Here is a 144179-nt window from a genome sequence, read left to right as displayed (position 1 = left end):
GCCCCTTCGGACGATTTGCAGCACCCACGCGTCCGATGTGACAGTGTGCCAGTGGAGGTGGTGATGGTGAACCCTGCACCCCACTGGCGTCCCATGGGCCTGAAAGCTCGGACTAGGAGGGTTTTGAGGCGGATGCTGCAGGGTCAGGTGTGGACTGGCCCCGCCGTTGTCCCCGACCGCCGCCACCTCGGTTACCACGTCCGCCACCGCGCTGGGTGGTAGTCTGCAGCCCGTGGCTGGCAGAACGTGTGGGGGCGCCCCTTCCTTGGCCACGAAAGGAGCGAAAGGCAGCCGTTTGCTGGCGCGGGGCCGAGAGGCCCAAGGACTTGGCCGTAGCCCTGGAGTCCTTAAAGCGCTCAAGCGCATGGTCTGCCTTGTCACCAAAGAGGCGACGGCCATCAAACGGCATGTCCATAAGGGTGTTTTGGACATCAGCCGAAAAGGTGGCGGACCTCAACCAGGCGTGGCGACGAATCACCACCGTCGTTGCCATCGCTCTGCCCAGTGAGTCCGTGGTATCCAGCCCACACCGGATGGAATACCGTGCCGCATCTTGAACCCCTGCAAGGGCTTGGGCGAGTTTAGTCCGGACCCCCTCCGGACATTGTGGCAGCACGTCCGCGAACGTGTCCCACAGAGAGTGGGTGTAACGGCCCTAGAGGCATGCGGTGTTGACTGACCACAACCCCAAACTCAGGGAGGAGAATACCGTTTTCCCATATTGCTCATACCTCTTGGATTCCTGATCGGGGGGAGCCGTCGGGAATGTGGTCTGGGAGTTAGAGTCCTGGATGACCAGGCTCTCGGGGGTAGGGTGGGTGGACAGGAAGCAAGGGTCGCCCAGAAGCGGGCCGTGGTGTCTGGCCATGTTCCTATTACAGGCTGACCTGTAGCGGGCTTGGACCAAGTGCCCAGAAGAATGTCAGACAAGGCCTCATTAAACGGCAGCAGAGGCTCGGCCGAGCTTGCCTGCGGTTTAAGGACCTCAGTGAGGAGGTTAGTCCTCACGGCGGCGACGGGGAGCTCCAGGACCAAGGCCTTGGCCGCCCGCGTCAGCACCACACTATAGGCAGCCCCCTCCTCCGTAGCCACGGTAGGAGGGGAGACAAAGCCAGTGTGTGGCGAGGTGTCCAGACCACTGACCTCCCCTAGCTCACATGTCCAGCCCTGGTAAGACTGGCACTCCTGTGCCAGAGGGTCCTCAGACCCCTCCCAATCCCCCTTGCCACCCATCTCCTGAAACTCAGGGCCAAAGGATGGGGTCGGGTCATAGACGTAGAAATCTCCCATCGGCGTCGAGAGCGGCGCCGGTCTGGCGCCAGACCCGAATCGAGGGAGGGATCAGGGACGGTGCCGCCCGGAGGCGGCGCTGGAGTCGACACCCTGGGGGCCGGCGTCGGCGAGGTCGTAAGGTCGACCTCCGACGACCCGGCACCGGGACCGAAGTCGCCGGCGGCGTCGGGACCGAAGCACCCGACGGCGTCGGGGCCGAAGCACCCGACCCGCTGGGGCCCCCAGTCGGGGCCGCTGGGCCCGAAGGCACCACGGAGCCCGACGGAGGAGTGAGCGACCTCATGGCCGTGAGGAAGGCCTCGATCTCATCCGGCGTCGCGTTCTGCCCAGGGACTGACGGGTATGGAGCAGGCCGCGACTCCTGCGGATCCGGCGGAGCCGCAAGGGGGGCGGTGTTGCCCGAACCCCCGGCCGCGTCGCGCGAGCGTTGGGGGGTTACGGAAGCGCGATGACGTCTCTTCGACTTCTTGTGTCCTTTACCTGAAGACTTCGAGCACGAAGACCGATGGCGACTCCCGGAGCTATGGCGGCTCCGACCCCGCGACCGGTCCCTCGACCTCCTTTCGGACCGGGGCCGACTGCCGGAGCTCGAGTCGCTTGCGGGACCGCTCCGGTCTAGCTTTGGATGTCAGGGCCCGGCAGTGGGAGCAGGCCTTGTCATTGTGGTCGAGGCCCAGACAGTGAAGACACCGGCGATGGGGGTCGGTAACTGACAACAGTCGGTCGCAGTCGGTGCAGGGTTTGAACCCGGGCATCCCTACCGGCACCGTCGGAGTCGATAGACTTCGAAAAAGGATCAAAAATGATCGAAAAAGTTTAGTCAAAAATTGACTAAGGGTACCACTTTTTCCGGGTCGGCGCTTGCTGGCGCGGCAAAAAGAAGAACTAACGTCAGTGCGCGAGGGCGGCGTCTAAGTACTTCGGCGACGTCATCCCAGCGCCAACGACGCCGACAACGGACGCGGAGCCGCAGACGACGCCTACCGACGGGCAAGGGTACTGCAACGCAAAAGTTTCTGGATCCAGTCTGACGCCTGGGGATATTCTAAGGTAAGGAATCTAATACTAACCTGTTTCTTTCAGATTAAGTAGATACTGGGACGTCATTCCAGCGACCACAATGTCAACGCCGAACGCTGAGTCGACCAATGCCACCTATTAAAGGACTGGGGTACTGCTGAGGAAAATAATTTTCGGATCCATTCGGACACCTGGGGGTAATTCTAAGGTGAGGAATCCATAACTAAGTGTCTTTTTCAGATAGAGCGGATTCCTCGCACAGAGAGTCCTCACAAAAGGGCTTCTCACTGGACCTTGCTCCTTCCAAGTCTCTCCTGTTTCTCATAGGGAAAAGTGGGCAGGCAGGCACTGGTGCTTCAGTCTCCAGGACAGGTGGTCTTGGTTTCCCTGGGTGATGGCCCCTCACCCAGCACGGAGACTAGTGTGCTGATTTTCCTCCTGGACCCACTTTAGTTCCCCTCTTAGTTTTACATTTAAGACATTTTAGGCTAACGTCGTTTTAGCAAGGTTATATTTTACATGTTTTGCTTGTACAATATTATTATATGCAGTCCTTCATTTTCCAGTGGGAACCATATAGCACAATCTGGCCTGGGTACCCAGTCCTGGTCACAGGCAGAAGTCTTGTAGAGCTTCCCCTCCTCACGCAGCCTGTCTTGCTGCTCGGTAGATGACAAAGTTTGGTGTCTGAAGCTACCCTACTTATAGTCCTTTTCCAGACACAAAATGTAATCTAGTATATGTCTTTAAAGTTTTTTGTTGTGGTTTTGCTTCTTTGAAAAGGACATCTTTCTACGTTCTTCATCCTCCTCAAGGATGTCTGTCACAGTAGGCAGGACTCCAAAACTGATAAACCTACAACAAGATTCTTGGGAGTGACTATAGGTCACTCCTGGATGTCAGCCACAGTGATATGTCCATCAAAAGTCTAATCCTGGGCTCCCAGCCCTACTCTTTATGATTCCCTTATCACCCCCATCTCTCTCTTCCTGAGATGTGTCCAGGCCCCTTCCTTGTGATCTATCCTTGAATCAAAGAGACATTTGAAATGCATAGAGAGAGCCTGGCTCTCCTATGCCCCAGTGCATGTCCCTCCCGGCTCACAGGAATACACAAATCTGTCTGGGGGATTCCTCCACTCCTCATGTTTTCAGACAAGAGGGCCTGGCTTCCCAAAATGGAACCCAAGGTCCTCCATTTAATGTACCAGTGCAGGCACACATGCACTCAGTGTACATACACAGCACACTTACTGCACAGCACTGTTATACTCATGTATTATGCCTCCACAAGCATGACTACATGCAGCAAACGTATTCAAGCTGCACGCACTGTTCAGTACTGCAGCCTTTCTGTATTGTACCAGTGTGTAATTTTGAAAACACACACTGCCAACATACAAACATTTACCATGTGCACACTGTACCACACTTCACCCCTTCTGTAGTGTACTTCTTGTAAGAACGCATGCACTCAGCACGTTTCTACATCTACCTGATGTAGGCCAGGGATGTGTTAAGCAAACAGCAGCGGAACTTTAAAAAAGGGAGTGAACCTGTAGGCCTCCCTCCAGTGACCCAGGGCAACAAGGGCCTGTTTTCTACTACTTAGACTACTTAGCACTACACGATATGCTGTCACTACCACCACCCATATGCTGCTTAGCTCCTGGTGAAGGCAATAGCCTTCCACCACTATGAGGACAGCGCTTTGGTACCCCTCCCGGCCCAACAAGACTGCAGTGTGTGAGACAGGCCTGTGTCGTGGTGCACACGCATGATCCGTGTTCGCCTATGACGAAAGAATCTGCATTAGGGATCCAGTCAACAATGCAGTTGGGCACTCAGGGCAGGGGTACACATCATGCAGAGGACTTTTCCGTCACAACAATATCTATATAAATATTGAGCACTGGCCCTTTGTGAGAAGCTGCATCATTACTAGCAGTGCACTCCTTAAACACAGATGGCACACTCTGGAACATTAGACAGGAGGATTAGGAATACCAGAACTTGTTTTCTTAGATGGTTGCAGTTGTAGAATTCTTTCTCCCTGCAGGAGTTGAAGAAAGTACAAGAGAAAAGTAAAGCATTTCAAAAAGCGATTTTATATTAAAATATAGCTTCAATACTCCTGAACAATCAATGATAAAACTAGAGCGCATGTATGATGAACGGACAGACAAGGTAGAACTATTGATATTTTGGTGGGAAAAGGAAAGAGCATTAGTAGGAATAGAGCAAATGTAAAGCTTGAGACCATGTGTGCCCCAGACGTCATGAACAGGCAGAAAACCAGTACGCCAGATGGAATCAGTAGTCTTTAACTGCTGCTTTTTTGTATTGCATAGGTCCTTAATATACAAGTGATTAGAAAATATATTTTCTTCGTTTACCTTGGATGCATTTAAACAGCAGACATGAGGCTGGCAGTTACTTAATAGAGAAATAGTACACATTTGCATTTTGCTGCTTTCAAAACAACTAAATGGTTTTGAGGTCTGCAACAAAGTAATATAAAAAAACAAATCCTTCTTTTGGTATGCTTGCCAACCCCTTATTTAATTTGGTTGTGTTCGGGTTTTGCTCTTGCAGAAAAGTATTCTTATGCCATAGTCTTTGTAAGGAACGTGATGGATGGAAGCATACTATAACATACAGGGCAATTTTGTGGGGCTTTTGTACTGAAAGTATTGTGACAGAGCTTGGCTTATACTAGTGCCACATATACGAAACCAGCAAAATCTATTTGACTGGATTCTGAGGCTTAACTCCATTCCTAAAGCATGGCATTTGTCAACCTATAGCAGAGCCAGTTATTGCACACAGCACACAGAGTCCCCTTCTCCTCTATGATTGTATGTGGATGTATGACATCACAACGCATGCTTTTACATCGCATGCTTTTACATCGCAAGTTTTACAACGCATGCCTTTCCAACGCATAGTGTTGAGGGGTGCTGGATAGTGAATAGTTTAATTTACTATTCCAACTCCATTCCCCGTGGATAGTAGGGAAGGTGTTGGATAGTAAATTAAATCTATTCCCTATCCTAGAGCGCCCCCCAGCGCAATGCGTTGTAATGGTTTGCGTTGTAAAAGTTGCGATGTAAAAGCACTGCGTGGTAAAAGTTGTGTTGTAAAGGATGTTTCCCTTGTATGTATATATTGACTCCTTTGGCAATATCCATAAAGCCAGCCTTTCAAAAAGCAACATCTAGCAGTCTGGAAAGCCATCGGACACACGTGTAAGTTATGTATCATCTTATACACCACATATCCATAACGTGACAATGCTTGTCCAACTTGTCATGCCCAAAAATGATTTTTGTATTACACTATTCTGTGTTGGTAGATCATGTGCAAACATGCTAGGACTCCAAAGGATCTCAGGGAAAATTATGGACCAAAGTTTCAGAAATATATTAAAAAAAAGACAATAACACAGTTATAGTCTAATAAAATGGGAAAATGGCGCTGGCCTACCTGCCATGAAGCACCATGTCAGTTGTGAACGTTCTGTAACCATTCCCGCCAACCTTCTTCGCACACTCTTGGCTCCATTTACAACAGAAAAAATAACATGCCCAGAAAGAAAAACACTCACGACTGAAAAGCCTGGCTGGCTGATTGTGTGTAGCGTCAGGTATACTCAATTTCTAGTATGATAAAGCTAATAAGGAAACATTTGCAACTGCAAACAAAAGTGCATACATGTGTACATACTTAATCATCTGAGTTCTGAGACAGAGTGGTAGAGTTGGCATGACACAGCACCCCTCCCTCATAGCCTTTGTTCCATACCTCTTTAACCGCCATTTTGTTTAGTGACATGTCTAGTTATTGTTGCATCATCTGGGGTAATTTTTTTTGTGCAAATATAATTGAATAGTAATAGTAGGAAGTGACCTCTTGGATCGAGGGGATCACTTTAAAGGACCTACCACTGAAGTCTGTTATCTACTAAAACTGAGCTATCTACTGCCCAGGTGTGTAAGTCCTTGTATCACTCATTGGTTATTTACAGGTTGTGGAAAGAAGGATTGTACTTCTTTCATTAAAAATATAAAGACGCCTCAAGAGATACTATGACCAAGTGGTCTCTGTGTGCAACAGAAAAGCTAATTTCTTTTCAAAGGGAAAAGTCTTCAATGCATGATAATCCGGTACCCCAATCTAAGAAAACAGTGGCTCCAAGTCAGTTCAAGACTCTCTGATCTCTTAATTGATGTAAATAAAATATGTAATTGTATTTATATAGCGCTTACTACAACTGATGAGGCATTGAAGCACTTTATGGCAAGTAGCACACTACTCCGGAATCCAAGGTTAGCGGTTAATCTAGTGGTTATTGCAATTAGTCATTTGCGCTGAAGAAAAAGATGGCATGCATTTACTCTAGTTATTTAGCGATAGGTTATATTAAAACAAGTTAGGTGTGATCATTAGTGGGGGCTAAGTGGTTTCAGGTGAATGGCTGGTGAGATGGATAGACTGGTGCAGATTAGGTAATGTTAGATTACAGGGACCGCGTTTTAAAGAGGAGAGGTGTGATATATGAAATGAGGTATCAGCCAATTGCAGAACTACAATAAGAAGGATTAAGGCAGTCAGGCATGAACTGAGATGAGGCTATACTCATAAATAGAAGGCATGCATAAAATAGGAGGTAAGAAAAGGGTCATTCTGGAAAAAGAAAGGAGGGAAATCTAGCAGTTGTAGGTCAACCTCAATTTTTCACGCAGTGTTTTAGGAGTATAGTAGAAGAAGGATTCCTGAGATAGCAAGCAATTGGAAGACATAAACTGTAGAAAGAAACACCATAATACATAATGCTCCATACCTAGGGCAGACAACTTAAACATGCAGTCATGCACATCATTCAATCATTAAGAGCCCGAACCTGGTGTGTGCCAAACCTAGTGCAGCACTTTTAAACATGGTCTGGGGTACCCCAATCTTGGTACAGGGTCTGTGCGCTGCACAATTGGAGTTGGCGCTGAAAAAAGAGAAGGGTTGATTTAAAGATTTACCCTCTCAATTTGGTAATTTGTGTTTTTTTTACTCACTCACAAAAATTAGTTACTGGCACTGGCTGAGAGCCTCTCGCCAATGCACAGTCAGATTTATACTCTGTCACCTAATCTCATCGAGCTGTGTGTTGTGCATGTTTGTGTGTGTTGCCGTTGTAGTATACACATTGTACGTATAAGCGGAGCAGAGTGATGCAGGCACATGGGTTTGAAAGCCCCTGGCCCATTCCTGTGCACAAGATGGCAGTGATGTTATTTTCCCTGACAGTGGAAGTGTATCACAAGTGACGGAAGAGGGAGGAGACCTAGACAGAGGAGTGAGGGCAAAAGAGACAAGGCTCTTATAGAAATTTGCTTAGGTCCGTTTTTGCCTTATTTTTTTCTTATCCGTTTTATTGTAGCACTGCCACTTGGTGGATCGTGGGGGTGAAGGGGACTGCAGTCCGCTGTTCGGAGTGAGAAGGGCCTTTTAGCTATAACTATCCTTTTGTCTCGTTTCCCGATCACTGTCTTTGCAGCTGTTGATAGCCAAGTGCAGACAGTTCCTCTGTTAAGAGTGCTCTAGGCTGGAGACTACCAGGCTATGAGAAGCATCACCCCAAACAAAGGCTGTGTCTGCAGAACAGGGTGGAGAGGCAACTATACTCAGTCTAAGAAATAGCGTGGGTAACAATTTTAAGTCATGTACTTTAAAGTACCAGATATTTTTCATTTGACTTTTATCACTGCCTTATATTGTTGCCACTTAAAGAGGCGAAATAACCAGCCGCACATTTCTACTCATAATCTGAGATGAAAGCAGAAAAACATGAAAGAGATTCTCAAAAGCACACAAACCTAAGCTCATAACGTATCATAAAGATACTGTCAGTGCCAAATAGAAATATTAGCAAGATTAATATTGTCATTACCAACGTAGATCCCTGTATTATGTGTGAAGAGGAGTTTAATGTGTAAGGAAGTTACTTTTCAGCATATTTAAACAATGACGCTTTGTTTCATGCTCTCTTTAAGACTTTTCTCAGACCATGCTCTTTGTCAATCTGTTAAAATGTAAAATCTGATTCTCTTGTTTTTTGATTAAGCTATGCCTCATCCATTTTTCACCCCTGCCCTACTTCCAGCCTGGCACTATCCTTGACACAGTATCTGTATAAACATGAGTAAAGAATCTAGATTGGGGCATTCTAGGCTGTGTATACATGCAGAGTCAGCGCAAAAGAACAGCTGGCGTCTGCTCGGGGTTTTTCAGACAATGGTAAAGCCTCAAGTAAAGTTTACTGAGATAGCATATCTTGTTGTGCAGCCTTAGGATGCAACAATTGCACAAGACACCAAGGCTGTCAATTCTTACCGTTACCTCATTTGTGTGTTCTTCCCAAAACTCTATTTACCTCTGGGCGTCTTTTGTTTGTGATCTTTTGTTATAAAAACCCATGTAACCATCGTTCGGTGTGCTTCCTCCTAGAGTATCTCTATGGTGCTTGTCGGATGAGCCCCCATTCATGAATGCTAATAAATGACCCCTGGTTTGTACTTCACTCCAGTGTCGATTCCTCCTTACTTGTTAAGAACCCGTGGACTAGGGGTGCCCTGCACCAGTGGGTTTTCAATAATCCGCTTCCACAAACTGGCGCCCAACGTGAGGCCTCATCAAAGGCTTGCGGTCGGACCAGGGAAGAAGATCCTGTCGGTAAGACTAACTTCACCGAGGAGCGCACCACTTGAAGAGACTAGTTCCCGTGTCTAAGGTGATTTTTCAGCTCTCCGACTCTGATCTTCTTGGCGGCTGCTAACCTTGACTGGGGCCCTCGGACGGTCATTCTTTTGGATCAGGGAGGATCGACAGGTGGGAGTTGAAGACTACACATGAGGTAGATTTTATTGAACCTGTTCTTTTTGTTACTTGGAATTTGTCTGGAATTTGTTTGGAATTTTGTTTGGAATCTGGAATTTGTTTGGAATTTGTTTTGAACCTTCTTTGGAACTTGCTATTTGATATTGATTAACATTTTTTCAGAGGTAATGTGAGAATATTGTTTTTATTTCTCTCTGTTTATAAGTTTGTATATCCTATATAACATGCCTGTATTTAGCACACTTTGGAAGTTTTGTTGCCGCTGCTGCAATAAGCAGAGCATTTTGGAAGCAAGTCAGCCAGCACCACCAGAAGGTACGCCAAATTTTGAGATGTACATTAAATATGGTATTCGTCCCATCATGTATAATGCATTGTGGAACAAATATACAAAAGGGGATCCTCAGTTGCAATGCCCCTTAGAGGGCACAATGAACACTCACAAACTCGAGTATTTGGAGAAACGATTGTTTTTAAAGAAAGTTAGGCCAGCTATGTTTGTTTGACAGTTTGCGTATGTGGAGGAAAGAAGTAAAGGAATGGCACCTCAAGGCGGAAACAGTACAAAGGAAACAAGAAAGGAAGACTGAGTATCAAAAGTATAAGGAATTGAAGGATAAGGAAGTTCAGGAGAAGGAATGTTTAGATTGAGAGCATAGATTGCTAATATCTAAGGAATCTATAGTTAGACTGACAATAACAGCACAAATCCACCAAGAAGATGTGGATTCAGATATTGATGGATTATTGATTGAACGACCCCCACCCCCATATGTACCTTTAACACCTCTTCCGCCTGGACCACCAAATCCTGTCCCCCCTGTACCTCCGGTTCCACCCCCTTTGCCCGCGGTTGTCCAACCCCCTATTTTCCAACTAGTACCGGTACACCCCTTACCCCCTCCATCCCAGGCCACTGCACCTGACATGACTGATGATTCCGTATTTTCTGTATCTTCCTCGACCCCTCGAATTCTTCGTTCTACTGTACCTCAGTTGCGTCAGGACGCAATAAGGTTGATAGTATTAAAATGGTTAAGTAATTTTGAAATGGAGGTAGGAGAAATGATAGATCAGATACAGGATTTTTCAGAGGGTGAGTTTCTTTGTCTGGTAAATAAGCTTTGTCATCAACTTATAGTTCAATGGGAGATGACTACAGGACAAAATGGTCCTAATGAAGTTAGAGCTTTTAATCGAGTGTCAGATAGGAGCCTTGCCTGTAAGTAGAGTTAACACTGCCATAGCAACAATAATTGGATATAGTAATGAACTTTCTTCCTCTTCTCGAATAAGACCCATGAGGGAAGCTGCGCCACAGTTCATTCCTGGAAGAGGGAATGCAGATAACGATGACCCTAATAGTCCCAAAGCTAGAGCTCATTTTTTGTACAATTAGATATATAAGCCCAGGAAAAGGACGGATGTACTCACTTTAAAAGCCTCCTTACAAGACATACGGAAAAACCCTAGAGGATTTTGATGATGTTGTACAGGCAGCCATTGATTCCTGTGTCATGACCTTAGCTAATATTGATATGTTTTTTGGTATGATCCTGCCACTGGATATGTGGCGACTTACTCAGAAACAGGATCATGCTGCTGATTTAGGAGGAGACTGGAGAGCCATCGTAGCAGCCGACAGGGATAGAAACCTGGTCAAAAAGCTAGTCCGCTCATACTGGACCTTCTTGGTAACATACTTACTTATATAAAAACGATGGTTCAGGCAACGAAAATAGATTGGGCAATTCTCACTGCTTGTAAACAAAAACAGGGAGAGGCCGTCCCCGATTTCTTTACTCGCTTTGAGGAAGTGTTCCACGATTTTAGTGCGCAAGATACTTATACACCTACGGGTGCACATTTATTTGTCGATCAATTTGTGTGAAACTTACTTCCCGAGGTATCAGTTCGCTTAAAAAATTCTGACAGTACCTGGGCTTCGGTAACCCCGAAAGCTATATTAGATATGGCTCAGTATTATCAGACTCAGGTGACCGCTGAACAAGAACAGAAAGAAGGAAAACTGAAAGAATTGAAAACTAAGGTAATGATGGTCCTGGCCTATGGACCCCAAGGTCGAGGTCGTGGTCAAACCTATGGTCAGAATTTCAGACAAACACCTCCAGTTGGGCCACCACTTTAGATAAACTCCACTAGGGCCGGATCAATGTGCTTATTGTAAGGAGAAAGGACATTGGTGTTCCGAATGTCCTGGTTTAGCTGCTGGTGGGAGAGGAAGGGGACAAGTGAATGATAGCCGGGGTACTCCAGTTCCTTGACTGCAGCTACAACAAGCTCCAGAGAAAAATAGGTCAGCGCCGAGACGCCCTTGGGCAGTTGCGCACTTTAGAAGTTTCATAAATAAATAATAAATAAGAAAATTATTTTGATCAACAAAATAATCAATATTCTATGGAGGATTGGGAATCAAAGGAAACTGTGGAAACACACTTTACCTAGGACAGCTTAGGACAAGGAGGACTAGTTGAGATACCTGTAGGCCAGTCAGGAACCTATATAACAGCTACCATACTTGGGCAGGATCAGATATTTTTAGTGGATACAGGGGCGACACGCTGTGCGATATCTCAAAAACTGGTCCCTGGGACACCCTTGCCTGGCCAAGTAATTACATCAATAGGGTTTGATGGAACACCAACTCCTAGCCCTGTGTCACAAAAATTGCCTTCGCAGGTTGAGAATTTTATTGCTTCAGCCCCCTTTTTACTTCCCCCACACGCTCCTGATAATTTGATGGGACTTGATCTTTTGAAATATTTCCATGCTACTATACATTGTTCCCCGTCTCGAGTAGTGTCATTTTTGGGAAAAAGACATTACCTAAACAATATAATTTCTCTTTATGTTCTGATCTTGATTCTGTTTCTCCATGTGTTTGGGCTACTGCTGACACAGATGTGGGAAGAATGGACATTTCCCCAGTTCACATACAGGTTCAGTAGGGTGCTTCCTTACCAAGGGTCCCGCAATATAAAATATAGAAAGAAGGTGAGGATGCGCTAATATCTATCATTGACGATATGATACGTACAGGAGTTGTTGAGGAAGTTTCCTCTAATGTATGCAATAGCCCCATTCTCCCAATCCTAAAACGGGGCGATGGAACAGGGGACAAGATTTACCGATTTGTGATTGATTTAAGAGAAGTAAACAAAATAGTGATTCCTCAATATCCTGTCGTCTCTGATATTTCGACCTTGTTGACGTTAATCCCACCTACAGCCACTGTATTTTCTGTCATTAACCTCAAGAACGCTTTTTCTCTATTTCTATCCATGAGGATAGTAGATATTTGTTTGGATTCTCATTAAGGGGCCGCTCCATTAGATTTTGTAGAGCTCCACAAGGTTATACAGAAAGTCTTAGCATTTACTGTCAGGCACTTAAACTACAGTTGGATCACCTTCTTTTGCCATCAGGAGTTACACTTGTGCAATATGTCAATGACATTTTGCTGGCAGCAGACATAGTTGCGCATTGTAAAGAGGCCAATCTTTCCCTATTGCATCATCTTGCTGTTAAGGGACATAAAGTCTCTAAGAATAAATTGCAATATTGTCAGTCTGAGGTCACTTATTTGGGTCACCTCTTATCTAAGGAAGGCGGCACTCTGACTAAAGACAGGATTCAAACCATCCTAAAAATTCCCATTCCAAGTACTCAAAAAGAAGTCAGGTCACTTATTGGTATTACTTCCTATTGCAGACAGTGGATCCCCAACTTTTCACTTATCATCATCTTTTTTGTCCCTTGTTACTAAAGACACTCCCTTTCCTCTACCATGGACATCTGAATGTCAATAAGCATATCAGCAGCTTTGTGCATCCCTTTGTCCTGCTCCAGTGTTAGGCACTCAAGACTATGCTAAGCCTTTCATATTATATGTACACGGGAGAGAAGGATGTGAATTGTCAGTTTTGACACAACCATATGGTAGTAAGCATCGTCCATGTGCTTATTTTTTGGCTGTATTAGACCCAGTGGCCAAAGGACTTCCAGGCTGTCTTAGAGCGGTTGCTGCCACAGCCATCTCTATACGACAATCTGAGGGGATAGTGATGAATAGCAAGCTTATGGTTATGGTACCACATTCTGTAGATGCACTCCTTAATCAGACCAAGACACAACACCTGACTAGCGCTAGACTCACAGGATTCGAACTTACGCTCTTGGCACCTCATATCACACTCAAGAGATGTTTGACATTAAACCCAGCTACATTGTTACCTTTGCCAGCTTAAGAAACTCATGATTTGCACGACTATTTTTCTGACAGAAGAAAAAACTAAGGGAAGAATAGATCTTAAAGATACACCTTTGTTAGATTCTGAGGGGGAATTATAGTTCAAGTTCAAGTTCAGAAATTTGTATAGCACACTACTCACCCAGAGGGTCTCAAGGCGCTTGAGGGAGGGGGTGCTTTACTTATCGAATATCCAAGTTTTTAGTTGCTTTCTGAAGGAGAGGTGGTTCTGTGTAAGGAGGAGGTGGGTGAGGAGGGAATTCCAGGTTTTGGCTGCTAAGTAGGAGAAGGATCTTCCCCCCATGGTGGATCTATGGATGCGCGGAATTGCGGCGAGGGCTTGATTGGATCGTAGTTGGCGGGAGGGGGTGTAGAAGGACAGTCGCGTGTTGAGGCATTCGGGTCCTAGGTCGTAGAGGGCTTTGTGTGCGTGGGTGAGGAGACGGAACGTTATTCTCTTGTTGACGGGGAGCCAATGGAGGTCTTTCAGGTGGCCGGAAATGTGAGCTTGCCGAGGGATGTCCAATATGAGACTTTTTGGATGCGTTGGAGTTTTTTCTGTAGTTTGGCTGTGGTTCCGGCGTAGAGGGTGTTTCCGTAATCCAGTCGGCTGGTGACCAGTGCGTGGGTGACCGTCTTTCTTGTTTCGGTGGGGATCCAACTGAAGATTTTTTTGAGCATGCGAAGGATGTTGAAGCATGATGATGAGACGGCGTTGGCTTGTCTGGTCATCGAGAGGGAGGAGTCCAAGATGAAGCCCAGGTTACGTGCGTGATCCGTAGGTATGGGTGTGGTTCCCAGGGCCGGTGGCCACCATGAGTCGTCCCAGGCAGAGGGGGATGACCCTAAGATGAGGACTTCCGTTTTGTCCGAGTTTAGTTTTAAACGGCTGTTCTTCATCCACTCGGCTACTTCTTTCATTCCTTCGTGTAAGTTGGTTTTAGCGGTGTTTGGGTCTTTGGTGAGGGATAGGATCAGCTGGGTGTCGTCTGCGTAGGAGATGATGTTGAGGTTGTGTTGGCGCGCAATGGATGCGAGGGGACTCATGTATACGTTGAAGAGGGTGGGACTGAGTGATGATCCTTGTGGTACGCCGCAGATGACTTCGGTGGCCTCTGATCTAAAAGGGGGGAGGCGGACTCTTTGGGTTCTTCCAGCGAGGAACGAGATGATCCAGTCCAATGCTTTCCCTTGTATTCCGACGTTCCTGAGGCGTTGTATGAGGGGGCTATGACAGACTGTGTCGAAGGCTGCGGAGAGGTCAAGTAGGATGAGGGCGGCTGTTTCTCCGTTGTCCAGTAGAGTTCGAATGTCGTCTGTTGCTGCGATGAGGGCGGTTTCGGTGCTGTGTTTGGCGCGGAAGCCGGACTGTGAGGGGTCGAGGGATTTGTTGGATTCAAGGAAGGCGGCGAGCTGACTATTGACGGCTTTCTCAATGACTTTGGCAGGGAATGGGAGGAGCGAGATGGGGCGGTAGTTCCTAAGTTCAGTGGGGTCTGCTGTGAGTTTCTTCAGAAGGGCGCTGAGTTCGGCATGTTTCCAGCTTTCCGGGAAGGTAGCGGAGTTGAAGGAACAGTTGATGAAATCGCGGAGATGGGGTGCGATGATGGAGTCTGCTTTGTTGAAAATGTGGTGGGGACATGGGTCGGTTGGCGATCCTGAGTGGATGGAGTTCATCAGGCGGATGGTGTCTTCGGTGGTGATTGGGTTCCAGGCGCAAATGTTGTTAGAGTGCGGTTTTGGTTCGGAGGTGGGTGGAGTGGACTGGTCTTCGGACTGGTTTTCAAAGCTGTTATGTATGTCGGCGATTTTGTTGTGGAAGAATGAGGATAGAGAGTCGCAGAGGTCTTGGGAAGGAGTGATGTTGTTGGTGCCGGCGGTGGGGTTGGTCAATTCTTTGATGATGTTGAATAGTTCCTTGCTGTTTTGGGCGTTGTTGTCAAGTCGACCCTTGAATGCTGATTTCTTGGTGGATCGGATCAGTTGGTGGTGTTTGCGGGTGGCGTTCTTGAAGGTGGCCAGGTTGTCAGTGGTTGGGTTTTTTCTCCAGAGAGTACGACAGAACTTCTTGGATTTCTTAAGGTCATCGTTGAACCAGGGGGCTTTTTTGCTACCTTGCTTGATTAGATGGTTTTTCAAGGGTGCTAGTTCGTCGGCGCTGTGGGTGATCCATTGTGTGAGGTTGGTGGCTGCTTGGTTAGGGTCCGATGATTTGGCAGGAGGGTTTTGGTGAAGCGATGTGAAGAGCTGGTCGGTGGTAATTTTGTTCCAATTTCTTCGAGGAATAGGTTGTGGGGGGTTGTGGGTCGTGGTCTTTTTGTAGTTGAAGTGAACGCAGCTGTGGTCCGTCCAATGGAGAGCTGTGGTGTGATCGAAGGAGATGTGCTTGCTGGATGTGAAGATAGGGTCGAGCGTGTGTCCGGCAAAGTGGGTGGGGGTGTCAACAAGTTGTTTGAGTCCGAGATTGGCCAGGTTGTCCAGAAGGGTGGTGGTGTTGCTGTCGTTTTTCTTTTCCAGGTGGAAGTTGAGGTCTCCCAGTAGAATGTAGTTCTCGGAGGGGAGGGCATGTGGGCTGATGAAGTCAGTGATGTCTTCGCTGAATTGTGTGCGGTGTGCTGAATTGTGTCCTGGTGGTCTGTAGATGAGGGTGCCTCTGAGTGTGGTTTTATGGTCGGTGTGGATCTGGAAGTGAAGGTGTTCGGCGGTAGCGAGGTTATCGTCGGAACAGGTTGTGATGCGGATGGTGTTCTTATGGACGCTGGCGATGCCTCCTCCTGTTTGGTTGGTGCGATCTTTTCGGATGATCTTGTAGGCGTCCGGGATGGCTATGGCGATGTCGGGCGCTGATGAGGCGTTCATCCAGGTTTCTGTAAGGAAGGCGACGTAGTGTCGAGTATGTTCCAGAGTTCAATGGAGTGTCTGTGGACCGAGCGGGTGTTGAGCAGGATGCACTTCAGGTGGTTGTTGTCGGAGCTCTGTTTGGAGTTTGTGGATTTGGTGTGGGTCCTGATGCAGTCGAACTTGCAGGAGTGGCAGGTGAAGGGTCCATGGGTGTGTCCTGGGGCAGCTTGGTAGCATTGTGGTGTGCGGCCAGGGTTAAGGGCTGAGAGGGTTGCGGCGTCGTATGTTATGCTGGTGGAATGGGTTTTGCGGGGGCCAGGGGGTCTGGCCCTGGGCGCGGTCCAGGCGCGGACGGGCGTAGACGGGCTTACCTTCGGCGCGCATGGGGCGCGACCGCTGCGCGTGAACGCTGCACGCAAAGTCATCCGTCATATGTGGATAGTGGAGGGGGAGGGGCGTGGGAGGAGCAGCTGGGAGGCGGGAGCGGGGTGGAGAGCCGGGCAGGGATGCACAACAACAAACAACAAAATGGCAGCAAGCCAAAAGCCAAACAGGATTGGGGCACAATCTAAATAAACGCGAAGAAAATGGCAGTGGCACAGTCAGGCACAAATGAATTATTCAGGCAGCACAGCACAATTCAAATATCGTGAAAGCGCACTTTCGCAATATAGCGCTACGATACAAATATACTAAGCAATCAGGCACTAATAATTGTGGGAGCAATGCGAGCTAGCAGAGAGCAATCTGGCAGTATAGCGCTACGATACCACAAGCACCAAGTAGAGCAGGGAGCAGCGTGAGGAGCGACCGCTTCTGAAGGGATCAGGACGGTCACAGCGCTACAGTGGGAGAGCAGAGCCTAGACTATCAGAGGGAGGGAGGAGCAGCTGGGAGGCGGGAGCGGGGTGGAGAGCCGGGCAGGGAGGCACAACAACAAACAACAAAATGGCAGCAAGCCAAAAGCGAATCAGGATTGTGGCACAATCTAAATAAACGCGAAGAAAATGGCAGTGGCACAGTCAGGCACAAATGAATTATTCAGGCAGCACAGCACAATTCAAATATCGTGAAAGCGCACTTTCGCAATATAGCGCTACGATACAAATATACTAAGCAATCAGGTACTTATAATTGTGGGAGCAATGCGAGCTAGCAGAGAGCAATCTGGCAGTATAGCGCTACGATACCACAAGCGCCAAGTAGAGCAGGGAGCAGTGTACCCCTGCACTCCTGAGGCGGAAGCCGGGAGGGTTTTTTAAAATTGTCATTTCACTTTGTTTGTTTATCTTTTAAACCTCACTGCACTTCGCCGCTCAGACAGGACACAGCTCAGTCCTAGCCTTCACGCGCTGCTGATAACAAGCTGACGCGAGGGAAAGACTATCATTTCCCGACGCCATTATCGGCGACCCGCGAAGACACGCCCCCTCTGAGGCCACGCCCCCCCCGTTGGGATATAAATAGACGCTGACAGCTAGCGCCTAAACAGAACTCACCTGCACTCCTGAGGCGGAAGCCGGGAGGGTTTTTTTAAATTGTCATTTCACTTTGTTTGTTTATCTTTTAAACCTCACTGCACTTCGCCGCTCAGACAGGACACAGCTCAGTCCTAGCCTTCACGCGCTGCTGATAACAAGCTGACGCGAGGGAAAGACTATCATTTCCCGACGCCATTACCGGCGACCCGCGAAGACACGCCCCCTCTGAGGCCACGCCCCCCCCCGTTGGGATATAAATAGACGCTGACAGCTAGCGCCTAAACAGAACTCACCTGCACTCCTGAGGCGGAAGCCGGGAGGGTTTTTTAAAATTGTCCTTTCACTTTGTTTGTTTATCTTTTAAACCTCACTGCACTTCGCCGCTCAGACAGGACACAGCTCAGTCCTAGCCTTCACGCGCTGCTGATAACAAGCTGACGCGAGGGAAAGACTATCATTTCCCGACGCCATTACCGGCGACCCGCGAAGACACGCCCCCTCTGAGGCCACGCCTATCCCCCTCCACCCTCTGAATAAAAATATGTGTGCTCCACGGACGCACAGCGGACGGGCGCAGCGGGCGCGCCGTCAGCGCGCCGAAGGCGCGCCTAAGGCAAGCCCGTCTTCGCCCGTCCTCGCCAAGTCATCGCCTCTCGCCAGTCCCCCTGGCCTTACTCCGCCACCACCCCTCCACTACGATAAAGAGCAACTACATGCCTTGAACCCCGGACGATTCTGCGCTAACATTACAGGTAGGCCCGGTCTCACTTGCCTACAATGTCAAACCTGCAATTTTACTACTGCTAAACCCCATTCCATTCGACAGCTACAAGAACCGGATAAAACCACCTCCATTACGATCCTTCACCTCAACGTGAGATCGCTAGTCAAACACCACCTTCAGGTCAATACCCTCATTTTGGATGAAAATCCAGACATCCTCTTCCTCTGTGAAACATGGTTACGGGATGGCACCTCCACCATTCCCAACCTTACGCTACCAGACGACTATCTTATGTCGACCATTAACAGAGACGGAAGAGGAGGCGGTATCGCTATAATCTATAAAAAAATGTTTTCTTGCTCATTCGTTAAGGAAGAATTGCCAGACTGTGAAAGCGCCCACTTTAAAATCACCATAAACCCTAATTTCACTGTGTCGGGTCTCTACATCTATCGCCCACCTGGCCCCGCTTCAAAATTCATTGAGGCTCTCCTTGAGACAACAACTTCCTTAATAATTAAAAGCTCAAACTTTACGATTCTAGGAGATCTCAATCTTCACTTTGATCTTCTAAACGACGCTACGATCAAAAATCTCCTTGCAGATCTCTCCGCACTGCAACTTAACTCCTTCATTTCCACTCCAACGCACCTAGCTGGTCACATCCTAGACCCAGTTTTCTCAAACCTAGAGAAACTTACCTCAAAGTCACCCTTACCGATGGGATGGACGGATCACTCCCTTATTAAATTGGCCATTCTGGTCAATAAAAGCAGGCACAATACGGCACCGACCCGCCGTCTAAAAAGACCATGGCATAAATTATCTCGCAACGACCTCCACATCACCTTAGGGGAATTCCACCATGACACCAACTCTGACATCAACGCCAACTACAGTGCGTTTCAGGATTGGATCACGGGCGGACTAGATAGTCTCATTCCAGCAAAATGGGCAAAAGGACGTAACTCCCCATCCAACCCCTGGTACAGCGATACCCTCAAAACCTTACGCAAAGAGTGCAAAAAGGCGGAGCGCCTCTGGCGAAGGGAATACAACAAGGAAGATAAAACAAACTACCTACTGCTACAAAAAACGTACCACAAAGCCATCCGTGCTGCGCGGACCGCTTTCTACGCCGACAAGATCGAATCTAGCCCTACCCCTGCTAAAGAAGTCTTTAAGCTCGTGCAAGAACTTCAGACCAGCAAAGCTCCCCTCCCTAGTATCTCCTCCGAGCAACAATGTGAAGATCTCGCTAGGTTCTTTGTCGACAAGATACAGAAAATCTACACTTCCTTTCCTCAGCACTCCCCTAGCACCACCAGCAGTCCCTCCTCTCCCCCCATCCACTCGACCTTGACTTGCATCCCGGAAATCTCTGATGATAACCTCATCAGACTATGTAAAAAAGTCAAATCTGGTTCCCCTGCGGACCCTATGCGCCCGGCTCAATTCTTAGAGTCACTCAACTTCTTCCTACCGGCACTTACCGCTATCCTGAACCTCTCCTTCACTTCAGCATGTGTACCATCTGCCTGGAAGCAAGCGTGGGTTTCGCCTATCATCAAGAAACCCACCCTAGACCCATCAAAACCGGAGAATTTTCGTCCAATCTCCCTGCTCCCATGGTTGTCCAAACTCGCTGAAGCGCATGTCAACAGTACTCTATCCCAGCACATGGTCGAAAACAACATTCTGGACCCATCGCAAAATGGGTTTAGACCAGGCCATAGTACTGAGTCTGCTCTCTTAGCCGCCACAGAGCACCTCCGAACGATTTTAGACGCCGGTCAAAGTGCTGCGCTGATTCTTCTGGATCTCAGCGCGGCCTTTGACACGGTATCCCATGACATCCTTCTCAATCGTTTTGAGACTTTTGGAGTATCTGGTCATGCTTTGGATTGGTTCTGATCATTCCTCGAAAACAGATCCTTTCGAGTCTCTGCTCCTCCCTTCCTATCCAAACCCCACCCCATTGCACAGGGAGTTCCGCAGGGCTCTGCTTTGAGTCCATCCCTTTTTAATCTCTACGTCCAGCCTTTGGCGGCAGTGGCCAAAGAGTGGGGATTGACATTAGTATCATACGCCGACGATACACAGTTGGCCATCGCTCTCTCAGAAGGTCCTTCCAACTCGTCCTCTAACTTCAAAAACGGACTCTCTGCGGTCGCCCAATGGATGACAATGAATTGTTTACAACTCAATGCCGGTAAGACAGAGGTGCTACTCCTTGGCAAAAACACAAGCCTCTGGAATGAGCACTGGTGGCCGTCTTCCCTGGGCATCATCCCCCCCCCAAAACCCTAGTGAAAAATCTGGGCGTCTGGATGGATGCCTCGCTCAACTTTCGGGCCCACACCAAAAAAGTTGCCGGCACCTGTTTTGGCCTGCTGAGGAGCCTCAGCCACATATTAGGCTTTTTTGACGCTAAAACTCGTCAACTCATTATCCAAGCCAGCATCCTTTCGCGTCTAGACTACGCCAATGTGCTCCTCGGCGCCAACAAAAGTGAGATAGCACGACTCCAACGCGTGCAAAACTCTGCGGCGAGAACTCTGGTCGGCCTCCCCCGCAGATGCTCAGCCAGAGCGACCATCAAAAAACTTCACTGGCTACCCGTTGATTCTAGAATCAAATTCAAGACCCTCATTATGTGCTTCAAAATCCTCAAACTCAACACCCCCCCTCTGCTTCGACCACTTCTTACTCCCTACGCGCCATCACGGAACCTAAGATCCTCCAACCAAAACCTTCTATGCGTCCCACGCATAAAACTCTGCCGCATGGGCGGCCGTTCCTTCAGGTTCCTTGCAGCCAAGCTGTGGAATGACCTGCCGCAACACATTCGCTCTATAGATAGCCTACCGGCATTCCGGAAAGCAGTGAAAACGTTTCTATTCCCTTCTCTGTAAATTTCCCTTCTCCTTTGCGTTTCTCCACTCAGGCTAGGTTCTGGGTTCTTAGCGCCGGGACGCCTCATTGCTGGGGCAGCTGTTTGCGCTTTACCAAAACCATAGAATAGAATAGAATAGTGTGAGGAGCGACCGCTTCTGAAGGGATCAGGACGGTCACAGCGCTACAGCGGGAGAGCGGAGCCTAGACTATCAGAGGGAGGGAGGAGCAGCTGGGAGGCGGGAGCGGGGTGGAGAGCCGGGCAGGGAGGCACAACAACAAACAACAAAATGGCAGCAAGCCAAAAGCGAAACAGGATTGGGGCACAATCTAAATAAACGCGAAGAAAATGGCAGTGGCACAGTCAGGCACAAATGAATTATTCAGGCAGCACAGCACAATTCAAATATCGTGAAAGCGCACTTTCGCAATATAGCGCTACGATACAAATATACTAAGCAATCAGGCACTAATAATTGTGGGAGCAATGCGAGCTAGCAGAGAGCAATCTGGCAGTATAGCGCTACGATACCACAAGCGCCAAGTAGAGCAGGGAGCAGCGTGAGGAGCGACTTCTGAAGGGATCAGGACGGTCACAGCGCTACAGCGGGAGAGCGGAGCCTAGACTATCAGAGGGAGGGAGGAGCAGCTGGGAGGCGGGAGCGGGGTGGAGAGCCGGGCAGGGAGGCACAACAACAAACAACAAAATGGCAGCAAGCCAAAAGCGAAACAGGATTGGGGCACAATCTAAATAAACGCGAAGAAAATGGCAGTGGCACAGTCAGGCACAAATGAATTATTCAGGCAGCACAGCACAATTCAAATATCGTGAAAGCGCACTTTCGCAATATAGCGGTACGATACAAATATACTAAGCAATCAGGCACTAATAATTGTGGGAGCAATGCGAGCTAGCAGAGTGCAATCTGGCAGTATAGCGCTACGATACCACAAGCGCCAAGTAGAGCAGGGAGCAGCGTGAGGAGCGACCGCTTCTGAAGGGATCAGGACGGTCACAGCGCTACAGCGGGAGAGCGGAGCCTAGACTATCCGAGGGAGGGAGGAGCAGCTGGGAGGCGGGAGCGGGGTGGAGAGCCGGGCAGGGAGGCACAACAACAAACAACAAAATGGCAGCAAGCCAAAAGCGAAACAGGATTGGGGCACAATCTAAATAAACGCGAAGAAAATGGCAGTGGCACAGTCAGGCACAAATGAATTATTCAGGCAGCACAGCACAATTCAAATATCGTGAAAGCGCACTTTCGCAATATAGCGCTACGATACAAATATACTAAGCAATCAGGCACTAATAATTGTGGGAGCAATGCGAGCTAGCAGAGAGCAATCTGGCAGTATAGCGCTACGATACCACAAGCGCCAAGTAGAGCAGGGAGCAGCGTGAGGAGCGACTTCTGAAGGGATCAGGACGGTCACAGCGCTACAGCGGGAGAGCGGAGCCTAGACTATCAGAGGGAGGGAGGAGCAGCTGGGAGGCGGGAGCGGGGTGGAGAGCCGGGCAGGGAGGCACAACAACAAACAACAAAATGGCAGCAAGCCAAAAGCGAAACAGGATTGGGGCACAATCTAAATAAACGCGAAGAAAATGGCAGTGGCACAGTCAGGCACAAATGAATTATTCAGGCAGCACAGCACAATTCAAATATCGTGAAAGCGCACTTTCGCAATATAGAGCCACGATACAAATATACTAAGCAATCAGGCACTAATAATTGTGGGAGCAATGCGAGCTAGCAGAGAGCAATCTGGCAGTATAGCGCTACGATACCACAAGCGCCAAGTAGAGCAGGGAGCAGCGTGAGGAGCGACCGCTTCTGAAGGGATCAGGACGGTCACAGCGCTACAGTGGGAGAGCGGAGCCTAGACTATCAGAGGGAGGGAGGAGCAGCTGGGAGGCGGGAGCGGGGTGGAGAGCCGGGCAGGGAGGCACAACAACAAACAACAAAATGGCAGCAAGCCAAAAGCGAAACAGGATTGGGGCACAATCTAAATAAACGCGAAGAAAATGGCAGTGGCACAGTCAGGCACAAATGAATTATTCAGGCAGCACAGCACAATTCAAATATCGTGAAAGCGCACTTTCGCAATATAGCGCTACGATACAAATATACTAAGCAATCAGGCACTAATAATTGTGGGAGCAATGCGAGCTAGCAGAGAGCAATCTGGCAGTATAGCGCTATGATACCACAAGCGCCAAGTAGAGCAGGGAGCAGTGTGAGGAGCGACCGCTTCTGAAGGGATCAGGACGGTCACAGCGCTACAGCGGGAGAGCGGAGCCTAGACTATCAGAGGGAGGGAGGAGCAGCTGGGAGGCGGGAGCGGGGTGGAGAGCCGGGCAGGGAGGCACAACAACAAACAACAAAATGGCAGCAAGCCAAAAGCGAAACAGGATTGGGGCACAATCTAAATAAACGTGAAGAAAATGGCAGTGGCACAGTCAGGCACAAATGAATTATTCAGGCAGCACAGCACAATTCAAATATTGTGAAAGCGCACTTTCGCAATATAGCGCTACGATACAAATATACTAAGCAATCAGGCACTAATAATTGTGGGAGCAATGCGAGCTAGCAGAGAGGAATCCGGCAGTATAGCGATACGATACCACAAGCGCCAAGTAGAGCAGGGAGCAGCGTGAGGAGCGACCGCTTCTGAAGGGATCAGGACGGTCACAGCGCTACAGCGGGAGAGCGGAGCCTAGACTATCAGAGGGAGGGAGGAGCAGCAGCTGGGAGGCAGGAGCGGGGTGGAGAGCCGGGCAGGGAGGCAAACAACAAAATGGCAGCAAGCCAAAAGCGAAACAGGATTGGGGCACAATCTAAATAAACGTGAAGAAAATGGCAGTGGCACAGTCAGGCACAAATGAATTATTCAGGCAGCACAGCACAATTCAAATATTGTGAAAGCGCACTTTCGCAATATAGCGCTACGATACAAATATACTAAGCAATCAGGCACTAATAATTGTGGGAGCAATGCGAGCTAGCAGAGAGGAATCCGGCAGTATAGCGATACGATACCACAAGCGCCAAGTAGAGCAGGGAGCAGCGTGAGGAGCGACAGCTTCGGAAGGGATCAGGACGGTCACAGCGCTACAGCGGGAGAGCGGAGCCTAGACTATCAGAGGGAGGGAGGAGCAGCAGCTGGGAGGCAAGAGCGGGGTGGAGAGCCGGGCAGGGAGGCAAACAACAAAATGGCAGCAAGCCAAAAGCGAAACAGGATTGGGGCACAATCTAAATAAACGCGAAGAAAATGGCAGTGGCACAGTCAGGCACAAATAAATTATTCGGGCAGCACAGCACAATTCAAATATCGTGAAAGCGCACTTTCGCAATATAGCGCTACGATACAAATATACTAAGCAATCAGGCACTAATAATTGTGGGAGCAATGCGAGCTAGCAGAGAGCAATCTGGCAGTATAGCGCTACGATACCATAAGCGCCAAGTAGAGCAGGGAGCAGGGAGCAGCGTGAGGAGCGACCGCTTCTGAAGGGATCAGGCCGGTGGATGGTTCCTGCTTGAAATTACCTGACGGGACCACCTCTGCATCCTATGCCATAACCACATTACAAACCGTGGTAAAAACAGCCGGTATTCCACAAAAATCTGGCCAATCAGCTGAACTCATTGCGCTTTTAAGGGCCTGTGAACTTAGTGAAGGATTATCAGTGAACATTTACACAGACAGTCAGTATGCATTTGGTGTGGCACACAATTGTAGCAAGCTTTGGAAGGAAAGGGGATTCCTAACCTCCCATGATTCAAAAATACAGCAGTGAATTAGTAAATAGTCTTCCTACCGCCTTAACATTGCCAAAGAGTGTAGCCATTATCAAATATAGTGCCCACAAGAGAATCACAGACAAAGTGGGACAAGGAAATGCCTTCGCAGAAGAAGTCACAAGAAATACTGCAAGTATACACACGAGTAGGATGTATGCATTACGATAACATAACATAACGTGTATTTGTAAAGCGCACGTTCACCACTACGGGTATTTTGGCACTGAATAACAGATGTTTGTTGTTACCCAACTCAATGGTACTCATTTTATCAACCTCAGATGGATGAAAGGCTGAGTGGACCCACCGGGGTTTGAACCTGTGACCATGAGGTCGAACACAGGCCCCTGCAGTAGACGCATTAGTCCACTGAACCACCAGACCCACTCCCAAGCTGAAAGATGGGAAAATATGTATACAGAGATCCAAGAAATACAGCAGTTAGCTACGGAACAAGAAAAAGCAGAATGGAAAAAGGAAAGAGAATTGGATGATGAGGGATGTTGGAGGTCCAAAGATATGCTGAAATGGAAGTTGTCTTATGCTTATTTACTGCCCTTTGTAACCATGGCTCATGGACCTGCTCATGTTAGTGCCAAAAATACGATCTCCCAATTAGAACATGTTTGGGATAATCAGCACATTCGGAAAACAGCTCAGCATTTGGTTAAACATTGCATGATGTCTACAGCACAATCCCTGGAAGAGAGTATCAACCCCTACTGGTGGATTTATCTCCACCCCTGGCTCCCTTCGAAGCACTTCAAATGGATTATATTCAGTTAGAGCACTGTAATAATTTGAAGTATGTATTAGTAGTGGTTTGTTCCTTTAGTAAGTGGGTAGAAGCTTATCCAACCAAAGACAACACAGCCTTGACAACGGCTAAAATTCTTTTAAAGGAGTTCTTCCCCTGTTTTGGGGTTTGTAGAGTCCTATGGAAGGACAATGGCCCCCACTTTACTGGCCAGATATTAGAGTACCTAATGAAGGGTTTAGGGGTAAAACAAAAGTTTCATGCTGCTAATTACCCCCAGGCAGCAGGTCTAATAGAGAGGCACAATGCCACATTGAAGTTGAAACTAGCGAAGATACAGGCAACAACGGGCCTTAATTGGCCAGACGATTTGCCCCTAACGTCGTTCCATCACACATAGTAAGGATGGACTTTCTCCCTACGAAATAGTTTTTGGCAGGCCTATGAATGTATGGGGACCCCCAAGGCCAAATGTGATAAAGGAAATACAGTATCCTATTTTGAGTGATTACCTGAAAATTTTGACTGAAAAGTTGTCTCTGATTTACCAGCAGGTGCATGAAGCTATACCAGACAAATCAGAGGGTACGGCTCATGGTCTCCAACCTGGTGAATTTCTCTTGATAAAGAATTTTCAACACTCTAAGAATCTGGAACCTCGTTGGAAAACGCCTAAAAAGTCTTGCTGTCAACCCAAACTGCTGTCCGTGTCACCAACAGACGCAATTGGATCAACGATGCACACTGTAAACTAATCCCAGCAACTATTCTCCAACCTGAGTTCTTAGCAGCTGCATCTTATCACAGAGACCAAAAACTATTTAATGACATTTCCTTGAATAAATTTAAAAGAACTATAAATAATGATGAAGTAGATCAAACTGATACAGCATTACAGAAATACGTTGATTTTAACTTGGGGATTCTTTTTGTTTGTTGGTGCAGCCCTAAATAGTAGAAAGATTAGACGCCTGACCCGAGTGATAGAAGCAGGAAATAATCAAACAGTAATGGCTCTTGGATATATTATGAAAGAGCTCCAAATGACAAGAATTGTAACATTACAAAATAGGATGGTATTAGATGTGATACTAGCTGATCATGGTGGAGCATGTCGCATTATAGGTAGTAGCTGTTGCATATTTATCCCTGACCACGCCCCATCTGTTTATGACGCCATTTTCAAATTGCATAAAATAGCTGCGGAAATACACCAAGACCAAGGAACATGGACTTGTTCTGAGTGCTTATGGGGAATCATTTCTACTTGGGGCTGGAAATAGTTAATGGGAATAGCAACCATAGCAATCATCTTTCTCACCTGCTGTTGCTGCATTCAATATGCCCCTACAATATGTACAGCTTGTATAGCCACCTGCAATAATATTAAACCTCCCCCGATTAATGTTCATGAATCGAATCGAGAAATGTTGATGCAAACTGAAATTTACGAACTTATGAACATCGATATACGAGATTAATATATGTACTTTTAAAATGGATTCAGGATAGGCTGAAAAACAAGTACTGTTAAAATGTAAAATCTGATTCTCTTGTTTTTAGGTCTCACCTGGCGTTAGCAGCATGCGAGGGCTTTTTGTAATCGAGTCTACATGTGCACGCGTACGGAGGGACAAAGATGGCGTCAGACTGTCCACATGGGCATGCATTTTTATGTCTCGCCTGGCGTTAGCAGCGTGCAGGGAGAAAAAATGCACGCGCATGTGGGCAGCCCAACGCCATCTTTGTTTTACTTTAAATGGACTTAAGCACTCTAGTCCATTTTTCCGACTGCTTTTTTTTGTAGACTGGTTATTTTTTTTTGTAGGAAGCGCGTCAGCTTACTCCCTATTGCCATTGCGCGCCATTTTTTCGTTCAACGCTACACCTTCCACAGACCTTAATAACATAATTAACAATCTAGAATGCTCAGAATTGAAACATTTTTTATTCTAATTTTTTAGTACAATCTTGTCGATATTAATTTACCTGATACAGCTACCAAGCATCGGCAAAGCCAATAAACAGGTCTGGTTTCTATACATGCTTAGTGCTCGAACTTTTCTGGATGAGGTGACAAAAAAAACAAAAAACAGGCACACTAAAACTAGTCAGGGGGCATATGTAATGTGAAGGACAGGTTTTTAGTTTACATATTTTAATCGCATGCCCTTCATTACATTGGCCAGGATACCTAATTGTGCCTCCTTGACCATGCCACTGCCAGCCACCTTTTCATCCCACTTAAAGTAATTACTATAGCTCACGCACATTGGTGTGCGAGACCTTAAAAAAAATTAGCCAGTGACATATGCACGCATTTATGCGAGTTTCAGCTATTGACCTTGCTAATAACAATGCCTTTTCTTTTTGTTTTTAAAACACAAATAAAAAGGCATTGTAATTTACAATGCCAGTAGCTTAAACTCACCTAAATGCGAGACCTATTGCATTGCAAATGCTTGTTTGATTAAGCTATGCATCATCCATTTTTCACCCCTGCCCTACTTCCAGCCCGGCTCTATCCTCGACACCGCATCTGTATAAACATGAGTAAAGAATCTAGATTGGGGCATTGTAGGCTGTGTATACATGCAGAGTCAGAGCAAAAGAACAGCTGGAGTCTGCTCAGGGTTTTCCAGACAATGGTAAAGGCTCAAGTAAAGTTTACTCAGATAGCATATCTTGTTGTGCAGCCTTAGGACGCGACAATTACACAAGACACCAAGGCAGTCAATTCTTACAGTTACCTCGTTTGTATGTTCTTCCCAAAGCTCCATTTACCTCTGGCCGTCCCTTGTTTGTGATATTTTGCTATAAAAACCCATATAACCATTGTTCGGTGTGCTTCCTCCTAGAGTATCTCTATGGTGCTTGTCGAATAAGCCCCCATTCATGAATGCTAATAAATGACACTTGGTTTGTACTTCACTCCAGTGTTGATTCCTCCTTACATGTTAAGAACCCGAGGACTAAGGGGTGACCCTGTACCAGTGGGTTTTCAATAATCCACTTCCACAAATCTGGCTTGGTAGCTCATTGTGGTCAACCCTTTTTTCCCTAATGTATACACATACAGTGGCCTAAGAGGAGCAAACATTTCTCACCTCATACTTTTTTTTTTTACTTGTTTTTATTAATCACTGCTTCCAGTGTATGCAGGACAAGGACATACATGTACATTTTCATGATCTATAGCCAATATACATCCAGTGCTATTAACATGACATCCCATGGTTGTGCACGGACTCCCTACTCGTGAGCCAAGTTACTCTCATTCATAGCAGCATTACAATTTTGTTAACGATAGGACCAGCATCCTAAACGACATAGGAACAACAATAATCACAACAGGGAATTTAGATCCCCCCCTGAATCCACCCCCTACCCCCCTCCCTCCGTCCTCATGGCAGCGACAGACAGGTGGCATAGTGCCTCTGACCTAGGGAGAAAACTAGCGGTGCACTCCTAACTTGTTTTTGAGTCATGCGTTCATGGTGTGAGAGGGTGCATGTGACAGCGTTGCTTCTCACCTCATACTTATGGCTGGTTAGTGTCTCACTCCCCTCCTTCAAATAGCTTCCACTGTAAAGTGTGAGGGTCTATTTTACATCTAAAAACTAAAGAATCGTCATACTTTTATTACAATCACAAATTTGCGCACATGGTTTCTAAATACAAAACGTGTTTTACACTAGACACCAAACAAATGCACTTTTAACGATTTTGTCAGGATCAAGTTCAAATTGTTTTTTTTCTTTCCACATTGAGATGGACAAGATGGCTGTTAGACCTGGCCCTCTCTGCAGGGTCACCCCCAAATGGTTTGCCTTTAAGCCTCCTGTTTTGTAGAGTTCACTTTTGTTGGTTGTAGGACTCTGTGCAATTTACCACTGCTGACCAGTCCTAAAGTGTGTGCACTCTCTCCTTTAAACATCGTAAAATTAGCTTACACCCGATTGGCACATTTAATTTACTTGTAAGACTCTAGTAAAGTGGTACTACATCTACCCAGGGCCTGTAAATGTAATGTTACTGGTGAGCTTGTAGCACTCATTATGCCACCCACTAAAGTAGCCATTTTAAACATGTCCCAGGCCTATCATTGCAGGATGCGTGCAGTTGTAAACTGTCATTTGGACCTCACAAAATAAATCTTTTGCCAGGCCTGGACCTTCTCTTTTCAGTATACATGTCACCCCTAGGGTAGGCCCTAAACATCCCATGGGGCAGGGTGCATTGCATTTTTAAAAGTTGGGCATGTACTTTTAAGTTTTACATTACTGGTACTGAAAAACACACACATTTGTTTTTCACTACTGTGAGGCCTACTACTCCCATAGGATATGTTGCTTTACCTTATTACTTTTAACAAGTGATAACTTCTGTTTGGGAACAGGTGGAAATATGTTTGGTCTCCCATGAATTGTAATCTACAACCCTCTTTAATGGTAAAATCAGAATTAAGCCACAATTATGAAAATGTCACTTTTAGAAAGTTCATCACAGTGGGGGATGCACACCTTTTTTTTAAGCAACATTTTTTAATTCATTCAGTTCATCCATCCTTCGTAAGAATTGCGTGCAGATGCGATTTGTAGGCATGCCCTGCTGCCATCAGTTAAGAAACAAAAAAGAAGAGGGACTATACAGCCCTGTATCCAAATGCAAATGGCAGGTTTTAGGACCTCGGGGAATTGTGAGAGGGAACACGTGGGGTGAGCATTTCAAATAGCGTGGGAGGGAAAGGAGCAGTCATACCGGTTTGAATAACCAGAATGAGGCCGGGAGACGCTAGCGGTCCGTTGTTACAAGTAAGTGTCAGTCAGCAAGAATATTGGTTTTTGTGGCAATCTAGGCAAACATGCATCTATTAATAATCGAATTTACAACCTAGAGTATAAAGTTGAGAGGGAAGCACAGCTCCTGTGGAACAGTGAAAACCTTGGTAAAAGTAGCGCGTAAAGCCTGATTAGCGGAGGTATCGTTTTTGTAAACGGAGAGGCACAGGAGGGTTTCTGTTTGTGCGCAAGCTATTTGAGAAGAGTATTGGCATAATCAGCAAGAGGACTGTCAAGATACACATTTGGTTTCCATAACCCGTAGGTTGATGATTAAGTACATGAGGATTCAGATAACTGGAGGGTGAACACAGAAATGCAGCGCATTAGGGTAAAATGTCACAATCATTACAAGTTGCTTATAGTGTTGAAAGTGCGTTGTAATCAGGAGTATTTTTACAGAATGTGATTAATTTTGCTTGTATTATCATTGATTTGTAGTGACCCCCGAAGAAGGGCACCTGGAGGCCCGAAATGCATTGGGTATATTAACTACATAAATAAACGACCACTTGTGAAGGACTTCTTGCACTCAGCGCATTCTTTCTTGAAGGCCTGGCTGGGCACGGTTTGAATGTTAAAGATTGGAAATTGGCACCCTACCCGATTCGTGGATGGAAAGAATTAATTAAAATGTCATAAAGAGTCAAGTTATGGATAAAAAGGTTGACAAAATTTAATAATAAACTAAGGAGTGTGAATATTAAGTGCACGCAAATCTAGCGGCACGAAGCTGTGCATTTGGATACAGGGCTGTATAGTCCCTCTTCTTTTTACTTTTAGAAAGTTGGCATTTTCTTACTCTTACCTTATGGGGCCTGCAGCCTGTGTCCCGGGTCACATGACTAGGTGTAGTTGACAGTTAGGCTTTGTGTATTCCTCCCAGACAGTACCACACAGGGGGACTGGGTGTTGGCACGATGGGCCATCATAACCTCATAGGAAGGGTAGAGCGGTCACCTACCACACTAGCACTTCAAGAGAGCTGCCTCAGCAAACACACAACAAACTTCACTCTAGCCTTTTGTGACTCCAGACATCCTTGGACCAGGGCTGGGGAAGGAAGGAACTTCCAAAACCCGATGTGGGGTTGGAGTCTAGATGGTTCTCCCACTTCAATCCTGGCACCAAGTATAAATACTGAACCTTCAGATCAACTATTCAAATCCATTCTGGGCCTGTTGAAGACTCAGATGAAGGACTGCTCTGCTGCACTGCTGGTGGAAAGACTGCCTTGCTGCCTACGGAAGGAAGAATGGGCCTGCTCCTTAAACATAGAACCATCAGAGTGACTTCAGGTGCTGGCTGACTGGCCTTCATTTCTGAGCTACAGGGACATAGGATCCAGAGACCTGCCCTGCATCTGTCCACACTCAACTGGACCTGCCTGCGCTCCGCAGATGGCCTCTGCTGGAATGAGTCCTGATCCCAAAGTGGTGAACCCTGTTCCTATACCCTTTGGTGGCATCATAGTGTACCCCTCCTTGCCCAACTGTGGGTCTTCTCAGAACTAGCACAGCGTGATGCGACTCGATGCAGCATAGCGCAGGACCTCGCATCACAGCACCTGATCGGCGGCCGCATCGAAACCGACGTAGCACGACACATTTCAACACAGGACCTCACATTGTAGCACCTCACAACTCCTGATCGGCAGCCTTATCAGAACCTATGCAGCTTGATTAAACTCGACACAGCACCTCGCAGATCCTGATCAGCTTTCCTATATGAACAAACACAACTTAAAGTAGCAGGCGCAGGACCTCGCATCACTGTCCAAGTCCAACCACTTACATTGCCCAGCGGGACAAACTCAGTCCTGTACCCAGCCAGTGCTCCATCGCAATCAGCTTGAACTTGTGACTTTGTCCCAGTTGGGCATGACCAGATAAACCCAGTTGTCGCTTTGTGCTTCTTGGCGCTACTTATACCTAAGACTTTGAAATTGCTTATCCTCACCTATACTGATTGGATTTTTGTTGTTCTGGTATCATTGTATTTACTAACATGGTCTATTTTTCTAGATTGTTGTTGAATTTTTCTTGTGTTGTGTTTTTTACTTTATTACTGTTTGAGTGCTGCGTAAATACTTTACACATTGCCTCTAAGGTAAGCCTGACTGCTTTTCTACCAATCTACCAGAGACTAAAGCACAGATTCATTTAGTGACGTTTTGTACTTCACCCTGATGAAGATTGTGGTTGTTGCCTGAGATGGGGTTCACCCCCTTCCCGAAACTAATAACCCCATTTTGTCAGACTGGCTGTCTTGTAGTCATGTGAAATTGAAGTTTTTTTTCAGATCCTGGCAGCTTCTCTTCACTGCCACCGAAGTCTAATTCTTTTTTTAGATTATGCTCCTTGTGGCTTCGCTACACCATGTGAGTATTTTTTAAGCTCCTATCTTAAAAAATGTGGCAGACTGGTTCAGGAGAAAAAGAGCAGTGATGCCATTCCTTTCCACTGTGGTCTTCTGATGTCCTAGTTAGAGATCAGGGTGGATTCAGTCATCTACCAGGGCATAACCCAGTTTATGAGTGGTTGCTTGCATACCATGAGTTCCTAGGGGAAGGTATCTAATCAAATAGGGAGTTGTTGACGGTTCTCATTGTTGAAATTGCGGCAGCCATTGACAGGGGGATATTCCTTTAGGTTTGTTGTGGACAGGAGTCTCAAGATGAACATGCATGTCTACCATCCTTGTCCAGATTGTGGAATTATGAGGTTGAGAGTTGCTGGAAGGGGGCAATTGTCAGATGTCTTTTGTCTTGGCCTCAGATTGCTGCGAGCCTGCTGCCTTGTTAGCATGATAGTTCTAGTGTCTTAGCTTTGGCTATGAAGGCAACTGTGACGGAGTTACAGAGGACTTGAGGCTGAGGAATCTTGGAGGTGGTGCTCACTGTGTTATGGAAATCTGTGAGGACCCTGTGAATTCCCTTGTGTGGCACTTGGCTTTGGAGATCTGGTTTGAATAGTGAGCATTTGTTTCTTTCTGGATAGAAAGCTTGTAGGTCCTGTTGAGTCTCTGTATACAGATTTTGTTGAGTTGAGGATGGAAGAGATGAGGTAGTAGACAGAAAGTAGGTTTATTCCCCGTGATGATTTCAGGCAGGATGAAGACCGAGTCTGGTGTGTTGATGACTGTGTTCCTAGGCCCAGAGACTAGAGGAGAGAAATTGGAAACTTCTAGGTTTATTGTAATAGTTCTTGGCTGTGGCATGGAAAGATTATCAAGCAAAATGTTCAGGATGCATGGATCGGTATTGTTATTCAGCTATGTTTTGTAGGTAACCACATGAACAAGCATTTACAATGCAATGGTCTCGGCATTATTAAAGGCATTGCTCTGGACTTTTTTTAAAATCATAAATAAATGGCATTGTCATTTACAATGCCAATAGCTTAATCGTTAAATAAATGGCATTGTCATTTACAATGCCAATAGCTTAATCGCTCGCAAATGCATGACCTATTGCATTTACACCCACACAGAGCCACACACACAAGGCCACCCACACACACATACAGAGCCATCCACACAGTCATTCACATAGAGCCACCTACACAGAGCCACCCTCACACAGAGCCACCCTCACACAGAGCCACCCACACACAGAGCCACCTACAAAAAAAGGTATCCACACAGAGCCACACACACACACACACAGAGCCACACACAGAGAGCCACACACACACAGAGCCACAAACAGAGACACACAGAGCCACCATTCCCCAGTACTTGGTGGCTCCCCATCCCCCACGGTAATCCCTCTGACTTCTTGCCAATAGGCCCACATGATAGTATGTTCATTCTGGCAGCTTTTGGACTTATAGATCAGTAGTTTGATAACTATGCAATGACCAATCCCTTCCTTAGGCTACTTCAGGAACCAACATCCAGAGTAATATGTCTACTTCTGGAGAGTGGCTCCGGTGGTATGATGACCAGATTTAGATATCACCTGTGACGTTGTGTGTTCAGTTCTGGGGGCCACCTCTGGCATTTTGCATCCAGTTTTGAGGGCTACCCTGAAGTACTGCCTTCAGTTCTATGGGCTACTTCTAGAATATTATCTCAAGATTCTGGGGGCCTTTTTGGCGTATCACCACAACTTCTGGAGTCCATATTTTAAGTGCTTTGTTTAATTGTTAGTTTGGTTATTGATTGGTGAAATGTGGGTGAGGTTGTGAGGATGTGTTAATTTGTGGATGCACAGGGAAATAGGTGGATGGAGGAGTATGGATGGATGAGTGGGTAGCTGAATATGTAAGAGTCAAATATAATTAAGGACATGGTCAACAAGTGCATTGATGAGAGTGCATTGCTGTGCTAGTGGATAGACAGATGTGTATGTGAATAAACGGATGAATTTGTGAGTGAGTGAATGAGTGAGTGAAAGAATGAATGAGTGATATATTGTAGGGCAAGATGGTGAGCATATGGATAGCAGATCTAGTAGCGTGTGAAGTGATGTGCCTGGCCCAAGTGTTGTGTTAACGTGCTTGTTTATTGATGGTGAAATTATATATGTGTCTGTTTGTGAAGATTGGTAAATGAGTGACTGAGTGGGTGGGTAAATGGATGGCAAAATAGATGAGTCAGTTATTTGAAGGGTTAATTTGTGTATGTGTGAATAGGGGATTTATCGGATGGATGAAGTACTGCTGACTGAAGAGTTGTGTGTTTGTTGATTGAACCTTGAGTTTACTAGCATGTCTGAATGTGTAGATTGGTAAATGATTGGGTGCATAAGTTAGTGGGTGGGTGAATTCATGGATGACTGAATGAATTTATGAGTGAGAGCTGGCCAGTAAATGGAATGATTGATGGGTGAATGAATAAGTGTGTGGATGGATGGATAAATTACTGAACAGAGGGGCGAGTGAAGAAGTATTGATGGGTGAATGAATGGGTGAGTTATTGGGTGGGTGTGGATGTGGTGGACAGATGTTTAGGTGTATGAGTGAGTGAGTTGGTAGATGAGTGAAAAGATGGATAAGGCAGTGAGTGGATTAATGGGTGAGTAATTGAATGAATGGATGAATGATAGGGTGAGCAGGTGGGTAAATCGGTTAGTGGGTAGATGCATTTGTGCATCAGACTGTTTCCAGTTTGTGTATTAAGCTCACAACACCAAATGTCGCCACATTAGCTGACTGATGTGCGCTTTCATGAAAAGCAGGTTATCAGGAACAGTGAACACCCCAAAACACAGCAACCTGAGTATACATCAATTTTGTGAGGTCCCACATGCTTAGTGGCTTTAATGTGAAAAGTATAAAAGTATGTCCATAAGTTCATTTATATCTGTCTGGAATATTATTCGATTGAATAATTACACTTGAACAGTTCATTGTTTGATTTTGAATATTTAAGCACAGAATCTCAGAAGACTCAATAAGCACAGTGCGCAGCGTACCGCGCCATCCTTGGTGGTCCGTTTAGAGCTTATGTTTGTCTATCACCTGAGAGGCAGCAAGTGCGACGCTGCAGCACCTATGTAAGATAGACTTTCAATTTGTTTCAAACTTCTCAGCAAATTTAGCATGGGGAGTGCGTTTCCAACCCCCTTCAATTCTTTTCATGTGAAAAGACATAATTCATGCTAGATCAGAACTCTATGTCCGGCCCTTGCCAATGCAGTGCATCGCATTCTAGCTATTGTGAAAGAGGGAGGCGGTTCCACGTCTGTGTACAACTGCATTTGCAAGAGAAAGTCTCACATCAAAGGCCATTACTGCATCTGCACCAGCCGCTTTCAAGGCACACATAGAACTGTAGGCTTTGAGCCATCACAACATGTATCCATGTGTAGTGGGCCTGTGATAGGCCAGGGCCTCCACCTCTCCTAAATCTTGTCCACAGAACCACAGCAGAGGCCCATGTCTTCCACAACCTTCATCATGTGTGAGCATCAAAGACAGCCCTCCTTAACGCGTACGGGTGGAGCTCCAGGAAAGAGTCAGAATGGCCCTCTCATCTCCAGGACCATCCTTCTGACCTTCCCTTCTCAGAAACATCTAAGATCCCTGGATCCCCCTGAGTCCTTCAAAAAAATCACTAAAAACGCATCTCTTCTAAGTGAACTAAGACTCGTTCTAAGAACCATTGAGAATGGATGACATAGGAAATGTAATCAATAATTGTTCTGGATCCATCAGACTGAATATCTTGTATTCTCTCACTACAAGAATTGTTGCAAATTAAAAAAAAAAAAAGAAATCTATAAAAAGTCACAGCGTCGGGTCGGATGGAAGGACCGTGTTTGGGGGGAGGGGGCCGACCAGGAGAAGGAATGCATAGGATGTCGCTGAGCAGTCATTGCATCCTGTATTTTCACTCAGGCTTTCAAGCAGTGTTTTAAGTGGCATGAAAAAACTGGCGCGTCTCTCAAAGTGGCCAGTGTAATTAAGGGCGTGGCTTAAAATCACGTAAGCTAAAAACCTGTGCTTCGCCATAGTGTGCTGCCCCACTGGTATTTTGCTGTTTCTGTCATTGCTCCAGATAAATAACACAACAAGTAACAACATTACACCTACAAGTCAGGACTATTGGCTTTGAAAATGGTTGTTAATTGCATAGAATAAATAATCAGCAACTATGACTTTGTATTTGTACCAAAGCGTCAGTTCTGAAATAATGAGACTATAAAACAACTATAACCAGCCTCTTCGAAGTTACATCACAGGCAGTGAAGGTGGCACTGCTGCAAAATTAAGATTTTATTTCACCCTGATGGTGAGCGCCAAAATGAGAGCCCGATAGGGACCCGCTGTGGCATCCTGGTTCTGTGTGTCTGTGCCTCATGACATAGCTGCGCTGATGTCATGAGGCACTGGATTCCCATATGGAATGTTATCCTTTGATCACCAAGCAGTTGCTATCCTACTTTAATGCTGGCTGGATGCTCACCTGTGGATGGGATCTTTTCTTCAAATAAACCTCTACTTTTCACCTTCAATTTGTGGATCCTTATTTTACATTTGGCGACGCAGGATGGGAAGAAGAAGATAAGATCTCAACACCTATCTCAAATTTTTTTTTTATTTAAAAAAAAAAACAAATGTTCCTTTGAAAATTCGTGGATTACTTGGAACAACCTGAGATACTCTGGTGGCATTCAACTTTCAAGAATGAAGATATTTAAGTGACTTTGGACTGGACTTTTAAAGAAAAGACTTCTATTTCCTATTTTCATGGTAAGAGGAATCTAATTTTAATTTTTGACAAGAAAACAAACTCGTTTGTTTTCTTTTTGAACGTTTCTAGCGGTGTATCTATTCCTGGCCTTTTTGGACTTTCAAGTTGCTATATCAGACACTTTTGCGCTTGTTTTTTGCGGCGCACTCGATCTCTGCAATCGGCATTTTTCGAATAGTGTCCTACCTGACAACGTCTTCGCGAGCGTCTTCACGAGCGAGCTGCTTCTTTCAAAGAACGCCATCGCCTAAGCAGCCTTTCAGAATGTGGAAGCTTCGGAAGGTAAACATCTAGCTTCGCTCCTCTTCTCGACTCTCCACAAAGCCTGCCGGGAGCGGCGCAAACGTGCCGCAAGGCACCCTGGGAGTCAGGCACTGGATTCCCATATGGAATGTTATCCTTTGATCACCAAGCAGTTGCTATCCTACTTTAATGCTGGCTGGATGCTCACCTGTGGATGGGATCTTTTCTTCAAATAAACCTCTACTTTTCACCTTCAATTTGTGGATCCTTATTTTACATTTGGCGACGAGGATGGGATGGTTTGTGTTGTGGAAGAGGCTATCATTGATAAAGAGAGGTGGTTGAAGATGGTTCAGGAGGATTTGACTCTTGTAGAAGTTCTTAAACTCCTAATGACAGGATGGAAGATTAAACCCAAATCTAATGAAGGCCTTGAGAAATTTTGGCATGTCAAAGATCAGCTTTCTGAACAGGATGGCTTACTTTTTAGAGGAACTAGATTAGTTCCACCCCTAGCTCTTCGGGATGAGCTTATGTCCTTAGCACATATTGGCCATTTAGGAGTCTCTAAAACCAAGGAGATTTTGAGGAGGTCATATTGGTGGCCAAATATGGATTTGGAAGTGGAACGCAAAGTTAGGGATTGCATTGACTGTGCTCTTAGTGAGAAGGTGGCAAAACCTAAAGTCCAACCCATGGTGATTAGAGACAGACCAGATGCGCCCTGGAAAGAAGTGGGTTTGGATATTTTGGGGCCTATTACATCAGCTGGTTGTGAGTGGTATGTTCTTGTTCTTGTTGATTTCTTTTCCAGATGGCCAGAAATTGCCATAACTCGTGGTATCGAGACTAGGCATGTGGTGGATTTTTTGACCAAACTTTTTGCTAGAGAGGGGATCCCTAACGCCATCCTCACAGATAATGGTCCCCAATTAGTCTCTAAGGAGATGGAAAATTTTCTGTTAGAACAAGGAGTTAAACATAAAAAGTCTTCCCTTTACCACCCAGAAACCAACGGTATGGTTGAGAGATTTAACCGTGTTCTTAAAGAGACTATCAGAATGGCTAAGTCTGCTGGCACAGATTGGAGGACAGATGTCTTTAAGAAGGTTAAGGTTTACAGGATATCTCCCCATGCCGTTACTGGGAAGACCCCCTTCGAACTTTTTAGATCACGTACTCCTAATACCCTTGTGGTTCCTGCATGGGTCAATGATTTGCAACCACCTCCTCATGATGACTGTGATGAGTGGATGTTGCGTGAACTTTCTAGAATTGAGTCTAGAAAAAGGATGTTTGATGCGAGACATTCTGTTAAGGTCACACCAGTTAAAGTGGGAGATTGGGTGCTTATTAAGAATCCCTGCAAAAACAATAAGGCTCTTTCTGCTACCTTTAAGAAGCCTATTCGTGTCATCAAGGTTTTTAAGAACGCCATTAAAACTGCTGATCATCGTGTTTGGAATTTGAACAGGGTGGTGGTGGTTAGCAATGATCTTGTGGAGGCTTCTTGCAGTCGTCATTCTCAAACTCCTAGAGTTGAGTCTCCCTCACTTCTTCGCAAGTCTGCAAGGGTTTCTCATTCTCCAAAGTATTTAAAAGACTACGTCACTGTCTTATTTATGTTTTAGTGTTATTTAATTTTCCCTTATAATTTTGTTGTTATTGTTAGAAGGGAGATGTGTGGCATCCTCGTTCTGGGTGTCTGTGCCTCATGACATAGCTGCGCTGATGTCATGAGGCACTGGATTCCCATATGGAATGTTATCCTTTGATCACCAAGCAGTTGCTATCCTACTTTAATGCTGGCTGGATGCTCACCTGTGGATGGGATCTTTTCTTTAAATAAACCTCTACTTTTCACCTTCAATTTGTGGATCCTTATTTTACACCCGCCTCAGCAGCTGCTTTTTAGAACTGCCGGTGCTGAGCACCAGCAGGACCCGGCCCACTTAAAGCCCTGATTCCAAGTAGGGAAGACTGAAATCCCGGCGCCTCAGGCTGTGAATACATGTGTGATCTGCGGCAGCAGAGAGAGCCGGACTCTGAGCCTTAACGCTGATCGCCGATATCCCCATTGATAATACGTCTTTCGTTGTGACGTTTTTAATATTTCATGGTCTGGCTCTAACTTCAGTATTATATATATCTTCCTAATAAATGCGGATGTGCACAGCCTAATTTGGTACTGATTATCAATGTTAAGTTCGGGGAGGGGCATGGAGTCAAGATGTCTCCACCTCAGTGGTAATAAGTAGAATATTAGGCTCTGTGCGTCTGATACCTTGGTATTTCTCAAATCCCTTCAGCGATGCTGGGCGGCCGGGGTGCCAGGGGTTCAGAGGCCTCTCACCTGGGAGCGGGGGCACTTTATTTATTTCTCACCCAGGATTGTCGTACAGGGACAATAAACCGAATATAACCCTTGCGCCACAGTATTAATCGTGTGGATGAATATGTGTTATTTGTGTCGTTTCTGTGTTATTGGGGACGTTGTTTCCACCCCTCGCCTGACCCCTCCCCTGCTCACCTCTGAGAAGGTATTCCGTATAAATTAACACTTTTTAAAAAATAATAATTTTATTGACATCACATGAGGATAATACAATTCAATTCCTAACATGAAGAATAGATATACATAGTTATCTTTGAAATACATTAAGCATATCCGAGTATTTAAAAAAAAAAATAATGATCCTAATCCTAAACTGGTATAACTGATCAGATAGATTCCAAATATTTTGCTTTTAGTCTAAAGTCAGCTTTTTGCTATAACATTTCAGTCCTTTATACATAATAACCAAAAATAAGTTTCTTTATCTTATTTAAACTATATCGCAAGATCCATAGGACCCCAGGTTTTCTCATTCTTGACCATAGAACCTATACCCCTAGCCTTAGCCAGGGCAAATTCCATGTCATAAGTTCCTTTGACAATAGACCATCAATCACTGATAGTTGGCGGCAGCGGGAGACCCCTATAAATTAACACTTTCACGTATCAAAAGAACTGATTCAATGTCATCGCCCAGATGAAGACCGCATGTGCATCAGGGGCGGTGATAATTATATCCAAGGGCTTCGCTTATTTGGTCATTGGCCCCCAGCGCGCAGGGCCCCCGACGGGATCCACCCGGCCGAGTTGTCTCAGCCCTTCATCCTTCATCGATCAGTCACTTGGATGAAAGCAGCGCCTGCTCTTTACAGCGGTTGGAAACGTGAGGAGTGCAGGAAGTGCTGTACAAGCAGCTCGCTGTGTTTCCTAATTGTCTTTCCATTCTTCTTGTAAGGCTTCTTTCAGAACAGATGCATCGAATAAATATCGACTTTCGATACCAGTTAAACTGGAATTAAGCAGCAGACGGCGACGGCCGGAACACGATAATATTTATCTTTCTTTTGATTTCCGTGACCTGTGACGTGTTCTCAACCCCAGCCCCCCACGGGGCAGCTTTTAAAAACTAGGGTTATCCCTATAAAGAAAAGAACTAAATAAGAAAGGATTTTGTGGAATATGTGTGTGGAAAGAGAGAGGGGCTGGGCGGCCATATCGCTTCCATCAGGCACACGTTCGTCACGCTCTGGAATGTGGATATCCCGGGTGGGATTTCCAGAGGGAAAGAGAAGAGGTGGGAAGAGACGGGGCAGGAGGAGGACACCAGGGGAGGGATCGTGAAAGAGCTGCGTCCTTTTCAGACTGGCGGGCGTATTTTTTGCTGAGTGACGGATGACGTCACGGTGAGAAAGAATGCAAAAAACACGCCCCCAGTCTGAAAAGGACGCAGCTCTTTCACGATCCCTCCCCTGGTGTCCTCCTCCTGCCCAGTCTCTTCCCACCTCTTCTCTTTCCCTCTGGTGCCTCCCCCTTCCTTCCTCCTTCCTCTCCTCCAATGGCTGGCCAGCATTTACGAGGCCAGCCAATGGAGAAGAGGGGCGGGTTCAAGCCCCCTCTAAGAAACATAAAATCTCTGAGCTCCGCCCACACTGCTACGCAGGGCGACGCAGTCCTCGACCTAAAAAGTAGGGTATGGGTGGGTAAAATTGCAGATTCACAATATGTGGAGATTATGCTTTCAATATTGGTGCTTTGTTCTACGAGGTTCATCGTAAAACCTCTTTCAGCCTTTCCACAGTGATTATGGATAAGAATTTGGTATCATACTTTATAAGTAATGAAGACTAGGTCTGGTTTCAAGACTGATACCAGGTCGAAAATGTATTGTTGGTTCTTGTTTATTGTACGACCATTGTTCACCAGGCAGCACAGGTGAGTGGGTAGGCAGAAGGTGGAGAGAAAAAAGGTATTATTCGAGGAAATGTCTGTAAAAGGGAAGAGGAAAAATATAGGCCAAGATTCACAAAGGAGACTTACACTTTTGAGTAAGTTTACTACTTTTTGACTATTGACAAAATTAGAGTACATATACTCCATAAGTGTTACTTTCATGTCTTCACCAAAATGAAGGGTCTGAGGGCTATTCAAAAACTGATGGGCTTATTCACAAGGGTAAATTCCACTTTTAAGTTAATCTACATGTGTAGATTCGATGCGTGAAGCCTTAATTATAACCCTGTTAAAACCAGACAAAGACTGCCAGATCCTTGACTCATATCGTCCCCTTTCCCTTATCAATGTGGACGTCAAAATTTATGCTAAGATTATTGCAGACAAATTACAGCCTTTGTTGCCGATTATCGCACTCCCTGACCAATCAGGATTTATTCCTGGCCGAGCCACCTCGCACAACCTCCGAACGATCTTTTCTATTCTGCATTATCTACATCCCTCCATTCAAGCAGCAGTGGTGTTTCTAGACGCCACTAAAGCGTTCGATTCCTTAGAATGGCCGTACTTGTTCAGAATTCTTGGCAGGATGGGGTTTAGCCGCAACTTCATAACTCTTATTAGACTACTGTACGATGCGCCCAGGGCTCGAGTGAGTGTGAACGGGCTCATATCTAAACCCTTTGCCGTCTCTAGGGGGACCAGACAGGGCTGCCCCTTGTCCCCACTACTTTTTGCCATCGCTATGGAGCCTCTAGCGGCCAGGGTTCGCCAACATCACACGGCAAGAAGGATAGGCTTCAGTTCTCGTAGCCTGCTAATTTCCCTGTATGCAGATGACGTCACACTGTACGTCATTAATCCCGCTGAAAACCTAAACCCATTACTTCGCGAATTTGTGCGTTTTGAGGGCTTGGCTGGTGTGTCCATTAACTGGTCCAAATCTGTTGCATTTCCCTTAACTGACGCCACCACAGAGTCACCCTCGGACTATCCACTGCGTTGGGAAACTGACGCTGTCAAATACCTGGGAATATGGATCAGCCGTGACATACAAGAGCTGTGGACCCTAAATTTTGGCAGGGCGGTTGACTGGCTGGAGGGGAAGGTGGAACTCTGGAACAAGCTTCCTCTGTCTCTGGTTGCAAGGATAGCACTGGCAAAGATGGTGGTTCTCCCCAAATTTTTATATTTGTTTGTAAATGTTCCATTGCCCATGACAGCGCACTTCCATGCGCGTGTCAGGTCACTGCTGCTGAGTCTTGTGTGGGCAGGTGGCCAGGCGAGAACATCTTGGGCACTACTCACGCTTCCACTGCGCCAAGTAGGCCTGGGAGCACCCGACCTGAAATTGTACTCGTTGTGTGCGCAGGCGCAATTTTTGCATTTCTGGGTTTTTCCCACCCCCTACCAGCCGCATGCGGCGGTGAAGCTGGCAGCTGTGGCCCCGTCGCCACTACGAGTAGCACTGTATGGTAAAGTTTCACGCCCTTCGAAAGATGTGGACACAGTTGAAATGATCCGCTGGTCTTGGCGCGAATTGCGCAATAGGGCGAAGCTCCCCCTGCTCTACGCGCCGGCAATCCCACTGTGCGGTAACCCAATGTTGCCCTGCTTGTGTGCTAGGGGCGAAGTCCTCACACTCCGAGGGCAAAACATGACCACTTTTGCGGACTTATACCCCAACGGGACCTTCAGAGAGTTGGGCGCTTGCGCAGAAGGCCAATCTGAATTATTTTCCGACTTGCTTCTGTATCACTCCCTCAGGGAATCTTGTCGGTCGCTCTGGCCCCAGTTCCCCGAGGAACCGCCGCAACTCACTGCCCTTCAGAACTTGCTTTCGAGGCCCTCTCCTAAAAAGCTAGTGTCTCGGTTGTACAACTGCATGCAAGAGCAATCCCCGATAACTGTGCCCTCTGCTATGCAGGCTTGGAGTGCTGACCTGGAGACGCCCCTAACAGAGGACATATGGGAATACTGCTGTAAACAACTCACAGCACTATCACCAAATTATAGATTACGATTAGTGCATTTCAAGTTCTTGCACCGGTACTACCGCACACCGGTATTGTTGCACCGCATGGGCATTCGAGACGATGCCACGTACTGGAAGTGTGGTGGAGCTGATGCATCCTTCCTACATGTGGCATGGAGCTGTCCTAAGCTCGAGGAGTACTGGTCAGACATTTTCACTACAATTAACCAAATCCTGCACAGAACTGACGCACCATCCCCACTTCTAGGCCGACTGGGCTATGTTCAGGACACGGAGCCCGGGGACAGGAAGCTACATGCGTTGCTGCTCCTTTACGCCAAGAGACAAGTGGTGATAAATTGGGGTCGCAAAACTTTGCCTATATGCACCGCGTGGGTGCGAGATGTAACATATGGAAACACGCAACTTACACACTACTGGGAATCGATGCCCACCGCTTCCAGGCCTAAAGACATATGGGAGCCATTTATGCAGTGGACAAGGGAGCGGGAGGATTCCACCGTCTCTGGGAACTCGCCCGCTGTGGAAGTTTCTGATGACATGGGGTGACGTTCTTGAGATTACTCACGGGACCTCATGTCCAGGTGGTGCCTGAGTGGGTTGGCACTCCAAGGCTGTGGGGCGGAACTACAGATGCCCTGTTCGAGAACATGTGTGGCTATCCTTCTTCGTACTGCGACCCCCCTCCCTGGCCGGGCGATCCATTGTGTGAGTCTGCTCCCCCCCCCTCCCCCATGTAGCAGTCGGCTGTCTTCCCGCTGTGATCCCTGATGACGCTGAACACAATTGCAATGACGCCTTGCCCGAATGCGTACGACCTTGCATACAAATAACAATATGTGTGTTTGATACTTCATTTTTGCACCCGAGTTAGTTTTCCTTTTTAAGGTTGTTGTTGGGTGGGGGAGAAAAAGGAGCCTGTAGACATGTCTTATCCGCACTATTGTTTAATTGTACTACGTGCTGTTATACGTGCATTGATGACGAATCAACACCGATCATTTGAGGATGCTCTACACGTCTACTGACCCCTACAAAATGTGAGACAAATTACTTGGCTACTGTTACACACACTTACTAAATGCTTCACACTGTAATATATGCTAACTTTCAATGGCACATCACATGGTGCGCCGAATTGTTTTTTTCTTTGTGACATTTACCTATATAGTGGCCTGCCTCCGGGTTGTTGGCGCGACGCTGCGTAACTTGCATACTATACAATAAACGTCTTACACCAAAAAAAAAAGTTAATCTACATGTGTAATTTACTCTGACACTTTTGCATGACTTTAGTTCTTTTGATATTTTCAAAATCGGAGTGCAAATTACTCAAAAGAGTAGAATCAGTCCCAATATTTGTGATTAGCCACCAGGTCCTTTAATTTGGTGGAGATATTTAAGTTACACTTCTGGAGTGTAAATTACTCCAAAATGTACGTTATCGTTGCGAGTCAGGCACATGAAGAGGATGGCGAGATGGGAGTTGTTAGAGGTAGGAGAATTGTTATATCACATATCCCTGAAAAGTAGGCCAGACATCGGGGAAGAGGCACGCTCAGCATGGGAACGAGATTTGGAGGCACCATTGACAGACACACTATAGGCATACTGCTGCGCGCAGACACGTAATGTATCAGGTAACCATCGCCATAAACTGCTGCACTTTAAATACCTCCATCGTGCATATATTGCGCCATATTTATTTGCCAAAATGTACCCCAACACTTCTCATGTATGTGGAACGCTCTGACTTCGCACACTTAGCCTGGAGTTGCAGACCAATACTGGCATATTGGGGGGAGGTTTTCAGACATTTATCATTAATGGTAGAACACACAATACCCCCAACACCGCTAATGGCTCTACTGGGATATGTGAAACCCCTAAAGAAGAACATCCGATGCTTCACTGCAATAGCTCTGCTGATAGCAAAGCAACAGGTTTGCCTACACTGGGGTAGAACGCAGACCCCAAAGGTGACAGCCTTGATAAGTGATCTAGTATATTGTGATACCAAGAGTGAAAAATATGCCTCACTACAACCCCCCACCTCACGTCCCCGAGGCATCTGGCAGGCACTAAAAACCTACTTGCAGATGCACCCCCTAGATGAACACTAAAGTGTCCACCATTGATATTGCGTCATACAAACAGAATACTATATCTAGAGCGGACTGGCGCTGAGGACGATTGCATATGGGAAATGTATTACAGTGGGCGGAATATAACCCCTGCTCGAGTCTGCTATCATGTAACACATAATACTGTTTAGTAGAAACTGTGCATTACTATACATAAAGAACTGTTGGAACGAGAAGACTGGCCAATTTAGGCCGCAGTGCCATTTATTACAAAACGATGGACTCATGCTCTGTACCAGTTGTTGGGGTTTCGAGTTGAACTTTAAAAATATTAGTGCATATTTTTGAAAAGATTGAAAGTAGATTTATCAATGATTGTTTCATGTAGCCTTATGTACTGCAAATCTCAATAAAGAAAAGTTTAAAGATTTTGGAGAATTGGGCGTTAAAGACAAATAGGAGGAGATGGGTGGCTGCTGTTCTTCCTGCTCAGAGGTTGAGTAGAGACGTAACCATATGGTGGGACCTGCAAGGGTAAAGTTGGTTATTGGGTGAAAATGTAGTATGTGAATTAAAATGTGTAATAAGCACAGGTTGTCCAGGGTCAGGAAGAAGCATGGGGGAAGAAAATGTTGGTAAGAAACAGCTCATGGGCATTGGCGTGGTTATTAGAGCAGCAGGTGCAGTGGCACCATGACCCAGAGCCCTAACATTTATTTTTATTTATTTATAGAGAGCTTCAAATACCTATAAATGTGTCTTGGTGCTAAGAACGGACTGAAGAGCACTAGAACGAATAGCATTACTGAGGGAGATGGTTGTAAAATAGCCGGATGCAAGTTGGCAATGAATTCCAGAGACAATTAGCTTGAAATGAAAAAGATCTTCTTCCAACATAAATTTGTTTGAATTTGGGGACAGTAAAGTTGAGTTGGTAGAGCATAACAGACAAATGGGTTGGTAGTGACAACATTTCTGTCAGAGGAAAAGAGGGCCCTTCTTGTGAGTTACCCTTTGAGCCAAGCAAAGAGACTTGAAAATGATTCACTTATTTACTGGGGGGCCAATGCTAGGGCATCTAAGAAGATGAATGAAAGCTTTGCAGCTGCATTTTGAATGTGAGAAAGGGGTTGGATGGTATAGTTAGGAGCGCCCAGATAGAGCGAGTTGCAATAGTTCTGCGGACTCATAATTTTCGACTGAACAGTTAGTCTTCTTGACTCCTAGGGTTAGGCAAGGAAAGGCAAGAGGCTGAGCTAGGAAAAGCAAGTAGCCAAAAGTTTATTAACTTGGCTAGTTGAAGAGTAATTACTCTCGAATTGAAAGGCCAGATTGCGGACAGCAGTTGTTGGTGGGAGGTCCGGTTGGTGGCAGAGTACCGGACGTCTACCAGAAGGCAGCACGGTGCTGGTCCGGTAAAGCAGCATAGAATTTCTGTTTTATTAGCATTCAATTTTAATGCATTCTTACTGAGCCAGATCTTAATCTCCCTCATGCCTGGATGGAATCTTTCAAACACGGATAACAAGTTAATATCAGCCGAGATTATATGCTGTGTCATCTGCATAGTTCGTGAAGGATAGCTCATGGCTGCGGATCAGTTGAGCAAGCGGGATCAGATTAATATTGAAGAGAGTGGGACTCAGTGACCATCCTTGAAAAACTTATTGTCCCACCTCTCTGAAGTCAGACTGGAAAGGGAGCAGCCAGACTGCTTGCTGCCTACCAGAGAGATAGGAGGGGCATGTATCATCGGGCCCACCCAGTGACACCGAATGTGTCCCAGGCGTTGAAGCACACCCGGGACTCATTCGGTGTCATTGGGTGGGCCCGATGATGAAGCATGCCACCAACTAGGTTGGTTGGTGAGGGCTTCATAAGGAAACCAAATAGTTCAGTTTTTCTTTCTCATACAGTCCTGAGTCCTGTATCACATGCAATTAAGCTAGTCCTCTCTTGATTATATAACATCACAAATTACCCATCGGTTTTGAGACATAAAATAGAGACCCCACATTGGCTTCTCCTGTTCTTTACTGTTGGTGGGGTCTTCACAGTGTGTTGTAGGACTGATATGCGTTCCTCCACATGTTGAAGTATGACAGTGAGTAATATCTGGAAAAGACTGTAGAGAAGTAGTTAAATGGTATTGGAGAGTTCATCTTTTAGAACACTACTAGTGTAATGAAGGCCGCAAGGCCATCATAAGAGGGATCCGGTTAGTCTTGGATGTAGGATGAAGACCAGTCCAATGTTGTGAAAACAGCACTGGTGAGACAGCGCCGTTTTAGACGATGTCTTCGCAAAATGAATACAACAGGAAGTGCTGCGCTACATCATGCACAATCGAGTGGACCAGTACTCCTCTGCTGGTGGGTCACTAGTTTGAGCAAGAAGCACCCTGGGACTCTCAAGTCATCAAGCACATGCCGGGAACAGTGAGACCTGAGCAGACTACACTTTGGGTGTGGTGAGGACCAGAGCCGGCCTTTGCTAAGATAGCGCCCTGGGCATGGGTGTAAAAAACATTGTCTGCTGTGTGATAATGAAGGACTGACCACTTTAAACTGGCAAATCAGACAGAAACGAACAATCATGGACAAGGACACGGCTGGAACAAGATGAGAAGGGCGCTGCTGTTGGCATAACCTCACTGCACACATGCACAGCCCGATGCGCCCCTCAGAAAATGGCCGGCCTGGGCCCAGCTCGCCCATGCTAAAGGCCTGCCCTGGTAAGGACAAACAGGTACACTGCCCTCCCAATGGACACATACCATAGTTCTACTTTGCAACTGGTACGAGCACAGTAAGAGCACAGACATAAGTGTAGCAATGTTCTCTCGGAAATGGTGCGTCCACGCAAATAACTACATTCACTCAGTTTCAACAGCTTCTACATATCCAAGACTTGGCCTGAAGGCTGGACTTCTGGCCACCAAATGACAGCCAGGACTCCAGTAGTTCTTGAACCTCCATTGGCAAAATAGCTCACCCATTGCAACACTACTTCTTGTATTGTAGAAATTATACAATGTGTAGAACACCTGACAAGGTCACAAAGTGCTCGTCATCGAATAACTAACGTCCTTTCAGAAGGCATGATTGGTTGAATCGGAGTTGCAAGTTTATCAGTATGCAGGTGTTTGGGTGACATGCACAAACAGGCGCAGGTGTGCTCGTCACATGGAACAGCTAGTAGCAGAAAGGAATGATAAGCAGTTGTGAATGCGGGGTTTGAAAGGACCTCCTGGAATGAAAGTCCGCGTGCTCATGCCTCTGAAAAACCAGGAGTAGTTCTTCTGAAAGGGCAAATGCGCATCCATGCCAAGCACCACAAGTGTCTCTCAAGAGCTTGACACATCAGGTGCCAGAGCCTCTAAACGAATTACTGTGGCTGCTGTGACTTGGCAAGAATACCACGGGCCCTGGTAAAAACAAGGGAAATGCCCCGTCTTGTCTGCTGGCTGGATAGTAAAATACAGCCATCATTGAGATTCTGTGGGCCCCTAATATCTCTGTGCCCCGGTGCCACTGCACCTGCAGCGCTATTTACTGCTAGGCCCCAGAATAACCGTTGCGGAGCCCTTCACGTCAGCTGTTATGAAATTTAAAAATACATCTGTGACTGAGAGAAAATGCCTAGTGAAAAAAGATAGTACCCGCGATAAAATCTTTGTGCGGCTGAGGAGTCGTGAGTAAAGTAGGTGAAGGCTGCAGTCTTCTCCGAGTGGACAGCGGTTGATGCACACGGTGACACCCCGCCGCTGAAACCGCCGCTAGGCCCCAGCAGCGAGGGCCTCCTTCCTCCGAGCCTGCTGTCCTGTGGAGATTAGCGCGGCGTCGGCTGCCTCTGACTGGCAACCGGAAGCGCGGGCCCTACAGCCGGAAGTGAGCTGACAGCGGTGGGAAGTGAGCTGACAGCGGTGGAAAGAAAGGATGGCCACCACATAAGGGTGCAAGACATTCTTTACTGCCACAGTCCACCGCGCTCGGCAGCAGAGACGGCCCATCTCCTGGCCACCGAGGCCTTTAGTCTGCACCCCCACCGAGGCCTTCAGTCTGCACCCCCTCCGAGGCCGCCGCCAAGCTGAGCACTCCGTGCGATATGTAACAGGGTAAATGTATTATTAATGACCCCACACACAGGCCGCGATCCTGCCTCACAGAGTAGAGGGCCTTGTTTTTCTCGGAGTCCTTTTTTTTTCTCTCCAATTTCGATCACCGATTGGTGACCATGACACAGAGAGGTTGTTTAGGTTATTTTACCTGTGACATCAAGAACATGTTCACAACTGGTAACAAGAGCAGAGAGTGGAGTGTTGGTGTGCTGCGAAGAAGTTCACACAACATGAAAGTAAAATGTCTTTTATATCTCGGGTACAGCCTAATCTGGAGTATTGTTTCGCTTTCTGGAGATAGTTTCTCCAGAAGGATTAAACAGTGGAGAGATGGTCCAGAAAAGAGGATAGTGGAAGGTACCACTCCCGCACCCTCTTATAGCTCGACTCCCCAAAAACCTTTGAAATACACCCTCCAGCACCTTATTGTAAAGCGTACCATTGCTTTGCAGCTAGACTTGCTTTATCTAAAACCACATAATATAAGTCTGCACTGGAAACCTAAAAATAGAGAGGTCTTTAACCAGTATAGCCCATTCCCGAAAGGCAGAGGCATTTAGAGATGTGTTCATTTCAGTAACCTATAAACAGGGCCACTGGAATTATGTGGCAGTGAAGAACCACACTATGCTAATTATGTGACAAGAAAAGGCAAACTATTCAGCACATTTAGTATTACCTTATTAACACCATCTGAGCAAAAGTTTCACCTCAATAGTACCACTTTGACTCCCAAATCCAGAAATAACCAACAGATAAGGGATCAGTCAACGTTTGTGAAGGACCATCATCTGCGCTGCAACAAATATTGCAGTGTCTTTTAGTAATTTTTGATCTAGAAACTATTTTTTTTGCTTAATATTATAGATTATACAGCAGCCAGTAGCAGATGGTGGATTGTGTGGCAAATGCAGCAAATATATATTTAAGCAGAAAAAGCTGGTGCTTAAAAAATTGCATCATTTGAGTGGCTCTGACTACAAAGAACACACATCAAACTTCACTTGCTCTGGTTTAAATTCCAGAAGGATGAGAAGAACACAAAAGATAGGATGAAGCAAGTTCCATAGCTCAGCAGCTACTTCAGAAGTGACAGTCTACATAGACCACATAGCTGGAGTTGGGTATGAAGAAAACTGACTGTGGACATTTCGCTGGCCGTAGTGTGTAATGTGGAAGCGATGAATGGGAAGATTGTTTTGCCTTGGCGAGCATGAAAAAGTATTCTGGTCTACCGAGCTGATCTGGGAGCTCCAGCTCAAACACTTTTACGGGTACACAGAGGAAGATCTCAATGACACAATTACAGACGAGGAAGTAAGAATATTCCATCAAGACCATATAGTAGGAGCTTGGTGCTCAAGAGTAACAGTATAAATTAATTTTTGGTCTGGCAATATGCGCTGAGGCCGAATTATCAGATTTGTTAGTGCAACTGAACATTATCTGAAGCATGAACAAGAAGACAGAGCTTAAAGGTAGTTCCACTAGAATTTATTCAGCAACGGGGGCCCAAATGAAACTGAAGGGATACATTAATTATGCTGCAAGGAAGTCAAAGTGTCCAGCCTACAGCAGAACATTTTGAGACCGTATTATTTCACCATTATGACATTGTAACACGCTAACAGTGTCTGGGCAAAATTTCCACTTCATTAGTACTAGTATAATCTTTGACTAGAGCAATCAGCCACTGAAAGATGACCAGTTAACCTTTGCACAGGGCTAGCTCTTTATTTAAAATCTGCAAATGATACTGCAGATGATGGTTTACGCGGCAAGTACATTAAATTCATATTTATGCCAAAAAAACAGTCTAATCCTTATACATAATTCAAGTGGCCTTGCTTAAGTGTGTCCAATACCCTAATGTGACTACAATTTGTGACTAAAAATTTAACAAGAGGAGGGAGAGAGAGAGTCAGTGGATTCAGCCTCCCTAGTTTTATGAATAAACAAAGTAGAATCCACTCAGAGTGGTGGTGATCCCTAACGTGATGGGGAACACACAGTGTTGTTTAAATGCCCCTCACACACCAACAGGCCCCTTGGTGTCATGCTTCATCGTCGGGGCCTTCGCACCCCTCTACGGGATGCGGCGTGCTACGACTAGCGAGTGCGCAGGAGCACTTGAAAGTGAACTACGTGAGGGGGTGTGTTACTAAAGTGTGAGTGAGGTGAGGTGAGGTGAAAAAATTTGAATGGTTAAGAAATACCTGGCACGTGGGTAAAAATAATTTTATTAAATCCCCGGCTGGTATTATTAAAAAGAAGTGCAAGGCGTGGTTGTGAGAATACGTATTAGGGTATTACAACCACTGTAAAAAGTGTCAACATGTTTCGGAGCTCAGAGGCTCCTTCTTCAGGACAAGGATAAGCACTTACCCTCCCCTTACTCACATGTAAATGTAAAAGTGTAAAAAATAATTACAACAATGTGTAATATACCTAACAATGTTATATATGTAGGTGAGTATCGTTGCGCCCAATTGGCGATGAAAACCTGTAAAGAGAAAGCATACATAAACACACTGGTCTAAGATGCACAGACCATAGGAGAAGAAAAAACTTCTCTGAATACAACAGGGTCAATCCAAAAATAGTGGGACCCTGTGAGGAATGAAAAGGAAAAAAATATATACACATGGACATAACAAAACGCTCACAGATATATGTACACAGAACACAGAATTACTGCTCTGATGGAAAGAGAGCACAAAGTAGGTAATTCAAGGCTTACTTAAAGTTCTCAAATATAAGACCTCATGAGCCTATGCGTGTTATTGGGGGATCCTTCCTTTCTGTTCAGAAAATGACCTATAAAAACATTAATATATGGGATTCAGTTTGTTGTAGGTACAAATGCACCAAAGCGCCAGAAACAAGCTCCTTTCTATGACCCAAACTCACGGTTACTGCAATGACTAGTCGCCTGCCTTCCCTCAACGCGGCTCCGATGAAGTGAGCGTGCATCGCGTCAGTTACCCTTTATATACTCTGCCGTTAGGTCATTAACGATGGTAAATTGAATAATGAGGTCCGGGGGAAGCCCAAATACGGAATTCGCATGTCGAGGAAGTCCGGTGCTGCGCGATCGGCCACCGCTACACACCGCGCATGCGCATCCCCACCAGAACTAGTGTTGAATGCGCATGCGCGGAAACAGAAGTAACCGCGCATGCGCAGAACAGCGGCATTGCCGCTAAGGGTCAAAACGCATGTGGGAGAGAGATGAAAGTACAGCGAGCATGCGCGCTGAGATGGAATAGACACAAGAGCCTATGTCTCAAAGTTTAGAAAGAATGCTATAGATAGAATAAACATGCGACCCTACGTTTACAGGTTAAAGAAAGAGGCAGAAAAAGACAGGGCTAAGAGGAGATAATCCAGACAGTAGTTTACCATATATTCTGGACGGGGCAGTGGGTTTTATGATGGAAATGGAGACTAGCTCAATGGGCTATGTCTACAAGAACCCAGAATTAGTTATAACTAGCCCCATCAGCTATGTCTTTCTCATATCGATTCACAGGGGTACTGGCAGAAGAAGAAGGAGGGTGAGACTAACTCTATGGTGACAATATGACCTGATACAACCCAACATAATGATTCTAAGGAGTCATCCAAACAATGTTAAGTGGAATGACCCAATACAGTTTATCTCAAGAGGTTCCAAGGAATGGAATCATTGAGCCCAGTGGTATCAGTTCCAAGACGGAACACCCATCGCTGTTCTTTTTCCAGGAGGCCCACATCTGAGGGCAGTTGTTCTATTACTGTCCACTGTAATTCATTGACACAGTGTTGATGTTCAATGAAGTGGGCTGACATTTTTGTTGTAAGTTTCTTGCACCGGATGTTGCTTTTGTGCTCATTGAGTCTCACTTTTACTGGTCTTGTAGTCATTCCCACATATTCTTTTCCACAGGGACATGTGATCAAGTACACAACATTCTTGCTGTTGCAATTAGTAAACACACGTTGGTCCCACTTTGTCCCGTTTGAAAAAGTCAAAGACAGGCTTTTTTTGGTGAGATGGCAATTGTTACAGTTGCCACATGGATGGTGGCCGTGTATGCCCTGCAGTCTTGGCTGGTCGTTTTTTGTAGGCTTGTCCAGACATGTTTGCGCACAGAAGGGGTAAGAACTTGAGAGACATGCTTGTCCATACAAGACCATTGCCTACAAAAAATGACCAGCCAAGACTGCCTCCTAGAAAAAGAACAGCGATGGGTGTTCCGTCTTGGAACTGATACCACTGGGCTCAATGATTCCATTCCTTGGAACCTCTTGAGATAAACTGTATTGGGTCATTCCACTTAACATTGTTTAGATGACTCCTTAGAATCATTATGTTGGGTTGTATCAGGTCATATTGTCACCATAGCGTTAGTCTCACCCTCCTTCTTCTTCTGCCAGTACCCCTGTGAATCGATATGAGAAAGACATAGCTGATGGGGCTAGTTATAACTAATTCTGGGTTCTTGTAGACATAGCCCATTGAGCTAGTCTCCATTTCCATCATAAAACCCACTGCCCCGTCCAGAATATATGGTAAACTACTGTCTGGATTATCTCCTCTTAGCCCTGTCTTTTTTCTGCCTCTTTCTTTAACCTGTAAACGTAGGCTCGCATGTTTATTCTATCTATAGCATTCTTTCTAAACTTTGAGACATAGGCTCTTGTGTCTATTCCATCTCAGCGCGCATGCTCGCTGTACTTTCATCTCTCTCCCACATGCGTTTGGACCCTTAGCGGCAATGCCGCTGTTCTGCGCATGCGCGGTTACTTCTGTTTCCGCGCATGCGCATTCAACACTAGTTCTGGTGGGGATGCGCATGCGCGGTGTGTAGCGGTGGCCGATCGCGCAGCACCGGACTTCCTCGACATGCGAATTCCGTATTTGGGCTTCCCCCGGACCTCATTATTCAATTTACCATCGTTAATGACCTAACGGCAGAGTATATAAAGGGTAACTGACGCGATGCACGCTCACTTCATCGGAGCCGCGTTGAGGGAAGGCAGGCGACTAGTCATTGCAGTAACCGTGAGTTTGGGTCATAGAAAGGAGCTTGTTTCTGGCGCTTTGGTGCATTTGTACCTACAACAAACTGAATCCCATATATTAATGTTTTTATAGGTCATTTTCTGAACAGAAAGGAAGGATCCCCCAATAACACGCATAGGCTCATGAGGTCTTATATTTGAGAACTTTAAGTAAGCCTTGAATTACCTACTCTGTGCTCTCTTTCCATCAGAGCAGTAATTCTGTGTTCTGTGTACATATATCTGTGAGCGTTTTGTTATGTCCATGTGTATATATTTTTTCCTTTTCATTCCTCACAGGGTCCCACTATTTTTGGATTGACCCTGTTGTATTCAGAGAAGTTTTTTCTTCTCCTATGGTCTGTGCATCTTAGACCAGTGTGTTTATGTATGCTTTCTCTTTACAGGTTTTCATCGCCAATTGGGCGCAACGATACTCACCTACATATATAACATTGTTAGGTATATTACACATTGTTGTAATTATTTTTTACACTTTTACATTTACATGTGAGTAAGGGGAGGGTAAGTGCTTATCCTTGTCCTGAAGAAGGAGCCTCTGAGCTCCGAAACATGTTGACACTTTTTACAGTGGTTGTAATACCCTAATACGTATTCTCACAACCACGCCTTGCACTTCTTTTTAATAATACCAGCCGGGGATTTAATAAAATTATTTTTACCCACGTGCCAGGTATTTCTTAACCATTCACATTTTTTCACCTCACCTCACCTCACTCACACTTTAGTAACACACCCCTCACATAGTTCACTTTCAAGTGCTCCTGCGCACTCGCTAGTCGTAGCACGCCGCATCCCGTAGAGGGGTGCGAATGCCCCGATGATGAAGCATGACACCAAGGGGCCTGTTGGTGTGTGAGGGGCATTTAAACAACACTGTGTGTTCCCCATCACGTTAGGGATCACCACCACTCTGAGTGGATTTTACAATTTGTGACTAGACAGAGATGGATTTGAATTGTAAATAACAAACAGTTTCAACTTCGCTTTCAGAAAGCCCTATAGTAAAATTGCCATAGCGAAATAAGAGTATACTGTATCATGGCATTCCAAAGAACACATTTACTGCATTATATCTCTCAAACTAATGTATAGCGGTCTTCATCATTAAAAAAAAAAATACAAATTTTGACCTAGTAGTGCGCAGTTAATTTACTGGTACAACAGAAAACAGATTAAAAATAAAAACGAAAACAAAATTGATGCAACGTGTACTAATACAAATGTTGACCTTTCAATTTATTATGAGTACTGTGCGTGGTTTACTTATTTGTACAACAGGAAACAGAGTAAAAAATAGACCAAAAATGAAAGCAAAATGGATGCAACTTGTGCATGTTGAGATGCTCTCTTCTTGTTCGCTTCACAGGGAGGGGCCGTAGGAACATGTAGCTTTGGAATGTTTTCTGTTTTTGAAGAAACAGGTGCTGGACTGAGGTGAGCTTTCATTCTTGCGCCTCCAGAACAGGCAAGCATCACTCGAGTTGTATTTTTCTTCATGCGCGAAAGGACCATCAACACAGCTGCCAGGCCTGTAATCCGTAGAGCAGTAAGTAGCCCTTTAACATTCCTCTCCTTACCTCAACCTTTATGGCTCATCTGGTGTGTGTTCCTGCACCAGATACTCAGGTCCTCGGTTCCCGGGCAGGTGCAGAATATATGTTAGAGCGAGCAAGAGGACAGGACCCTGGTTGATAAATGTCCTCACTTCCAGGCCATTACAGAAACCCTTTGAGACAACTGACTAATAGTCTTGGGGTAGAGGCCTGATTCATTACCATTGTCGGTGATCTTCATCCCAATAATATCAGTGATCAAGATGACTTGCCTGGGAAGCCACGGGAAGAGCCCAGGGTAGATACTTCTCTGGAATATTTTCAAGCTCCCACAGAGGATTTCTTTAACAACCTAGCCCAAAGTGTCACCTCGGGCTCTCCTCAGGACCCTCTTCCACACAGAATCTGGAAAGAATTTGGGCAAGAAAACCTTCCTTGGCTGCAGCAAATTTGCTGCCAGTCATTAGAAGAAGGAGTGGTTCCGGAGGCATGGAAGCAGGCAGTAGGGACTCCTCTGCTTAAAAAATCCTCTTTGGACCCCACAATCCAGGCAAATTTCAGACCCATCTCTCTCTTGCCATATCTGATTAAAATCCTAGAAAAAGTAGTTAGCAAGACACTGTCATGCTACCTGGAGGATAACCATCTACTAGATAGGGATCAATTTGGCTTCCGTCCAGGCCACAGTACTGAGACTGCCCTGGCAACCGTAATGGCCAATCTACGAATGCGTGCCGACAATGGAGATTCTACTGTCCTAGTGTTACTGGACATGTCGGCCGCATTCAATACTGTGAGCCACACAGTACTGGTGGAAAGACTGAAAAAAATGGTGGTGAAAGGACGGACCTTGCAGTGGTTACAATCCTATTTATCAGGGAAGCAACAGGCTGTGACTATGATGCTGTTCACGTCCAGTAAGTCTCCAGTACACCACGGGGTACCGCAGGGGTCTACGATAAACCCCATTATTCTTAAAATCTATTTGCGCCCCCTGCTCCCCATAATTAAATCCTATGGAATTGACCTGGTCAACTATACGGACGACACCCAATTGGTGTCCTTCCTGGAAGGGAAACAAGCAGTGTCTATGGATACGTTTTCAGGAGTAAGTGCGCCAGACTGTGGGCTGGCTTAGGAAAAATTCCCTGCAATTTAATGGGGGGAAACAGAGGTGGTATTCTACTCGCCCACCGTCCTGTCTCAACATCCAACATTGGAGTTTAGGCTCACCCCAGAGGATGATCCCCTGGCCCCCGCTAAAACGGTGTGTAATTTGGGAGTTCTAGTGGATGATAACCTCCAAATGGAGTCCCAGGCCAACAAAACTGCCAGCGTCTGCTTTTCCCTGCTGCTTATGGTACGGCAGATCCTCCCGTTGCTGCCCAAGGATACACACTCTCTCATAGTAAGGATCGAAATTCTAAGCAGACTGGACTACTGCAACGCCCTGTATTTGGGAGCACCACAATATATTTTGCAGGGGTTGCAGAGAATCCAGTCCATGGCAGCAAAGCTGGCGCTGAATAGGCAACGCAGGTCTTCTATGGCCCTAGCCCTGCAAGATCTACACTGGTTGTCTATCAAGGAGAGAATTTGTTTTAAATATCTCTGTATCATGTACAGAGCAGCACATGAGTTGGGCCCAGTCCCGTTGCAGGAGAAGTTTATTTGGTATAACCCTAAAAGACAGCTTCGCTCTTCCAATGCAAATCTGATAATGACTACCAGATTCAAGAAAACCAGGATGGGGAGCAGAGCCTTAAGCGTGGCAGCGGCATGCCTATGGAATGCGTTGCCCCAGGCCATTAGACAGGCCACCTCTTTGACCTGTTTCAGAAAGAATCTGAAAACCTGGTTGTTCCCAAGGGCGGAAAACGAGACCCTCCACTGTTATCTCAGGTCTGCTCATGTGCCGACTACTCTTAAGTCTAAGCGCCAGGATACCCATAGGGTGACAGTCTGCGCTATATAAATCTTCAATACAATACAATTTCTCTTTTGTATTCTGCTTTTATATTCTGAGGTTTGTATTCTGTTCTTTTATTCTCGTTTCTGCCCGTTTTTTCGTGCCGTAAACCCTTCCAGCGTTCCAGCCTTCCTTCCCCGCCCCTGCGCCCCCGCTTGACCATTCGTTCACGCTCCCCACCTCCCAGCTGTTCCTCCCTCCCACCTCCCCTTCTTATGGCGGCCGCTGCATGGCGATGACGCTGGCGATGCCGCTGGTGCGCCAAAGGCAAGCCCATCTGCGCCCGTCCGCGCCCAGCGCCAGACCCCCTGGGTCCAGCGAACACCACGACACCTGGCTCTGCTACAATGCCAACTTCCTCCACGCACTTAACACCAACTGTTCATCCTCCTGCTTCCAGGCCACCCCAAAGAGCACTCACAGACCCTTCTCCTGCCGGCCTCCAAGCCACCGCTGCACCCACTGAGGCAGGACACAAACCCCTCAGATGCATAAGACTCAACACCGGCTCCGCACACAAGCACGCCATCGAACTCTGGGACCTACTCGACTCATCCTCCCCGGACGTCGCCTTCTTGACAGAGACCTGGATGAACCCCTCCTCTGCACCCGACATCGCCATCGCGGACTGCTACAAAATCACCCGCAGGGACTGCACCAACGGAGTAGGAGGAGGAATTGCCATCGTCCACAGGAACACCCTCAGAATCTCGACCAGCCCTGACGACACCCTCAACACCGCCGAACACCTGCAGTTCCAGATCCACACCAATCCCAACACCACCCTCAGAGGAACCCTCATCTACAGAACTTCTGGGCCCCAGCCACAATTCAGCGACTCCATCGCCGACCTAGTAAGCACGCACACCCTCGCATCCACGGACTACATTCTCCCCGGAGACCTGAGCTTCCACCTCGAGAACACCAACAACAGCAACTCCACCACCCTAGTCGCCAACCTCGGACTCAAACAGCTCGTCACGACTCCTACCCACTTCACCGGACACACGCTCGACCCCATCAACAACGTCACCTTCAGCCACACCACCAAACTCCACTGGGCCGACCACTGCTGCGTCCACTTCACCTTCGAGAAACCCACCATGCATCACCACCCACAACAGACCCGCCCACCACAGCTGGAACAAGGTCACGGAAGACCAGCTAATCGCCACCCTCGCCTGTAACCCATCAACCAACACCGCCGACACTGCCGCCCGCAACCTCAGGAAATGGATCAACGACTGAGCCAACACTCTCGCCCCGATCAAGAAACCCTCCAACAGACGCACTGACAGAAAAGCCACCTGGTTCACCGCCGACCACCAGGCATCCAAACAGGCCTGCCGAAGACTCCAGAAGAAGTGGCACCACAAACAGACACCAGATAACAACACAGCTCACAAAAACGCCATCAGCAGGCACCACCAACTCATCCGAACCGCCAAAAGGACCTCCTTCAATGTACGCATTGACAACAAAGCACACAACAGCAAAGACCTCTTCAACATCGTGAAGGAAGTCTCCAACCCCAGCTCCAACTCCAACGACATCCCGCTGTTGCAAGACCTCTGCAACTCCCTAGCCACCTTCTTCCACAGCAGGATCGCAGACATCCACAACAGCTTCAACAACCAGACACCCCCCCCCCCGACAGCCACCGACACCTCAGACTCACCGCCCCCTAGCGACTCCGACTTCCTGCTCTCCTGGACCTACGTCAATGACAAAAACACCATCAAAATCATGAACACCATCCACTCCGGCTCACCGTCTGACCACTGCCCAGACCACATCTTCAACAAAGCAAGCTCCATCATCGCACCCCACCTCCGGAAGATCGTCACCACCTCCTTCGAGACCGCCACCTTCCCAGAGAGCTGGAAGCAAGCAGAGATCAATGCCTTACTCAAGAAACCCAAGGCGGACCCTAACAACCTCAAGAACTTCAGGCCCATCTCCCTGCTCCCGTTCCCGGCGAAAGTCATTGAGAAGATTGTCAACAGGCAAATTACATGCTTCCTCGAAGAGAACAACGCTCTGGACTCGTCCCAATATGGATTCCGCAGAAACCACAGCACCGAAACTGCCCTCATCGCGACTACCGACATCAGGACCCTGTTGGACAATGGCGAAACCACGGCCCTCATCCTCCTTGAACTGTCGGCTGCCTGCGACACAGTCTGCCACCACACCCTACCCACACGCCTTCACAATGCAGGGATCCGCGACAAAGCCCTGGACTGGACCCCCCCTTCCTCACCGGCAGAACACAGAGGGACTGCCTCCCCCTTCCGCTCGGAAGCCACCAAGATCATCTGTGGCGTACCCCAAGGATAATCCCTCAGCCCGACACTCTTCAACGTCTACATGGCACCGCTCACCAACATCGTCCGATTGCACGACGTTAACATCATCTTTACTCCGACGACACCCAGCTGATCCTCTCCATCACCAAGGACCCCACCACCCCCAAAACCAACCTCCACAAAGTAATGAAGGCCGTCGCCGAATGGATGAAGAACAGCCGTCTGAAACTGAACTCAGACAAGACAGAGGTCCTCATCCTCTACCCCACCCCCTCCACCTGGCATGACTCCTGGTGGCAGGCCACCCTGGGAGCTGCACCGACCACGCACGCAACCTGGGATTCATCCTAGACCCTTCGCTATCAATGACCCAGCAAGTAAATGCCATGTCATCTTCCTGCTTCAACACCCTCTGCATGCTCCGCAAGATCTACAGATGGATCTCCACTGGAATCAGAAGGACGGTCACCCAGACCCTCGCCAGCAGCAGACTGGACTATGGCAATGCCCTCTTCGCAGGAACCACAGGCAAACTCCAGAAACGACTGCAACACAAACAGAACTCCTCTGCACGCCTCATCCTTGACATCCCTCGCGACATCACAGATCACCTGAGAAACCTGCACTGGCCCCTCGTCAACAAGAGGATCACCTTCAAGCTCCTCACCCACGCTCGCAAGGCACTCCACATCACCGGCCAGCATGCCTCAACAAACGACTCACCTTCTACACCCGAACCGCCAGCTCCACTGACCTTGCCCTAGCCACTGTCCCATGCATTTAGAGAACGACGGCTGGCGGCAGATCATTCTCCCACCTCACCGCCAAGACCTGGAACTCCCTCCCCATCCACCTACGGAAGACCCAGGACCTGCTGACTTTCAGGAAACTACTCAAGACCTGGCTGTTGGAGCATTAGCAACCCCCCCTTCCCCAGCGCCTTGAGACCCTCACGGGTAAGTAGTGTGCTTTACAAATGTTTTGATTGATTGATTGATTACTCTGGCTGCATAAACAGACCACACCTGGTAAATACCGGGGAATGGGCCCACCAGTGGCACGTGCCACTTTTAAGTTGTCTTGTTCAACCCTAGGTTCATGAGGGTCATATCCCATCCACTAGAAAGGCCCTTAGAGGCCTTGCAACAAATACTCTTGCACCACTGCCGACTCTACTCTTGTGGGTACATGGCCAGGGCCCAGCACCCTAGCTCTTCTTCACAAAATCATTCTCTCTGTAGTCTCACTCAGCCACTACCTGTAGGCTCATAATGCGACTGTCACCAGCGGGCGCTTTAAGACTTACTAGGCAGTGCTCTTACACATCAAAGATGCTCCATGTCATTCAGCAATGACCTCTGCCCCCCACCCCTTCACATAGTATATATATATATCCCAGTATATTATGTGAACTAACTGCCTGGTGTTTAAATAACAACTTCTTTTTGTTTGGTAGGGAGAATTGGAAACAAGAAAGGGGTGTGGCTATGGGATAATGTTTCTCCCCGAGCTATGCATGCTTGCATGTTGGCTGGTGGGAGGAACAGGTCCTAAGCAAAATAGCCAACATACATCAAGTGCACCACTGGTTAAGGTTCATGGATGATGTTTTCTGAGTATGGGAAGGGGATGAGGTCAGTGCACAAGAATTCATCAACAATTTAAATAACAACACTAGTAACTTTAACTTTACATCCAATGTCAGTAGAACCAAAATAGAATTTTTGGATGTGAAAGTCTCAATACAAAACAATAGTATAGCAACAACTTTGTTCAGGAAAGATACAGCAGGCAACAGTATATTGCATGCCACCAGTGCACATCCAAGGCACCTCATAGAGAGCATTCCATTTGGTGAACTATTGAGACTTAATTGAATATGCAGTTCACCACAGAAATTTGAAAGATGCTCGAAAGAGATGGTGGGTAAGCTTGAAGAGAGAGGCTATACCAAAGCAACCCTTACACGAGCTCTAAGTAGGGCCAATGAAAGAACTAGAGAGTCCCTGTTATCCCCTAAAGAAACATCTAGTGACAGGGAGGTAGCAAGTCCTAGGCTAGTTACCATGTTCAGTAAACAGGAAAGGAAAATCAAACCGATTATAAAAAAAAGAATTGGCCAATTGTGCTCACAGATCGGGTGCTGGGTAACAGATTGCCTGCAACAACCACCATAAGATATAGAAGAGCTAGATCTATGAGGAACCAATTGGTTAAAGTGAGTCCAGAGATTGGTACTGTGAATACATTTTTTCATTTCAAATCACAATAAGAGAGTCAGGGTATATTACAGTCGCTCTTCTACCCCAGACTAAACAATATTGAAATAACAACAAAAGAGCGATATAGTAGAGTGCCTGAAGGTACTCAATCAAGCTATCTTAACAAGGAGCTAATACTGTTAATACATGACTTAAACCCAAAGCAGGTTTTCACAAATGCTCATCATGCCGAGCTTGCAAGTTCGGCATAAATACAACCCACTACAATACTCCCTTTCTGAGGTTAGTGTGCCAATTAAGGGAAGCTATGGATGCAGGACGGAGTATGCTGTATATGTTCTGACTTGCACCTGTGGCTTGCGATATGTTGGTAGTACCAAGCTGCAGGTGCACGCCAGAATTTTGCAGCATCTCAAGGCCATAGTGAATAACGATGCTGCTTATCCAGTGGCCAGGCATTTTAGGGCTGAGCACAACAACAATCTGAAATGCCTTTCTTATTTTGTGATCACTGCAGTGGCCCCCATGAGAAGGGGTGAAGATACAGAAAAAGCATTAAGGAAATTAGAGACCCGCTTGATTTTGGTGCTGGATTGCAAAAGTCCGAATGGGTTAAACACTACTGAAGATTTGCACAATTTTTTATGAGCATTGTATAAGATAGTTATTGTGATTTGTGATTTGGGGTTTTTACTTATGAGGATATTTATCTATTTATGTATTCATGTATGTATTTATCCGAAAAGTAATTATGAGCATTGATGCTTAACTGATATCAGGGAAAAATGATTTGATGGACATGACACAATGAAGTTAAAAGAGTGATGAGATTCACAATGTGAGGACTGTTTGAGACTACAATCAAATGGTTGAAAGTATATAAAAAAGTAATAATGGTATCTGGAATTCTTCCAATAATGTAACCACTAAAACTTGCACAAATAGGGTACATTTTAAAGATTTAGGTGTGTATATATTTATTTTAAAAAGTATATAAAAAAAATCAAAAAAAATCTTTTTTAGGTGTACACAGTAGGTTTTCCAATGAGCACGGTAGCACTTTTTATGTACATATATATTTATTTATCACTTAATTAGTATTTATAGGCCTCCATATAAACAAATTCAGAATATGTTTAAATTGGTGAAGATAGAGTGGTTTAATGAACTTTGTTTAACTGCATTAATGCAGATTACAGGAGGTCTAAAGAAGTTTTTCTACGCGTGGTAAGTATAGAACGAATATGAGCTTGAGCAGGTTTATTTAATGACCCAAAATTGCAGTCTATGGTTTGCATATATATTTATTTAAATATCAATGTGTGAGGGTCTATATGCAATGGCCTAGGTTCTTGTACGTATGCAGTTTAAACCGGGTTTTCATCTGTATTTATATATTTTTTATGTATATTTATTCTGGTTTATTGCATCTGTATTCTACCAGCATTCAAGCTGCTACAATATATGTTTGTGTAAAGACATCAAGACCTTACTTTTTTGATAACACCACTCTACCTCTGTATGTTCATGAGATTACACACAAATCAAATGCATTGGTATTTGTGTAAAACAACTGAGAATTTTCTCTATGCCTATTACCACGGAAGTCATGTGACTCACAGGAAGGGTTTGCAATCTTTAAAAACAATGTCATTTGCTGCTTTTCTTTCTGTGTGTTCAAGAGCACTTTGTGCTCAAAACGCGTAGCAGAGAGGAGGTCGAATAAATAACATCTACCTGCCAGAACCGTGTGGTCCGTCTCGCTCTTTTTCGCTCGAGTGAAAGACATACTGCTCCCGTCTTAAGGAGTGTGGTGCTACATTTAGCATTTCCATTTAACATTACATTCTTATATTTTGCAAGTAGTGTGTAATTCGAATTTTGACAAACACTATAAATACAATGAAATGTCACTTTCTGCAAAAGGTACAATGTAGTTCCACAAGTATTTTTAGAGCTGGTTTCATATGGTGTTTTTCCATCTATCTTGATACACCATGCTGAAAATCATGAATTAAATAAACCCGCTTTTTTTGCAAACATAACCATGGAGTGGTAATACGTTGTTTGGAGTGGAGTGCACCAGCATTGTTGTGCTTTGGGAAACTGTAATTACAAGACAGGGCAACCTCCGACCCTGGGGTGCACCGCTGTCCTGGAGTCCCGGCAACCTCGGAGGAGGTGTGGAACTTAATTCACTACCGCATTCACTACCGCAGGCGCTGATGAGGCCACACCGGCTGAAATGCATACGCCTATTGTTTGGAATAAAGGTGCTGCCGCTTCTTATCCCCACTGAGGCTCCTGCTTCTTTCTTCGAGAGGAGGTGTTTGTTTATATAGGCGGCAAGATGATGGATTGTGGGGGCAACAGACATGCCTGGAACGAAGGTGGGACTGGTAGGAACGAAAGGACCACCCACATGGGGGAGGGTACTTACCTTGTCTCGAATCCCTGCCAGAAAACACCGGAAGTCTTCTGCCTATCAGAGCAGAGCAGGCATTTTTAAATTGGATTCCAGCAGCACTGTATCACTGGAAAGGCATCTGACGAAGGAAAACTATCCGAAATGCATCATGCCGCTACCAATAAAGTCTGCTGCCTGAAGCAATCCTGCGTGTGTGCCCGGCTCTTCTTTCTTCGAGGGGCCTTGGATGTTCATATTTCGGTGCGTGGCCACTATGCACCTGGGCGCCCCATCTTACAAGCTGTGCTGTGGTGAAAGTGGCGAAAAACGGCTTTGTTTTAATGAACTTGAAAACTGCAGCGCCGCCGCTTTCAGTAATTGAGTGCTCCATTTCGGGACTTCCAGGGAGCTAGGAGGCGGCAAGATGATGGATTGTGGGGGCAACAGACATGCCTGGAACGAAGGTGGGACTGGTAGGAACGAAAGGACCACCCACATGGGGGAGGGTACTTACCTTGTCTCGAATCCCTGCCAGAAAACACCGGAAGTCTTCTGCCTATCAGAGCAGAGCAGGCATTTTTAAATTGGATTCCAGCAGCACTGTATCACTGGAAAGGCATCTGACGAAGGAAAACTATCCGAAATGCATCATGCCACTACCAATAAAGTCTGCTGCCTGAAGCAATCCTGCGTGTGTGCCCGGCTCTTCTTTCTTCGAGGGGCCTTGGATGTTCATATTTCGGTGCGTGGCCACTATGCACCTGGGCGCCCCATCTTACAAGCTGTGCTGTGGTGAAAGTGGCGAAAAACTTGGCTTTGTTTTAATGAACTTGAAAACTGCAGCGCCGCCGCTTTCAGTAATTGAGTGCTCCATTTCGGGACTTCCAGGGAGCTAGGAGGCGGCAAGATGATGGATTGTGGGGGCAACAGACATGCCTGGAACGAAGGTGGGACTGGTAGGAACGAAAGGACCACCCACATGGGGGAGGGTACTTACCTTGTCTCGAATCCCTGCCAGAAAACACCGGAAGTCTTCTGCCTATCAGAGCAGAGCAGGCATTTTTAAATTGGATTCCAGCAGCACTGTATCACTGGAAAGGCATCTGACGAAGGAAAACTATCCGAAATGCATCATGCCACTACCAATAAAGTCTGCTGCCTGAAGCAATCCTGCGTGTGTGCCCGGCTCTTCTTTCTTCGAGGGGCCTTGGATGTATATATATATATATATATTAGTTCCTTTGTTCGATGCACAGCCACGGAATCCTTTTACACAGCGTGTTATTTCAAGTTGGTTTTAGACAAATCACTCAACGCGTTTCGGAGGAAACTCTTGAGAAAGGAGGTTTCCTCCGAAACACGTCAAGTGATTTGGCTAAAACCAACTTGAATAAACACGCTGTGTAAAAGGATTCAGTGGCTGTGGCATCGTTTTTTACCAACGACGAAGGAACGATTGTGGTATATTTGGACTTAAACTGGGTGCTTCCTTGTGTCTGGACAAAGCTATGCCTCTCTGAAAAGCTGTAATGAGAGCGAAACACGTGTCAGGAGTTGCTTTTATTCATTTCAGGTTGGCTTGGATGGTATTTTACCAATCCAAAGCTGTAATACTGTGTCTGGAGTGGTAAAAAGCTTTGGTCATTTTACAGCTCTGCATGGATGGCACTGTGCTAATCCTATGCTTAACGACTTTTGTAGGAGAGTAGGATCTGCTTCCTAGGGTTAGCCCCACTTTTTGCTGTTTCACTGGTTTATCAACTTTAGTCTGGCTGTGGCCCTGCTAATCAGGACCACAACCTAGCTGTTCTCTCTCTAAATTGGTTATCTGTACATTAGGTACACTCCAGATTGGTTACTGGATTGCTCTTGTGAGTCCCTAGTATATGGTACCTTAGGTACCAAGGGCATAGGTACCCCAGAGGCCTACCAGGGGCTGAAGCATGTATTATGCCACCCCTGGGAAGCCTTCCAAAATGGCACCACAGGTCTGCCTTGCAGCCTAGATAAGATGGTGTAAGAACCCCTTACTTAGAATATATATATATATATATATATATATATATATATATATATATATATACTAGCAGCCCGTCCTGACGTTGTCCGGGTATGAATTGCTGCTGGCCAGTAGTATATTGTTTTGTAGGATTTCGTTTTGATAGTATTTCTTATCTGTGACAAGCCTGTGAAACGCTCCGATTCACAGTGCACTGCTGATGCACTTAAGAGTGCGCGTTCAGTAGTGTGTGAACTCGAGTTTCCCCACTTTATTTTTCCTTGCAATATTATATAGCGCAAACTCAACAACATGGCATGAGCACAATTTACATTATAGAGAACACATTCATTTGTGGTAGGCACAGGGAGACAAAGCGATTTGCCTGGAATCCCAGGATGTTGAGCTGATGCAGAGATTCGAACGTAGCTCCCCAGCTCTAAAGTTCGCAATTCTAGAATTTGTGGCGGGAGGTGTGTCTAAAAGTGTATGTCGGTGCTGGCCATCAATGAGAGAGACCTGTGCATTTTTCAAATCGGTGGTGAAAAAATATGAGTATGTTGCTGAAGATGTGGGCCGCCGGCCACCAATGTACTTACTGGGGGAGGGTAAACACCCATTTTTCCGCAACTTTCTTTCCGCATACCATCACTCCGCATACTTTCATTACGAAAGTACCATGACTCCGCAATGCCATTATAACGCATGGCATTACATTTTATATGCTTTTACCACGCATACATTTACGACGAAATTCGTTGTAAATGCATGAATGGTAAAAGCATGTTTTATTTTAATGTTTGGATAAGGTAAGTATGGGTATAGGGGTATATGTTTTGGGGTACTGAGGTATATGTTTTGGGGTGTTTGGGTATTTTAAGGGTTCATATATAGTTTTGGGTTATGGGGTACAGGGGTAGTTTTAGGGTTTAGGGATAGGTATGGGGTTTGGGGTACAGGGGTATTTTTAGGGTTCAGGGCTAGGTTTGGTTTTGGGGTATAGGGGTATTTTTAAGGTTCAGGGGTAGGTTTGGGGGTACAGGGGTATTTTAAGGGTTCAGGGCTAAGTTTGGGTTTTGGGGTACATGGGTATTTTTAGGGTTCAGGGCTAGGTTTAGGTTATGGGGTACAGGGTTATTTTTATGGTTCAGGGCTAGGTTTGTGTTTTGGGGTACAGGGGTATTTTTCGGGTTCAGCTGTAGGTTTGGTTTTTAGGGTACAGGGGTATTTTAAGGGTTCAGGGCTAGGTTTGGGTTTTGGGGTACAGGGGTATTTTAGGGTTCAGGGGTAGGTTTGGGTTTTGGGGTACAGGGGTAGGTTTGGGTTTTGAGGTACAGGGGTATTTATAGGTTTCAGGGCTAGTTTTGGGGTACAGGGGTATTTTTAGGGTTTAGGGATAGGTTTGGGTTTTTGGGTACAGGGTATATTTATAGGGTTAAGATGGGTTAGTGTTAAAGGCTGTTGGGGTATTTTAAGGAGTAAGGGTGGGTTATGATTATGGGGTGCAGGGGTATTTAAAGGGAGCAGGGTGGACACCCGGAGCTGGAATGTACAGAATTTGGGAAGAAAAACCAATGAAATATTGGGCACAACGCTCGCTTTTTTTTTCTCGTAATCCCGCGCCCGCACACGCCCCCAGCACACGATATGAGACATGGCATGATGGGCGGAACGTACCACACGGCCCCAGCACAACGCAGACACGCCCACAAGGGACTACTTTGCTGGCACGGTTCTTTTACCTTTTAAATGTATATGGTGGGCATCTGCATAGCCTATGTCCTTCTGCTGCAACTGCCCTTTCCAACGCTGTATTGGGTGTTGTGATTGGTGCTGTGGTTCCTGAGATTACCTGCCTCCAAGGTTTGGAGATATATATATATATATATATATAACTGCCCTTTCCAACGCTATATTGGGTGTTGTGATTGGTGCTGTGGTTCCTGAGATTACCTGCCTCAAAGGTTTGGATATATATATATATATATCCAAACCTTTGAGGCAGGTAATCTCAGGAACCACAGCACCAATCACAACACCCAATATAGCGTTGGAAAGGGCAGTTATATATATATATATATATATGCAGGTCCACAACACGTAGCAGCGCTACGTTAAATGCACTCCCCTCGATAATCCAAGGATCAAAAGTTCTCAACAAAGTGCGCTTTTCCAAAATCCATATTTATTCAAAATGCAGCATCGTGATAAGCCATGGAACAAAACCCAACGCGTTTCGGCGAGGAAACTCACCTTGATCCTTGGATTATCGAGGGGAGTGCATTTAACGTAGCGCTGCTACGTGTTGTGGACCTGCATATTGACACAGGGGAATCTTTGCCCCTGACTGCACCGCTGTCCTGGTGTCCCGGCGTTGCAAAGGATGTGGATCTGAATATATATATATATATATATATATATATATATATATGTATATATATATATATATATATATATATATACCTATAAGTCACTCCTATGGCAGGCCTTGACAATCCTGAAGGCAGAGTGCTTGGTTTTGTGTGAGAGGGAGCCCTAGCATGAGCTGAGCCCCTGTGCAGCTTTCGGAATCCCTTCCTTATAGCTGTTCTATGATATAGCTATACCATATAGTCTTAAGTGCATTATAATCCTCGCGGTTAATGCTAACTTTGGAATGGCTTTATCAAAACATGTCGTGTTTGGTGTCAAACGCTTTGGAATCCTACCCCCTGCCAGTTCTGGCGGTGTGGGTCGAATTCCATCCTTCTAGAGGGAGAAGACATGTACACACTTACTTACCCGGTAAATGTTTAAAAGAGCAGCAGCATCACAAAATGAATGCTGCTGCCACAGACACGAGTCTGACCTCCTGCTGCTGGACGAAACTCCGGCAGGGGAGGCCTGGACAATAGGTTTCCTGTCCAGGGAGGTGCCAGCACCTCTCCAGACAGGCTTTAGTGTATTGGGGCAGAGTGGGTTGCATTCAGTGAATGCTTTTCAGACACTGCTTGGGGCACACAAGGTGTCCCATGCATTTCCCAGTTCAAACCGGTTGCTGGGGCACCCAGCCCCAGCTCTGGCACAAAACTGGTCAAAGGGGAAGGGGTCTAACCACCCCCTCCCCAGGTCCTTCCATAGGTGGGACCCTAGAGTTAGTCTAACCCATAAACTTAGTATAAGTATAGGAACCCAGTCCCTAGAACTTTAGATTACCCTGGACGAAACTCGGATACAGAAATCTTGGACCTTCGACATTCCATATCGACTAGAAGATGGAAGAAATCTCCCTTGGGGTCAAGGAGTGACTCCCCTGTTCAAACAGGCACCAAAGAAGCATCTTGCCGGTCTGCATTTTCAAGGCTCCCGATGGATCCCGAAGATTCTGCGACACAGGACACAGACTTCCAGACATCTCAGAGGCTGACACGAGTCCCCTGCAAAGCTGAGATCTTTAGCTATCACGAGAGACGTGGGACCGGAACTCCTGGACATCCTGCATATTTGCTAGTGCATCGACATCACAAGCTTTCCCGAAGTTGTGCATTGGGCTACTTGTAGTCCAAGCCCTGAGCACCTTATGCCTTGAAGATTGTGGGCCTACACTCTGCACGAGTGTTCCGTGGGCCCGCTTTCAGCCTTTCCGCTCGACTCCTTCGCGATCCCTAGTCCGTCGACTGGTGGGTCCCCACGAAGGACAATCCTTGGTTTCTAGGGCTTCCCTGGTTGCTCCAGACGTGCACTGACTCCCAGCCAAAGGGTGAGTCCCTCAGACCTTGCTGGTCTGCACCGAAGCTAATCTTGTCATCTTGCGTGGGTTGCTGTTGCCAAGGCTTGTTGGGTTCAATCTCCATACCGATGCTGCAGCACTCAACATCCGACGTGGGAAAGCTCGAATCCAGCTCCTGGTTGTCGTCGACGCCTTCTGGACCTCGTGGCTGAAGAGTCAAGCTTCACCTACTTCACTTGAAAGCACCCGACATCGGCTGGCATCTTCTTGTCGCCATCCTGGTCACTGGCTAGTGATCCAGACGCTGTCCTCTCTGCTGGAACTCCGATCCACCCTTGGATCCATCCGGATACTCTTCACCTGGACGCCTGCAGCACTTCTTTGCAGCTCTCCATAGAAAACAACGACGAAACCCGACACGAAAAGACACCTATGCACCCGGCTTCCCTGGGTGAGGTAACACGAGTACTTCGGTGCTCCAGTGGGTCTTGACTCTCGAAGTGTCCAGTACTGAAAGGGTTTTACCGTTGTCCACTTCCAAGTGTCCTTATTCTTTAAAACTGTAAATCTAACTTTCTCCATAGAAGTCAATGGTGATTCGCGGCTGTGTTTAGACACTGCATGTGTCCCCCGTGGGTCTCCTGCGTCCCTACCTTGGGTGGTTCCTGGTTGCCCCAGCGGTTCTACAGGCTCTAGGCCTGGTCTCTGTGTTGAGAGTGGTACTTATACCACTTTCTTAGTATATGGTTTGTGAGGCTCCTAGGGCAAAACGTATACTGTGGTAATTTACTGTGTGCTATTTACGTTCTTGTATTGTACTTTTGCCTCTAGCCTCATAAAGAGACTAGAGGGGGTGTGTTTAGAATAAATACATATATTTTATATATATACCTGGTGTGGTGCTCTTTCATTTGATCATTCAAGAGATTATAGACTGTTAAAACAAGCTGCTTTACATTCCTTCAAGACTTAGCCTGAAGGCTGCTCTCCACAGCTACCACTAGGATAGCTTCTATAAAGGTTGTCTTAAACCTACCATCAATAAGGGTAGTTTGGACTGGTGCAAGGTGCCCACTAGAATAGTGGACATCATATGCCAGGCCAACTTCTCACAACTTTGATAAAAAGCATACATTTGTGGTGAGCAAATTTAGAAAGTCACTGGTGTTGAGAATAGCTTCCCTTGGGGAGTCATCGACCGTATCTCCAAGGAGGACCAAAAAAGGATCACGTGGCAATGAGATACTAGTGATGGAGTGTATCACGTGGAGGACCTCATACCAAAATGCTTGAATCTGCGGGCATGTCCATCATGTGTGTAGAATGGTGCTACTTTCCCCGACACCCTTTCCCGGTACAGCTCGGAACCACAAAATATCTTGTGAAGTTGCAACAGTGTGAGGTTCCATTGTGTTAGTATTTTATAAGATTTCTCTTTATAGAGGAGGCAGATAGAGGACATTATCGGTTTGAACAAAAAAAAATATAACAGAAATTCACCAATTATAGTTAGCAGCACTAACTATAACTTGCACCCCAGCCATGCACTGCTTATGACCTCACATATGGCATCCTTCATGACATGTTCTAGGACATCATTGATACCATCACTGACTAAATCATCCAATGAGTGTGCTATTTTTTATTTTTTTATTGTTTATTGTTTACGAAGGGGCAGGTAAGTACCATATTACTTGCCTACCTAATTTTGTACAGCCGGTGTCCAGCTAATTGGTGTAAGTGTTTACAAAAGGCATGTGCTCCTAATGCACCACAGAAGTGTAGAGGTATTTACACGTTATAAATCTTTGCATTGAAGACTAACTCTGTGTACCGGTAACAGTTGACCTGTGTTCACTATATTCCACACAAGGTTTTCACACTGCAAAAAAGTTTTCAACAGGGGAAATATTCTATGTACTACATACAAAGTATTGTAAGCAGCCTTAAGTTATTGGACAGAATCGTCTCCGCATGACAACTTCTTCTTAACATAGAAGACTGTGTACACTAGGTACTAACCTATGTACTTGAGTTTGTGTTGCTTCAGAAGATGGGCTATCTGTAAAGTTTTCATCACAGTATGAAGGCTGCAGGTAGTATGATCTTTAGCACCTTCAGACCTTTGTCATTGTTAGCTGCACATACAAGGAAACAGTTCTCTCAAACTACTACCCCAAATTAAACATGAAATACAAAAGTACATAAAAGTTAGCTTGTATTGTGATCCTATATTGCCACCTTGGGGTCCTGGCGATATTTACAAACACTGAGTCTTGCATCTCGTGGTTTATGTCACCAGAAACAGTTTTGGCAATATTGGACCATATAACACAGTTATCCATCAAGTATCTCTGTCTCTCTCACACACACACACACACACATGCACAGTCTGCGGACAATCTCTCATCATATTAAACAAAATGTAATCTGCAGGTAGTAGAATTGATTAAACAACTAACTTTAATGAATAAAATAACACTGTTTCAGAACTGAGCAGCACAGACGATTAGATCGGTTGTCATGGCCCGACATCACAAATGGTGGCACTATTTCAGCTGAGGCATTCCATACTGGTCTTCACACGCTCCATCTCATGCAGAAAGTTGTAGAACTGGGGCAAAGTTAGCTCTAAGGAAGAGGAAAACTTGCAGTTAAGTTACATCGCTAAAAAGTCCAAAACCACACACAATCTTAACGTGGATCCAACCTCCTGCCCCACAATTTAGCCACACTGCGCGCTCTGGAAAATAATGCCATTTAGCGCTTTCTTTTCTTACATCAAATTTACATCAAAGCCATCAGCATGGCTTAAAAGGTTCACCCAATAAAATTCCAATGACAGGTTTCATGGATGGGTAGTCTAAAAGAAAGGAGGAGATGTTCTCCTGCTACTGGCACTCAGTCTGGGTCCTGGAACACATTAGTGGCAAAGCTGTAGTTTACACTCATTTGCACTCTCTTACACTAGCTGCTTGAGGATGAGATCCAGTCTGTGTATTTTAATCCCCTTCAGGTCCTCCTCCTCGGTGACGCAGAGGTGAATTGCTCCTCCTAGAAGAAGCCCTTAAACAGAGGCCCATGCTGGCATAGATGAAATATTAGACACCTGTCGCAGAGACAGCATTCCTATGTTATTTGTATATGGGTAGGACTGAAAAAGGATCTCCCCTTTATCCTGTTCCTATAAATACTTTCATTGACTTCGCCCAGAACCCGCCAGATCTGAGGCACTGTCACCACCCCCCACAACATTGACTCATACACAGGGACCTCTACTCACCAATGTACACGTTTTCATTTTTGTTTCCTTTTTTAACCACCAACTTCAACTGCAAAGAAATCACAAAGTTATAGAAAGGGCTTTGGGGACTTTTAGGTATTCTTGTACAGGGCACTTTTCAATGAGTGCCAGACTCGAGTCCTTTTAGTGCTTCGATTTAAAAAGGCATTCATCTGCTGCAGTATTTTTATTATAAACTTGCCATGGTTTTTAATTTACGGCATTGTTATATTTGACCTTGTACAATGTACTGCTTAACAGTTCTTTCTGGAAAGTTTACACTCTAATAACTACCCGTAAAATAAAATAAATAATAAACAACATCAATGACTTACAATGAAACTGTGCATGTGGGCCAGTGCTCTTGCAACCATGGAAAGGCAGAGTACTGGATTTCTTTATACAGTCCTCAGATCCCCCAAAGTTGAGCAGTTTGTTACCTGCTATCTTTGTCACCACTGGGAAAGACGCTACAGGTCCAACAATGGTTGAATTATTTTTAAAAAAACATGTTCCCTCCTCTCTTTTCTTCCTTTTTCCTGTACCCCTCTCCTCCAATAATTTTACCACACAGTATCCTCCGCAAAAGCACTGCAAGATATTCAAATGGCTCCATACAAACAACAGACACAAGTTCTCCCAGGCCCTCATCACCAACAGACTGGACTACGGCAATACTGGAATTTCGGACAAACTCATTCAAAGACTTCAGATTATCCAGAACGCTGGTGCCAAACTCAGCCTCGTATGTGAAAAAACTCCTAGGCAGTAACACATTGGAAAACAACCAGCATTAAATGACAGCAAAAGCAAACTAAAGTTAAAATGTAATTTAATAAACACATTTAAAAATCATACAATTTATAGTACGATATATACTCTGTGACAATGGAAAATTAAAATCATAATTCATACCATGGAAACCAAATAGTAAGTGACTCCATTCGCCACTTACTATTTGGTTTCCATGGTTAGAAACTATTAAAATGTGTAGAAGCTGATGATATTGTTTGTATTTTCATGTATGAATTATGATTTTAATTTCCCTTTGTCACAGAGCTTATATCGTACTATAAATTGTATGATTTTTAAATGTGTTTATTAAATTTACATTTTAACTTTAGTCTGCTTTTGCTGTCATTTCATGCTGGATGTTTTCCAATGTGTTACTGCCTAGGAGTTTTTTCACATACATTGTTATCCCTGTCCTAGGAGTATAGTTTACTCTAATCTCCAGGGGGTCCTTGTTTTGCACAATCCTTCCGCCAAACTCCGCCTCGACATCCTGCAGCGCGCACACCATGCCCCACCTCAGAGAGCTATATTGGTTGACTATCCAGAAGCACTGCCAATTCAAACTGCTCATTCATGCTTACAAAGCCCTGCCTACCTAAACCATGGCCTTAACTTCCATCATCCGAGACAACTGCGCTCAGTCACACTCCGCCTCGCACAGATACCACGCATCCCCAAAAGTAACACAGGACAACACTCTATTTACTACATCACCACCAAAACCTGGAACAACCTTTCCCATCACATCAAGACCTCCCCATCTCTACTGGAGTTCCGCAATGAACCTGCAGACCTGACTGTTCAACTAGGAGCTTCGATTGGCCTACACATCTGCTCTAAGGCCTGGATACCCCCTTGAGTGATCAGTGCGCTATACAAATCCTCATAAGATATAACAAGCAAAAACATGGCACCGTATCAAGACTGCCCTACTGCAATATGTCCTGCTCCAGCCTATCTTCCTAAACCATTACAAAGGCTCAAAACCCATATGCCCGACATATAATGAAAATCTGAACACGCCACCTTTACACTTCTTACCACTGCCGGTTATATGTAAAACAGTGGCTACAACCCAAGACTGTGCATCACCCACCAGGCCTTTAATAGGAGAGCCCTAATCTACATAACCAAAATCATCCAAAGTTACCAGACAGCCAATCAAGGCCGGCGTCCATCAACCTGTCTACCATTAAATGGACCTTCTACAAACAGTTTAGGGGAAGACTTTTTCATTGCCAAGGTTCTACTCCCTGGCTTGAAAACGACTTCCTTAAATTTAGGAAACGTCTGAAAACCTACCTCCCGAAAAATGTTTACAGCCTCAACAAATCTTGACGGATATAAACATGGCTCACGCTTTATAAGGAAAATGTTCCCTACCTAATAAGCATATGTTCGTAGCTAGTGCTGTAGATTCACATGTTGTCCATAATCCTGCCATCTAGTGTTGGGCTCGGTGGTGAAGGTTGTTTTTCTTTAAAGAAAGTCTTTTGAGTCACAAGGTACTGGGACTCCTCCTCTTGCTGGTAATGTGCATGGCCATCAACTCCATTGTTTGTTTTCCCGTACAGAGGGTGAGGATGGAATGTGAAGTGAAGCATTGTAAAGAGAGACATCCATGCAAAGAAAGAGGAAAGTGAAATGTAAATGTAAATGTGTTTGTATTTATATAGCGCCTTCTACCCAGAGGTAGAACCACCACTACATTTCACAAACAGATGCTTACTGGGTAAGTAACATTTTCTGTTCAAGGCATTTACGGCTGTAGATAAAGCAGTCCCCCAGAAAAAGTAATGGTGGCCTGTGGAAGTTGCAGTGGTTCGAAAAAGTGTACGTAGAATTGCCTAGCCAATAATGGCTTGTTGGTGGGCTAGCACATCTATAAAATAATGATTTGTAAAAGCCTGTGGTGTGGACCATGAAGCTGCTTTACAGAAGTCAGATATAGGAATGTTCCTCATGAAAGCCACAGAGGCTCCTCCCCCGCCCACCCGAGTGGAGTGGGCTCTAGGAGTAATGGGCAGGGTCCTTTTAGCTTTAGCATAGCATGTCTGGAGGCATTCAACAATCTATCTTGTAATTCCCGATTTAGATAGCGCCTTCCCTTTGTGGGGTTTGGAGAAAGCAACAAAAAGCTGTTGTGTTTTCCTAAACTGTTTAGTTTTGCCAAAATAGCATGAGGGCTCCTTTATCGTCTACGGTATGAAGAGCATGTTCTGCAACTGAGTCAGGTTGAGGGGAAAAACAGAGGTTCAATGGACTGATTGAGGTGGAACTGCGAGATCAACTTTTTGAGAAACTTGGGATTGGTGTAGAGGACAACCCTATCTCTGTATATCTGGAAGAAAGGTTCTTCCCAGATTAGTGCTTGAAGTTCACTGACATGCCATAGTCAAGTGATGTCAAACAGAAATACTTTCCAAGAAAGAAACTGGAGGACACAGGAGTGAAGGGCCCATTAGTTTTGTTAATACAATGTTAGGGTTCCATGTCGCAGCTGGCGGGACCCAAAGAAGGAATAAATCTCCTAAGACTTACTATAAAGGCCTTAATTACATGAAATCTGAAGAGGAAAGGTGTGGCCTGTTCTCAAGGTAGGCGACTACAGTAGCCAGGTGTAGTCGTATGGATGTGAAAGCTAAACCACAAGTTTGCAAGTGAAGCAGGTAGCAGACAATCTCTTGCACTTTGATTGCTAAGGGGTAAAAGTGTTTGGAACAGTAGTAGATGAAGCTCTTCCACTAGGCAGCATCTCAGGCACGAGTAGTAGGCCTTCACGGCTCTTTAGGAATGTTCATGCATTCGGGAGGAAGATTAAAATACCAAAATTCTAGGACTTCAGGAGCTAGTTCATAAGATTGAGAGACCCGAGTACCGGGTGTCTGATTTCTCCATGGTTTAGCTGGAGAAGATCAAGCCTTTTGGAGAGTCTCTTGTGCTGAACCACTGAGTTCAAGGAGTGTGGTGAACCATGGTTGGTGTGCCCAGGTGGGAGCCACTGAGAGGAGGGTGAGAGGTGTCTGCTGAAGTCTCTGAACAGAATTAGTGGTAGAGGAGGACAAGCATAAGCAAATATCCCTGACCAACTCATCCATAGTTCATTGCTCCTGGACTGTGGATGTGGGAACTTGGGGGTGAAGCCTGGGCATGTGGCATTTTCTGCTGTGGCGAAGAGGTCTATCTCTGGTAGCCCTCAATGCTGGAGGAGGTGGAGTTCCCACTCGTGAACATGTTGCCGCATCCTGCTGAGGATGCCTGCAAAGTCATTGTCCACTACCGGCACATAATCCACTAACAGATGGATCTTGTGTCAGAAGGCCCACCTCTAGATGCTCTGGGCAAAGTGAGAAATGTGAAAGGATCTGCTGCCCCCTTGCTTCTGAAGAAAATACATGGCTGTTATGTCGTCTGTCTTGATGAGGACCTCTTTGCCAATCAATTGGGGAAGGAAAGCTTCCAATACTTGATGTGGAGATCTTGTTGGCTGGGTTCCCACTGGCCTTGGACAGTCAGATGTTGTAAAAGCGCCCCACAACCCGTAAGGGAAGCGTCTGTTATGGTTTTCTGCAGAACTGTGTTGCGAAAAGGCCACCCCCTGCAACAGATTGTTGGTGTTCCACCACTGCAGAGAGCGATATGTAGGGCAGCTGTTCAACAACAGATCATCCCAATGACCCTCCACTTGAGACCACAGATGCGCCAAGCACTCCAGTAGTGGAAGCATGTGTTATCTGGCATGGGAACAAGAGGCCATCATTCTGAGGAGGTGCATAACTGTCCTGACTGTGACTTGGTGGCTAGGTTGAAAAAGAGGGATTAGTGCCTGAAAGGACTATATTCAGGCAGCATTTGGATAAACTATTCCAACTTCTGAGTTGAGTATTGCCCCCCAATAGAGTTGTATCTGGAGGGGTTGGAGGTGGGATTTTGTAGGGTTGATGGTAAACCCTAGTTGGTGAAGGTTTATTGAGAGCCGAGTGTGTTCACAACAAGTTTGACGGGTGGCACTTTTGACAAGACAGGGGTACTGATAGGGGAACCCATGAACTCTGTGGGCAGATGAACAGCTACAGCCGCGAGGCACTTGGTGAATATCCTGGGTGCAGTGGTGACCCTGAAAGAGAGCACCTTGAACTGGAAATGTTTTCCACTGACTACGAGTCTGAGATAGCGGCGATGTGCCTGGTGTATTGTTAAGTGGAAATAAGCATCTTTCAGGTCAAGAGCGGCCATGAAGTCACTTTGCTGTAGGAGCGGGATGAAATCCTGAAGAGTAACCATATGGAAGTGCCCTGAAAGGATGGGTTTGTTTAGGGGCCTAAGATCTGGAATGGGCTAGAGATAACCGTCCTTTTGATAAAGTACAGAGAATATACTCATGTGCCCTGATGATGGTAGGGGACGATTCTATGGTTCCGTTGAGAAGTAGCACTTGGACCTCTTCTGTGAGTTGCCTTTGATGTTAAGGGGCAAATTTGTGTTTGCGAGGTAGGATGGTGGGAGGCAAGGAAGTGAGCTCCAGACAATAAGCATGTTGGATAATATTCAACACCTACTGGTCAGAGGTGACGAGCTGCCAAATGGGACAGAACATTTGAAGACACCCCCCGGCAGGTGTTATTTGATCGGGGGCGGCGAGGCACGTCAGGGTTTCATAGTGGTAGCAGCTCCTTTGGGGTGAGCCACTTTTACCTCTACTTTTTGAGTGGTTGCTCTGTGAACCCCCAAAAATTGCCTCTAAGTGAGGACTATTGGGCATGTGGCCATCTGTACGAGGGGGAGGCAGTCTTTGAACCTCCATGTTTATGGAGAATCAGCTTGATGGTCCCCGAGCCATGTCCGGACTTACGGGTCAGTGCCGATGGTCTGTCGTCAGGGAAGAACACCTACTCATTCTCATCCACAGCTACCAGTTGTGGATGGTGTTACCTCTCAATCTCCTTGTGCCGAAAACGTCTGGTGTACCATCGCCGTTCCTACATGACGTCTCAAAATGATGAGCGAGGTGGTCTTGGAGTGGTTTTTGTTTTTAGAACAGAAGGTGCGGCAACAGTTGCATGGATATTTTCCGTGGCAGTGAAGACAATAACAACAACCGCGTCTGTTCCATCACCGCAAGGACATGATGGGGGGGGGGGGGGGGGGGGGGGGGGGGGGGATGCGGTTGGAGGCGGAAGAAAGAAAGCTCAGAAGGGCGAAGGCCCACATGGGCCCGTGGTCAACGGAGAGCCACCCGGTCGTAGCAGGAATGTTCGACCCAAAATAAAGGGAAAAGAGAACGCAATTGAAAACAATACTGAAGGAAGGAGCCTGTCTAAACTAAAATAGTGCACCACAACATACATACATACATACCTCTTTCTCTCTCTCAATTTCTCTCTCTCTCATATGCTTGCAGTCTAATCACTGGCAATCCCTCAGGGTAGTATTCCAACCCATTGTTCTTTTGCCTAGCACCCCACGTCATATCAGAAGGCCTTCGACAGAGTCTTATGGGGCTATCTCTTTGGATCCTATGATATATAGGTTTAGGAACAAACTTTGTGGCTTATACCGAATAGATTTAACATGGACTCACAGCAGACTTTGGAAGGGAGAGGAGATGTCCAGCCTTTTTCCACTTGGGTGAGAGAGGGATGTCTGCTCTCTCCGCTCATGTTTGTTATTGCGATAGATCCACTGGCTTGCACCCCTCAAATGAACAAGTGGGTGACAAGGATTACATGAACGGAGTGTTTGGAGGACAAAGTCTTGCTTTATTTGGACGATTTCCTTATCTTCCTGAGCAACCCTACAGGCTCAGGCCTAGCACAATACAGACACTAGCTAAGTTTGGCACTTTATTGGGTCTCAAAACCAAGAGGTCCAAGACTAGACTAAGAGGTCCAACACTAGACTGTTTCCTCCATGCCTGGAAAATGATTACTGTTGTTGGGCGACACAGGATTAAGCGTTGATACATGTAACATTAAAAACCTAGGAGTATACCTCATGCACTGAAGAAGCGGCACATGCTGTTAATATCCTACTCCTGAAAAATACACATAGAAACACACAGAACTAGACGTCCCTATCTTTGTGCACACTAGGAAGGGTAGCCCGACTAAAAAGGTTTGCTAAAATTTTATCCATATTAACGGACTATCCCTTCCTCTCTCACATAGCTTCCTGCATGATCTTACTACTTGCCTTCCTTCAATCCTTCCTCTGGAAAGGTCCGCAGAGTTTCACTTGCCAATTGTTATTATTCCACCTAAGATGGAGGCATAGCCATGATCTATTCCAATTCTTGTTGTGAAGCTGCCCACCTGATCATTATTAATGAGTAGATGTACTCCTCGCACTTGGGATCTGAGACAGATCACAGGTGTGTGGCTGAATTATGAGCTACATGGAAAGGCTCCCCCATACAGTTCTTCTATGAAAAGGTAATCACCTCCTCCCGTACCGCCTGCGACAAATGTGTTGACAGAGGCAACGAGATCCTCCAATCAACAAATTGGATGAGATGGGAAATTAACAAGCTAGAACCCTCTGTGAATGGATAATGTTCTCTCTCAGGTCACAGCACTAAAGGGCTTTGGGGGATGGGATCAACTGGGAACCTCTCAGCTGGGAGAGGAGGCCCTTGCTGACGTCCCGAGGTCTTTCTCGGAGATGGAGGATGAATTTGGTCTTTCACATTCATAATTCTACCGAAATCTCAAACTGGCGTGTAGTTCCTAGGACCCCCAGGACCTGCATGTTTGGAACGGAGGGCTTGGTGTGCAGATAGACTCTGGATACCCCCACAGGATGAGTCAGTCGCTAGACCCGCTAGCTCTTCAGTGCCACTATCACCCCTCTGTACTAATCAATGTGGTAGGTAGTTTCTGGCAACCACTGAACATGACAATCCCGATTCCTCAGGTATTGTGGAAACAATACAGTATCTTTCCTTCAGTCACTGGTGCTTGCTTTTCTCAGAATAGATGGAATGACGATTGGAACGGTTTCAATAAGTATTTAATGGTCAAGCGTCAGTCTAGTATGAAACATGTTAGCTGCGACAATCAAAAGACAGGAGCAGATAAATGTAATCGCTAGTACCAATATCGTAAAAAGTAGATACATTTCTAGCATAGTGCTAATCTGAGAAATAAAAGCATATTACATAAAACAATAGCATTGGCGTAATCCTACGATGCGTAGCCTACCTAGCCGTGCATAGCCTAGATGTGTAAGTGAAGCATATATGTGTAAGGGCTAGGATAGGTCCTAATGGGGCCAAGAATCCCCAGGGAAGTGCTAACCCCTCACCGGATTGTTCTGAATGAAGGATCCTGTCTCTGCGTCGAGGATGGCACCCCGTAAGGGATGTCAGATCTCTACTGCAGAGTCTCGGTCCAGCTTGGAAGGAATTTCTCCTCTCTTTGGTAAGGGGGAGTGAGAGTCTTTTATACTAAAGTGGTCACTCAGGGTTTTTCTAGAATCAATATGTTTTTGAAAACATTTATTAAGATATGGTACCAAGAGCCTGATGTTGGACAGACAGAAGTCAGCTACTGGGTAAAAGGTCACCTATATAAGACTGTTAAGTCGTGTGGATGGAACGCAATGTATGTAATCTGTATGTACATGATGGAACTAACCTAAGGGACATGACAAAACTCTGCCATGCTCTTAATCCATAACTGGCAAAACTGAAGGACATACGTGAATTTGCTCCTCTTGAAGCAAAACTGACCGTTTCTCAGCTCCCTAGCAGGGGGAAAGTATCTACCTTGTAGAGGACTCTAGTTTTGAACTCTCCAAATACCTCTCTTGGACTATTAGAGGATTAAAAGGGGTATTATTGCTCAGCTAGATGAAGATGACCAGACATTGGTGCTCATGGACCCTAGAGAGGGAGCCATCTCAAACAGAGGCAGACTGGTCCAATGCAAATATCTTCATTGAGTTACCTGACCCGGCCAAACTCTGGAGTATGCATCAAGGCCAGGGGCTGGAGTGTCTTAGATGTCGAGAGACGGTGGGTGACCTTCCTTCATTTGGTCTTGTCCAGTTAATAGACTGTTCTGGGAGGGCATGGCTCGCACGATCCAATGGGTGCTCGGCCACCCAACAGACTTGAATCCCAAATGCACACTTAGTATACTGGACAAGAGATTCAAAAGAGCTGAAAAATCTTCAATACTATGGAGTCTCATGCTGGATAAATGAGACATTGCTCACGACAGGAGGAATGAAATGTCTCATAGCGTGACTCATTGGAAAATAGGCACCGAAAAAAGCAAAATACTGGAAATCCCGATTTATGAATCTAGAGGTTGTCCCAATAAACGTAATGGTGATATACAGTTTATGCAGATAACCTAGGTATAGTAATATGCATATGAGTATCTGCATTCTGAAGAAGGGGCTTCCTATGAAGTGATTTACTTGTGGGACTGGAGGTGGATAAATTCAATGACCACTGTGATTTTGTTTTGTTAGGAATCAATGGTGGGAATCTCTGGGTACCTGGGCCAGTGAATTGTAGTGAATGACTGCGCTCATAAAGAGTGGCCTGAAGAAGCAGTCAGGATGACACACAACCTTAGTTCCTGCACCCGAAGGCAACATTTTCTTCTTGTTATAACACTGATTCCAATACAAACAAGCTCCTTTCTCTCTCAGCCCAAAGCAATTCAAAGCCAGAATCAGTGTACAGGACTTCTTAACCAAGCACTTCCATTAAGAAGTCCAAATTCATTCCAATTCCACTCATCTGGTTATTTTTGTTGGCTTAAACAATTTCTTCCTAATTATATTTTAAAACAGGGGGAAGAATCCTTTCTCTTAGTATATGGGGCCAGCTTTTCGCATAAAATATTGCAATACGCTATATATACTTTTTGGGCTGGCTTGATACCTCCACTATCCCCAGACCAATTGTTTGAAATATACACACAGTGGACTATGGGTGAGATCCATTCCACCATTGGCTAGTTTCGTCATCCCCCACCAGTTGTTACTTTGGGACCAGCTTGTTTTAATCTTGAACCAGTTCAGAGAAGTATAAATCTCTCACTGCTTATTAGCGGACTGGTGCATCATTCCACCTGCAAAAAAATGCTTCCATTACAATATATGGTGGACTCTTTTACATACAAAAAGTAATCTCAATCACACTTTTCAACATATTCACTTCAAGCACACTCTAACATCCCAAGCAACTAAATTCACCCATTGGGTCACTGAGAGATTTCAGTCCAGGAAGTATACATCTCTCACCTTTTATTGGCGGATTGGTACATCACTTTACCCCCTAGGAGTGGTTATATTAGAATGCACGAAGGACTATTTTATATATAAAAAGTACTCTCAATACACGTTTTGTCACATTCAATTATTTATCTGATACACTCATTGTCCTCTAAGGTGGACAGTAGAAGAGAGTCCTCGGACATCCCGAGCAACTACATCCAATTACTGGGCACTATTGAGTGTCAGCACACTCGGCCAATACTACTTCTGCCACTGGGCTGTAGCTTCAGTACAATTTCAGCATACCAAAAGCATATAAATCTGGCTTATAACTGAAAAACAAGCCAGATCTATTGACTTTGCCAATACTTGTATTTATTTATGTCCTACATTTTCTTGCAATAAGAAAGTAAAGAAGGCAATACCAAGTGCAAAATGACTGTATTAACGGAAGATCAAACTGTTATCTACTATGTTCAATCAAATACTGTTGGGCCTCACCCCTCCTCTATCGTTCTTCTGCAATTCAGGCGGTGGACCAGGAAAAGGAGCAGGAGCCATCATATTGCTACACTGATGTGCCTACCAGGTAAGCTTTCTATGCCAGTGATGGTAAGCCCCTCTGCTTGGAGCAACAGAATCCAACCACAAGTGTGGTGTCCCCCGCTTCTTCTGGTGGTTCTTGCAAGCCCCATTGGGATGGTGGGAGAGGGATAGGGGTACAGAGTGCTACGTCCTTCTGCACGTAAGTCAGGTATTCGTGCACGGTGCACTCCCCCAACTGGCTACACCATCTTGCAAGCATGAAATGCTGGTTTGCGGAAAGATAGCACTTCTTCTTGCCCAGCTCTCCTAGACCATAATATGAAATCGGGGTGAAGGGCCCCTTCTTCCATCTCCTGGGGAGTTTCAGTTTCAAGGGCACGGTATGACAGGCTTGCAAGAACGTTAGGCAACATGAGGATTTGGAGTTAAGAAGGTAATGAAAATTCTTCAATGTCTGGAGAAAACATTACATAAGCATTACATAAAGAGTAGAATCCAGTTACCGATGTCCTCCAGAAAACTATGTCTATGATGAACGACATATGGTTGGTTACAATCAAATCCTTAATCAAGCTCTTAGTGCCAAACATTTGGGCGGTATTTGCTAATCCCAACCAGCTGTCTGAAGCCAAGTAGGAAACCTTTGCACTTAAAGTACGGACTAACTCAACATGTTATTTCTTCCAATTTAACCTTGTAGATAGGTATAATAAAAAGCAATGAGCTAAGGCAAGCACAAGGCTTACATGGCGCCTATGTAATCTCTTTTCTGTCTTTGAAAGGATAGGATAGGATACTTGGATGCAGATATAACCTATAAGTATTGGAAAATTATGAGAAAAAGATAAGCTCATATGTTCAGAAGATAAAACATGCTGCTTGGCAAAAGACAGTTTGGAAAAATAACTTACTTGCAAAAAAATGCTTCCAACTTTCTGCAGTTCACTGCTCCCTGCAGTCACTATAAAAGAAAGACAAACGTTCATGAATAGCTTTGCAGCAGTACAGGACACAAGTAATCTTGAATTGATCTCTTTTAGCGTACTATTGATATCGGTCCTGGACCACCCTGCGTTAACATGTCATACTCTCTGTAACACAGTGAAGTGAGCATCCTTTAAGTGATGAATATTGGGGTAATGTAGCCCCTATTCCCTGCATGTGCCAAAAATCTGTAAACTAGTCATAGCACAATTGGCGAACTGCCAGATATGATAGGCTCTACCTCCAGCATTCGCTAAATTCACGTGTACAATCTGTGATGGATTGTAAGAGTATGAACGCTATTCGTCTCTTCAAAAATCAGCAAGTCTGTATGATGTAACTGGGGGATTGTGGGATACTGCCGGTCCAACAATCAGTATATCCTGATCAGTCTCTTAATGTAAAACTGTGGGACTGTGGGGCAACCAAGCCCGTCTTCCATGCACATTTAGCAGGTCTGTATGGCATAACTGATGTCTCAGGCCCACCTCCCTGCGCATGCAGCACGCCTTCTGCATTGTACGATACCAAAAGCCCAACTTGCAGCCAATCCCAATAGGTCTGTATGGTATCACTTGTGAGATAGTGCAGACAACTCACCATGCACACTGCAATAGGTTCACCCAGAATAATCACAAAAAGTTACCTCCAAACTTCCATTCCATGTCCACCAGCTGATTAATCATCAATGTTTGTCCAAGTGCCAGGCGAGTGAGGGCAGGAGTGTTTATTTTCCACTGTTAAAAGAAAAGTTTAATTGGGTAACTTGAAAAAAGCACATTTATAAAGAGCTTGGTAGAAAATGTGAATAATAAAAAAAGAAAGAATACAAGAACCTGTAAGCAATGGAAATCGCTATGTATGCAACTATGTGACATGGCTGCAAAATCATCATAACTGACCTTCTGTATAGTGCAGTTGTGCACAATACAGCTGTGGAAAAATATCTAAAAGGAGTAAATCAACAAGTCCTGTGATCAGAAAAAATGATAACGCATGTTTAGGAAGTATTTGCAGCCCAATATGTAACCCATGGAAATTATTAACATTGCAAGTTGCACTGTTGGGGATGGACTGTAGAGAGAATGCCAACGAGATGTAAAAGAGTAGCAAGACTAGGAAACTACAAATGACCACGAAGGGAGTGTTTCTCCCCAGCCAGCTGCTGTACGTTCTGAGGTTCTTTCGCCTCTCAGACCACAGGCAACTTTCAGAAGGTACCTACGCTTCCTGAACAGGAGTATATTTCCAGAATCCAAGCATGCTCTACAAGGCGACGACACGTTTCGGTACACACACCCTCAAGCTGGCTTTGGTTTCAGGTGTCCAGCCATCTTGGCAGACTGAAAGGTAGGACACGTTTAGCCCCACAAATCAGTCAGCCGAATGGTTTCAGGCGTGAGCAGTGCAGGCCTCTTCTCTCATACATGAAAGCCACCTACATGAATTGAGAGGAGTTTCATCTTTCTGGAGTCTTAGTCCATCTTCTTCCTTCTCGCCATCAGATTTTTGCACTTCTCAGTGGCTAAAGACCACTAACTAGGGCTCGGGCACATGTCTCTACAAGAATGTTATACATTCTATTTCCCAGTTGCCCTAACTGGCCCTTCTTGGAAGACATCTGTTTTTGTGCATGCTCTGGTATAGCCACTAAAAGGTAGATAGGTAAAATGCGTGGTAACCGGTAAACCCTCCCACCCGCCTTTAAAACATGTCATGTAGGTTAAAAGCTGCATGTATTATAACAGCTCTGCTGCAGGACGCATGTACCGTCGTAAATAAACGTGACGTGACATTTACTGTGTACGTTTTGATTTACTAGTGAGTGTAGAACCAAATTCACAGTGTATATGTAACCTAGGATAAAAGTCAGATTTCATTTACCCATACAGTAGTTTTCGGATATGGCATTTTGTCTGCCTAACCTCAGACACAGAGTATTTATATGGGATACACATTCTGGGTGTTGACCATTTCACACTTCCAAGTCACTCTGCCCTCCCGAAGTCCAAAAGCATGCTCACTCAATATAAAGAATGTTAGGGAAGGGCTGATTTTAGTTTATCTGTGAAACAATTGATCCCCAATAGGACCAGTAACAATGTGAACGGTGTGATGGAGGCCAAGATAAATTCCACTGTGAAGAGAAAATAAATGTTCTCTTTACCGAGTTCTGCATCAGTTACAAGCAACAAACAGCATTCTTTAAAGTTCCTTTGTTTGATGAGGTCTGCTTGGTGATAGACATATTCCCACACCGTTTGCGGGATGGCCCCTTTAAGGGGCTGAACTAGAAGGGATGGAAGTAAAAGTAGCGCTCTATATGGACCACTCCATGTTGGACCATTACAGCAGATGGTTCTGCTAAATGTTTTGTACCACAAGGCTGATTCCCAGAGGAGAGCACACCCCCACTGCACCAAACACAGAACTGGGAAGTGTGAGAGAATTACCAGGATTAGTTAATGCATGATAATGACCAATTATACACCAAACTACCATTTAAAAACACATGCTTCTACTTTATAAAATAAATTGTCCCTGTTTTGAGAAGAAGAATGGATGAGAAAGATTTCTGGAAAGAGAAAGAGATGGCATGAAAAAGAGAAAGAAAGATGAAGAAACAAGAGAAAGAAATTAAGACATGGGACTTTAGAATTAGAATTCCATTGTGAAGAATAGTTTGACTAGGATAAAGAAAAAAGAAAATAGAACGAAAAATTGATGGTAAACAAAAAAAAACATTGAAAAGAATGAGGATAAACAACTAAAAGAAAAGCTTACAGAACAAAAGAGTTCCAGAAAAAAAGGCTTCACATAGAAGAAATACTTCCAAGAGTAAAAAGAAGACAAATGAGGGAGAGGATTCCACTCTGCCTATCACAGACCCTTCAAAGAAGTATCCCGCTACTATGACTTGAGTTTCTTCCTTTAGCACGCTACTACAGAGTTGAGAGGGACGATAACCATGGGATTCACACTAAGATTTGGAGGATCCTGAACAATGACTACTGAGGGGTCTCGCTCTTGTATTCTACCACTCCCTGCATCCCGGTGGATGTATCTGTCTATATTTTTAAGAGATACTTTACCACCCTTGATTCACATGGATAGTCGGTGATGTTGATGGTGTGACTATCATGTGAGATCATGCACAGGAGGCAAGTTTATAGAGACGCAGTGTGCAAATAGAGAGTCAGTGAGTCAATTGATTATTGAAAATGTACGAGGGCGAGCTGGCTGGTGGCAAGAAGGAGGAGGGGCTCAAGAGGAGGTGCTGAGAGCAAGGAAGTCGGTCTTTGATTTTCATTCTCTGAAATTCAGCTGAGATGATTGCAAATTAATGCATCAGAAGTGCATGCAGGCTTATTTTTGTTGGTGTACGATAGTTAAAGTAGTTTGCTTTATTTCACAGGTTATTTATACTCCTAGCGCCGTATACTGGCGCCTATTGGGTTCCTCCAGCAAACATATTGCTGGGGCCATCCAAACTCCATTTCTCTACTGGAGAATTAGTGAACAGAGCTCCGGCACCCATCATAACTTGCCGGTTCTTCCATTCTGTTCAATTCTCAGTCCAGTGTCTGGAAATGGATGAAACTTCGTGGAAATGAAAAACTTTAACAGCTGTAAACCAAGAGCATCATGTCGGAATGGCAATTTATTGTTGAATGGATAGCTGATCACATACAGGGTGGTGGGTGAGTCATGCTCAGAGTACACCACCTACCGCAGACTGCTGGAGTGACCTAAAGATATAGAGGTGACATGCAACACTCACCTTCAATGTGGAGAGGTGTGGTGCAGCGGCCAGGGCAACTGACTTCGGAGCACAGGGCTTACGGTTCAATCCCCAGCTCCGGCACCAGCTCAGCTCAACCATGTGACTCTGGGCAATAGCTCACTTAATTTCCACAACGGCCCCATGCGCCTTGAGACCCGTAAGGGTGAGTAGTTCGCGCTTTACAAATACAGATTTACATTTAATGTCCATCTCAGAGTAAAAGATTATACGAAATGAAGCACTGTGGGACGTTTAGAAAGATGAAAAAAAATGTACCATTTACTCTGCCTTCAATCATACTTTACACCAAGACCCTCAGTAAGGTCAAGTCACACTCTGTTTGTGATACTAATGACAAACAGAGTTTGAGCCAAAGGTTGAGTACAGTCTAAAAGCAGAGACTTAAAGTGTTGACAAGATTTTTTACTTGAGGTTTGCAGACAAAGTTAAATGCAAGAGTGCCAATCAATATCTAAAATGGCCATCATCTTTCTTCCATCTAGCAGATGGTCTAGTGTTTGACATTATCGAACAATAAGCCTCTTCTTTGGTCAGCTTTTGTAAAAAAAATTGCTCTAGTTATAAAAAAGGTTTTACCTGCTCTGCAAAGTAACTTGCTTTCTCTTCACTGAGTCCTAAAACAGGGAGACAGTATTCAATTCACTTTTAATATACCAGATGCAATTCAACACTAAATGCAAAGGATTTAATTAAAAAAAATCTTAACTCAATTAGGCTTTATTAAACAAGGAGACCAGATACATAAGAGACAATCCACTATTTTATTGGTAAACTTCACTGCCAGAACGTGCAGCGTCATTTTACAAAATGGTAGCCAGGGTACAACCTAAGGAGGCGAAGTGATGCAGTCGTTATTTCACATTGCCGTGTGGGACTTCTTTGGTGCTACCTCGATGACTGGATACTACCGATCTTGGGGCCTTGTGCCTGGACATCACGGCTCAGCCCCGGGCTCCCCTTAGAAATCCCACTGTCCTTTTCAACCTACATCCAGACTTACCCAATGTAATAAAATCTGCCTTCACTTGTTCGCTAGTCAGATTCCTCTTCATGGCACCTGCAAACAAACAGCACATCATGTGACGGTGCAGTGAGAAACAACAATTCTACAGTGTCTTTGGAAATGGTGACTTACGCCTTCTCTACCCCCCTGCAATTCCCTGCCTCTACAATTAAGGCGAGTGCTTTTAAAGCTATGATGCTCCTGTCTCCATAGCAACAGCAGGCCTTGGCCTCTCTCGCACTCAGTAAAAACAGGTTCCACAGCAGCATAATTGCCTGTTCCACTATTCCAGGGCAGATGGTGGGTCATCTCTAAAGTTACACCTGCCCTAGAAGGACCCATGTGATGTGATGGAACAGTTCAATACAAAAGTCTTACGTTACATGTGCTGCATCTGGGTGGGAGGGGACACATTATTTATGGCACCCAGTTGCTATGCTGGTATTTTATAAATGAATCATATATATAGTTGTTCCTCAAAAAAAAAAAAAAACCACACAAGTGTCAAAGAAATTGAATTTTTCCTTCATGCTGTGTAACTTGTAGGATTAATTTTCCTACTTACCAATAGGATTTGCAATCAAATCTGAGCAGTGAGGCCCCAAAATTGCATATTTATGTGGGTCAGTTTGCAAACTGCAGATTTGTATTAAAAATGTGCTTGGTGGTATTGTTGTATGCAGGAAATACTATTTGGAAATTAATTATTTGAAGACACCTACATTTGGGCTTGCACCCATTGTGGTATACTCTATATCTAACACCAAGGATTAACCAAAAGGTAGATGGGTGAGACATTTTTTTTAAAGGATCCATACAATTGTGTATGTAAATAAGGAAGGAATCAGACTACAGGTTATTTTGAAGCACTAGGTCAAGTGGTTGGCATTTTGCAAATTTTCACGATATGAAGGTTCCTGAGATAAAACAAGACTGGACACTGGCTCAGTACAATATAAATGACTAAGGAGGCTGTTAAAGTTTATACATGATGCCATATTACAATAATTGTTAAATGGGATGAGAAAGCTGACGAAGGAGAAAGTAGTAGGCAACTGGTAGCAGGAGAGTGGGAGAGAAATCTGAGATCTACTTTGGGCAAGTTACATAAACTAGTAATTGTCTCAAATTTGAAAAATACAAAAACTTTTATTTTAAGATACATTACTGCTTGGTGTGGATAAGGTTTAAGGAATCCGGAAATAGTCAATGGTCAGGACACATTGGTACAAATGTAACAGACTAGCAATGTCCCAGGGGGCTGTTGCTAAGCCATGGAGTGAAGATAATTTTTGTATCACATGCGGGGAAATACAGTAGATGAACAGGAGAATGCAATTTATGCAATGAAAAATACTTTTGTCTCCTTCTACCTTACTTATAGTTAGATAGAGATAACCCACATTGGATCATAAAGATTAAGGAAGAGAGGGGAGACAAGGGAAATTCTGTAATTGACACTTACCATTCTGTACTGGTCGTTAATTGCCATTTAAAATAATAAATGATTGGAAAGCAATTATTTTATGTTTTCTCTTCACAAGCGACAGTTATATATGAAAGCAGAAATCGCTATTTGAGGGTCTTTCTTACCCAATGAAGTTGTCTCTTCACTAGTGCAAACAAGAAAAAACAATACAAAACAGGCTTGAGGATGTGAAACATACAAACATGGGAGAAATATACCTGAAAGCCACATATTCCAGCTTATCAAAAGTTTTGCATTTGTAATACGTATTCAGGAATGCAATCAAAATATCACTCAAGGCTACATTTTAGTGGTATCAGACGGTTGGCCCATAGGAAGAGGCACTCAAAAGGAATGCGGCCTTTGTTCTTTGCACACCAGATGAAACCACCACATGGTAGATAAAAGCAAAAGAGGTGTACAAGGGAATTACAATTAACAGCGATAGCCATAAGAAATTGCTGAATGGCGATGACATACGTCCATATTTGTCGGAACCCTATTCAAGATGGAAATAATCATTAAGCTTTCGGACCATTCAAGGCAAGAGTCTGGCCTTTAAGGAAATACATCACACCTTTTCCACCTGCATAATAAGTGGAAAAGAAAAAAGTGGAAACAAGATGGGGAGTGGAATGGAATTCGGACACCATCAAGTAGCTTGGTTTCAGAGTTCACAAATCGCACAGTGACTGACGCACAGTGACGCCATAGACAGTAACTGTACCCGAATTATTCCAGAGTTGCAAAACTGCATATGCTTTGGGTGCCGCCTCCTGTGTTGGGAAGAGTAGCCATAACAAAAACAGTGACACAGAAACTTTTTAGGGAGCTGAATTCCTTGACTACGGAACTAGTAGGGAGTAACAGCAGATGGAGGGTAGCCATGGAACATCTTAAGCTTCCAATGGAAGGAGGACTTTGCCGTCCCAGATCTAGAGCTGTATTATGTAGCAGCACATTTCTAATACACGACAAGGTGATTCACAGAGCTTAAAATACCCGGAGGCCACCCTGGATGACTAACATGAAGTCCAGCCTCAATGACATTAGTCTCGTGGGCACTAAAGAGTAGGAAAAACAATCTACCCATCGATAGATTTGTACTGACCCGCCTTAGACTGGACATATTCCATCGCTTGGTAAGCTTTCCGACAATGAATGATTGGGCAAAAATGCTACCTAATTGCCCTTGCGATGCAGTATCACCCCAAACATCAATGCATGTTTTACTGTTCTGTAAGTTTTACAAAGAGCATAGGAAAAAGTGGATTTTACCCATTTTGAAATTACTGGGGTTAAGACAATGCCGCCCAGCTTACCTCGCTTTGCAGTATATTGACTCAGATTGTGTTACGAGAAATATTGCAAAAATTTTTAAAAGCTCTATTAAGACACAGAAAGCACCTTTTAATAATGTCATATATAAGAGTGTACTTTTAGGCCTATGCGTAATAACAATTTTTCTGGCGGTAATAACTTTGTTTTTATCCTGTAAATAGTTTTATCAATGTTAGTCTATAATTTTGATGAATTATAATAATCATTTGTATTGGTGCTTACAATTAACTGTTTTATGATTATTGAATACGTTTTAAAGGAGGATTTAAACTGTGCGTTTATGGTTTTGAAAGTGTCAAATGAAAACGGAATAAAGCTGACTTGATTGATTGATTGATCTACCCATCCTTGTTGACATGGCCAGAAAATGTTGGGTTATGTACATTAAAAGAGCGAAAAATACATTGGTCTGCGCACAGGAGAGACCCTCCGGGATGTGGGAGAATTGAGTAAAATCAAAGGGAATTCCTCATGAAGGAGATGTTCTCCTTTGGGGTGTTAAGGTCATTTGAAGAACTGGAGAGCGAATTTTGACTACCCGCGGGTCTATTGATTTCGTACAACAGAATTGTACAGGCAATGAGACAACTACGGGCGTTAACAAGGAGGAACTCAAAGTGGATAAAACACTCCAACTACTCCTCACACGGCGCACAGGCCACAAAGTAATGAACTAAATGTGTCCGAAAATCAGAGAAAAATCAATGAAAGACAATGGTCGCACATGACTTTAATGGTAGGAGTGTTATATATATATATCATCCTCAGAGGCAAAATGTGATAGAATAAGACAATTCCCGAAGAGAGTATGAATGAATGTTAATTTCAGTTTTATTAAGCAAAGAAGTCTGTAATTACTGTTTTTTTTTAATTTATTTTTTTTGTGTTTTTTTTGTGCTTTTTAGTGTGTATATATGAATCGTCGTTTCTCGCTTCTTTCCTTTTTACTGTAATGATTTTAATTAATTGTACAGTTAATAAAGTAGTTCCACAGTAATTTCAGGTACATACAGTTTAATCTCCTCGACCAGGCTTACATGACACCTGTGAAACTACACCGGCTTCAGCCGGACACCTAGTCCAGCTCCGGCGAAACAGAGGCAACCTTCCATCATATGGTATGGTATGGCCATGCAATAAGTTGGGAAAATACCGGAGACAGCGACAATATTGACCGAGACGACAAGCAGACCTGGCCTGTGCCATCCCAAAATATCCTTATCAGTCGGCATGTCTATACCCAAAAAGACCAAGACAGAACGCTAATTCATACATCGAGAACTACTAATAGGCAAGAGGGAAATCTCTAGGAACTGGCATGAGACGAAATATTAGTACGGTTTCCCAAAGGGATTCATGCCCACGTAGATCATGAATAAATTAACTATAAACAGAAATAAAGGCGGAGAATCGGGAAGCACTCACTGATGAGAGGAAATAGTGTAAGTGAGAAGCAGTAGAGGGCAGAACAAGTTTATATGACGCACAGCCACTTGTCTTCCCCTCCCATCCTATGAGATGTGGGTAAAATATGCACGAGTTGGACACTAAAAATTAACAAAAAGGAAAAAATATGAACTAGAAATAAGGAAGTGTATAATGTAGAAGAGAAACGGTGGTGGCACGGCTAAATATAAAGTTGGTATAGCGCGCTAACTCTGGAGCAATGGCACAAGTTACAGTTTATTTTTGTCAGTCAAGATATGTAGCGATACTATGCAAGGATGCGTCACGTACGCTGGTTGAAATGTTAAGCAAGAAATGATTTTTAAAAGCCTGAATTTTGCTACGCATGCTCACATTTTAAGTGGCCCGAAAGGCATACAATCAGATTTGCCTAATGAAAATCCAACAGACTTGCTTCATTTTTAACCGCTTGGGAGCTATCGCCACCAAGTGGCCAAGACTGGTAACCCACTTAACAGCAACAATGTCTATCTACCAAGGGCTATAAGGTTAAACTAAGCAGATACATACTTTTCGTTTTCTAAGCCAGAATTCACCGTCCACATACTTTCACATTTTCAATTGTATTGTATTGTAATTGATTTATATCGCCATGACGAGGCGATAGGGAGCTTTACGGAAAGGAGCATACAACTCCAGGCCTTGGGTGAAATAGTGTGACTCTAAAATGGGCAATCTAAGCAGTGTAGTTGTCAAGCCTGAGGACCAGATTTGTGCTTTTATTTTGTATCATCGCTGCGCTTGTGCATGAGCTTGAAGTGAAAAGGAGTGAGAGATATTTATTTGTTTAGCTTTTAAAGCGCGACAGCTACCCAAAAAGGGTTTCCCGGCGCTGAAAGTAGATTGCTGTTGAATAGGTCATAATACTCTAATGCAAGGCAGCGACAAGTCATTGATTAAATAGCCAGGTCTTTATGGCTTTGCGAAACTGGAAATAACTTGTTTCGGTGCGTAAGTTAAGGGGGAGGGAATTCCACAACTTTGGTCCCAAGAGTGAGAAGGACCTTCCACCCATCCTGGCTAGACGGACTTTAGGCACGCAGAAAAGGATGGCACACAGGCATATATCTGGGAACAGTGGTACAACTATGCAGGCAGCAGTCGAAGTGCATAAAACAAGTATGGGCACTGTGATCCGGAGTACAATGGGGGTTGGGTTTAGGATGATTCTAAAAGGAACAAAATATTTCTGCAAATACTTTGTTGCCTTTCACCAGCAGATAACTGCATATAGACTCTAAATATAAACACCTTAAATGAAAAATAAATTCAAGTTAATCTAATCTCCGGGAAATGATTGCTCTGGTAGAAAAGCTCAGTTGGTTAATGAGATCACTTCAGATGTCTGTGGGTGTAACTAGAAAGTCAGTGATTTGAATCCTGGTTAGTGCACTGGACAATAGTGTCAAGTGCATATATGGTGCGATGAGGTCCTAGCCTATAATAAACAAGCATTGGCATAGCCAATAAGTCTCGCTTTTGGGACCTAATAAGAATTTAGTTGTGCAGCACAATAGCCTTGGTGCAACAACATCAACTGTTACATGGCTAAACACTTATAAGGTCCCAAAGGCGAGACCTTTTGGCTATGCCAATGCTTGTTCACTATGTATGCCCTGCAATAATAGTCACCCAGCTCAAGACACTCATTCATTTGATTTTACAAGCAAGTTTGCAGCAGACGCACTTGCACTGTCAGCTGTCTAACTTGCTACATGTAAAGTTATGTAGTGGGAAGAAAATCCTTTTCCTCTCTAGTGCATGCCAACTGGACTCCGTCCTAGCCTTCGGCACGTCACTAGGAAGCAGTGTTTGCAGATAGCCTAATGACCCTGTGGCTGAAAGGAGCGGGGGGGACTCGGCGATAAGCCGCTGCTTGTACACGTGTTTAAGGTGAAGGGTATCAAAGGTCAGTGGGAGGCCAGGTATGAGGGGAAAGGCTGGGCCGTTGTTGTGCCCTCGGCAGTCGTCCTTCCGGCAGTAGGTGTAGGTTCAGCTAGGGTGGTGGAGGTGAGTCTTATGTGTGCCTGAGAGGCAGAGCGCGTGGTAGGCAACTCTAAAGGAGGTGAGTTCCTGTGTGTGACTGTCGGCGTTGCCCGTGAGTCTCCATGTTTGTGTGTATGACTTTGGCCGGGTACGAGGCGGTTTTGTGCGTGCAACGATGGGAAAGCAAAGCACTGAATAATCCAGTCAGACCAGCTATGTTGTGTCCTGCCCAGTGAGCACCGCTTACTAAACCCATTAGCCTACCCATGTACGGCCCTGCAACTTTTTGTTTGCATATAGGGGCCGACAGTGACGGCTGTTGCACTGCGGAGGGTGGAGGGTGTACGGGTGTGCTTTGTAAATCCCTGCGTGTGACTTTGTTTGCCCCAGACTTTTTGGTTTCTCACTTTTCTCAGTAGGTACCTGGGCTCATAGGTGTTTATTGACGTGGCTCCTATGTACTGTCTTTAGGTACTCCATGCTAAATCTTACTTATGGAATGGAGGCCACACAGACCAAATGCATCTTTGGACCAATAACGCTCTGTTTAGCTCGCTGCTCCCGTGACCTTCTCTTTGGATGGTTGGCTTCTCGCCTGTGCCTTGCCTGTATTCAGGAAGCAGGGTTGCCACAAGTTGAAGTTCAAGTTCAGAAATTTGTATAGCGCGCTACTCACCCATAGGGTCTCAAGGCGCTTGAGGGAGGGGTGGAGCTTTACTTATCGAATATCCAAGTTTTTAGTAGCTTTCTGAATGAGAGGTGGTTCTGTGTAAGGCGGAGGTGGGTGGGGAGAGAATTCCAGGTTTTGGCCGCTAAGTAGGAGAAGGATCTTCCCCCCCATGGTGGATCTCTGGATGCGCGGAATTGCGGCGAGGGCTTGATTGGACAATCGTAGTTGGCGGGTGGGGGTGTAGAAGGACAGTCGCGTGTTGAGGCATTTGGGTCCTAGGTAGTAGAGGGCTTTGTGTGCGTGGGTGAGGAGACAGAACGTTATTCTCTTGTTGACAGGGAGCCAGTGGAGGTTTTTCAGATGACCGGAAATGTGAGCTTGACGGGGGATGTCCAGTATGAGTCTAGCTGAAGCGTTTTGGATGCGTTGGAGTTTTTTCTGTAGTTTGGCTGTGGTTCCGGCGTAAAGGGTGTTTCCGTAATCCAGGCGGCTTGTGACCAGAGAGTGGGTTACTGTTTTTCTTGTTTTGGTGGGAATCCAGTGGAAGATTTTTTTGAGCATGCGAAGGATGTTGAAGCATGAAGATGAGACGGCGTTGACTTGTCTGGTCATCGAGAGGGAGGAGTCTAGGATGAAGCCCAGGTTACGTGCGTGATCCGTAGGTAAGGGTGCGGTTCCTAGGGCTGGTGGCCACCATGAGTCGTCCCAGCAGAGGGGGATGACCCTAAGATGAGGACTTCCGTTTTGTCAGAGTTTAGTTTTAAATGACTGTTCTTCATCCACTCGGCTACTTCTTTCATTCCCTCGTGTAAGTTGGTTTTGGCGGAGTTTGGCTCTTTGGTGAAGGAGAGGATCAGCTGGGTGTCGTCTGCGTAGGAGATGATGTTGAGGTTGTGTTGGCGCGCAATGGATGCGAGGGGACTCATGTATACGTTGAAGAGGGTGGGACTGAGTGATGATCCTTGTGGTACGCCTCAGATGACTTCGGTGGCCTCTGATCTAAAAGGGGGGAGGTGGACTCTTTGGGTTCTTCCGGCGAGGAACGAGATGATCCAATCCAATGCTTTTCCTTGTATTCCGACGTTGCTGAGGCGTTGTATAAGGGTGTTATGACAGACTGTGTCGAAGGCTGCAGAGAGGTCAAGAAGGATGAGGGCAACTGTTTCTCCGTTGTCCAGTAGCGTTCGAATGTCGTTTGTTGCTGCGATGAGGGCGGTTTCGGTGCTGTGTTTGGCTCTGAAGCCGGACTGTGAGGGGTCGAGGGATTTGTTGGATTCGAGGAAGGCGGCGAGTTGACTATTGACGGCTTTCTCAATGACTTTGGCAGGGAATGGGAGGATCGAGATGGGGCGGTAGTTCTTAAGTTCAGTGGGGTCTGCTGTGGGTTTCTTCAGAAGGGCGCCGAATTCGGCATGTTTCCAGCTTTCCGGGAAGGTGGCGGAGTTGAAGGAACAGTTGATTACATCGCGGAGGTGGGGTGCGATGATGGAGTCTGCTTTGTTGAAAATGTGGTGGGGACATGGGTCGGTTGGCGATCCTGAGTGGATGGAGTTCATCAGGTGGATGGTGTCTTCAGTGGTGATTGGGTTCCAGGCACAAAGGTTGTTAGGGTGCGGTTTTGTTTCGGGGGTGGGTGGAGTGGACAGGTCTTTGGACTGGTTTTCAAAGCCGTTATGTATGTCGGCGGTTTTGTTGTGGAAGAATGAGGATAGAGAGTCGCAGAGGTCTTGGGAGGGAGTGATGTCGTTGGTGCCGGCGGTGGGGTTGGTAAATTCTTTGACGATGTTGAATAGTTCCTTGCTGTTTTGGGCGATGTTGTCAAGTCGATCTTTGAATGCTGATTTCTTGGTGGATCGGATCAGTCGGTGGTGTTTGCGGGTGGCGTTCTTGAAGGTGGTCAGGTTGTCAGTGCTTAGGTTTTTTCTCCAGGCTTTCTCGAGGGTACGACAGAACTTCTTGGATTTCTTAAGATCGTTGTTGAACCATGGGGCTTTTTTGCTACCTTGCTTGATTTGATGGTTTTTCAAGGGTGCTAGTTCGTGGGTGGTCCATTGTGGGAGGTTGGTGGCTGCTTGGTTTGGGTCCGATGATTTGGCAGGAGGGTTTTGGTGAAGCGATGTGAAGAGCTGGTCGGTGGTAATTTTGTTCCAATTTCTTCGGGGAATAGGTTGTGGGGTGTTGTGGGTCATGGTCTTTTTGTAGTTGAAGTGAACGCAGCTGTGGTCCGTCCAGTGGAGAGCTGTGGTGTGATCGAAGGAGATGTGCTTGCTGGAGGTGAAGATTGGGTCGAGTGTGTGACCGGCAGAGTGGGTGGGGGTGTCAACAAGTTGTTTGAGTCCGAGATTGGTCAGGTTGTCCAGAAGAGTGGTGGTGTTGTTGTCGTTTTTCCTTTCTAGGTGGAAGTTGAGGTCTCCTAGTAGAATGTAGTCCTCGGAGGGGAGGGTGTGTGGTCTGATGAAGTCAGCGATGTCTTCGCTGAATTGTGTGCGGGGTCCTGGTGGTCTGTAGATGAGGGTGCCTCTGAGTGTGGTCTTGGGGTCGGTGTGGATTTGGAAGTGAAGGTGTTCGGCGGCTGCGAGGTAATCGTCGGAACTGGTTGCGATGCGGATGGTGTTCTTATGGACGATGGCGATGCCTCCTCCAGTTTGGTTGATGCGGTCCTTTGGGATGATCTTGTAGCCGTCCGGGATGGCTATGGCGATGACGGGGGCTGATGAGGTGTTCATCCATGTTTCTGTAAGGAAGGCGACGTCCGGCGATGTAGTGTCGAGTAGGTTCCAGAGTTCAATGGAGTGTCTGTTGATCAAGCGGGTGTTGAGCAGGATGCATTTAAGGTGGTTAGTGTCGGAGCTCTGTTTGGAGTTTGTGGATTTCGTGAGGGTCCTGATGCAGTTGAACTTGCAGGAGTGGCAGGTGAAGGGTCCTGGGTGTGTCCAGGGGCGGCTTGGTGGCAGTTTGGTGGCCGGCCAGGGTTAAGGGCTGAGAGGCTTGCGGCATCGTACGTTATGCGGGTGGTGTGGATTTTGCGGGGACCAGGGGGTCTGGCGCTGGGCGCGGTCCAGGCGCGGACGGGCGTAGACGGGCTTACCTTTGGCGCGCCTGCTGCGCGTGATATGCTGCGCGTAGAGGTCTTCGTCATATGTGGATAGTGGAGGGAGGGAGGGGCGAGGGAGGAGCAGCTGGGAGGCGGAAGCGGGGTGGAGAGGACGGGCACAACAACAACAAAATGGCTGCAGAAGCGAAACCAGAACCAGTTGGGTCAACACAAGTAATAACGCTGTGGGCAGAGGTACTAGCGCAATTAGGCAGTATTTAATTTTAAGTCTATCAGGCAATGCGAGCGCTACGCAAGTCAAAGCAGGCAATATACTTAATGGCAGGATAGTACAATGAGGCAATGCGAGCAATGCAGGCGTCAGTACGAATCAAGGTAGCAAAGCAATGCGAGCGGCACAACGATATAATGATAGGCAGCAAAGCAATGCGAGCAGCACAACGATACCCAAAGCAGGCAGCAGGACAATTCAATTCAGCAGAGCAGTGCGAGTAGCACTACGATACCCAGGAGAGACCGGGGGCCGTGGGGAGCGGAGCCGCAGTACACATGCTCTTAACCACATGACTGCTAAGGCAATTCCCCTCCTGTGCTGGAGAGCCTTGAAATACATTATTTCATGACGAGCTCAGCTTGTCATCAGCACACGACCAGTGTACTGCATGACGAGCTGAGATCGTCATGAGCAGCGAAGGGGTTAAAGATGAATGGAGCAACGCTTTATCAAGGAGCGCAATGTGGGTGCCATATTACAAAAAAACTTAGTGCTTGTGAGAAGGCTTCCTTGCACTCTGGAGGGGACGAGGGACCTTGGAATAGGACTTGGGGCCCCTGAACTCCTTGTTCCTGATTAAAACATGTCTACAACTAAGAAATGAGGGCCCTCAAAGACTACTTTCCTCAGCAAGTGCTTCACAGCAAGTGAAGTGGTACATGTAAAAAAAGAGAATGTCAAATGCACCACCTATGCCAACCAGAGAGCCATAATACGGATAGAGAGACAGTTAAACAAGCATTGGTCGTGCAGCCGTAAAGGGAACGCTGCACTGCCGTGAAAGGGAAAGTGATCGCGATCGTGGCAAAAGCGATCGCGATGACGCACTCTGTACTAAGCACGCGAGGGATGCGTGCACAGCAGAGATTGGGGAGGTGGAGCAAGCCGCGCGCGCTTGTGCACGTAACCGCAAGCTGGTGGCCGGCAAAAGCCTGTGGGTAGCACTTTGAAAACCCTCTTACTAAAAGTCGAGCAAGCAGCGCATGCACTGCTCTAGGCTCGACCTAAAAAGCACTGTCAATATGCAAGTCATTACATGCACTCTACGATCACTAATGCACTTTAAAAAACATATATTATACACAGTCTAAGGCGGGCTTCTCCAGCTAGTAGCTCATGATCTAACGGTAGTTCTCCAGCTACTTGTAAGTAGCTCTCCTGCGTGCAGCCAGAGAACTAAATTAGAAGCTTTTGCTTGGCCGAATGTATTCCAAAATTGAAAAGCATGTATTTGAGACATAAATTAGTGTATTTTCAGAACTCATAAATTGATGTGTTGGAAAAATGGTCGAATTTCTAAAATATGTATTCAAAGCTGATATTTGAGTGATTAAAATCAAATTGTGATGGAGAGATTTATTACTTCTATCATTAACTTAGTGCTAAGGGAACTGCAGCTATGGTTGTTAAGTGTGATCCTTGCAGAGGGATTCCGCATTGACAAAATATTTTTTCATTTACTGCTGGCAACCATGCAAGATGCACGGATATAACACTGAACATAAGTAGCTCTTATTAGGAAAAAGGTTGAAGATTCCTCATCTAAGATATGCTGTCATCGTTCACAAAATATATTGCACGCAGCATTAAGATAGGCCACCACAAAATGTGCAAAAAGAGTCAGTGTTACAGTGTTTATGGTGCTGTCAAAAATTATATTTTTAGTAATACACAATCAGATTGTAGCTAATGCAAACGTTTTTTACATAACAGTTACACTACCTCTCAAAAAGAATAACTCAAGTTTCAAAGGATTCTATAAATTAAAGGCTTGACTGCCTCCCAAGTAGCCTTTAGTTCTACTGATTAATCAATTTGACATATTTACATTTCTTTCAGGTAATACGCACCCTGGGGAGAAGGCATGTTTCCTCTTTCACTATGTCCCTGTTATGGCAGAGTTTTTGGCTTTATTTAGCAGTGATATAGATCATTAGTCTTGCTCGCATCTAGTATAGGTATCCTTAGCCTGTGTTGGCCTTTTAAGCCTTTTTTCCAGATCTAGAAGAGGATAGCTGCTTAATATGCCTTTATTCTTGACTTTAACCTGTCTATTGCCTATTGGCTTTGACATATTAGACATATTGGTATGGTTTATGTAGGTATTCTGACAGAGCTAAGGAGCATTTCACCCCTTTCAGGCCTACAGGCCTAAAGCTAGAGAGACTCCATCTAGATGGAAGCAGGGAGGCTTTTCAGGGCAAAGGCGAAGTTTATAGTTAAGGCTGTTTTTCACTTGGAGAGAACCGGTCTGGGCCAGCCCTTATCGGTAGGCTGTATTATTCTCTGTGTTGAAGACACCACAAAAGGCTGGCCAGCTGGGTGTGTGTCCTTGATGCGAAGTGGTGCAGAGATCTGGTGGGCGGCAATCTGCTGGCTAGAACTTTCCATGAGGAAACAGCATTCTATATTTGTGAAGTGCAGAGGCGGAGTCAGTCAGTCAAGCAGTCAGTCAAGCAGAGGAGAGTCGAGGAGAGAGTCAAGCAGAGGGTCAGTCCAGCAGAGAGGCGAGCAGTGGAGTGGAGTTGGCAGAGAGAGAGAGAGGGTTCAATCTGGAGAAGAGCTGAGTTGAATAGTGAGCTGGAACTGAAGGAAGCAGTCAGAAGCAGTTGCTTATCAGGAGGAGGTGTGAATAGCTGGAGTCTGAAGTAATGCCTTTTAGAAGAGATAGAGGAGAGCTCGTGGATTAACCTATGGGAGCAGATGGAATTGGACATTGGCGCAGAGACAGAGTGAATAAGCTAGTGGAATGAACGGTGATCAGAGCGGCAGGAACCATTAAGATTGAAGACGGAAGGTGGAGAGACAGTTCGTGTGGGGGAGAGGAGTCCAGAGACAGAGCGATCAGCGCAGAGGTGTACCCAAGAGTGCAGGAGAGAGAGAGAGCATGAGATGAGCCAAGGCACAGACGAGAGAGGAACCCAGATGACAGCTAGAACAAGACTTCACACTAATCAGGTGATATTGTTTCCATCACATTAGCTACATTTACACTTTATGTCTAATCTTTTCCCTTTCAGCGGAGTGTTCCTGTTATGTGTAATCCTTCTCTTTCAAGCGGTGTGTTCTATTTATAGTCTTTGTTAGATCTGTATAAATGTTTATATTGCTATAATAAAACCACCCCCAGTTTATAACAAACTGGTGTGTAGCCCCTATTCTTGTTCACTGAAGGTAAATGTATCTCCTAGGTGAGTACTAGGTATGTGAATGGATGAGTAATCCCAATCAGGTAAGTGGTGATCACATAAATAGGGAGTGAGTGGACCTTTGATACCAAGAGCAGGGAGTACACGATAATCTGGAACTATATTCAAAGTTATTATTGTAGTTTCATCCCGAGTAGACAGCTGAGATAATATCCCAATATATATATATATATGTATAGGTGTTCATAGGAATGTGGTCGTCGTTGATATGCGGCGTTAGTGAGAACACTGGGGGGTCGAACCAGTGCCGATACCCACAGGATTGTGGCTTGAATAAGTGAGAACGCCAGGGAGGATACTGGCGCTTAGTTTCGCAGGATCGCGAACAGTTTGGAAAAGGGAGCATTGGGTTCTGCAGGCCCGTGTGTAGACGCACCAGATTGTGTGTCAGATCTGCCCTAGGGTAGAACGGTCTGGGTCAGGGTGGCCGCGAGACCAACTGATGTGAATAAGTGTGGTGTAGGGTATGGATATCCCTAGTAATCAGTGAGTATTCTTAGTATCCCTATAGATTTAGTGGTGTTTTTAATAATATGAGCTTGTATATTGCGAGTTCCCCATCCTCAGGTAGGTACCAGGTGCCTGGATATAGAGGAGTCCTGAGGAGGGAAGGTGAGTACGTTCTGGCTGGGTTGGAGGGGCCCCTGGGGGCTGATCCCACCTACTCAGAAAATCCAGCCATTACAGTCCCTCCCTTGGTTTCAAATTACAGGAGCTCCTAAACCCCACCACCTCTCTTCCAATCTGAGGTAACTCAAGGTCAGTATTTACTGTTTAGGAACAATTGTTTAAACAGACAGTATGAGAACTAGCCTGGTAACATTTAAAAAAAGCTTGGGAATGTTGTTCCCAATAGATCCTGCCCACATAAACCTCTGTAGAGAATTAAGGGGTGTCAGAATTCCGACCCCTGCTAGCAGTGCTAAGCACCCAGAAAACACTGTATAAGGTCTGGGAAAGAAAGAAAGAAAGAAAGAAAGAAAGAAAGAAAGAAAGAAAGAAAGAAAGAAAGAAAGAAAGAAAGAAAGAAAGAAAGAAAGAAAGAAAGAAAGAAAGAAAGAAAGAAAGAAAGAAAGAAAGAAAGAAAGAAAGAAAGAAAGAAAGAAAGAAAGAAAGAAAGAAAGAAAGAAAGAAGGTATTAATGTATTCGGGAGACACCATAGCCAAAGAGGTGTCACTTGGGAGTGCTTGTAGAAAGAGTTTAAGAAGAGAGATTAAGAGGTGAAAGGACAGGGATCACAGTACAAGGGGAGCTATTCTGGCCAAGGCCCTTTCAGGTGCTAACAGGTCCAAACAGTTCATTGTGTGGCTTATCACCTTCCCGCCAGCCGGTTTCATTTTCCAGATACGGGGCAGCTCCTATGTCCATATTGTGCCAGGGGCCTAGGAACAGGGTGCGGTGTGTACCGGCCGCCCCGGGTGTCATCACTGAGGGGGGTGACAAAATGGCAAAAATTTGTTTTTAAGACTCATATTTTTGCCATTCTGTCACCCCCGCAGTGATGACACTTGTCACCCCGGCTTGACAAAATGGCAAACATGTGTGCTTTAAACACATTTTTGCCATTTTGTCAAGCCGGGGTGACAAGAAATTTTCCGCCCCGGGTACCACCGGACCTTGCTACGCCACGGCATTGTGCCCTGTAGGGTGAGATAAAATGTTTATCAGCACCTTATCAAAACTCAAACAGCACAATGAGACCCACCCTCAAAGTGTCAGCTAAATTAGCATGAATGTGGGTTATTTTTTACAACACCACGAGCTATAAAATAATGAATTGCTTCTGGACACACTGCAGAGTTTAGAGTGGGAAGGTAGGGTTGGTGTCTGAAGAATTGGAAGGGAGGGCGAACAGCGCTCTCCCCTCCAGTCTCCACCAGCTGAGATAGCTTCGTGGCCCAGCAACCACAAAGACACCAGAGGAAAATTAAATGAAAGCAAGGGGCTCTTTCAACCTAATGAAAATGGTTTACTGTGAAAACATACCTAAAACAAGTATTGGCAAATCCAATACATCTCCCCTTTCAGACCTATAGCTTTGGGTCTGGCCATACTGTATAGCGCCCACTGATGTACAGCATGGTTTTTAAAAAAGAAAAAAAGGTCATACGCGGCCAGCTGCATCATCTTGTAGGCGCCCGCACCAAACACGTTTTTCCATTTCACGATCCAAGTCGGATTGATGAACAGAAAAACAAGCATTTGCAATGCAATAGGTCTCACAGTTGAGAGATTTTGAGCTATTTGCAGTGAATGACAAATGTGTTTAAAAAACCTGCAATAATAAAAGGCATTGTCATTTACAATACCATTAGGTCAAAGTTTCTAAAATGCGAGACCTATTGCATTGCAAATGTTTGTTGTTTACAAACGCCCCATCCTGCGCTTCCATGTTAAAACAGGCCAAGCCCATTTCTTTAGACGAGCTGTCTATAGAAAGGTCAGCGGCCGCCGTTAAAGAGAAAACCCGGTATGGGGTGCTTTTATCAAACAAAGCATTGGTTTGTTAAGTTGACAAACAAATACTTTTTTTTGTAAAAGAGCCTCGTGAAAGTGCGCATGGTGCGCCGAATGTTGCAGGAAAGCATATTCTGTCTGCAGTAGGAAAAACTCATTAAAGAAAATAGGGTTTACAGACTATATACGAAGTATGGTGTAAGAACCGAAGTAAAAGGGCTAGTCCTGATGGGAGGTTACAAATGAAGACAAGGGAGTACTAAGGAGGGACTAACAATCCTATTAACGAATCAGAAGTCCGCAAGCGAATGACAATTATGGACAGAGAGTGGGCAGTGCTTTAAGTCCATACTCCAATACAGCATGCCTTGTAGAGCAGTGCATGCGCTGCCCAGGCTTGACCTAAAAAGCAGCGCTAGGGAAAGCAACTGCGGGAGAAGCAACAGGTGTTACTGGTAAAAAAACAACGGTGAGGCACCAAGAGAGATAAGCTAAATGGAGAGGTGAGAAGCAATTGGAAGGGGTGTGTGAAGCTACGCAGGGATAGAGGGGTGGAAGCAACATATAGTTCGTGGGAAGAAATACAGAGGGGGGAGCAAATAAATAGAGGAATCTTGGAGGAGCAAACAAGTAGGCGAACGTGCAACACAAAGGGGGGGAGGGGAAGCACACAAAAGAAAAAGCAAAACATGGTTGCTTAACTACATGAGGGAAGGGGCAAGCACAAGGGCAGTGAGTGCGGAAGCGGGGATATATACTGGAGGGAAACAGCAGGAAAACACATGCACTCTTGTAGAGTACTTAAACAAAATGTAAAAACCAGTAGCGCCTGAAAACTGAGCAGTGAAAGGACACACGTAATGTGCCCATGCTCCTGAGGAGACAAAATCTAAGAGTAAGTGAAGCCCACATGTGCTGGCGAATTAGAAGCATGTGCAAAAACAACATTTGATGGACAAAATGAAGAACAATGTCATACATTCACCACAATACAGAGATCTGGGCCTAAATCCATCGTTTCTTTGCACTTCACACCACCCCAGTTCAGACATGGCCATATGCAAATCAGCCTTGACCCTGTGCCTCATGGGAACAGTCCAGCCCGAACTGCCAAGCCATGTCTTTCCTGGACCGGAATCAAGCATCCTAGGACCGGTTTCTGGCTATCAGCCGTCATCAGCCAGGAGACAAAACCTAAGAGTAAGTGAAGCCCACATGTGCTGGCGAATTAGAAGCAAGCAAATGAGAGTGACAAAGAAGCAAACCAAGGGTAAATAATGGGCGGGCTTCAAGCCCATTTCAACTTAACAATATGTCTTGCAACAGATGGTGCATGCGCTGTCCTAGTAAACAAGACCTAAAAATAGTCAGCAAAAATAGCATATCAACCATACATAAATGTTTTCTTATGCTACTAGTGAAAACAATTGAGCCTAAAAGGATACATCATGAATGTACTGCAACTGCCCTACAGCAAGGTGCCACTTCATCAAAGACTTCTTTCACATGCTTATTGCGTATCCTACAGAGGGGATGGCAGATATCCCTCACCAAGGCCCTCAAAAGCTGTGGCATTTTTTTTAAACCAAAGAAACACTACCTGTTCATACTTCCCATTCCATGCAAGTCTGATCGCTCATGTATGGCTTGTAATCAAAAGTTCTTTATCCCAAAATGCTTCTTCTTTCAAGAATTGCGCCTCCCAAACACCTGACATATGAAGACCACTTCCTTCTCTTAGTCTTCATGTTCATTTACACATCTGGTTAGGGAAACACAGGGACACAGGCCTAAACAGCAACCAAGAAGCTACTTCTAGGCCTTAAAAGCAGACATCACGTTTCTGATGCCATTCTAAAAAACAACATTGCACATTTATCTCAACGCTGCATGACCGATAGCTAAAACTGAATGTCTTGGCCCTTGTACTCCACCTCTAAGTCGCTTGAAGAGCGTGGCTCTCGGGTTCTCAAAGCCTGAAATGGTAGACCAAAGCAGAGTCTATTCATGAAACAGAGGTAGTGAGTGTTTCCTTATTAGGAACAACAATAGCCTGATATTATATCAACACCAGAATGACCTTCTAGGAGGAGACAACTTGTTAGAGCTTGTTTTATTAATCCAACTAAGCAATGTGTTTCTTCAGAAAGGTTTCAAGGCTTGTTGCTAAAGGAAAACCGTAGACTCCTAAAAACAAGCATTTGCAATGCAATAGGTCTCGCATTTACACGAATTTAAGCTATTGGCGTTGTAAATAACAATGCCTTCAATTTATGTTTTAAAAACTAAAACAAAAATAAAAGGCATTGCTATTTGCAATGTCAATAGCTCAACCTAGCGTAAATGAGAGACCTATTGCATTGCAAATGCTTGTTAGATTAGGGAGTAGAAACTCTCCCTTTCGGCCCGCGCTGCAAATTAATTAAAAAAACAAGCATGCCCGCTAAAGTGAAAGCGGACCGCGCTGCAAAAATAAAATAGAAAATAGTGCTTACCGACTCATGAAGGAGACCGTGTAACGCCATAAGTAAAAGATCCAGTCCTCATGGGAGGTAACAAATGGCGACAGGGCAGTAACAAGGAGGGATTAACAAGCCCTTTATCAATCGGAAGCCAGCATTTACCAAGGACAATGACACCAACCAATCAAAAATATGGGCAGAGAGAAGGCCAGGCTTCCAGAGCATACTAGACTACTGAATGCCTCGCAGAGCGAGCATTGCATGCGCGCTCCTGATAGGCTCGACCTAAAAAGGAGACACTAGGCAGTCAAGAGACCCTGATGTCCAAGTAAGCAATCACACCATTAAGACCTATGTAGGTGAAAAGTAGAACACTGTTCAGACGTTACTTAACGTTGAAACTCGAAATGTAGTAAGTAGCAAACAACTTGTATCCGTGTGGGGTGGTGGGATATGCATATAGGTTGGGTAGTCATCTGCATTCCGCCTGGTACAGCCTCAAGTACAACAAGATGTACTTTGCAGGACTCAAGGCATGTCCGTCTACATTGAATTTTTCTCAGCCTTATTCATTATGATTCACATGAACCACCATACTTCCCACTAAAATGTTTTTGATTGAAAACACCCCTAGCATTATTCTCATCTCCATTGGATTCTTCACCTGCGATCCACAAGCTTCCCTTCTCCTGTGCGTTCTGTTCTCTCTTCCTTGCTGAATTGTGTCACTTTGTACTCTGCAGCCAGCCATACATATCATCCTTCCCTTCACTGCTTAACCCATACTCTGTTTACCCCAACACCTCTTTTTCAAAGCCTTCGTAACTATGCAGATAGACGTCTGCTCCATTCTAAGACTGCTCCTCTCCCCTGTTCTGCAGAACCCCTTGATCCTGCTGCCTCATGGCCACAAGCGGCCAGCCGGCACTGTTGCCGTGGGCACTGCAGTGGGGGTGCAGGCGCGGGAACAGAGACCACTCAAACAACGTGTTAGCTGGTAGATAAATTTTCCCAGGAATCTGGATTCCTTTTATTAATTCTATGACATTATAGGACTCTCCCATAATTGCTCCTCACTTGGGGTAAACAACAGGTTAACCTTTCATCAGTAGATGGGCGCCTCCCTTCACTCCAGGTGTTTCGCCCAATACATTACAGATGCAAGCATCCGAGGCCGTCAAATGCAACACACAGAAAACCTTGTAACTCTCCTCTCTTCTTGAAAAAGGGTTCGCCCGACACAATAGGTCCAACCTTTTACCACCGACTATTGAGACTGACATCTAAAGTAACATTTTCGAAAGCCACGCCACCCTGGCTTCATAATTGTTTTCTGATCTTATGTTTTTCTTCAGTGAACCTCCTAACCTGTGACTCAATTAGAGGTGCCCAGATGTTTGGCAGGTTTTTCCGACCTGGCTTTGGGTTTGTGTCTTCTTGGCTGCAAGCACCATAAACCTGGAATGATTTAAACCACTTCCTTATATATTGAGATACTGCGGATATCAATGCATGAACATACAGTCTGACCCCAACTAACCCTTAACCCCATTTCCAGTTGGGACTGATCAAACATGTGGGCCCAGTGAATGCCATATGCCCTGTGGGATGTCCTCACCAACCAAAAGTCTTAATAATGAAAGACTTTGAGATAAAGTCCACTAATGATTGGTTGCCATCTGGGACGCCCTAATGGTTCCATCCAACTCCAGATTGTTTTCCCTCTTTTTAAAATTAGATCACTGAGAAACCGCTTGAAGGTTTGCCTGGTTTCCTGTGTGAACTTTGCACAGGAGGGACGACTTGGATTAGTGGACCTCCAGTAACGTGTTAACCTGGAGGATTGTTTGGATTCACAGCCTTTTGGAGTGGACAGTCAGCTGGAGCCTACAGGCAAACCAACCACAGAGCTGCTTTGGATAGCACCAAAAGCCACCAAGACACAGTGGGTTATCTAACTGGAATGCACTGCACTGTAGAACACAGGACACTAGTGGTAAACAACAGAATCACCATGGGCTTCCACCAAAAATCAATGCCTGCTCCAGGACTCCAAGGAAAAACCTCACGCCAACTTTACCCTTCCCTGAACTTCTTAGATTATTGCTTCAAACCACTCATTGGAATGTCCATTTACCTACGACATGTACACCTACTCAAACGCACACATTCACTGAACTGGTTCAGAGTCAGAAGGCTGATTCCAAAAGCAGACACAGTTAGAGACAGTTACCTCGTCACCAAGCCGTTTGCTGCAGCTTCATGGAATACCTTCCATTGCTTTTTATTTTCTTATAGCCACACAGTTTTTAATGCACACAAAATACAAAGCAAATTATTATAAGCTAGAGTTAAGCTACTTCCGCTTTACATGTTATGAATAAGGTGTATGCATCCTTCCAAGAAGAGTAGACAGGCATTCAAGGCAAAGTAGCCCTACAATGGTAATCAATATAATTTATATATCAGTCAATATCACAATGCCCTGTTACGCACCCCACACCCCATTCCTTAGTACCTCTATCTAATCCTCATCCGGCTACTAGGTAGGAAAATATGTGTTCCAGAAGGCTTGAAAATACAGCTGCAGCTTGTGTCTACTAATGCCCACATGCCTCAATATGAACGGCAATATGTACAATTATGTGGTCACTGAGCAAGGGTGTCCAGCATGGACTCGAAGGGGCCTGAATTACACCAGATATTCAAAATAACGATAAGTCATACAGCCTCAATGGTCGTTTCGCAACTCTGTGGACGAGGTTTAAACCACTGGATTATAGTGTGAATCGGAGTAACTGCTGCACAACTTATCTAAACACCTGCATGCCACCTGTTTGCTAAAACAGAGCCACTGCAATTATGCAATTTTGTGGCTGCTGCGTTTTCACTGCAAGAGTGTTTTTACCGCATTTTGCACATAATCCATTATCTTCTTCATAAATTCCATATTTTAACAAAACAAAAAAAATGTTTTCAGATATAACGAATCAAAAGTTACTACAAAAGTGGTGACCTGTTGCTGCACAGCGGAAGGTTATTCACAACGGTTGACTTGTCACCTTTCTGTTACTTATTTGTGCATTCAGGTATCAAACTGCGACGAATGTGGTAATAATGGGCCATATGTATCATTCCAAATTGCGATTGCAAACGCTGAAATTCGCAGAATTTCGGCGTTTGCAATCGCAATTGGGCTAAGTGGGATGTATGAATGGAGAACAGCCTTGCAAAATAAGGAATCGCAAAATTTGTGATTCCCTATTTTGTGATTGCATTTAAAGCATCACAAATTGCGATTCCGTGCAATTTGGCCATAAGGAATGGCAAACTTCAAGTTGGTGGTATCTTGCGATTTCTTTGAAAAATGCACCTTTTTGCATTTTTAAGAGTGCCATGTGGCGCTCATACATGCCCATTTCAGTTGTGCAACAGGGTGTCCTTTTGACACTCTGAGACTCTTGAAATTGCATTCTCAATTAGTGAATCTCTATCTGAGAATTGCAAATTGAGAATGCCTTCCGATTCATTCCAATGGGCCTATAGGCCCATAAGAATGAATGGGGACGCATTTCTTAATTGCGAATCGCAATTTGCGATTCGCAATTATGGAATATGTAGGATTCGCAAAATTATTTGCAAATCCTTCATTCATAGCGTTTTGCGATTCTCAAATAGCGATTCGCCAAAAATCGCTATTTGAAAATCGCAAAATAACTTTGATACATATGGCCCAATATCACAAAATGTGCTGCATAATTTGCCTTTTCTTGCGACATAATTTAAACCCTGCAGCATAATTTGGTCCGCCACTCCTGCATAATTCCAGTGGCCTCGAGTAAACGTTATGATGTGGCTTTTAATAAAAGTGACTTTGTCTATGTAGCTGATGTGAGACTCTCGCATTAACCGAATGGACCAGGCGCAAAATAAAGAATGCCCTTTGTGCACGAGGGATGCTTCCTTCTTAGAACACAGGCGGGCACAGCTGTGAAACAGGACGCGCGCGCTCACCCACCATCCGCGGCAGACACTCACCGTTGGGCACCAACAGGACACTTTTCACAATGTTCTTCAAAGGACCCAAGCTGATTCCATTAGCAGTGGCGAATTCTGCAAGCTGAGCCAGAAGCCGTTCCCCCTGCAGGGGAGAATACAAAGGGCGTCCTAAGAGGAGCACTAAAAGCCTCCATTTTAAACCTCCGTCTGTTACAACACGTTATTTACCTCTTTCGGCTCGGTCAGAAACTGGAAGATTACTTCTGTCAGTGCGGAGAACTGCTGCAGAGAAAAATGGACACATTTCAGCAAGCTGGCCGTCTCGATTCTAGTTAATATTTTTTGTGATTTTGATTATTTTAAGAATGATTATTTAGAACAGTGGTATTCATTCTTATTTTTCCCTATATTTTGCCATTTCATTCAGAATTTCGTTTTTTGCTTTTACCATTGATAATACCAGAATTAATTTTATTCTGGTTACATTTCACCGTAAATTAGTTTTAGCGAAATAATTTTGAAGTTTGACTCATCCCAAGCATCATTATATTACCTTGTTCTCCAAAATAACCCTTTCTAGGCTATTCACTCCTCTATGCCTCATTGATCTCCCCAAACCTCATTTTAATACTATGATCTCCCAAACAACCCTACTTAATTCTTCCCTCACGTATCCCTCCTTTGATGCACCCCAAAACTAATTTTACTACTATGATCTTCCTAATCCATTTCAAGAGATTCTTCCCTCCTCCATCTTTCCTTATACATATCCCAAACCTCATCTACTATGATCTCCCAATCAACACTTTCTAGACTCTTCTCTCTTCTATCCCCCCATTATCCTTTTCAATCTAACTGACTAACTCACATATCCACCACTCAAATTAATTCAAATTTCACTATACTAATCCACCACTAATCCTTTTTGGATTCAGAGTAGCGTGCTACTCGCTGAAAGGCGCTTCAACGCCTCGTAAGGGGTAGTAAGCGCTATATAAATACAATTACAATTATTGAATTCTTTATCATATATGTAGAATCAGGGCACTATGTATCAGATAACCGACCTATTAACATTAACCCCTCCCCTGCTGGTGACGGAACCGCTCCTTCATCAGCCGCGGTCGCGCTGTGCTGATGACGGAGCGGTTCCGTCACGGCCCGCTGGGCGCGGATTCCGTGCCTGAGCTGGGCGTTCCATTGAGCGGGCAGGGCCGTGACGGAACCGCTCCGTCATGAGCACAGCTCAACCGAGGCTGGTGACAGAGCGGTTCCGTCACGAGCATGGGCGAGCCGTGCGGCCCCCCCCCGCCCCCTTAGCGCTGCGGCGGAATAGCCGCCGCAGCGAAGGGGTTAAAGAGGTTAGTTGGGGGCATATCAAATGGGATAACAAAATGGAAACCACATCAGAAAAGGACGAATGAGGAGAAGGTTGTTTATGAACGACACGCATGTTGTTAGGGGAGCGGCATGTCTGGGGGAGGGGCGAGGATGGGGCAGGGGGGGGGAGGCGCAGGAGGGAGGACCTGAGTTGGGGTGGGGTTGTCTATGCGACGATTATGCCCTGTATGAATGAATAGTAAACAGACTGAACCCCGCGGGGCATGCCTCAGGTCATCTAAGTTACGGCACTTGACTCAGGAAGACTGGGCACTACACGCGGAAAGTGCGGAAGGGGTCACTTAGCGAGGCGAGATAATGTCCTATTATGTCCACAACTGTCGATATGCCTTTATATGCCTGACATACATTATGCGATCACATGTATGAAACTCAATAAAATCTGTTTAAAAATAAAAAATGAGGAAAAGGTTGTCTTGGCTAGTCATGAAGATATAGCTACTGGGACTGTGTTGGTTATGTATGTATCCATGTTCAATGAATGGTTGAAATGTATTGCTAGGTTTCTGGCCGAAGATGTTGTAGTCATGATGTCAGGGAGGAAATACATAGGGGAGAAAGGCAAGTGCCAAGTTGGCAGAAAAGTAATTATTTCCTTTTTGCGTGGCCAGCGTTCTTTTACTAACGAAAAGCAGATTTGGATGGCAGACCCACTTAATGGGCTAATTTCTCTGCTGACTGCGGCGCCATGGACTCTACACCATTTATATTCCCTCCATCACTCGTTACACAATTTCAGTTCCGTTACCTCCAGAAGTTAATGCATTGCACTTACCACAGTTTTGGGGAAAAACAGCTTTATTCAGGAGCATGGCCAACATTTCATCAGAGGCGATATCACTCTTCTGATGCCCTTTTCCCCAGAACCTCCAATCCTACATCCACAGACATTGTTAAAGGCAATAGGTCTCGCCTAAACGAGATCTATTGGCTTCGTCAATTTTTTCTAGCCATGTTGTACAACTTTTGTACAAAAGGATTATGATAATATATCATAACAGAATATGTATACACACACATTATATAATATGATAACTTTCCTATGGTATGTTATGTCAATGTATAGTATTGAATGGCCTGTCATTATATGGTTTGGCATGGCCTGCCATACAGTATGGTATGATATGGCCAGTTATTGTATACGGCATGGTATGGCAAGTCATTGTTTGGTATGTAATTTTTGTTACAAGGTACACATTAAGCTACAACAGGAAAAGCAATAGGAGTGGCCGAACAAGCGATTTACCATGTAACGTTATTTTCACGTTACAATGTTCTATTCAATTCGTAATTGTGCAAACATAAAACACACACAGTTTTTTGCAAAAAACATTGTAATCATTCCCAAGACATTCTATAACTCATATAATACATACCAAAAAAAAGTACTTTTTAATTTTTACAAACTAATTGAGTGATTACTTAATTGCATTTCTATAGCGCTTACTGCCCCCGACAAGGCGGCGAAGTGCTTTTTCGGTGAGTATCACGCTACTCCGCGACCCATAGAGGATTAGTCTTGAATTAGTATAGTGAAAAACGCATGTACATTTCAAGTGGTGGATAGGTTAGTCAGTTATTTGGATTCTGAAGGATAGAAGAGGAAATAAGGTTTGTATTTATATAGCGCTGGTTACCCCTAATGGGGTGTTGAAGCACGCTACTCCGGAAACCCATAAAGGATTAGTGGTGAATTAGTATTGTGAAATATGAAAGTAATTAGAGTGGTGGATATTAGTCAGTTATTTGAAGTGAGAAGGATGGCGGAGGGATAGAAGGGGAAGAAAGGTTTGCATTCATAGAGCACCTGTTACCCCTGATGGGTTTGAAGCACTTTTCTGGCGAGTAGCACGCTACTCCGGAACCCATAAAGGATTAGTGTTGAAAATTAGTATAGTGAAATGTGAAGTAATTTGAGTGGTGGATATGTTATTCGGTTATTTGGATAGAGATGGGTAGGTGGTGGGATAGAAGAGGGAAAGAGGTTGTATTTATATAGCACTTGCTACCCCCGATGGGGGTTTGAAGCGCTTTTTTGGCGAGTAGCACGCTACTCTGGAACCCATAAGGATTAGTGTTGAATTAGTATGGTGAAACATGAAATTAATTTGAGTGGTGGATATGTTAGTCAGTTATTTGGATTGAGAAGGGTTAGGGAGGGGTAGAAAAGGGGAAAAGGTTTGAATTTATATAGCGCTTGTAACCCTGATGGGGTATTGGAGAATAGCATGCTACTCTGGAACCCATAAAGGATCAGTGGTGAATTAGTATAGTGGAATGTGGAATTTGAGAATTGAACATGTTAGTCTGTTATTTTGATTGAAAAGGATAGTGGAGGGATAGAAGAGTGAAGGATTTGGGGTTTTTTTCTTCTTTTTTTAGATCATAGCAGTAGGAGGAGACTTTTGGATGAATAAAGAGGGTTTTTGGAGGGGAATAGTCAGAGGAGGAGTTTAGAAAGCTCTGTTTTGGGGGCTCGGTATAGTAAAAGAGGGGTCAGATGATGCAAGTAGGGGTAGAGTAGGAGAGAGTCTAGAAAGGGTTATTTTGGGGATCGTAGAGGTGGTATGGGGTTTGGGATAAATGAGAGAGTGGATGTAGAGGATATATTGATAGATGTATAGGGTGGGAGATAGGGTACTGCATTGGAAAGAGTAGAAGAAAGAACTTTGAGATGAGTTAGAGGTAAAGGAGGTAAGTATATGTAGATTAAAGATATTGATAGAGGTACAGGATGAGAAATAGGGTAGTGCATTGGATATGCTTTATCAGAAGAAAGGTAACAGACAACAGATCCAAGTACATGGCGGTACATAGATGCACAATGGAAGCAAGTACATGTAGACCAAAGATGTTTTTTTTAACAACATAATTATTCTACATGTTTCTACAAAGCAATACATAAAGATAGGCACATATCTAAGTAAAAATAAATGCTTATATACAGAGGGGTATGCTGTAAATTTCTGTTTGCGTATGGTGATTATGTGGGAAAGGCCAATTCTTGATTAGTGTTCTGAAGAGGTGGTTGTCGATGGATCTTATGTTGGGGGTAAAGAGTTCATTAGTATGGCTGCTTGAACAGAGAAGGATGTGCCACCCATGGTTTTTTTCATGTATCTTTGGATTTTGAGGCTAGATGCCCCTTTAGAGCTGTGGTTCCTTTGTTGAATGTGTTTGGTGATTTTATCCCGGATGAAGAGCGGTCCCATTCCATGTATTGCTTTGTGGGTGATACAAGGTAGCTTGAACATGGATCTTCTGGCAACCGGCAACCAAAGCAGGTGAGATGTGGTCTCGCAGTTTGATATGCAAGAGTGGTCTGGCAGCAGAGTTATGAATCCGTTGTAGGCTTTTCATGGTTGTTAAATGTGATTCGGCCCGAACAGCCGGTCCAGGTCCCCTATGAACAGGAACACGAGCAACCCCAGGTCAGTTTCTGCCTATTTAGGTCGCGTTCAATAGGGAACGGCTAGGTTCTAATGGTACTGTAAGCACAGGACCACGTCTGGACATACCGTCACACTTAAGACATCACAATGAGAAATATGAAAAAGAGAGGAGTAGAATGTTTCAATTAATCTCAGCCATTGGTAAGCATTCCATCATCAACGTTTGGGTTTCAATCTAGGGTTGCTTTTCATCCTGTTCAGAGGGGACCTAGTCTAGCAGTCTGGACTGGACGGTATACACCTGTTACAACGCAACTTTTACAACTACCTACCATTACAACGCAACTTTTACAACGCATACCATTACAACGCATTGCGCTGGGGGGCGCTCTAGGATAGGGAATAAGTTTAATTTACTATCGAACACCTTCCCTAGTGTCCACGGGGACTGGAGTTGGAATAGTAAATTATACTTACCACTATCCAGCACCTCTAAGCGCTATGCGTTGTAATGGTATGAGTTGTAATGGTCGCGTTGTAATGGTAGGTAGTTGTAATGGTATGCGTTATAACGTCATAAATCCGGACTGGACTGTTCATAATGAAACAGCACAGGGGTGGTTCACAAATGGATGATTTCTGCAGCATGGTGTGTCATGGTAGGCAATAAACTGATGGACGGGGTGCTGCCTCAAATAATTATCAGTGAGTGGCTGGAATCAATTCTTGCGTTCCACCCATCACATTTCTGTTTTAGTCAGTGTGACCCCGTAAGTTCGATGTGTATGGCCTAAGATGGGTACCCTGCTCACTGTGCCACACATCTCAAGCTACACTCTACTAGAGAGGACTGGATAGGGCAAAATCTGACTAGGATTGCTAATGTTTCATTTCAGAGGGGACCTAATCTGGCACTTTGGGTTGGACTGTTCTTTTTGGGGCAGGACCAAGGCTATATGGCTATTCGTATCGGAGGTGGCATGATGGGCACAAAAAGAAATGGACGGAGATGCTGCCCCGTGTAATTATCAGTGACTGAGATGAATTCAAGCAATCCACCCATCACTTTTTTTTTTTCCTAAGAATTTGTGTGACCAATATCCAACTGACAAAAAAGGACAAATCTAACCAGAAACTTACAGTTTGTGTTCTTAAACACTCCATGCAGGCACGTCAAATCACTAGCATCATGAGAAAACACTGGTCTATTATCATTCAAGAACCTGATCTTCAACCACTGTTCGCAGAACGCATAACATTTGCCTACAACAGATCAAAAAATTTAAAAGAACTATTGAAAAAGAAAAACATGAATCAGAAAGAGACAGTCCATAAAGGAATGCGCAAATTCGAGAACTGCATGCATTGTAATAATGTGATGACAGGGCCATCCTTCACACATCCTAGAACTGGGCAACTGATTCCACTACGACATTCGAGCACCTGTGATACCAAAGGAGTGATTTATGGTATTAAATGCCCCTGCGGTAAACTATACGTTGGGCAAACAGAACGGAAAATCAAGATAAGAATAACAGAACATAAGAGCAACATCTGTTTAAAAAATCAAAAATCAACAGTGGCAGCACACTGGGCAGAAGCAGGACACAATATTTCTCAGTTACGCTTTACAATACTGGAAGTAATTGAAACACGTTCAGACATGGATGAGAAAATGAGACTAAGAGCTGAATATTTCTGGATAAAAAAAAAGATGGGGAACCTTCAGCCACATGGGCTTAATGACAGATTAGAATTATCATGTTTTCTATAAAAACTGCAGGAAGTTAATTTGTTTTTCTTGAACTTGATACCGGTTTACTCTGCTGAACTTCGGTCATACTCCACTCTAACATGGCCGACACGCTAACACCGCAATAATGTTTAACTGTCAACTAATCACTTTCTGTTTCAAGTTCACTCATAGCATGATTTTGAATGTATTTTATGGTTTGCATTTGAGATCTTTTTTTTTTTTTAAACGAGTGAATATAATGATTAGGGGAAACGTAGCACTCTTACAAAGTTTTGTTTAACATTGCATAGCTCTGTATACAATTTCCCATGCTCCGAGCAATCGCGGTCACGTGATCGCGCAACCAACCAATGAAGAATAAAATAAGAGGTAATAGCCATCTGGGTTATCTCAGCTACACTGACATTGGTGGAAACTAGAAACCGAGCGTGCTGGAGCATTTCCGTGAGTAACTGACACGAAACGCGAGTCGTTTTGACTTGAGAAAATTTAATAGACAAGATTTTGTTAACAATAGTAATGTTTTCCATTTGACATAGCGATGGAGTTAGGATGAGATTGTTATTACAACTGAATTAGCGAGACTGTGTTAGAACATTTCAGAACTGGTTGATAAATTAACAGTCTTGTAATCACCAAGGGGCCATATCAGTAACTAACTTGCAATTACGTTTGCTTCTTGAAAATGCTAGCGTTACACAAAGATTTACGCTGTTTGGTCATATCGTTTAGTGTTTTTAACCATGCAACTATTATTATTTTGTATACTTTTGAACATAGCTTTGGGCTCAAAAAGTGTTTTTTTGTTCTTTTCCTTAGAGACCCCCGAGGAGGGGTCCGTTTGTACCCGAAATGCATTGGGTTGATTTGAAATGCTTTAAGCAATGAATCTCGCAAATAATTGATATTACACGTTTAATGAAGAAAAATATGGAATAAAACATTGCATTGGAAGATGCTTCAAAAACTTTTTCTCATGGAGAATTTCTTTCATTGATAAGTTTGGTTGAAATGTGATGAATCAATGAACAAGACCATTTCAGGCCCAAGTGTAAATGTGCACACCTCTAACAGAGCACAGAACCTCTGTTCTCACCCATTTTTGAATGTACGTTGACAGTGTTTCCAGACAAAACGCTTCAGGAGGAAGTCGCACAACGTTAAAAAAGCTTTAAAGAAAGGTTTAAACCAGGATAACATTTGAGTGCAACTGATGGACTTATAAAAGAACAATATCCAACAGCACCGTCCCTGTGTGTGGCCCTCTCTGCGCGCTTGAAACACTCCAGACTGTCATGCACTTAACAGGGCAAAATAACAATATTTTCACTGTCATTCACACCCCACTGCTTTATTTGGTAATTACAAGGGTCTCAATTTTCTTAAATATAACCGATTCAAACACAACTCAATTGAATCACAAAGACTGCGTGAATGCGTCTCCCTTTCTAACACTTAATGGTATCTACCTGCAGACCAACTGACTAAATAAAAAAAAAAGAAACTAATGGAAAAATATCCTTCTGCTTTAGCTAACATCACTACTGACAACACTCCTATACTCACACACAGGGATCAATCAAGAGTGACTCCTACCCTCTCAATAGCACAACACTCAAGTCAAGTTATTAAATTCCCTCATTCTTTACCCTTGAAGAAAACGTTTAAAGCCCAACTCCTCAGTGAACACCCTGAAACCGTAATAATAGACAAGTACTCCTGTACCATTAAGGGCACCATCAATGCAGATCTACTTTTCATATCATGACCCTCATACTTCATTATTCTGTCAGCTCTATTTTTTCTTTATTTTGTTTATTGATTACTTTAGTATAACATAGGTCATACATTCTTCTGACATACAGGAACGCAATACTTAGGCGCAGGAACCCTTGGAGAGGTCTACCTGCCACAATTAACTCATGACCATAAAATCAAAAGAAAACAGAAAATAGAAGAAGAAGCAAGCCAACTTCAGCGTCATCATGCGTAAAAGCACAGCAATAATAATAGTAGTCATTACATTCCCTATGTGTGGGGTACGAAGCAGAGGGAGGGGAAGAAAGGAGAAATAGGGCAGCAACCACTTAGAGGAGGAGGGGAGTCACATGAACCATTCAAATGTTAAATGTACAATCTTTGCAGGTGTGTCATAGCTCATGAGCCACGGACCCGGCACTTCCCACTTGGTCCTTCCAGTCATATACGACCACAGGGCAAGGGGGAACCAGTAGGCTCCATGAACTGATCAGGGGTCAGTTGAGTAGCAACCAGCATGGGCAGGTCGGCAGGTTCTCCCGCCGATGATCTGTCTTCGGAGTCAGTCTCCCTTTCAGTTACATGATTGTGTAACTTAGTAATCATACAGCCCCAGATCTCAAGGTCTCACTCTGCATTGTTATCAGCACAAACTCTCTGGGGTCTGCGTTCTTCAGCCACTGTCCACTCCAGAAGATCAGATACCCATTTGGTCGACATTAGAGGAGTCGGGCTCGCCCAATGTATAGATATGCGCCTACGGGCTAATACCAACCCCAACTGGGCAAATTTGTACTGCATTTTTGTCCCCATCTTGGTAAGAGGTAACAACGCCAACAGACAATGACGGATTGTCAAGTCTACATTCACATGTGTTACTCTGCGCACCTCACATGGCACCACATCTCAAAAGGGCGGAGCAAATGGACATTTTAAAGTGACGTGCCCGAAATCAGCCAGGATTACTTTACAGCGAATACATCCCGCAGGTCTCTCCGGGTAGACCCTGTGCAGGCGCTGTGGCGTCAGGTAAGCTTTATGTATATAATAAAATTGGGTCAGTTTAAAACTGGTGTTACTAGCCACCTCACGTAAATGTGTCAGGGTCTTTTTCCATTCAGTATCTGGGAGCAGAGATTTTCAATCAATCAATCAGGATTTTGTTAAAGCGCGACTACTCACCCGTAAGGGTCTCAAGGCGCTAGGGGTAGAGGGGGTGGGGGGGTGGGGGGGGGTGCAGGTTCCATTCCATCAAGGAGGGGGTCTGTCGAAGAGCCAGGTTTTGAGGTTTCTTGCGAAGATGGGGAGCGATGTTGTCTGTCTGAGGTGGAGGGGAAGGGCGTTCCATGCTTTGGCCGCGAGGAAGGAGAAGGAGCGGTCTCCCGATCTGGTCTTTCTGGTGCGGGGGACCTCGGCGTAGGAAAGCTGGGCTGATCGTAGGGTCCTTTGGGGTGCGTGGAATTTGAGTCGGAAGTTCAGGTATGCTGGTCCGGTGCCGTGGAGGGCCTTGTGTGCGTGGGTGAGCATCTTAAAGGTGATTCTCGCCTCGACGGGGAGCCAGTGGAGTGTGCGCAGGTGCTGGGAGATGTGGCAGTGTTTTGGCAGGTTGAGGACCAGTCTTGCGGCGGCGTTCTGGATGTTCTGTAGCTTGCGGATGAGGTTTTTGTTTATTCCGGCGTACAGTGCGTTGCCGTAGTCGAGTCTGCTGGTGACCAGGGCGTGAGTGACTGTCTTTTGGTGTTCGAGGGGGATCCATTTGAAGGTCTTACGAAGGAGGCGGAGGGTGTGGAAGCAGGAAGATGAGACAGAGTTGATCTGGCGGTCCATTTTGAGCTCGGAGTCCAGGATGATTCCCAGGTTGCGTGCGTGGTCTGTGGGGGTTGGCGGGTTTCCGAGGGCGGTGAGCCACCAGGTGTCGCTCCAGGCGTCGGGGTTTGGGCCCATGATGAGTACTTCTGTTTCTAGACACCCGTTCCAAGCGGCAAACTTCAGAGCTACGTGAATGTGTCTATCAGACTTCAGGGCTGCATTCAATCGAGATATAATGCCTTTTGTGTACTCAGGGTTCAGTATCAATTGTAACACCTGGAATTCTTCCAGCTCCTCCAGGAACGTCGTCCAGATGTCTCAGGTTGTGTGCAAGATACTGGCATACTTTGAAAAATGCCCCACACTTATCCTAAAGTGTGTAACCATATCCTCCCAGGACATGAAGACTTTCTTTAAAAATAGGTCTCCTGCTCACGTACATTCCCTGGTCAGCCACCACGAGACATTGACGGAGTCTTGTATATGTACATGGGCGTAACCACCAGATTGGAAGGAGCTTGGCATAGGGTGTCCAAGCCATCTTCTGTTTTGATAGCCCTCTCCCATGCCAGGCCTATTCTAACACATCAATGATCACAGACAGGGCAAAGATGTTTTCCATGTTACCTGTCAATTCCAAACCTTACATAACAATGCCCATGCACAATAATGATAAGATAATGATTCCAGTCCACCATCAATATTCAAGGATGTTTGATTCTTATTGTTAAGCATTAAACACCCCTTTCAAAGGGTTCAACTGAATTATTCTTAACAGAATGGGGTAATATAGTTCTCCCAGTATTTTTGGGTTTTACATCCTGTACAGCAGCATTAAACATTTGCGCTATCAATACAGAATCTTTAATCAAGACAACTTCATAATGAGTCACCATACATCAAGATCACTTTGTCTTAACAAATGTATAAAGTCACTATTTCTAATTGAAATGCCCACGCCTTTCCAATCTCTACTTAATTCTACCAGATTACTGTGCCTAACAAAGCTCTAACAGGACCACTCTTAAATTCAAGGCCTGATACCAAGAACTTTTCCACCTATGTTCTTATCATGCACAAATCTACTAAATTCTGTGCTGTATCAGAGAAATGGTTTACTAATGCTACTCTCTCATTTTTGCAGAGCACCTCTAAGATAACTGTTGTACCCCAATTGAAAATATAGCAAAGGGAAGAGCAGGTGGAGAATTGCTGGTCCATCATTCCTCATGGACCTGTAGAGAAGTCCGTTGCCCAAACTAAAATGCATTTGAATGCCTAAAATATCACCAGTACAGTCTCTTTGTTCATATGTGCCATTACCTTACACCAACCAAAAATGGAGGTTACTACCTTTCAGAAGTAGCTTCGATCTGTCCCTACACATTCTATCCTTTTATAAAAAAAAAAAATCCATTGCTAAAAGATACTTAACTAAGACGATCTGTTGGATACACCTGAAAGGCTACAAAGCACTGTAAGGATAAAAGAGCAAATTACCCAAAAAAACATTCAAGATTTAGAATGATCTTGTGCCTCTTAAACCGGCACAAGAAATGCCTCTTACTTCTACAGGCCTTTTTAATAACCTAATGTCCTTTTACTAAGCTAAAATAACCTACTTAAGAGATAATATTGTGCATTCCCAGAAACTCTTTGCCTTGAAACAAGATTCTCCCCAAAACCCCGTCTTATCAGCCAGATGATGTATGCTTCAAAAAACATTACCACCCGCAGGGGTCTGCTATAAAAAAGTCATCAAAGGTGGCAGCCTGAAACTTTGGGTTCTTCTCCTGAGGAAGTGTTAAGTTGCTGCTAAATTTGAAGTGTATGGGCCATTTTCTTTGTACTCCACTTCTTACCGGGCACCCTTCTGGAGCCGCAGCACATGGACAAGAAGCTGTACGCAGTTCCGGCCGGTAACACCGTGCACCTGGAGGGAGAACATTTCACATTGTGCAGCATAAGTGTCTACTATACATGTTATGTATGTTGTGAACATATACTCATGTAAAACGCTCCAACTCAGACGCTCTGTATAGCCTTGTTATCTTTGATGTGATCATTTACTGTTGTAAAGCGCTCAGATACCTTCTGGTCTAATGACAATCACAACAGCCACATGTACGCAGACAATACCAAGATTTTTTCTGAAATTTGAATAAGAATCTGGCAATCTTTAAAGAGCTTTCCACTGCCATAGGGATGACTAATGAAAGTCATCTTTATTTGCCTTGTGATCACAACACTGAGATTCTTATTTAGGGTAAAGTGAGTACTTCTCCCTTAAAGAATTTCATAGTGGTTACCTCACAGCTAGATTACTGCAACAAAATTCATCAATAGCATCAAAAAAGATCTAATGAAATTACTCAGAGTCCAAAACCCTGCAGCCAGTCTTTTCTTTAATCTAAAAATCATGATCATAGGATGCCCTCCCTAAAAACATTTCAATGTTTGCCGATTGATGAAAGGAATCCAATTCAAGACATTGGGCATGTTGACAAAATTTGAAACTACCACACTTATGTCTGCTAAGAATTCACAAAAGGACTCCTAGCAGGCATACATTGATTTACTACAGCAGATTTCTCCACCACGAGTCCATTGCCATTACAAGACAAGGTTAGCCTTGAAAGTATATGAACACCTACAAACATATACATTTGTGGACATTCACAAAATCTGATCTAACCCTGCCCACTCCTGAAGTGTCCAGAAGGTTTCTCCATCTAAGGCAGGGGTCTCCAAACTGGGCGGCAGTTCCACCTAAGGAGGCCTTAAGTAATCCCAGGGGGACCAGGCTCTGGCCAAAAGAAGCATTATGCTGGTAAAAGTGCTTTGTTTTCAGCAGGGGGAAAATGAGTAGCAAAACGCTGCTCTGTAATATGCTATCACTAACATCTTTTGCCATTTATATCTTGGCTGGGAGAAGGTGTCAAAAGGGAAGGGACTCCAAATATTCTTCAAACCCCTAACCCCATTTCTAATAATCACACTGTGGGAACTTTTACTTGTTAGTAAGTCCTACCTGACCAGAATAGCATGTTTGGCAATCATGTATTTGATTGCATTTTTGAAAGGGTACAGAACTTAACTGCAATGTTTAAATAAGTGTAGACATATTTAAACATTGGCAGGTTAATAGAATAATTGTGAAAAACGTTCAGTAATTCCCATACCTTGATGGGAAGAGTATCCCCCACATTTGGTAGAAGTGTAGAGGAAGGACTTTTCTCACAAAAATAACATCCCTTTTTGGTGTGACCTAAAGACCTTCCCTTTCTTTTCAGCCTATGGCTGTCTTAAACATCCTATTGAGGCGTCTTGTCACTGCCCAAGACACCTTACCCCAGCCATATTCCTAAACCCAGACCTTCCACTCTGGCTTTGAACTCTGTGGGACAGATTCAAAGTCTTTCTTATGATGACAACTTTTGGAGAACACAATCTCAGGGTTCTGACTTCCACCACCGCAGTCAACTCTTTTTTTTATCAAATAGTGTTCAAATACAGATTCTAATTTGTTCGACAGTCTGAAAAATATCCCCCTTGAACACAGAAATACAGTCACTCACGCCCTAGTCACCAGCAGACTAGACTACGGCAACGCACTCTACGCCAGAATAAACAAAAACCTCACCCGCGAGCTACAGAACATCCAGAACGCCGCCGCACGTCTGGTCCTCAACCTGCCAAAACACTACCACATCTCCCAGCACCTGCTTACACTGCACTGGCTTCCCATCGAGGCGAGAGTCACCGTCAAGATGCTCACCCACGCTCACAAGGCACTCCACGACACCGGGCCAGCATACCTTAACAGCCAACTCTATTTCCACGCACCCCAAAGGACCCTACAATCAGCCCAGCTGTGCTATGCCGTGGTCCCACGTACCAGAAAAACCAGATCGGGAGGCCGCTCCTTCAACTTCCTCGTGACCAAGGCCTGGAACGCCCTTCCGCTCCACCTCAGACAGACATCGCTTCCCATCTTCATAAGAGACCTCAAGACCAGGCTCTTCGACAGACCCCCTCCTTGATGGACCGGAAATTGCACCCCCCACCGCCTTGAGACCCTTACGTGTGAGTAGTCGCGCTCAACAAACGCCTTGATTGATTGGATCACACCATAACAAACCGCATCACAAAATTCTATTCCAAGCCACAACATACAATCAAACACCATATATCACACGCTACTACATCGACACATCAGATAAGACCATAATATCAGACACCTCATCACTACACACCACACTCACTACCTCACATCATTACTGGACCCCATGAACAAGAGAATTAGAAAAAACTGATCAATTACAATTTAGTCACTTCAGGTGAACAAGTATAGTATTCTTCTTGAGGTGGACTTATAATTCTAGAAAGTCAAGATTTGTCCAGTGACTTGTTTAATCGTGCATGCTATTAGATCAGAATGACTAGTACCAACAACCTAACCTTATTTTTTTGCAGATTATCACATCACACCTTAAACACCCTACCACAAAATTACACTAAACTCCGCCCCTCTTTCGCGCTGCCTTGTCTTCCGTATTTCCCACGCCCACTTTGCTCCAAACCATCAATATTACACCCCTTGATTAATCTTCGCCCGTATTTACCCATGTCCCCCCACACCCTCACGTCCCATGCACCCTCTCGTCCAGGGCCCTTTCCGGGTGCCTCCTGCGCCTCACCTCGGCGGTGAGGAGGTTTAGATTCTGCATATCGGTGTTGACAGACTCGGGCACCGGGTCCCGGGTGTAGTTGAGATGCACCATGTCTTCAGACAGCGGGGCAACCCACTTCCGGACTCAGCCCTGCAAGAGACACTGCACGAGCCTGCTCCTCCCTCGAGACTGTAGGGTAGCTCCTCCCCCAACCCTCCCTCTCCACCATAAGCCGCTCCCGCCCCGCCTCTCAACACTCCTCATTCGTTGTCACCGGCCTTGGTTCCTCCCACTCCACTTTCATTGGTGCTTCATCATCACTACTGGGTTTTCCCCTCTCTCTTTCTCTCTATTGCCTGCTGTCACTCCTGTTGAGGCCCACAGACTACCTTTTCCCGTTCCCTCCTCTGTTTCTTTTCTTGCTCTTTTCTCTCCCCTCGTGGTCTCTTAGCAGTCAACGAGCCCTCTCAGCTGCGGTTCTCTCTCCTGAACCGCAATTTTGTCACATAAGCCGGTCTCAAGACCACGAGCCTGGGCCCGGTACCTTCAGCCAGAGCCTGCAGTCAAATGGTAGTGAAGGATCAGACAGAGGTTTTGTGCAAGAGATGTCAGAGAGAGAGAGCATAAGTTCATAGGACGTAACTAGTAAGTTAAAGGTAGGCACGAGAAGCTTACACATTTAGACAGTTCTACAATTAACTAGCGACTCAGTCATTCTGGAAGTTGTAGTTTTGCTCTTACTTATATCAATATGTTTAAAAGTCCTCCCTTGTAAAGTGCACTGCATTTGGATTTAAAAAAAAGAAACTGCGGAGAACGTCACAAATGGCGGTTATTTTGTTCGGGAATGTTTGGCAGAGGAACTGTTACTTATTGTTTACTTTATGGTCTCAGGTAGGGTTGCCATTTACTAAAGGGACTGACTGCTCCACGATCCTTTGAAAATATTATCTTTTTTTTCTCATTTTTTTAATGTCCTGATGACTCTAAATCTTGATTATATTAAGCGTTTTCAAGGGACCTAAAAGTGATATTGAGTGCGTGTGCATCTGTTATACCTATGCATATATTTATTTCCAGCTACATATGTTATGGAAAGTATACACAGTTGTATATATTTCGGAAATTTGCTGGATTTTAGCAACGGCTGTGGTGCACATGGAGGTATCATGGGTCCAAGGCACGAGTACAAGCAACAAGTCTTCACAGACATCTTGATATATCTGTTATGTGGCTGTATATGTTTGTATGTAGTATTTCTATAGCACAAGAAGAACGCTGTACAGAGTCAAAGCGTGATAGTTGAGGTAGCTGGGCTGTGGACAGTTAAGTCATTGTGATGTAGTATTCTTTAAAGAAGTGAGTATTAAACTCTTTCCTAAATTGGATCAGCATTGCGGCAGTCATGATGGGTACGAGGATGTTGTTTCAGATCCGGGATGCATAGATGAACAAGCATTTACAATGCAACAGTCTCGCCTTTGCAAAAGTTAGAGCTATTGGCATTGTAAATTACAACACTTTTATTTGTGTTGGTTTTGAAAACAGATAAATAAATGGCATTGTCATTTACAATGCCAATAGCTTAATCTCTTGCAAATGCGAGACCTATTGCATTTGCACCCACACACTCAATCAGAGCCACACACACACAGTGCCACACACACACAGCGCCACACACACACACACACACACCCAGAACCACACACACACACACACCCAGAGCCACACACACACACAGAACAAACCTCTTTCACCTGCCCAGGCATCATACTTAAGTCTCTCATAAATATTTTAGTAAGACAACTTATTTCCCAAACATTCAACTTAACACTCTTTCTGCTGTACATCTAGGACAATCAACATCTAGCACTTTATGGATATCTTACATTTGGCCAGTTGGTGGGGAAGATGCTATCAGCGATGCCACATCTAACTTTGACCCACATCAACAAATACAGCCCTGTTACTCCACTACCTTACCTTTGTATGGTCATTGAGCACATTATTCCTGAAACTCCATCAAAACAATGGCCACAACGATTTTATAGCACCTATCCAACCACTATGTGCCTATAGCAGCGTGTGAAATGCAAAAAGGCAAGTAATCAATGCCACTTTGAATACCTCCGATAAGGATAACACCTGCTTTCTGTGCCCCTTTGACACTGTTGATCGCTATGTCCTATTTGTAACTCCTTCTGTCTGCATGGGTATTACCCAAACACTCAAAGTACACAGTTGATCCACCTTCCCTTTTTGCCAACAATAGATGTAAGTGTTGGATCTCGAATTCCCCATGGCCCTTTTCTTACCCAAATCTATTTTCTTAGAGTAGACACAGAACACTGGGAAGCAGGAATGTGGGCTAGATAATAAATAAACTATCACGTAAATGTATGCAAGGAAAGACCTATATCACAATGCGATGTTAGCCACTGTTCTACACTGTCTCAAATAGTCCATGGACTTCCCCCTATCATGGATTTCTTAAGTCTATCTCAAATTTTAGACGACTTTGAAGAAGTTCATTCGAATGAATGGTTGCAAATTCCAGCCACACAACAAAAGTGACTTAATAAAATGCAGCCCTCCTCCGCAATTTCACTTTGCATTATGGAACACCTACCAGGTAGCACGTGGTATTGTGAGTATGAAGTCACTGGGTGGAGACATCCCTGGGCTGTGGGGGGCTTCACTGTAAAGAAGGACTCTAGGGGACGACTGCCATGGTCGCAGAGGTGCCTCTATTTCCAGAGGCCCATAAGACTTCTAAAGAATTGATGGTTGCACAAGCCCCCATGTCTCTCAGCGACGCACAATCTTAATAGTGGTCCCTCTGCTGTTCTGAAGCAGGTACCACAAAACATGACCGCCCTTGCTACGTACTTTGGTGAATCCAGACACCACCTGGTGCTCCGTTGCCACCCAGTTCCTCCATCCAGTCTACAACCAGGATCAATGGAATGATGCAAATGCTAGTTGGAGCGCTTTCTGCACTAGCCACATAATCCATCTACTGATGCAGAATTTGCAGATTAAAAAAAAAACTTTCAAGCTTTAACGGATCAAAAGTTACTTAAAACGTTATCAAGGGTGCTGGTGCTGAGGGGAAAACTCTTTGTCCAGATAGCGGTAACATGCGTAAAAGGACAAAATAATAAAGTAATACTGCCACAAGTACCGCATAATCTACCTTTGCCTGCCACATTATTTAGTCATCCCTGCTTCATAATTTGCTACTCTTTGCATCATAATTCCAGTGTTCCCGTCTTCACCTCCTGCTGTTAAAACGATTGTCAGGTCACTATCGCAGTGGAGCAGTCAGTCACACTCCCACCCCTCCGTGGTCACCACAGGAGCATGCTCTGGGACCCGGCGGCCTGCCGGTCCTCGCCTCCATCTGCCGCTCCCAGGGCCCGTGGGGGGCCTGCTCCCCGTCCGTGAGTGTCGTCACCTTGGGCGGAGGCAGGTAGTGTCAGCAGGGGTGAGGGGCAGCCGGGGCTCCTCCCTGGTGTGGTCAATTGTGCAAGACTGAGAGGGGGGGCAGAGCAGAGACCAGCCTCAATCAGCACATGCGCGATGATGAAGGATTAGGCGCATGCTAGACTGGTTTGAAAAAAAATGTCATCTGATTAACCTGCTGGTTCCAAAATATACATATGCACGCATTAAAAAATTGCAGTTTTTAAAGAACCTGAATGGTCATATAAAATATATGCAGATGTGCATAGAGTAATATACTGTTTACTAGCATGCATTCTCCTTATTACGTCATTGTGACAGGTAGTCAGACAATAGAAAGCACTTTTCCCATATCAATGCTATATATACTACTGTAATAACACTGAATCTGACCCGGCGCTGTAAGTAATAATGTGAGGGTGGTTGTGAGCGTGTAACCTAGCAGCATTCATTCACCTGGATTCGGGCTTCTGTGTTTTTGGGCCACAATTATTTCCACTGGCACTGCATAATTGTGTTAATGTTTCTGTGTTCCTACTGCACAAAACATAGAGCCACATAACCTGCATTCACAGGGCCCGGTGACATATGGAAAGTATTTCATGGGTCCTTATGAAATAGCGGCTTCATCACCACCAGCCTGTAACTGCTGTAGGGCTTTACCACTGCCCTTTGCTTAATCAACATTCTATTCATGACAAGTGCACAAATCTGGACATTCTAATTCCAATCATGGGCCATTGTTAGCCGCAGCTCGCGCATGACAAACTCCTCCCTTCCTTAGGCGACTTATTTTTAACCCTATCTAAGTGCGTTTCTCCTAAAATTTCTCCATTCCACTTACTACAAGACTCTTTGTTTTCTACAAACGAGCAGCATTCCGGACCGTGTTCATCTACTGTTTATTACATATCGCCCGGTTTTAGATATATGTTCATGTATTCAAGCCTACTACATGGAAAAAACATGGAATATAAAAATAAACCAGTAGTGTTTGTTACTTTCCTACACTGCCACGTCGGTGTTCTGTTGACATTTACAAATTCTGGTGGCACAGTAAACTGACAGTACACGGTCACTTGGCATGCATAATATATACGCACACATATATAGCTATTTATACACCCTTGTCCGCTCTGACCAGGAGCTGACGCTTAAACTACACGATTGCAGAGGCCATAAAATGCATATGTGTGCCTAGATTCGCTTACCAGTGATCTAGGCACCCTTGGAGTCAGATCTGATGTAACTGCGGCGCATATGGTGAAAGCCCTGATGGGCGCCGCGCCAGGGCCTGCGTTGTTCTGCTGGAGCAGCGCCTTCTGCTGCCAAGCGGAAAGCAGCTGTTCCGGGAGCTGGGAGCAGGGGCTGAGCGGGGATTCCCAGGATGGAGAGGAAGCCAGAATGGAGGGCGGTGAGTGGCTGTAAATCTAAGGAGAGCCTGGGGGCACCCCTGGACAAACTGGGCACCAGAGGAAGGGCCGTGCCAGGCTGGCCATGTTCCGCACGCCTCACTCGAAACCCGGATTTCCGGGGAGTTTACCGCCACGTATGCAGTGGCGAAATAGGCCTCTGGGCCAAGCAGAGCAGCTCTTACTGTAAATCAAACTTCAGGGGCAGCATCTGGATGAAACCTAATCCCCCCTAAACCTTCAGTACCAGGCAGGAAGGTAACAAGCTTGTCCTTCGCTTCCCAGCAGAATGCACTGCACTAACGGCCGATTCCGTTGTGAAAAACCAGCCCTGCTGTGCGCCCCAACCAAACAGATAAAACACCCTAGGCACTGCCACTCTAAGCACAATTCAGACCCCAGTAATGCTTCTTCAAATGACCCCAAGCGTGCTGTTCAAATGCTCCTAAACTTCCCCAGGCGTGCTAAACAACTTCCGGTGCCCCCGCCTGTATTGCTCCCAACCGCTGAGCCCAATCAGTCGCCAGCCGTGCAATATGTAAATTACCGTTCCAGGCTCATGGGGAAAAATCCCCTCAAGCGTGTCCTTCGCTTCCCAGCAGAACGAAAAGCCAACCGCGAACTGGGTGCTGTTAAGATTAAGCCAGTACCTGCACTTCTATATTTCCATTTTAGGCACTGGTGGACATGATTGAAATATTACCCGGATCGTGCGGCCACAAGAGCCCCCTTCATTTTTCACCATGTTTCTCCGAGGCGAAGCAGGAATGCCTCGGAGAAACGCAGCACCATTTTGGGATTCGGGCGTGTTTTTCTTTCTCTCCTATTCCCATTGGCTGGAAGGTAAAATTCCAGCCAATGAGAAGAGAAGAGAAAGAAAGTAAACCCCCCCCCCCCCCCCCCCCCCCCCCGAATCCCAAAAAGACGGGGCTTAAATGGAGTGAAGCCCCTCTCCTCCAATGGCTGGCCTCCGTTTAGGAAGCCAGCCAATGGAGAAGCGGGCGGATTCAAGCCCCACTCTGTAAAACATCAGTTCTCCCCAGCGAGACTGCGCAAGCGCAGCCTTCGCTAGGCAGAGACTCAAAAAGGCCTCATGCCTTTCTTTTTTTCTATTTTAATTGTTTACACTTCTTAGTCTGCAGAATCACCAGAGACTGTGAGCTTGCCAGTGGATAGATAGTGGTACTGGTCACAATGGCTTTTTGAATGGCACAGGTGATTTTGAAGATGCAGCCTACTGGCCAGGAGAGCCAATGAAGTTCCATTAGGATGGGGATGATGTCATCATATTATTCAGGCCCTGAAAGAGACATACTACTGCATACGGGATGCCCTTAAGGGTTACCAGGGTGAAGTCTGCAAAGCCGTGGAGCTGGGACCCTCTAGATGCAGTAATGAGGCTTGAACAGCAGCTCTGAAGTCACCTCTGGGAAGAAATGGTTTCACTTTTTATTTTAGAAGAGAAAGGGTACCAAGAAGTGGTTGTCATTTTTGGCAATTTGTTCCTTGAGGGTAAAGTTGGTGTTCAGGGTGAATCCAAGTGAGTTTGAAGCCGCCAGGATTCATGTCATTGAGCCAGGTTTGTACTGTTTCTTGTTCTTGGCCAACAAAATTAATTCTGTCCTGGTTGGGTTGAGCTTCAGGTGGGCACTGGGGATGTATGACGTTACAACGCAGGCTATTACAACGCCTGCCTTTACAACGCGGTTTTTACATCGTATACCTTTACAACGCATAGCGCTTAGAGGTGCTGGATAGTGAAAAGTTTAATTTTCTATTCCAACTTCAGTCCCCGTGGACACTAGGGAAGGTGTTGGATAGAAAATTAAACTTATTCCCTATCCTAGAGCGCCCCCCAGCGCAATGCGTTGAAATGGTTTGCGTTGTAATAACTGCATTGTAATGGTAGTGCGTTGTAAAAGTTTCGTTGTAAAGGCTGTTTACCGGGCACTGGACATCCAGATCTGAATGATGTGCAGACAGTGTTTGAAGCATTGGATGTCAGAAGCAGTGGACACATTCAAGTAGAGTTGTGTATCATCGGCATAATAGTGAGTCTAACTGCTGTTACCTGTGAGTAAAGTACCAATAGGCTTAACGGAGAGGCTGAAGATGACACAAGGCAGTATGGAATCCTGGGGGTTTGCAATCCCATTTCAATATTGGTAGCTTTCTGTACCATCCTTTGCAGGCATAACGGTCCTACAGAACAGTGACTGCTGTAAAATCTGCTATTTCAGCACCTCATGCCAGTATTATTGTGCGGTGTTAGATTAATTCAGCTCCCAGGGGTCATATAGTCAAAACTTTAGATTATAAATAAGGGCTTTAATTGGTTCTTGTTTTAGCCTGCAATGTTGTTCTTTCAGGGAAGAAGGCTCAAGTAAGTTTTTAAAGCTCTTATGGATGATCTCTTGCCAGAGGGTTTCGTATGGCAAGTCACTGGACTTGGATGGTAGAATGTTTGCCTAATCGGGGTTTTATTCAACATCTCCAAGAGAATGAATGCAAACGCTGAGATGGAGGTTTTTCCAGGAAATCTAATTCTTGGTGTAGTCTTGTTCCTCTAGGCAGATGTCACATCTGAGAATTGCTTGAACACTTGATCTCACTTATAAAAACATTTTCATTAGTTGCACTACCTTCTTTGGTGAGATAGAAAAAATTGATAATTCAGCAGGCAGGTACAGACACATTCAAATTCGGAACTCACATCATGATGCCACAGGACTTTAAAGCTTGTTTGGCAGAGTTAAAATGGAAGATATTTGCAAGATTTCCAGTTAGCCAGGAGAATCAACATGTAAGATCATTAATGTGATGTCATTAGTAATAATTAAGTTTAAAATAAGTATAGTGCTTGCCTCTGGGTCATGACGTAGAATGTTTATTTTCATAGGTATCATGACAGAAGCATTTCATTCTGTCAGTGACATCGGAATAAGGAGTATTCCTTCTAATCACACATAGATATTGGTGCATTTTTGTACAATGTGTAATGATAGGATACATGTTTATGCTTTGATATTAGACGTTTAGGGATCACTATAGCTATGTATTAAGTGACCTCATAGATTTAAAGTATGAACTAGTTATTGGTTTGGTGCAGATACAACAGGTGTTGGAATTTTCCCTTTCTAAAGGTCAGCCTGGATTTTTTTTCCTTTTTACTGAACCCTATTTTTGCTGACCTTGGAACTCTGTGCACTTTCCCCTGCTAACCAGTGGTAAAGTGCTTGCGCTGCTACTTTCAACTTTGTCACATTGGTATACACCTGATTGGCATATTTAACTTACCTATAAGTCCACAGTATATGGAACCAAGGTGTACTGCGGGTCGGTAAGTTTAATATCACAAGTGGGCTCCGGCACCCACGGTGCATGCCACTACAGTGACAATGTAAACATAACTGCAGGTCTGCCAATGTTAGCCTGACTGTGTAGGTTTTAACTGAAAATGCGACCTTTCAAAATAACCCATTTTGAAAGGCCTAAACCTCCCATATAAATATTAATAGGTCACTCCTAAATAGGCCTTATTACCAATAAGGCAGGGAGCATGACATTTCAAAGTAGGACATGTAAAATGTTGATGTTAAACTTGTACTTTACAGTAAAAAAAGCTCCAAAAGCTGTTTTCAGTGTAGTAGTGTTGGCTGTTCCATAGGTAAGTATTGGATACAATATTAAATTAAATTAATGTTATGTCTGCCTAAGAAAAGTGGGTTTTAAAACATTATTTTGCCAGTGGCTCTTAAAACTCTTGCACTAGAGCTGTCTCCAGTTAAAGTGAATGGCAAGGCCGGCCATTAGAACGTGTGATCTGGGCCTACATCCAGCATGCTAATCTCCACAGGGGCACAAGAGCTGCCTGCAGCAGTCTCGCTCCGACTTGGGTCCAAATAAGAATTTTCAAAACTGTTTCTATAGGCTGCTTGCGCCCACATCTGCATTTTGTCTGGTTTTTTTTTGGAAGTGCACATTATTTTTGCCCCCCTAGATCCCCAATTTTGGACATGTAGACAAAGGGGATGAATAGGGGGGAGCACCAAGTTTGGTTTCACCAGGGCACTATCTAAGCAAAGGCCTGCTGTCGTGAATGGCACATCCAAATTTCCAGATTGATGCCCATGGTTGACCTTTACAAATCGCTAATGAATTGATGTTTGCAAAAATATTGTTTTTACTTGTGAGGGGTGAAAAAGGAAGAAAGGCTGAAGTTGTAACGTTTTAATAATGTTCAAGAACCAACTGTAACCTAAATGTGTGGACTCCATATGCTGAGTTAGCAATACTTATGTTAGCATGTTTTGCAAAGCGCTTGCCAACCAAAGGTTCCTTGGCATTGAAGTACAGGAGACAGGAATGGAAAAGGTACATGCCGTACCAGAGTGTAGGTTCGAAGTGTTAGGTTATGTTTATTATTTGTATACCACTTTATGTCACCCTAAAAAGTAGAAGTTCTTGGATAGGAGAGAAGGAAACAGAGGAACCAAAAAGAGGTGGACAACAAAGTAGCAAGGAGCCTTGTAAAGGGCATTGTCTTTCTCAAAATGCTTGTATCTCACTTAATGGTGCAACACTGTATTGTGGATAATCAACCTCTGGGATTAGACCAGCAGGTCAGTAGGGATTGAGCAGTAGCGGTAATAGGGTTAGGAGGAAACGGCTGGAGCGGTGAAGATTCAAACACAGTGTATTATATTATATCATTTATATAGCGGTTCATGTCCCTGTGATGAAGATACGTGTAGATTCCAACAAGAGGGGTGCACTTTTTTGTCCTGGGTACAGGAATAAGCGGGTGGTCGCAGACATCAGTTCAGTCCTCTTCTGATCTTCCTCAGGACCAGGAGAGTTTTGAAGTGGATCCCTGGAGATGTCACTTTTATGACTGGCACATGCTAGTGGGTAGGATTGACTCCTGGTCATGCCCTAATCAATGGGGTAAAAGTTCCCGGTGTAGGAGAGTAGGGTCTGCTTCCTATGGTTACCCCCACTTTTTGCTGTGATTCTCTGGTTTTTCGACTAGGCTGGCTGTGGGCCTGCCAATCAGACCCACAGCCCAGCTGTTCTCTCTCTAAATTGATACCATGTACTTTAGGTACATACCAGATTGGTTACTGGGTCACCCTTGTGAGCCCCTGTATAGTGTACCATAGGTACCCAGGGCATAGGTGCACCTTAGGCCTATCAGGGGCTGCAGCATGTATTGTGCCACCCCTGGTTTACCTTCCAAACTGACACCACAGGTCTGTTCACACAGCCTGGGTAAGGTGGTGTTTTCACCCCTTACATAGATATAGTATCACTATATCTACCTATACATATAGACACATATACACCTATAAGTCACTCCTATGGCAGGCTTCGACATTCCTGGAGGCAGAGTGCTTGGTTTTATGTGAGAGGGTGCCCTAGCATGAGCTGAGCCCCCCTGCAGCTTTTGGAACCATCTCCTTATAGGTGTTCTATGATATAGCCATACCATATACTCCTAAGTGCATTATAATCCTGGCGGTTAATGCTAACTTTGGTTTGGCTTTATCAAAACATGTTGTGTAAGGTGTCAAACACTTTGAAATACTACCCCCCGCCAGTCCTGGCGGCGGGGTTAGCATTCCACCCTTCTAGAGGGAGAAGACATGTAGTTACTGCTTTACCGGTTAAGGTTAAACAGAGCCTCAGCATCACATAATGGAAGCTGCTGCCACAGACACGAGTCTGACCTCCTGTTGCTGGACGAAACTCCGGCAGGGGAGGCCTGGACAATAGGTTTCCTGTCCAGGGAGGTGCTGGCCCCTCCCCAGACAGGGTTTTGTGTATTGGGGCAGGGAGGCCTGCCTTCAGTGAATGCTTTACAGAAACTGTCTGGGGCACACAAGGTGTTCCAGGCATAGCCCAGTTCAAACTGGTTGCTGGGGCACACAGCCCCAGCTCTGGCGTGAAACTGGACAAAGGGAAAGGAGTGTAACCACCCCCTTCTCATGTCCACCCATAGGAGGGACCTAGCCAGGTAGTCCAGCGCCCATCCTTAGTATAAGTATAGGAGCTGTGTCCCTAGGACTTTAGATTACCCAGGACGAATCTTTGAAAGACATATCCTGGACCTTCGACGTTCCATTCTGACTGGAAGACGGAAGATATCTCCCTTGTGGTCAAGGAGTGACAACCCTGTTCAAACAGGGACCAACAGCAACTTTGCCGGTCTGCATTTTCGAGGCTCCCGCTGGATCCCGAAGAATCTGCGACACAGGACCAGACATCTGACCCCGACCCACATCCACAGCAAAGCTGAGACACTTGGCGGACGCGAGAGACGTGGGACCGGAACTCCTGGACATCCTGCATTTTGCAAGATGCACTCCTTCAACGAGGTATCTCGAAGTTGTGTTTTGGGGTGCTTGAAGCCCCAGCCCCGAGTACCATTTGCACTGAAGCCCAGGGGCCCACACTCCGCGAGTGTTCCATGGGCCCCGATTTTGCATTTGAGCTCGACGTGTCTTCCCGGTTCCTAGTACGTTGGCTAGTGAGCCCCCTGAAGACTCCATTTTGAAACTAACTCGCTTTCCTGGTTGCTCTAGGCTTGCTCCAGCTTCCCATCAAAGGAAAAGCGCCACAGACCTTGCTGGTCTGCAACAGAGCCAATGCCGACACCCTGCGTGGGTTGAGGTTGCCAAGGCTTGTTGGGTCCAATCCGGATACTGACACCGCAGTCCACTAGATCCATTGTGGGACAGCTTGAATCCAGCGCCTGGTCATCGTCGATGCCGCCTGGACCTCGTGGCTGAAGAGACAAGTTCGACTACTTCACCTGAAATCACCCGACACCACCTGGTTCCTTCCTGGTTCCTGGCTAGTGACCCAGACTCTGTCCCTTCTGCTTTCAGGTTCTTAAGATCTTCGATCCACCCTTGGATCCACCCGTACACTTTTCCTCTGGTTGCCTTCAGCACTTCTTTGCAGCTCTCCATAGAAAACGACGACGAAACCCGACACGAAAAGACACCTATGCACCCAGCTTCCCTGGTTGAGGTAACACGAGTACTTTGGTGCTCCCGTGGGTCTTGATTCTCGAAGTGTCCTAGTTTAAAAGGGTTCCATCCTAGTCCATCCGGAAGTGTCCTTAAATTGTATATTTGTAACTTTTACGATCTCTATAGAAAGCCAATGGTAACCCGCGCCTGTGTTTAGACACTGCACGCGGCTCCCGTGGGCCTCCTACTTCCTAACCTTTGGTCTATTAGAGTAGCCCCAGCGATTCCACAGGCCCCAGGCCTGCTTTCTAATTCTATCGTGGTTCTAATACCACTTTCTTAGTATATGGTTTGTGAGGCCTCTAGGGCATAACGTATACTGTGCAACTTATCGTATATTAATTGTGTGACTTGTATTGTATTTTTACCTCTGACCTCATAAAGAGTGCAGAGGGGTTGTGTTTAGATTAAATACATATATATTTGATATATACCTTGTGTGGTGTCCTTTCTTTTGGTACTCAAGGGATTATAATTGGTAAAACAACTTGCTTAATTCGCCTACTGAAGTCTTAGCCTGATGACTGCTGGCCATTGCTACCCCTAGGATAGCTTTCTATAAGGTTGACTTTACAACCACCATCAATAAGGGTTGATTAGACTGATACAAGGTGCCCACTAGAACTAGTGGACATCATATGCCAGGCTAACTTCTGACATTGGTGTGCAGCGAATGGGATAAGAGCTTGTATTGTTGTACCAAATAATCTCGAGATATCATCTGAAAGATCATATAAAGGTACCTGTAGGTACGTATAAATCAAGTCTTATATACATAAGTTCTACTGAACTTAGCAGTTGTAGGTGGTAAGGGCTTAGCACACCCTGACTACAACTCCTAGAGAGGTTCTAGTAGGAAAACAAGTAGTGTAGGTAGGTGCACACACCTTACCACACTAGCCATGTCCTTGGAAACAGGGCCTAGTGGACCTCTGCAAGAAGACAACCAAAGGTTGCCTTCTAAGTATGACACATTCTCTTCTCAGGAACTGAGAAACCGGTGTGTGGTCAGAAAGTTAAGACCAGGATAGAGTCCAACCTTTAACCACCTGGTAGATAATCTTAGTGGTTCATAATGTAGAGAATGCATCAGACCCGTAGCCAAGGTAGTAGAGAGGGGGGGGCCATCCCTTAACAAAAGAGAATCCTACTGCGGAAGATCCAGTGGTCTCTGATGATGATGTCGATGCTGGACAGGATGAGGTTGATTAACCTGACCTGGGCAACTCAGGACTATCTGGAGGTGGAGAGGGCCAAGATAGGCCCCCCTCTAACCTTCCAAATAGGCCTAATGGTGGGAACAGAAGGCACAGATCACTTTCCAGTGGTTCTGAGCATTCTGACTCATCAGTAGGGTCCAATGCCTCTGCTCAGAGGAGGATGACTTCCCCCTCAGAGGAGAGAACATTAAGCTAGAATGAAAGAGGTCAAGCTGAGGATCAAGACACAAGAAGTTGCCCTTGCAAAAGAGACCCTAGCTCTTGAAAGAGAGAAGACATTGTGTGGGCTAGAGCCCACTGGTGGCAGCAACAACCCTAGTGGTAGGGAAAGGTCTCATGACCATAGAAACCTGAACAAGATTGTCCCTCCTTATCAGATTGGGGATGACATCCACAAATGGATAACTGCTTTGGAGAGGGCTTGCAAAGTACAGCAGGTACCCCAAAGTCAGTGGGCAGCAATCTTGTGGCTCTCATTTGCAGACAAAGGAAGAGACAAGCTCCTCACTGTAAGAGAAGAGGATGCTGACAACTACTATGTCCTGAAGAGTGCTCTGATAGATGGGGTTTGCCTAACCATTGAGCAGTACAGGTTGCTGTTCAGGGATACCCAAAAGACACAGACTCAGGACTTGACTGATTTTGTAGATTGTGCTACTAAGGCTCTGGGAGGCTGGTTGGTGGGCAGTAAAGTAAGTGACTACACAGGATTGTATAACTATATTATGAGAGAACATATTCTTAATAACTGTCAAAACCAGTTATTGCATCAGCGCTTGGTTGACTCTGATCTGACCTCTCCCCAAGAATTGGGAAAGAAGGCAGACAAATGTGTCAGAAGCAGAAGGTACAGAACCAAGGTGGTGATCATAAGAAGCAAGACCAAAAGGGTGGGGAGAAAGCAAAAGACCAGAAGTCTTCTCAAGGTCCCCAAAAAACTTCTAATGGTGGGTGTTCCCAACAATCTAAGAAGAAAGAAGGTCCAAAGAAACCACGGTGCAAGTTTTGTGAAGTAAATACTCACTGGACCAGTGATTGCACCAAAAAGGAGGCCGCTCCAGCCACCATTGCCCCTAAGGCAACTGTTCCCCCTAGTTCAGCTCACAGTGGTGGTTCTTAACAGAAGGGTCTAGTAAGGTTAACCCTGGGAACTGAGATGGATTCTGGCCTAGTCAGAATACCAACTCCAGCTGTTTTGATCTGTGATGGGGACATAATTATGTCCTCTACTGTGAGTCCCAATAACTTGGGCAAGTACAGACAAACTCCTTTAATTAATGATAAAGTGGCTCAGGCCTACAGGGACACATGTGCTAGGGTCACAATGGTGACGCCCAGCTTTGTGGACCCTGGACAGATCATACTAGGTGAAAATTACCTAGTGACCAATGCTAGCAATGTCACTACCACTCACAGTATGGCAATTGTTAATTTCTCCTGGGGAGGGGTAACTGGCCTCAAGAAGGTTGTGGTTAGCTCAGACCTCTCTGTAGAATGTTTGCTTGGAAATTACCTGGAGACTTCAGCTTGGGCAGAAGTGGAGTATAAGACCAATGCAGAAATGTTAGGGATATCAGCACATGTCCTTGATGTGACTAGGTCCCAGGTCAGAAATTGCACCACTGAACAGGCACTGGATTCCGGAACAATGGACCAGTTGCCTACCAGGAGGAGAAGCAGTAGGGTTAAGGCTGTACCTTCCCCCTTGCCTCAGGAAGAGGATCAGCCTTCTGGGGAAGCTGATTGTGAGACCCAGGAAGGAACAGTCCTAGAAGAACTTGAGCCTGATCAGGTTGAGTTTCTTGGGACAGGGGGACCTTCCAGGGCAGATCTGAGGCAAGAACAGTTGGACTGCCCTTCTCTTGAACCCCCAGACAGCAAGCTGCTGCTGAGGCTGCAGGGAATGCTAGTGGGACCCATAAGACTTATTGGGATGAAGGGCTCCTGTATTCAGACGCAAGAGACCCCAAGCCTGGTGCTACCAGGAGGGTGGTCATACATTTGGCATTCAGGGGCTTCCTTCTCACAACAGCCCATGATATTCCCCTTGCAGGACATCTTGGCCAGACAAGACTTGGGACAGGCTTGTCCCTCACTTTCACTGGCCTCATATGTTCCGAGGATACCAAGGGGTTTTGTCGCTCCTGTGTCACCTGCCAAGCCAGTGGCAAATCAGGTGGTACCACAAAGGCCCCTCTTATACCACTACCTGTGGTGGTGGTTCCCTTTGAACGTG

General features: G+C 45.2%; 1 protein-coding gene across 1 annotated transcript; it reads right to left on the bottom strand.

The window, feature by feature from the left end:
- Window positions 1–74424: 74424 nt before the first annotated feature.
- Window positions 74425–129007, bottom strand: COMMD7 (COMM domain containing 7). The gene is made up of 9 exons (XM_086932660.1): window positions 128837–129007; window positions 114249–114302; window positions 114060–114162; window positions 91629–91685; window positions 91205–91242; window positions 87470–87560; window positions 86751–86800; window positions 75268–75316; window positions 74425–74615 (listed from the first exon to the last, which is right to left on the bottom strand). The coding sequence occupies exons 1-9, from the start codon at window positions 128918–128920 to the stop codon at window positions 74539–74541; spliced, it is 603 nt and encodes a 200-aa protein (XP_086788786.1). The 5' UTR covers window positions 128921–129007; the 3' UTR covers window positions 74425–74538.
- Window positions 129008–144179: the final 15172 nt, after the last annotated feature.

The sequence above is a fragment of the Lissotriton vulgaris genome, chromosome 7, assembly GCF_964263255.1.
Source record: "Lissotriton vulgaris chromosome 7, aLisVul1.2, whole genome shotgun sequence".
Lineage (NCBI taxonomy): Eukaryota > Metazoa > Chordata > Amphibia > Caudata > Salamandridae > Lissotriton > Lissotriton vulgaris.
Note: the sequence above shows the minus strand (reverse complement) of the source record. Positions and strands in the feature narration are given on the sequence as shown.

Coding starts and splice junctions, on each gene's coding strand:
- COMMD7 (XM_086932660.1), bottom strand. CDS start 128,920: ATGGTGCATCTCAACTACACCCGGGACCCGGTGCCCGAGTCTGTCAAC. Junction 75,317..86,750: donor TTGGAAGCATTTTTTTGCAA/GTAAGTTATTTT, acceptor ATTTCTTTGCAG/TTGAAGTTGGTGGTTAAAAA. Junction 74,616..75,267: donor AAATGAAAACGTGTACATTG/GTGAGTAGAGGT, acceptor CCTCTTCCTTAG/AGCTAACTTTGCCCCAGTTC.